This window comes from Cydia amplana, chromosome 4 (assembly GCF_948474715.1).
Source record: "Cydia amplana chromosome 4, ilCydAmpl1.1, whole genome shotgun sequence".
Lineage (NCBI taxonomy): Eukaryota > Metazoa > Arthropoda > Insecta > Lepidoptera > Tortricidae > Cydia > Cydia amplana.
Window position 1 is genome coordinate 16,538,446 of NC_086072.1, and position 109,137 is coordinate 16,647,582.

At 40.7% G+C, this 109,137-nt stretch overlaps 5 protein-coding genes across 6 annotated transcripts in view; 2 read left to right on the plus strand and 3 right to left on the minus strand.

Moving 5' to 3' along the window:
• Nucleotides 1–204: 204 nt before the first annotated feature.
• LOC134647304 (adenylate kinase) lies at nt 205–1,895 on the minus strand. Of its 2 annotated transcripts, none has more exons than XM_063501595.1 (4): nt 1,806–1,895; nt 1,544–1,673; nt 1,120–1,356; nt 205–747 (listed from the first exon to the last, which is right to left on the minus strand). In XM_063501595.1, the coding sequence occupies exons 2-4, from the start codon at nt 1,643–1,645 to the stop codon at nt 358–360; spliced, it is 729 nt and encodes a 242-aa protein (XP_063357665.1). In that variant the 5' UTR covers nt 1,646–1,673; nt 1,806–1,895; the 3' UTR covers nt 205–357. The 2 variants fall into 2 exon arrangements, with proteins under 2 accessions (XP_063357665.1, XP_063357664.1); XM_063501594.1 differs by having other exon boundaries at nt 1,802–1,890.
• Nucleotides 1,896–2,265: 370 nt separating this feature from the next.
• On the plus strand, nt 2,266–19,990 carry LOC134647305 (nucleoporin Nup188). Its single transcript, XM_063501596.1, has 16 exons — nt 2,266–2,320; nt 2,402–2,615; nt 2,794–3,401; nt 3,809–3,932; nt 4,684–4,797; nt 7,408–7,707; nt 8,872–9,380; nt 9,735–9,915; nt 10,543–10,795; nt 11,175–11,467; nt 12,017–12,307; nt 12,777–14,177; nt 14,533–14,651; nt 15,482–15,695; nt 17,524–17,727; nt 19,336–19,990. Exons 1-16 carry the CDS (start codon nt 2,301–2,303, stop codon nt 19,918–19,920), a joined length of 5,430 nt encoding a protein of 1,809 aa, XP_063357666.1. The 5' UTR covers nt 2,266–2,300; the 3' UTR covers nt 19,921–19,990.
• Nucleotides 19,991–22,121: 2,131 nt separating this feature from the next.
• LOC134647306 (double-stranded RNA-binding protein Staufen homolog 2) lies at nt 22,122–53,480 on the plus strand. The gene is made up of 17 exons (XM_063501597.1): nt 22,122–22,283; nt 22,373–22,527; nt 26,209–26,362; nt 29,017–29,128; nt 29,568–29,749; nt 31,095–31,196; nt 40,592–40,715; nt 41,610–41,817; nt 43,442–43,581; nt 44,495–44,616; nt 45,957–46,154; nt 47,305–47,536; nt 48,236–48,357; nt 49,347–49,428; nt 50,114–50,229; nt 50,820–50,980; nt 51,859–53,480. Exons 1-17 carry the CDS (start codon nt 22,137–22,139, stop codon nt 51,911–51,913), a joined length of 2,412 nt encoding a protein of 803 aa, XP_063357667.1. The 5' UTR covers nt 22,122–22,136; the 3' UTR covers nt 51,914–53,480.
• Nucleotides 53,481–54,026: 546 nt separating this feature from the next.
• Nucleotides 54,027–81,427, minus strand: LOC134647307 (prolyl endopeptidase). The gene is made up of 16 exons (XM_063501599.1): nt 81,265–81,427; nt 77,511–77,612; nt 71,717–71,940; nt 70,977–71,164; nt 70,261–70,343; nt 68,249–68,391; nt 66,367–66,526; nt 64,968–65,087; nt 64,460–64,540; nt 63,284–63,469; nt 60,908–61,021; nt 60,115–60,263; nt 58,441–58,653; nt 57,486–57,625; nt 56,679–56,866; nt 54,027–54,249 (listed from the first exon to the last, which is right to left on the minus strand). Exons 1-16 carry the CDS (start codon nt 81,406–81,408, stop codon nt 54,184–54,186), a joined length of 2,301 nt encoding a protein of 766 aa, XP_063357669.1. The 5' UTR covers nt 81,409–81,427; the 3' UTR covers nt 54,027–54,183.
• A 4,657-nt stretch (nt 81,428–86,084) lies between these two features.
• Nucleotides 86,085–109,137, minus strand: part of LOC134647536 (PAS domain-containing serine/threonine-protein kinase) — a 25,981-nt gene continuing 2,928 nt past the window's right edge. The window contains exons 2-23 of the mRNA XM_063501888.1: nt 105,385–105,639; nt 105,217–105,305; nt 104,516–104,664; nt 102,884–103,029; nt 102,622–102,792; nt 101,975–102,094; nt 101,664–101,847; nt 99,731–99,858; nt 99,013–99,226; nt 97,982–98,154; nt 96,612–97,164; nt 93,976–94,122; nt 92,657–92,802; nt 92,122–92,233; nt 91,664–91,839; nt 90,939–91,079; nt 90,397–90,596; nt 89,292–89,425; nt 88,743–88,880; nt 88,138–88,233; nt 87,261–87,412; nt 86,085–86,284 (exon numbers count right to left, since the gene is read on the minus strand). Coding sequence (XP_063357958.1) covers nt 86,132–86,284; nt 87,261–87,412; nt 88,138–88,233; nt 88,743–88,880; nt 89,292–89,425; nt 90,397–90,596; nt 90,939–91,079; nt 91,664–91,839; nt 92,122–92,233; nt 92,657–92,802; nt 93,976–94,122; nt 96,612–97,164; nt 97,982–98,154; nt 99,013–99,226; nt 99,731–99,858; nt 101,664–101,847; nt 101,975–102,094; nt 102,622–102,792; nt 102,884–103,029; nt 104,516–104,664; nt 105,217–105,305; nt 105,385–105,639 — 3,777 coding nt within the window. The 3' untranslated portion in view covers nt 86,085–86,131. The remainder of the gene's footprint in view (nt 86,285–87,260; nt 87,413–88,137; nt 88,234–88,742; nt 88,881–89,291; nt 89,426–90,396; nt 90,597–90,938; nt 91,080–91,663; nt 91,840–92,121; nt 92,234–92,656; nt 92,803–93,975; nt 94,123–96,611; nt 97,165–97,981; nt 98,155–99,012; nt 99,227–99,730; nt 99,859–101,663; nt 101,848–101,974; nt 102,095–102,621; nt 102,793–102,883; nt 103,030–104,515; nt 104,665–105,216; nt 105,306–105,384; nt 105,640–109,137) is intronic.

Here is a 109,137-nt window from a genome sequence, read left to right on the forward strand (position 1 = left end):
ACTTGTTTATCTGTATTTTCCATGGAAAGCTGCATAAAAGTATTATTCATAAAATATTAGCTATGAGACATAAATATATATATGTGTGTGTGTGTGTGTGTGTGTGTATATGTGAGTGTCTGCGTGTGTATACCCAGTTCTTCTTTAGTGACGTTCTTATTGTTCCTAAATAGGTAATAAGATATTCAAACACAAAGTTCAAAGATTTTAAATCCACTGTATTTCCTCAAAAAAAATAGTCTCTAGAGTAGATCAAATATAAAGATTTTCAAAAATACAGCAACTCAACCAGTCCAACTCATGACAAGATAAAAAACGAGATTTGTACAACACCTTTCCTTAATGTAGTAATTATGTTTACTGAGCCGCCCGCTGCCTGTTGAAGATCCTGCTTTTGAAGATATTGTCAATCTTGCTGAACACTGTCTCCGCTGGCTTGGACGCGTCTACCCTGTAGTGGAGTCCTTTCCGCATGTAATAGTCGACTAATGGCACAGTTTGACTGTGGTATGTTGCTAACCTCTTTTGAAGAGCAGCGACATTGTCATCAGAACGACGGATCAAGGGCTCACCGGTCTCATCGTCAGTCATTGGCTTCTTAGGGGGATGGAACTCTTCATGATAGCTGCGACCACTCGGGAGGTGGATCAGTCTGCCTGTAATCCTGCGCACCAGCAAGCTGTCCTCAATACCAAACTCAATGACTGCATCTAGCTCTGCTTTTCTTTTCGCCAATAAGTCATCGAGCTGAAAGAAAGATAAAAGTGTGTCAAAGATAATGAATAGTAGTTACATGAATTAATCGCTGATATGGCCTAAGTTAAATGACAGATAAAAAATAAATATCAATTATTGATAACTAGTTACAAAATAACAATTTATTATCAATGACAAGCAAAGAAAATGTATCCATATCCCAGTAGGTTGTCATTCAATAGGATAAAAATTATACAATGTAAACTGGGCACCAATAGGCTTACTTTCAGAGAGGTGCATCTGCTAAAGTTGTTTACAAGATAACACAATGTATTTTTTTAAATACTTTCTTCTTTCTTTCTTTCATGATACATTGTATGTCCTGTAACCATAATGACAAGATAATGTTTAATATTATCTCACCTTTGAGGCTTGTGGAACAGTCCTAGGGAAGCCATCCAGGAGGAACCCGTACTTGCAGTCGGGCTGATCCAGGTTCTTGTTGATCATGTCCACAACCAACTCATCTGACACCAGTTTGCCCTCGTCCATGACCTTCTTCAGCTTCTGCCCGAGCTCAGAGCCCGAGGAAACCTCCTCGCGGAGCATATCACCAGTGGAGAGGTGGCAGACAGTGTATTTCTCTTTTAACTTTGGGGCCTACAAAACAAAAAATATATAAATATTTTGTACTGCATAAACAAACATGAGATAGCAATAATTATGTAATGATAACGTAACACCATTAATTCAAGTACCAAGTTATTTATAACTGACTTGAACTTTATTAATGAGATTAAAAATGAAGGTCAAAGAGCACAAGTGATTATTATGTATTCAAGCTTACCTGAGTGCCCTTGCCGGATCCCGGCGGCCCCAGAAGCACTGCCCTGATGCCAATAGGGTCATCATTGGGCCGGGGCTTCACTGCAGCAGCTGCTGGTGCCATAACGCTAGAGTTATTTAAAAGTTAGGCCCTATAGAAAAAAAACGTTATAAAGTAACTATTCAAAATAAATAATGAGAAAGTCGAAGCAAGCGTCCAGCGCCGAATAAATCGTCAAGCGCACTGTTCAATCTTTTATCTGAATTAAAATATACACACCTACCTACGGAGTTTGTTAAATAATTAGTAGCGATTCGAACTGACGAAAGACTGATGTTGCCGACATGTGGTGACGTCGGTCGATAAACGTCAAAATCAACTGATAACCTTGATTCGCGCCATTTGAGATCCTTAAAGAACAGCCGAATCCAAAACAATATAAGTGCACAAAATAATAATAAACTACTTTAGATATGATTATCTATTACGTAAATCAGTGTTTTGATGTAAATCATTGCTGCATGATACACTAACTAAATGGATAATTTACTCACTTTCCATCGCGTTCCGCTCGGACAAATGGTTACTTCTGAGGCTCAAATGGTTATTGTGACAGTTAAAAATTTTGAATGTTGAAATGTCAAACATTATCTGTGCTATGTTGTTAAAGCTAACCTAAATATGTGGCGGTAAATAGATTTTGTTAAAAATTATTCATCTTATTGTGCTTGCTTAAGTTAATAATTGTTTTCAGGTGTTATAAAGCATTAATCACATCATGATTACCGCCCCAGTTTGGTAAGTAATCTCAATGAATGCTTAATTATGTGCTCCGTGCTCCTTGAAAATCTTTCCGAAACTAAGGTAATTTTTTTGCAGCTACTGGAAGCAACTTTGGAGATGGACAACATCAAATAGTTTATCAAGTGAGGAACTGACAGCTGTGTTGGATAAAAAGGAGATAACCGACGCATTACGAGAGGGCCTAGCAAGTTACAAACCTTGGAAGAAAGAAGGTTATGCACAGCTGCAAACAAAACATGCTGATCAAACTTCACTTCTGAATGTCGTGCACACGTTACAGAATTACATGGTTAGTATTAGTGTTCTTCTTAGTCCGGGCAAATACTACAGATTTTGTAAGCCCCAAGATACAGGCTCAGCCTAGTTTGGTGCTTACCGGACACCTTTGTGATTGCCTACCTATTTTATTATAAATAAATTATTCTTATTCTTATTTACCAAAGTTTACACATCATCTTTATTTTCAGGATGTAGATTGTTTTCAAATATGGGAAATACTAAAGCACTACCTCTGTGATATATCTTACGGCACAACAGCAAACGCTCTTAAGAATGTCGCCTTTGTGGACACCCGCCCCACTTTTCTACTGCCGAATATATGGAACTTCTATTATGCTGAGAGACTTTTCCTACTCAAGTTGTTGCAGTATATATTGCAACACAAAGATGATAAAAGCCACAAATATCAAAGACAATTCAGTAAAATAATCAATGACATAGGATTGGATAAGTTGAGGGAATCTTTAATACAACAGTTTGAGAAGGTTTTGTATACCGCTCCGCCTCCAAGAAGAATACATAATGAATTTTCCAGTGACACAGTCAGGCAAGAATGGGCCGAGTTCAAACTGCGAGAGAAGGTTGCCTTATTACAGAACATACTGCTTTTGGCGGATGAAAAGCCATTTACCGATGCAAATTTTATAAAACTGTTTTCGCTGTATAAGAAACATAATTTTGGTAAGAATTTGGGGTACAATGAGTTGTTGGAGCAGGACCACAAGGAGCTCTGCATGAGACTGATGTATCTGGAGACCTGTATTTTCATGGTGATGCTTGCCAAGGTTGACAAAAGGTAGGAGGAAAAATGCTTTAGAAATATTTAAATATAACTAGAGTATACTATGCTCTCTCTCTAAGATATTATAAACACATTCACTGCCAGGAACCGACCTGGTGGGCGCTCGTGAACTTTGCTCAGATGCCGAACAACCCACTGAGCGGGTTGGTTTATATGCAGCTATAGACAACCGGTTTCTGGGGTAGTTCGCCATTTTTTGTCTGGCAGTTAATGTTTTAGATCCTTTATTCATTTAGTTCCCCAGTTTTGCATAGTTTAACCTCTCATTTGCACCAGATTTTGATTCTCTTTGCTGATGAAATATCATTTCTAAATGTAAAACTTCATAGTTTCATGGTCATTTTGTGGCTAGCAAATTAGACCCCTGGTAGTTGAGTGGTTAATTAACTTGTTGTTTTCAGCCAAGACAAGTTGCCTGCATGGATTGACAAAACAAAAGAAGTAGTAGAATCTGAACTCACACAACTGCAACTCAGCCCTGAGCATAGCCCCATGCTAATGGCCTGGATGCTACTCTTATTGCAGGTAAATAACTTCATTTATTTAAAATAACCATGAAGAATTTAGATAATGCTAAATAGGGTATTTGACTACTAGTCAAATCAGTTTCTTTTTTCGAACTGTCAAAACGATTCGCTACTATGTTATATGAAACATACTTTATAGTTTTATACGAGTTTTAAAATAGAAACGGTGTCTAAAAATAACTGCTGCCTACGTTTCTCTAATAATTTTCTGATGCTTTATTTCTTGCATGGTGTAAAATAAGTTATTTTATATACAGTCAAATACCCTATTAAATTAAGTAGGTAATTTTAATTTGTTCATAATCATGGTTAAATAATTAGTTATATTTCCTCTCAGCACTTGGACACATTTATGTTTGGCCCTATGGTAAGAAGGCCTAAAAGGTTAAGGCCCCTCTCTCTCATTATATGTAATTAAGTTTAAAATACATAATTTACTTGTTTATCCACCATTTATTGAGTAAACATTTCGCCTTTTGGATTTCTATTAATTAAAATAGTAATACCGAGTATTTTAGATGTGGTATACTTGATCAAGTAACGTCATTTCACAGGAATATGATAGGGTTCGAAAGGATAATTATCAATGATAGTTATCTTGATAATTATTGCGATAAGTATCGTGACTTTTATGCCTGATAATTATCGTCAGGAGATTTATCGCGATAATTATCAAAAACACTATAATTATCTGGATAATTTCGAACCCTAGATCTTGAACTAGTTGAGTTTGTAATGTTTTGTTTCAGAGCAATGCACATGCAAAACTGTTTGAGAGCCAATACCACCACTTTGGCGCAACTGCGCTCAAGATGCGATTATTTGAATTTCTTCATGCAATGATTAGCAGCCCTGTGTTTTTCGTGAGTATTAATAATAACTTACTCCAATCAGAGTCCAATAAATAATAAAAACTGCCTATCCTAATATAAAATCGTATTTTCTTAGTTGGCGTCACTGAGATCTAAGGGATAAAGGGAGATTTATGTGTTAAAATGTACTCCAATAGTTCCTTTAACTTTAATCTATAATTTAAAACTTCATTAGAAAGTTTGAATAGGTATATGAAGTTCTTATCGTTATCAATAAAAGTAGAACTAGATTAAGGTCATAGTGAATAACTTGACTTTTGTGTCCGCAAAACTATTTCGTGAGCCCTATCATAAATAATTAGAATCCATCTCTTTTCTATTGCGGGTTCTTATGAAGGAGCTTGTCTCAAATCTGCAGTGCAGGTAGGTTACGAACACAATGCAACTCGCCAAATGGTTTTTTAAACACTATTATAGATTCAAAAAGTATATTGAGATGATAATGTTTTTTTTTTAAATTTTAACAAGCAGAAACGTCTGCGATCGATGCTAATAAGCTTAGAATAAATTTAAAAGTGGAAAAATTACTGTCTTGGGTGAGACTTGAACTGATGAATTTTCAATATGACTTGGAACTCCGGTAATCGTTCAAGAAGTGTAACGGTCTTACGGTAGATGTCGCTTGGGTCCCCTTGACCCATATGGTGGAAAGATTTGCTGGCTATGGATGAGGTCTTGGTGGCTCAGATGGCAGAGCTGGAGTATCGATCCAGAGGCCGTGAGTTCAAGTCTCACCCAAGACAGTAATTTTTCCACTTTTAAAGGGTATAGCCGGGTAAGCATGGCCAAACTGCCCTTAGCGAAAAAAACAATTTCCTTTTACTGGATTATTAACCTATGTATATGTAGTGCTTTCACCAAATATTAAGCCTCAAATGCTTCAGATTTAAAAAAAAAATGCAAAAAAAGAAAAATCATTTTTATTTTATTACAGCCAAAGTACTAATCCGATTTCTTTGTAATTTGGGTATGTTGCTCGTACAATTAAGGTCGCTTTCTGAAAAAATTAATATTGAATTATCTCTTAAAATAATAGTAAAAAATTTAGATGAAAATTTTCAGAAAAATAAAAAAAATACATGCGAGATAGCGACAGTTATCAAATTTACATATTTCATGTAGAATTTAATAATGTTTAACATATATTTTTTTCAAAAATTAAAATCGGGATTAACAGTGTTAAAAACTCGAATTTGTAACATCCCATAATACCTTCTCTTCATACATAATAACTTGTACGTTATACTAGAAAGTTATATTCCCAACGCAATTTGAATTTAGAACGCGACTTATTTCGCTGAGCGCGGACCTTAAACTCCGTGGCTGTATGCGGCTAGGGCGAACGGCATTCAGAGATTTAAAAAGCGGCCAAGTGCGAGTCGGACTCGCCCATGAAGGGTTCCGTATTTAGGCGATTTATGACGTATAAAAAAAAACTACTTACTAGATCTCGTTCAAACCAATTTTCGGTGGAAGTTTACATGGTAATGTACATCATATATTTTTTTTAGTTTTATCATTCTCTTATTTTAGAAGTTACAGGGGGGGGGGGGGGGCACACATTTTACCACTTTGGAAGTGTCTCTTGCGCAAACTATTCAGTTTAGAAAAAAATGATATTAGAAACCTCAATATCATTTTTGAAGACCTATCTATAGATACTCCACACGTATGGGTTTGATGAAAAAAAAATTTTTGAGTTTCAGTTCGAAGTATGGGGAACCCCAAAAATTTATTGTTTTTTTTTCTATTTTTGTGTGAAAATCTTAATGCGGTTCACAGAATACATCTACTTACCAAGTTTCAACAGTATAGTTCTTATAGTTTCGGAGAAAAGTGGCTGTGACATACGGACGGACAGACAGACGGACAGATAGACAAACATGACGAATCTATAAGGGTTCCGTTTTTTGCCATTTGGCTACGGAACCCTAAAAAAAGCGCGGGAACAGGAAAATAGGCACGAATTTTATACAGAGCGTTAACGATTGAAAAATGTCTGTTCCTTTGATGAATAAAATACGTCACATTCTAAATTCAAATTCGTAAAGACTGCGTTCACAATATACTTCATTCGTTTATGACTACTTAGCTTTGCTTGTATGAAGAGAGAGTATTATGGGATGTTACAAATTCGAGTTTTTCACACTGTTAATCCCGATTTTAATTTTTGAAAAAAATATATGTTAAACATTATTAAATTCTACATAAAATATGTAAATTTGGTAACTGTCGCTATTTCGCACGTATTTTTTTTATTTTTCTGAAAATTTTCATCTCAATTTTTTACTATTATTTTAAGAGATAATTCAATATTATTTTTTTCAGAAAGCGACCTTAATTGTATATACAACATACCCAAATTACAAAGAAATCGGATTAGTACTTTGGCTGTAATAAAATAAAAATGATTTTTCTTTTTTTGCATTTTTTTTTTAAATCTGAAGCATTTGAGGCTTAATATTTGGTGAAAGCACTACATATACATAGGTTAATAATCCAGTAAAAGGAAATTGTTTTTTACGCTAAGGGCAGTTTGGCCATGCTTACCCGGCTATACCCTTTATTCTAAGCATGATAATGGTTGTTTTGATGGAACAGGATGGATCCCCATGCGCCTCGCTAGCCCGCCGCCACACCTTCCGCTTCCTGAACGAACTGTGCGACCGCTTCGACGGCGACGGGACCATCAGCAACCAGCCCGGGGTCATGCCACTTTGCTCCCTATTGCTAGAGACAGAAGAACTAGCCGCCGAGTTCTGGACACTGATGCAGAAAGAAGAGGGGAATGGTGTTGTGTCGTTATGGAATACGGCGCTGGAGTTTTTCCCGCATAATTTTAGCGCGTTGAGCGTGCTGTCAGCTGGACTGACGAAGGGTGGGGTGAATAGTGTAAGAAATGTGAGTATGTTATAGTATTTTATGCAACAGTTGTTTAAGAGGGGTCAAAAAAGGCGAGTGGCGTGAGTAACAATTTGAGGCGAAGCCGAAAATTGTTAATAAAGACGCCACGAGTATTTTTTGACTCAGTTAAACAACGTTGCATACAATACTTTTTCTACGACCAAGCACTTACTTTGAAAAAAAAATTGTAATTTTAACAAATATTTTTCATTCAACAAAAATAATACTTTAAGCAAGTGGAATCATATAGGACATATATGTAGGTAAACAAACCAAACCCGGCCACCGCGCCCCGCGCCCCACGGCTGGTTGGTCAGCGACACCTTCTTGTAACTCATGAGGCCCTGGTACTTGCTCTTAGTTAAATTACAATTTTGGATAGTTTTTTTTCTCGATTTTGGCCACAGTAGCCTATGGAGAATAACAAGCAACGCTAAGCGGTGTTCGTAGTCTATGGATCTTGCTATATTACGGGTGTCACATGCGCGTTTCTGACTTCTGAAGCAATTTTATTGTTTCTACTATATAAAACCTAATGAATATTTTGTAAATTGGCAGCAATGCACTTAGGACTCATCTGTCAGAGATGACAATTAATAAAATTAGGTTGGCAACAATGTATTTCATACAATATTTTTTAAGTGGTGATTACACGAAGTATCGTAAAAGTACCAAAAAGATACTGCGTGTATGCACAAATACTTTTTTGGGGAATAGACTAAAGACTTGTCTTGACAACTATAAGATAGGGGTTTAAAGGTGTGTGCACGACCCTTTAAATGACAAATAAAAGTACGGGAGTAGAAAAAAAACTTTATTAACTTTTTACTTAAATTTTTTAATGTTGATCATAGCTACAAATTAGGAATTACATATACCTATATAGACATTGCAGATCTACCCATTTCTGATTAAAACATTTACTAAAGCACTACTACCCTTCCATTGTCTTACCTCTTACCTAAGATGTTTTAAGTGACCTCAAATTATTTTGTGACGAACATAAATACACACTTCTCTTTATTTAACCTTTTTTAGCAGTTGGGATATTTCATAAAGCTTTTGAACAGTGGATACTAATTATTTCATTTTGACTATGAACAAAGATGTTTCTAGGTACATATGAATGAGTAGGTATCTATTTACACCTCTTCATTACAGCTCATTGCCGAACTGAAAAGCCTACCAGTGTACACCGAAATCTACAACCCCAACACAGTCCCAATAATGGCCCTAACATCCGAAGAGGCAGTCATAGGCCGCGACCACTACCCACTAGGGGGCCCTACCTATCGCATCGAGGCCGGATCCAAAGCCACTATCATGGAGAGAAAAGAAGGCACTATGATACATTACAGAACCCCTTATAGCTACTGGACTGTGTTGAATAAAGTTATCGAACAAGCGTTGGACAGAAAAGGACACCATCAACATGATGTTAGTATGACGTTGCAAAAAGTTTACGAAGGCACTAAGGTTTTGAAAGGAGTGTTAAAAGCTTTAGTGGAGTATAAAGAGATTCCGAAGGCGTTGGTGGAGCCGAGTGAAGGTGTTTTCGATGTGCTAGTGCGGTTTATGAAGGCGGAAACGCCGCCGTTGTCGCTGTTGGTGGAGTGCTGTGAGATGTGTACGGCTTTGATACCGATGTTCCCTAAGGAGATTCATATGCGGTGAGTGCCTACTAATTTATGATTATGACTTTTCCAAAACAGTTTTGCTTTATTGTTATTTTCGCTAAATATTAAATTATTTTTATAATTTTATTTCTCTAACGAATCAACATTACATTTGTATCAGTAGGTTTTTCGCTTTTAAAATAACAAGTGTTTTTTCAATGTTTAGCTATATTTACATCAAACGGTCTCTGAGAAAAATACATTTGCAAGACCGATGATCGGGATCAACCCATAAGTGTTTCGTGAAAAAATTCGATCAAAACAGCCAAGTTTTTCCGAATCTCAGGGTTGGTCCCATAATAAAAGTTGTTTGCTTTGACCTACTTATTCACGTATCCTTTGTTTAAGGCTGATAAACACTGGTCTTCTTCCGCGCATAATAAACCGGAAACTGTCCCCTGCTCAATACGCAGCCGGTGAAGGTCTGGACTCGGCCGCCGCGGGCGCCTACCTGGTGACTCTAGAGCAACCCAGTGGTTCCTACAGCTTCTTGAGGGCCTACATCGAGATGCTGTGCACATTCCACGAGGTACACTCATAGATTAGTATATGTTATTACTGGTACACTGGCCACACACTAATTAACAGTCAAGGCACAGAATAAGTAATAGTATTATCATACAGAACGGACATGCACCGCCCCGCCCCGATTCGGATTACCTCGCCCGCGACAGGCCGCGACATGAATGTGTGCGTAAGTCGCTCTACTGAGATTCCGTCAGGATTCCGTCAGAAACTCAATGACGCGTGTACAGACGTGCCGCGCACACATATAAACGCAAATCATTTTTGATGTATGGCGTGTCCGCCCTGTGGTCAAGGGCCCGTTTCTCAAAAGCTTGTAAAGTCCGTTTCTAACAAAAGCTGTCAAAAAGTGACATCCGCTTGTATTACAAGTTACAAGCTTTTGAGAAACGGGCCCCTGTTATTGTCGAAAAACTCAAAATTCCAAGTTTTCTTCACAGAATTATTCCTTTGGGAGAAATTCTGATTTCTGAGTAAGATAGCCTTTATAATCTTGTTGAGACAGAAGTAGGCAAACATTTCGGTTCCTGTCTAAATTGACCTTTATAGCAAGTTTGTAATAATATTTCACAAGCAAACAGTAACATTATTTTCAATAAACAAATCTAATAGAATCACTATTCCTCCTCAGGTGTGCGACGACGAACGCATCTCCTCCGAAATCATCCTCCCCGGCGTCGTCCTGATCCTCCGCGAGGTATTCCCCAGCGTTACCGAGTGGCGTTACAGTAACGCGCGGGAACGCCGCGCGCTGTTGCACCTGTGCTCCAAGTTCCTCAATCTGTTGCTGCAACAGACCAACCGCAGTGTGGCCAAGGACACCTGTGTGTTTAGTTTGCTGTACACGGAGAACGCGCTGGAGTTGCTGAAGATTGTTTCGATTGGTAAGATTTGTCAATAAAATGAGATAAGTGATTTCTGTGCTTCTGAATTGACATCAATTTGCGGTGTGTGATATTTTTGTAGTGGTGAAAATAAATAGCGTGCAAGTGACTGAGCGTTAACAAATCCACTTAAAGGCATAGCTCCATTTCCATGCTATTAAATAGAAGCAACGTCAGAAAATATTACATAAATAGTCAAATTTCGTATGTATCTCTCTCAGTTACTTAAAGGTTAGCTGTAACAGATCCCTTAAGGGGATAAGTTCGCCATTGTACACATTGTATTCTCTGTGTGTTATGTAGGTACTTGTTTTGTGCAATAAAGTGTTTACTACTATTTTTAGTCTGATAATATTAAATACACATATTTTTATTGCAGGTAACAGCCAACTTGAGCGCATGATGCACGACGAAACCAACTGGACGTCCGGCGAATGCACACAACACGTAACCACCGTCCAACGCTGCGTCGCAATCATCATGTTCGCGCTACGCCTCAAGTCGACCGTCACGTCTGCTAGTGAAGTGACACCCCTAGAGCACTTAGTGTTTGCTCAGAATACGCAGAAGGGCGCGCTGAGAGTCGTGCCTAGGGTTGCCAGTTACATAAACCATGCGTTTAATAAGAGCCTGCCGGTATTGGCTTTTCGGTTGTTGAAGAAGTTTGCTAGTGTAAGTAGTGTAATATAGACATTATAATATTAGTTAAGTTTTACTAGGTACAGTAAAATAGTTTGGAATTAATAACAGTCACAATCGTTCAAAAATCAATATCAGTTTACCTATTACCTAAATTTTGTTTGTCTTTGATGGTTATTTGAAAAATGTGTGATAGATAATGAACCATGATAAGGCGATCTTTTTTCCCAATATTCGACGGACGCACGGTAGCATGCAAATTCATCGGACAACCGACAACCATCATAAAAAGTACATGTGTACAGTCGACGTCAAAGAGATGTTTACACTTTTGCACCTTTCTCCTTTGTAATAATGCGAAAAATGTAAACATATCTTTGTCGTCGACCGTACATAAATTTAGCACTATGACTTGCTATGACTAAAGGCCAGTTGCACCAACCACATTTGACAGACTGGTCAACTTCAGCCGGCGCGCCCCGGCGCTTTACTATGAAACTTCCATACATAAAAATTTTGCCAACTCTTTAACGATACAAACAGTTTGGTACAACCGACCCTAACTCCGCCTGAATTTTTCAGGGCTTCCAAATGTCCCTCTTCGCCGCTCTGGAAATGACTGCGCACCAGGTCCGCGTGATGTTCCTCGACCGGTTGAGCGACAGGCACGAGACCACCGAGCTCAAGATCGCCATCCTCGAGTTCGTGACCACCTGCATCGGCAACCAGCCCGGGCTGACAGAGGCCTTCTTCAATATTAGCCATGAGAGGACCGAGAAGACTGGGAAGGATGAGAAAGTTCAGGTTAAGCCGGATGAGAGCGTGGAGGGCGTTTTGAGCTATATGGCGGATTATCTTGGGACTGTTAAAGCTGTGAGTAATGTTTTATCTCAAGTAGAGAAACTTCACCTGTGCCCTATTAGAAAAAACTTGAAAATTTTTCTCAAAAAAAAAATTCGATTGTCATATTAGGGTGGTATTCCATCAGTCCAATTTCTTTGTCCAATGTGTATTGCGTCTCACATTTTGCTTATTAAGAAAGTGAGACGCAATGACATTGGACAAAGAAACTGGACAGGTGGAATACCACCCTCAGCTAAGCGACTATTTTCTTTTCTTCATTGTAGTATGTGTCATATCGTCGCTATACTTACTCAACCACATATCTGCAACAATCATTTGATGGAAATGTCGCTTTTCTTTCATTCGGAATACGGGTGTTTTTGTCATCAAATGAGTGTTGCAGATACGAGGTTGAGTAAGTATAGCGGCGATATAGAATATCTTTTTCTTTAGGTCGAAATTCCTTTTTCAACACTCTTATTCTGGTTACTTTTTCCAGGATCCTAAACTACTCGACAGCCCATTGCTATCGTGCATTATGGGCCTTTTCCATGCTCTGTGGAAAAACAACATGCAGATCCTTATAAAGAAACTGCGTGAAAACCCAAAATTCTGGGAACACATGACCAGTCCACTGTTCAGTGAAATCCAACCGGGGCTCAACACTTACGCGCAAATATTCAACGTTCTCGGCATCGAGCTGTTTGTCTCAAGAGAAAAATTGGAGCCTAGTTTCAAGGACATGCTCGAAAAGTTCTTCGACACGAGCAAGAAATATTTGGATACGTGGATTGACTACATTTTCTCGTTCAAATGTAGGACTGAGGGCGAGGAAATGGTCGATAGAGTACCAGTGTGGCTGGGTCTCTTGACGTCTTGGAAAGATTTCACCACAATCTTCTGTAAATGTCTGCCTTTTAGTTTAAATATCGCTCATAAATCTAAAATGGTTGCGCCGTGCATGACAGCACTCTTGAACGAACTTAACGAACTCAAAGATGGAAGACTCGTTGTTATGTTAGCGGAGTTATATGTCATCATGCTTGCAAATTGGAAAGAAGATTGCTTTGAAAACCGAAAGGCGAGCGCTAAGCAGATAGATAACTTGCTCACAGATACAGCAATAGTGTACGAATGTCTTCATCCTAGGGCCGTTCGCGCTATTTTGTCCATAGGTACTGTTGCCATTAGTACCTTAGATTACGAGATCAAAGGCAACAGCGACATAGCGCAAAGCGTCATCAGATCCGTAACTAACATAAACAGCTTGGAACTGGAAAAACTATTCGATGATATGAAAGAAGACTCGGCGGCTAAACCAAAGGAACAGAGTGAGGAAATCCCTCCTGTTGTACTCTCTTTAGCCATGCTCGAGCAATGCTTAGAACTTTACGACAACATGTCAGTTGGTCTTCCCCAATGGTTCCAATCCACAAGATTCATCAACAAACTCCTTTGCTGCCTTCAAAACTGCTTGCATAATCGCAGGCACTACCACACTTCTTTAGCCGCTTTACGATGCTTAACAGCATACGCGAGGGGACCTTTCGCTAATGAACTGCTAATGAGTGATGTGGACCAATTCCTATGGCTGAAATTACTTCCTCCTAAATTCGAGAACGGGTCATGGAAACCAGAGGAGTGGTGGCGTGTATATGGACACAGTTTGGACTTTATTTCCATGATGGTGATGAAGCATGGTCAGTTCTTCGCTGGGGATGCGATAACGTTCGTGGGCGTACACTTGGAGCATTTAGTAGAAGCCGTGTTGCTTCCCCGTCAGTTTGTGAATTTGGATGCGCTGAATTTGTGCGCTTCGACGCTGAATCTGGTGGTGCAACTGGTTAAATACGAGTCGAGGTGGCGTATAGAGAATATCAACTCTATGATGGGTGTTATGGTGAGTTGACTTACTGCTTTTATTCGATTTGTTACACCCAAATAATGCCGAATTTGTTTATCACATGACTGTCTTTGCAATAAGAATTACGAATTTTCAGTTAACAGTGGATGATAGTACACTAAAATAAACCGTAAAATTCCCAAAAATCACTAAAACGCGAAAACTGTAACTTCGTGCAATAATGTCTGACCAATGGCTGACTGGTAGAGAATGCCTTTTGGCATTCAGTCCGCCATTTGTACATTTTTCTATGTCTGTCCAATAAAGTTTAACTAACTAAATGTCTACAGTCAAACCTGCTAATATCTAAACCTCCTGCCAATAGCTTTTAATGAGATTATGTTTTATACAGAGGAGCATAAGCGCGTGTCTGTACCAGTGCGTGACGCTCATCCTCCGCTCCCGCCGCTCCTCCGAGCCGGCGCTGCCGCCGCTCGACGATAACCAGCAGTCGCCGACCATCCTACACAGGTAACAGAACCGAAATACGGCGAAGATAGGGCTCTTATGCTGTCATAATTATGTAAAAATAATTCAACTCCCGTGGACATCGCGTGGGATTCTTATATCGTCCAACACAACTGCTACTTTCTTCCATTTCTTGTCTTTTCTCTTAAAACTCCTACTGATAGAGCTTTGGAGGTTCTCCTAGTTTTAACGTTTTAGTTGCAAGTGTGCCACCACTTGAAAACAACTATCCTTGGCCACGTCTAAAGCTTTGGATTCCTCCAAAAACGGTGCCGTCATATGACGGCCGTCATATGACGGCCGTCATATAGCGGCCGCAAAAGACGGCCGTCTTTACGGTGGCGACATGTGGAAAGTACTACGGCGTCATAACACACCGTCATCCACCAAGGCCAAAGCGGCAAATTTGAAAAATGTAGGCCCGATGGGATAACGTCCCATAGAAAATTTGAATTTCGCGCCTTTTCCTACTGACAAGATTTGCTTGATCATCTATAATTTACTTGGAGGATGAAATATCATCAGAAGAGGAAAATAATCGTAGTACGGAATCATTTATTCAAATCTCGTGTCATTTATTCAAAATGGCGTCACCGCTATCTAATAAAAGGTTCACGAAACTATCGACACCGTCATGACGGCCGTCATCTTACGTTACGTTGACAATCAACGTAACGTAACGCCGTCTAGGAAACCGCGCCATCTTGTTTACATAGACAACGTTCTAGTGACGTCAGTCAACGCTATATAGCGGCTGGAATATGACGGCACCGTTTTCGGAGGAATCCAAAGCTTAAGTGATAAGATTGTTGTAACGTATTATTTATCCACAGAATCCTGGAGATCCTTCACATGGCGACCCTGTGCCTGCACTCGTTCAGCCCGCCGCTGCTGGCCCTGCTGGCCGCGCCCGTGGACGTGGAGCGCTGGCAGCCGCTGGTGGAGCTCCACTTCGGCGCGCCCAAGATCGCGTACGAGCCGTGCCCGCAACTCACCTTCGGCACGCTGCTCGCGGCCGTGTGCATGCTGGCGAGGTCCTTGAACCATGTAAGTACATAACACTGATTTAAACTTTCACGATTTTTACACATTATTAAATTATACAACGGGACTTAATCGCGTATCTAAGTTTTAAGATTTACCTCCGACGTTTCGAGGACGGCGTTGTCCCCGTGGTCTCGGAGAAGACTGGCTTAAGTTGACATCAGCATCGTCTAACCGCGCGAGTTTTTCGAACTACCCGCACTTGGTCTTGTTTATCCGCTTGAACGTTTTGCGCACTAGGGATGTCACTCTGTCGACACACAACACTAACGATATTCGATTTATCGACTGTCGATATTCGTTTACGCTTACATTTACTAATGACTGGATTCCATGTGGATGAGATCTTGAAACCCTCGTCCCGATTGAAATTACTATGTTTTTTGATTTCAATGGCTTCCCGTACTTTCCTGCTGTAGAAATGACGATCCGTAGACAGGATTTTAGGGTTATGCAGCTCAATCCAGTGGTTTGGTCCTGACTCCAGTAAATGCTCAGCCACGGCAGACTTGTTCACCTGACGATTTTTGACAGCTGCAATATGTTCCTTAACTCTTTCTGCTATTGTGCGCTTTGTTTCTCCGATATAGGAACTACCACAACTGCAATCAATTTTGTAAACGCCGTCCTCGAAACGTCGGAGGTAAATCTTAAAACTTAGATACGCGATTAAATCCCGTTGTATAATTTAATCATGTAAGTACATGTCTACTGACGACCAGTAGCGGCGTGTGAGAATTTTTGCTAGGCAACCCCGAGCAAAAACTAACATCTGCCTAAGACCCTATTCTACCTAACCTAACATTAGGTAAATACTTCTTTCATTTTTTTGATAATCGAAGGTAAAGCTTGCGCTAGATGTGACCTTGGACGCGAACCGTTGCAGTTAGTGTAGCTGTAGCCCCTAGCAGTTTACACAACAATCAAAATGGGCTACGTAAAAGAAACTACGTGACGTTACGTTCTCGGCCCCAGGAAGATTGGCGAATCACGGGTATTAACATATTCTAGCTACACGAAGGCTATGAATGAATGAACTCGTTTATTTCAGGCAACTAGTGGCCCATACATAAATACCTTAAAACTAGCATACATATTATAAAAATATAACTAAACACTAAAAAACACATTATGATTGCGATGCATTACGCAACCCCGCAGTGTCAGGGAACCGGCCGCGGAACCGCCGAAACTTGACACCCTTCGGCCAAAACTCCTCCTTGGTGAAGGGCGCTAGATGTTCAGTCGGAACGGTCACCACAAACGAATTAAAATTCGCATTGTGTTGAGATTCCAACTTCGCGATATCTAATATAGCCGCACTTGCTTTTATTATTAACTTTGACAGTATCTGAGATATACTGGATCAACCAAATCTTGTCAGTAGTAAAAGGCGGCAAATTTGAAAAATCGCGGGTTAGCAACACTGTGTTCGAATAATTCCAAAATCGCGTGTCATCTGTGTGTTCTCTGTGGAATGTGGAGCGTGAATGACAGCCATCATCTTATTGATTACATTCTGAATCGTTTCTATTTCAAAAGAAATTTCTGCTGTCACCATTAAATACCATGACCTCAAGCAAAACTAAGGTGCCTACAATGTACAATCATACTCGTTGACGGTAAACATTACTAAAATTTGAGGTTATGATAATTCACTCGAACTGACGTATGAAAGGCGGAAAAATAAACACGTTTTGTTCGATGTACATTGTTGCTTTTCCTAGCGCAATTCTGCTCTTTGAGTGTTACATGGTGTTACCCTACTTTAACTTGCAGTACATTGCTACTGACAAGATTTGCTTGACGCACTATACTCTGCTTTTTTTAGGCGTACCACGCCGAGGAGTCGAGCGGCGCGCGCTCCCCGCGCGGGCGGCGGCGCGCCTGCTCGTGCAGCCCGGGCGAGCCGCGCCGCGCGCGCCGCAGCGAGTCCCTCACCAGCATCTCCTCGCAGGCCAGCGTGGGCCCGCCGCTCGACCACAGGCTGGTCGCTGGCGCGCTCGAGGCCACCGCCACGCTCGCCGCCTCACAGGTAAAGTGTCATTCAATAGAACTTGCTAACTATGTAAACAAACCGCCATACTAAAATTGACACTGTATGTCAATTTACTAGTAACTTTTGTTTACATAGTTAGCAAGTTCTATTGAATGACACTTTACATGTCACAATTTTTTTTTTTTTTAATAAATCTTACAGCTATTTTAACAGTTTCCCAATGCGATAGTGTAGGCAGGCTATGAACATTAAGAGCTAATTACTCATGGTCTAATAAAACATGGTCTTCTCTTCCCAGAGTGTCACTTGCCTACGTCACAATAACATTGCCACTTTATTTCAACATAACATGTTACATGGGTACATTATATCTATGGTTAATAAGTTAAAATATTTCTTTATAATTTTATAATTTTCATTTATATGTATTTTATCTTAAATTTTACAATAACACGTCATTTTTAATTATTCGTTAGCAATATCTTCCGATTCACGAAAGAAATTTCAGACGTTCGGGTAATTCTGTTTACACTACTGGCAACACAGGATAGCGCTGTCACATTTGACAATCCGCCATATTGTCCCTGACCGTCATCCTTGTCGAACGCGTGTTAATTGTTATTTCCTTCTCGCTCAGTGTCAGCAGTCGCAGTGTTTTCCAAACTTTTCACGTCGTAAGCTTGGTAATTAATGTTTTGTTACGAAAATGGTTGGCTGTTCTATTCGGAACTGTAAGAGTAGGAGTGAAAAGGGCAGTATAGATTTGTTTTATTTTACTATGTTTCTACATGAATAACTTAAAATTAATGCCGTTAAAATAATTTTCACCGTTGGTTAAAATTCTCCCACATTTTAAAGTTTGAGAACCTGTAAACAGCATGATGACGTAGGCAAGTGACAGTTAGGTCATTCGCGAATCTCGGAAGAGAGTACCAGGCGGAGTATATTATTATACCATGTAATTACTTATAAACTAGGTATATACTATAAGTACTATAACTAAGAATAACACAACACAAACAATGTAACCTTTACAAATTCACTTTCAGATCTAATACCATAGAGAAAAAAATACATAGAGTGCTCACTCCATACATCAGTTTTAGTACCAAAAAGACTATTAGCATCTAGCATCGAGTAACGGAACTATCAGTACTGCTACTTGACAATAGATGTAGCACCGACCGGAAAGTCTTATGCTGTTGAGATAAGACTTTCCGGTCGGTGCTACATCTATTGTCAAGTAGCAGTACTGATAGTTCCGCTACTCGATGCTAGATGTAGACACTGAAATTAATAGTCTGAACTGATGTATGGAGTAAGCACTCTTGTCTTACTATATTTCTCTATGCTAATACCTTACCACAGAATAAATAATAGTACTAAGTACAGAAGACTCACTCTCTAACAAAACGCGTCTGTTACGATCAGCACAGATATGGCCGCTAGGTGGCGACAGCGCCACGCGCGGCTTATGGCTTTCCCCAAAATTGTACTTTTAGCTACCTGTAGCAAAGCAACGAAATCGCGGAGTGAGACACGCCTGACCTTACTAACACAGGCAAGACCGTACCCCGGTGTTATTTCTATACGTATATTTATGTAAGTGCTTCTACTTTACCTAACACTTTATTTGTTTCACAGGCGCTCCTAGTAGTCCGCGACCCAAACGTACCGTCGCGACACAAGCAGCACGTCCGCCGCGAGCTCGCCTCCGAACTCGCGCTTTTCCACGATTTCGTCCGCAAACGCATTCTCTGCGGCGCTCACGCCCGCTCGCACCTCGCGCGCAACCACCTCGGCGCCTGGCCTCTCCCCGCCAACGAGGAGGAATTCAAGAGAATCCAAGAAGTCAAACGAGAAAGAAACCCTACCGTGGACGAGGAATCCCTCCCTCCTCCCCCACCCCCCAAGCGCGCCTCTCATGATTCCATGCGTGAATATATTCTACGAAAACATTATCTAGACAAATGTGCTCAAACGCCTACTAAAGAACCTTCCCCCGTCTCACACTCCACTCCCGCCCCTGACAAGAAAAAAGATGTCTCCAGAAGCTCCAAGCGAGTGTCTTGGGCAGAAACGACCACGAGCGACGAAAGCCTAGAAACGTCCCTGGAAGCAATCGAACCGGTGTACTCTAACCTCACAGACGTACAGATAAATAACGATGAGGATTATTTCCATTTCATGTCAGTTGTTTTCCTTTACATTTGCCAGAATGAATTGTAATGTGAATGATAGTGTTAAGTTTTCTTTTATTGTATTTTTATCAATTAAACATCCCGTTTTTTGACTATCAGTGTTGTGTTTTATTTATTTATTTATAAGCGGCAAATAGGCCAGTCAAATTTTTTTCCAGAAATTATTCCCAGCAAGCTGGAAATCGTCTTAATACCATCATTTGGTTATAAATTAGTGTAATCCGAGTTTGCTCCATTCCAGGAGTTGTGGTTTATTTTTGCGCTTTCAGTTTTTTGCTTGTAGTTCAAAAACGGTAGCGACGTCCTACGTCCAACAGAAAATTTTGCTCTTGAGTCTGTTCAGAAAGAGAAGAGTCGTGGAATATATTGGGCCCCATGCATTCCACGACTCCTCTTTCCGCACAGACTATCGTGATAAAGAGAATAGAGCGTAGAAGTCTTTGCTAATATACTTAGTCAACCAGATCTTGACAGTAGAAAAAGGCGGCAAATTTGAAAAATGTAGGCGCGAAGGGATATCGTCCCATAGAAAATTTGAATTTCGCGCCTTTTTTTACTGACAAGATTTGGTTGACAAGCTATAGCAACACGGTAGGAACATGAATCTAGTATATAACTGGATCTAGCATGAGGGGTGGGGGGAAATGACCGAACGGGATAGTTTTATGTATCTTTCAGTAGGAGTAGCAGCGAAAGCGCTATTATTGTTTGTCCTTGTCACAGTCTCACTTTTTTTTTATTCCCCACCGTAAATTAGTATGGATTATGGTGGGCAACAAATAAATTCGACCAAATGTCAAAAAATCAAAATCAAAATCAAAAATGTCTTTATTGCAAGATTATGGTACATTTACAATAGTAAAGATGTTACAATGTTTTTATCAGAACACATAATCTACCCATCAGAGCATGCAATAGGTTCGTCTCCTTCATCTCTTCAGTACTGAATAATATAGTATCTAAAATTTTTAGATATAGAAACAACATTAATTATTACATGAGATCATTAAAATTAAATTCAAAGTATTCATTCAAATTATAAAAACTTGTTTTTAAGAGTATATTCTTTAAAGTAGTTTTAAATTTTGTTCCTGACATCATTTTAATGTAGTTTGGCAAGTGATTGTATATCTTAATACTATTATAATACATCCCTTTACGTACCATTGTTAATGTTGAGTCCGGAACTTGTAAGTTAAGCAGATACTTATTTCTAACAGGCCTATTTGTTTGCTTAACATGAAATTCAGACGGGTTGTTTTTGATAAAAATACAGCATTGCAAAATGTAAATACTAGTTAGGGTCAGTAAACCTTGGGTTATGAATATAGTCCGACATGACTCGTCGTCACTCAATCCAAAGATGATTCTAATACATCTCTTTTGTAGGATGAAAGTTGATAGAGCACTTACAGAGTTTCCCCAGTAAATGATTCCATAGTTTAGAATGGAGTAGATATAACCATAGTATGCTAAAATCGCAGTTTGTGTGGTTGACACATTTACAAGTATTTGCAGTCCATAACAGAATTTCCTAATTTTACTATTAACCATCTCAATGTGTTGTTTCCAATTCAGATGACTATCAATTACGACGCCCAGAAATTTGTATGATGTAACTTCTTCAATTTGGGTACCTTCGTAATTAATATTTAGCTGGATTGGTTTAGCTTGTTGAGGTCTGAATTGGATATATTTCGTTTTGGACAAGTTTATTTTAAGATTAAGACTTGATAGCCAATGTATAATTATTTCTAGGGTCTTATTTATCGTTGCCTCATGTTCAGATATGCTTAGTCCCTTTCCCAAAATCAGTACAGAAGTCATCTGCATAAAGTGTGCTGAGATGCGGAGTTATTCTAGAAAATTGATTAATATAAATGAGGAAAAACAGTGGTCCTAGGATGCTGCCTGTCGAATAATCATAGTGTCGCATTGCGTAAGTTTTGTTCCTCACGGAGGTACGCGTATACCACTTCTATAGGATCCTACCTTCTATGGGTAGGAATTATTTTTTGGATTAGTGCCATCTAGCGTCGAGTAGCAGTACTAACTTGACCTAATGAAATCGCTCTATCATTTGAATACCATATCATTTAAAAATGAAACAGTCCGTAATATGCTTAAGCTTTTTATTAGTTACTATCAGATTTAAATATATTATAATTTATCTTTAATGTGTTTTTGTAAGAATACATTATTTCGGTCATATCCATTATTATTGTAATATCTGTGCTTGCCTACATGGCAACATTTTTAACATGGCCGCATGTTGAACGAAACGATTTTCTTTACTGTTTGCCAAAAATAAATAATACTGCTGTAAATTGTGTGCGGACACATGTTGAACGCCTAGCTGGGGAACAAATTAGTACGAGGGACAAAATACCGGTAAGAAATTTTAAGATACCATTTGTTTTCGTGGCAAGGTTTAGAGATGTTTTTGTCGGTGTCACCGTTGAATGTTTGTTATATTGTAGTATTTGACGAAGATGATGCATCACCCGAACATGCATCACCAGCCGATGTCGGGGCACCCTCCGCAGCACATGGGCGGGCACCAGGGCATGCCCGGCCATCACCAGATGCAGCCGCACCAGTTACACAGAGAGAACAGGCACGTAACGCTAACTAGGTAATGACCGCTTATTACATTTATTTGCTCGCGATTCCTCACATTAAAAACAACTAAACTTTTCATTGACACGAGATTAGGATGCTGAATAGATGTAGTTGGTTATTTTGTGTGGATGTGAGGTAGACTATTATTTGGCACTTGTGTTAAGTATATCTGTTTCCCAATGTACCCTATTAAATTGAGAGTATAAAGATAAATGCAAGATATTTCTTAGCGAATACTGTCTTGCCCTAAAGCAAACATGTTTTGTATTAACAGTTGCTCAAACTCTTATTGGAGCCTGATAAAGTTTATTATAATTTGAATTTAATGCTGATCTATTAATAAAGCTCCAAAAGCTGTTACGAATAATTACCGGAGAGATATTATAGGTACATAACATATCCTTAATATTCAAGGTATGAGATAGTTTGTGTTGGTTTTGGCCTGAGCTGTTGCCAAATTGGCAGCTATTTAGGTTATGTTCGAAGATGACAAGATACTTATTAGACAAGGTTAATGCATTGATCCTCCAGGAATGATTTCTTGTGTCCGTACATAAAGTCCAACCTACACCACATTCCGGAGAAAACACTAGCACAAGAAAGTTGTCGGCTTGACAATCTGCAATAGTTGGGTCCACACAGAATGAGCTGCCTAGCCAGGAAATTGCCACAAGAAGCAGCTCAGTATGTGTAGACAAGCCTTGGCCACATTCGCTGTCTGCCACTCATCCTGCCTAATAACATTCCACTAGGACCGGGGTTGGCAAACTTTAGCTTTACTTTATAAGTATTCAAATATTTCAAATACAGAGAATAGAGTGTAGAAGTTTAAATTCTCTTTACTTTATAAGTATTAAAATTAGACATAGCCGAATATGGATTTCGCCTAATACGAATATTCGGTTCAGATCATACCGAATATGAATATTTGGTTGGCCTAAAACTGCCTAAAATCTTGAAAACAAGTTCATACGGGTCAGCGATCTGCACTCCGCACGTGTTTTGGACCTTTATTCTCTGGACTGGCCGCGAATGTTTAAGAAAAGGAACAACCGTTTCAGGCCTCACCGCGAAGTGCACTGCGCTGGCTAGCCGACGCTCTTAATAAAGAATTTGTTTATTCGGTAAATATTCGGAACATTGAAAAATATGCCGAATAATGACCGAATATTCGGCCCATCTCTAATTAAAATACAGTACAATCTCTCTAATTCGACGCTATAGCTGACACAAGAGAGCCGGTTAAGTGGAAATAAGTACAAAGTAGGTAGGTAGGTAGTAGAGTAGGTTTACTCAAATAATGTATTCAAAAAAAAAATCGACCATTATCTATATGGTTTTTAGCTATTTATAAAGAGAAAAATAAAATTATAACATGGGTTTGTCATTAAATGAGACTTGGTACCAGGGATCGGAACCGGTTTTTTGCAAAAACATCGAAATAACCATATTTTTGGAATTATTTTATACTCGAAATGTAGGACTCAGTTGTGTGTTTAGGTAACGACTTCGTATTATTAGATTGCCCAATTAGAAATGAAGTAATTAGCAAAGAACGAAAAAATACCGTTTCCGTTCCCATACAACAAATACCGGTATCCGATCCCTGCTTGGTACCACATTATTTATTTTTAATAAGGGTAACTTATAACTTATACAGCTACCAAATAATTGTTCAATGATGCTTTTCCTTGCGCACTGACGTCATAGTATGATGACAAAAGTGGTGACCTTCACATTGTGCCTGATCGCCAATGATGAAGTGCTGAGAACAATTCTGGCAGTTGCTATCATCACACCAAGTCTTGTAATGGATTAGGATACAAATTTGCTCATTTTTTGAAATAAATTTCATATTTTTAGTTTTTGCGCAAAATATATTGTGATTTTTTTAAGTGCATGATTTTTAAAGTTTTTGACTTTCAAACACAAAAGTCAAAAACTCGGGATTCGAATCGCTGAAGACCCTAGAGAAAGGCCTCAAGGTTTCTAATTAAATTTTTGGCAACCATATTGTGATCTGAAAAAGCGCTATGACTTTGCAAAAACTCCGTTCTCTGAGCCTACTGCACCTATACACTACCCTATTCGGGATTCGCGTATAGACAGACAGTACAACGGATATAGTATAAACTAGGTAACAAAACTGTAAATACATGCCTAAGTTTCACTGCTATTAGATTTCAAGAAATGTTTCTAATGGTTTTATTCTTTATTCTTTAAATAAATACAGGTATAAGTTTACAGCTCTAGATATGCCAAAACACTTATATTGTTAATACATAGTCATTATAACTATTACATATGTAGAGATTAAAAAAAGGCCTGAAACTATACTAATTTATGATTATTCTAACTATTGCAGCTTATCTTCTTGCTTGTTTAGTTTGAGATATTCTGTATATTAGAACACCACCATTAGAGCTTTGTGAAACGCATGCTAGAACTCTAAATATGACAACACACTTTTATTAACTTGATCATTCTGATACTTGCTAGCATTTATCTTTTTTTCTTGCGCTAAATATGTACCTATGCAGCATCTTTTAGTTTAAATTAAATAATCAAGATTAGACTTGTTCTATAAATTGTAGAAAGAAAGGAATATAAAGATATTCACACTTAATACCGGATTGAATGTTAACTCAACATTGACACTATTTTTACAGCAACAATATAGGTATGTTTAACTAAATAGAGTGGAGACTGCATTGATATGCAAATTCTGTGTAATTTGTTGATACGTCGAGGGTCTCTTGCGGCGGCCTTTATACTGAAACTGGTCATGAATGGGCCTACAATGGAACATATGACGACGACTCTATTGAACCGCGGGCCATGATGAATGTGGGCCCAGCTTTCTTCGGGTAGACTAATATATCACGCATATTGAATAGCTCGCCAGTTGGAATAACTGTCTCTTGCTGTGCAGACTACTGAGAGCTCGAACGATGCTCGGATCTGTGCCTGTTTGTGCTTACAAGTGAATAAAACAATAGGATACGTGACATCATGCTGTTCAGAAATACGGCCTTTAATAAGGATTGACGAGTTTGGTAATAAATAAGAGGCAATACTTTTTCATGTGACAAATTAGTAATCCTTACATTATCTTCTGGTTTGTACATCTTTAGAAATTTCAGTGTTATTTGTGTAAAGGTGACAGTCCATTTCCAACCGCAGCTGCACTATGTCAATTTTTATGTGCTCAGAAATGGAATGTCACCTTAAGGTACTAAGCAAAGTATGTTATCGTGTGAGTGTTAGAAATTACATGCAGCTAGTGCCGTAGTGTCTGCTTGATTTTGTAGACTTTAAAAGTCTCATAGCACCTGCACAGAGGATTAAATTGACAGAGTAACTGCTCCACATAATGTAATTAAATACACAACATCAACCACGCGTGCGCGACGCCCTAACGACGTGTCTACACGTTGGTGGACCTCATACAATCGCCTCGCACGTGTAGTAGAATCTTAGCACATTTGTATACGGAGATCTTGGTCTTCTGTTGACGCCGTACGCTACGTATTTCACTCCATTATTCGAGTGTACTCTGCTCACAATTCCTCCTAGCAGTCATTACGACAGAGAGTCGATCATGCAAGACTCATTATTCGATTAAACGACTACAACTGGAGACCAAGGCTTCCTCAGTGGTACCAGGGCAGCATGTGACTAGGTGTGGTTGCAGGGTGCCGCTGGGCCCGTCGGGCGGCGGCATGGGCGCGCACGGGCAGCTGGGCATGGGCGCCATGCTGCCGCAGCACCACGCGCCCGCGCAGCGCCCCCCGCACCCCATCCGCGCCATGCCGCACCATCCGCAGCAGCACCACTCTATGCCCCCGGTGAGTCTGCTATTACTATCTAGTATCTATATCGCTGTCAAAGTGTAATCTGGCCTGTGCTGTTATAAAAACGAACCAGACAGTTAGATGTGAAAATCAGTGAAAACGTTACCTCTTAAAAGAACAGATGGCTCAAGTATAGGCCACTAAATCGCAACAACTGAGATGGCTCATGAGGTGCAAGGAGATTCTAGTAAAAAGTAGCTTATCCTAGGCCCCTTGGCTTTTGGGGCTGAAATGTCATTTCATATATTTTATTTCGTTTCTAATGTTATACCTACAACTTCGCTACTGACTGACTGGTAAGATGATATACTTACCCGCAACAATTGCTCACCTCTCTATATGAAGTGTCATCGTGACAGTTGGTGATTTTTTCTTTTATGGCGGCTCTAAATTCGCGTACATTGGCAAGCGAGCAAGATGTACTACATTGTTAATTATCCAGAAATAAATACTTCATATAATCAGGATTGAACTTCACTTCAGGTAAGGTCGTTCAATCCTATAATTATTCATTAACTCCTAAATTCGAATTTAATGGTTAAAAGTTAAGAGTAAAATCTTGGCTTTATAAGGGTCTACAAAAATATCCATGCTCAATGAAATTACCTGACTTTGCTTACTTTACAAATCCACAGACCGGTTTTTGACGCGTGCTTAGATAGGAGAGAGGTATAATTTACGTTTGCATTTATTCGAGGGCGTCCAAATGCTTCAATACACGAATGCAAGCAAAAATATAGACAACACGCAAAAAATAATAATCTCCAATTTTTTCATCAACTATAGTTAAAATATTTTTGTCCATGACTAACATATGTATATATAATAACATATCAAATCGGCAATCAAAGACACTGACCTTTACTCACTCAACCCCTTTGGCTTGAAGAGACAAAACGGCCCCGTTGTTCGACTTGTTCGCGTGATCAAGTTTATACTCGCCTGCTGTCTCCCGGCCAGAGATAAAGGGACCCGTGAGAGTACGTGAGAGAGGGTGCTTTATAACAATTATAACTATGGCTTATATTATAGTTATTGACCAGTATGTGTTATTTTATTATAAGATATAAAACTACATGTTCACGTATTATGCAATAACTTACAGAAAAGACACGTTAAAGTTACTTCAATTACGAGATTCTGAGAATGGGAAGGGTTATCGATTAAACTTTGTAAATTTACAGTTAAATGGATAGAAAATGTGCTAAAACATTTCTTTAATTAGAGGTATTTTCGAACGAGCGAGCGAAGCGAAGCGAAGCGAAGTTCTTACATTCAACTTTGAACACGCGGCTGGCTAGCGGCACGTCCCGGCATTTCGATGTTTTTAAGCTGAACTGTCAGAAGATAGTTTGATACACAATAACTTAAGTAAATTTGTTCTAATTTAAATGAAATTGGGTAAACGTGTAGTCGAGGGCATTATATTTTAGTCATTAAATTATGAGCAGGCTCGATCAAGGGGTTATTGAGCTAGAAGAGCTTAGAAGGCCAAAAAGCTGTTTGTGAGGTGTCTTGCTATTCTAGTCGTTTTATTTGCAAGACAGTATGGTCGAGTTTGGTATCAAATGAAAGTGCTCGGCTTACAATTTTAAATTTGCCATTTTGAAATAATTAGCAAGATAAAAATAAAATAAACATAATATAGGTATTTGACATTTGACAGGAAATATTTCGGCTTCACAGACCTTGCAATAAATCGTACGCGGTTTTCGATCCTTTGACGACTGCATTCAATTGATATTTTTGGCGAACCGCGAGTTCTCAGTTCGGGGCGAACTACTAGTTTATCATAATCACACAATGGTTAATGATTCAAACAGCAGCTTCTGACAATTTGTAAGGTCAGCTCTCAGCTGTTTTTATCATTTAAAGCTTGCATTTTGTATTAGGTATTTTGATCCATTTGGTCCTATGGGAAATATACATACATACTTACTTATATTTCTCGCATAGTTTAATTATTTACGTTTATCAGTAGATTAATGTATGGGTTCAAAATATGGTTCTTAAATTCTTAACTTTAGTTCGTAAACTTTCCATAACTCACTCCACGAACAAGTCTAACTACGCTTGTTCTTAGGCATATTAAATGTGATATTGTAAATCTCGGGTGAATGACCTTCATGAATGGATAAGCGAACATTTGCTCCCCTCAAAAGTGTCCACTGTCACTGATATAAATTTTATTGCGACATTTTTTTGAGCGCATTAGCAAGTATAGTGGAAGGGAATGTGGCTTAAACGTGAGAAGGTATTCAATAACTAAATAGGGTAATATCACCTACCAGAATTTATAGGAGAAATGGGTGGCCAGCATTAGACGGATAGATCTTATTACTGTTATTACTTTATTATAAAATGGACTGTAGTAAAATCAAACTACGTCTGATTACAAAATAGTTGAATGACGACGACAACGACGAGGAAACTAGATAATAACTAGATTTAGAACATGTATGTGTATTTTATTTGACCTAAAATTATATTTGTCTTCGCCTGACAGCTCGATTGCGAGAAAATAAACACTGTATTAACGGACATAACACTAGCCCTGCGTGGAGAGATACGGTCCGGACTTGGTTCGGTGGTTGTGGGGCGAGTTGCGGCACGAGCAAGGAAATCACAGACAGTTTTGAATGTTACAGCAACCAATGAAACAGATGCGCCGCGGGTACGGCGTGGGCTACGGGCCGGCGGGCGTCGTGCCGGCCTACGCGCACCCGCCGCCGCAGCCGCCCGCGCCGCTCCCCGTCCCCGGTGAGTCGCGTGTGGCAGCTCAGTAAAACCGCACGTGCTACTTACCTGCAAAAAAGGGTCTTAATTATTCTATTTGACACCTGAGCGCGGGTTAGTCCAACGCTCAAAAAATCAGTGTAGGTGCGCTCTCCGATAATGCGCCATTGTTATGCATCTCGATGACACATTTTAGACTGGTTCTGTAGCGTTCGACTCGCCGGCACTCAGTAACCGAAGTACTGACCACACACATCGTAACAAAATATTTATCCATTAGTTCATTTTGAATCTTATTGCAAGTTCCATAGGAGTTGTAATTCAATTACCTGGGTAAAGTGAACGAGCGATTTTATATGCAGGTAGTTGTGGCACGTGCGGTTTTACTTAACAATAGACAATAGGATTAGCCGTCGGGCTCTATTAGAAAGCTACAAACTATAATTCCTAATTCGTGTTCCAGCAGCGACACCAGCCGTGACCGGCGAGCCGGCGCCGACGGCGGTGGAGCCGGCGGAAGAGTGCGCGGAGCCGGCGGAGCAGGCGCGCGCGGCGGGCGGCGAGGCGCGCGCGCCGCCCGCCGCGGCCAACAGTAAAGAGAAGACCCCCATGTGCCTGGTCAACGAGCTGGCCAGGTACAACAAGGTATGCGATAAAGCTTTGGATTCCTCCGAAAACGGTGCCGTCATATTACGGCCGCTATATAGCGTTGACTGACGTCCACAGACAATCCAACATCTAGACATAGCATAGTCGCGCTACCCCCTCTGCCACACATACGGTAGCGTTACTCCATCTTCGAGTCAATCCCGTGCCGTGATTGGTCCGTGTGTTTGAACGGTCCAATCACGGCACGGGATTCGCTCACCTCGTCCCCCCGCACCTCCGTATTTTTGGCAGCATCGGTGTCATGTAAGAGTTGGCCTAAGCTCAGTCTAGAAGTTGGATTGTCAGTGCTGACGTCACTAGAACGTTGTCTATGTAAACAAGATGGCGCGGTTTCCTAGACGGCGTAAAGCTTTGGATTCCTCCGAAAACGGTGCCGTCATATTACGGCCGCTATATAGCGTTGACTGACGTCACTAGAACGTTGTCTATGTAAACAAGATGGCGCGGTTTCCTAGACGGCGTTAAGCTTTGGATTCCTCCGAAAACGGTGCCGTCATATTACGGCCGCTATATAGCGTTGACTGACGTCACTAGAACGTTGTCTATGTAAACAAGATGGCGCGGTTTCCTAGACGGCGTTACGTTACGTTGATTGTCAACGTAACGTAAGATGACGGCCGTCATGACCTTGTCGATAGTTTCGTGAACGTTTTATTAGATAGCGGTGACGCCATTTTGAATAAATGACACGAGATTTGAATAAATGATTCCGTACTACGGTTATTTTCCTCTTCTGATGATATTTCATCCTCCAAGTAAATTATAGATGATCAAGCAAATCTTGTCAGTAGGAAAAGGCGCGAAATTCAAATTTTCTATGGGACGTTATCCCATCGCGCCTACATTTTTCAAATTTGCCGCTTTGACCTTGGTGGATGACGGTGTGTTATGGCGCCGTGGTACTTTCCACATGTCGTCACCGTAAAGACGGCCGTCTTTTGCTGCCGCTATATGACGGCCGTCATATGACGGCACCGTTTTCGGAGGAATCCAAAGCTTAAGACCAAGACAGTAAACCTATGAAAACTCCGGGTTGGGTCGTGCCACCCCGATAATCGGTCCGTATACGACTCGCCTAATCGTTCGTGAAGCAACTTTCAAGGGCCGAGCGCTTAGTGTATGTAATTATATTTGATAACGTACCGACCCTTGGGTTGTCCCGGCATTTTCTCTAGTCTTTAATTTCGTCCTGTAGCCTTAGTACATGGGTACACCGATGGGGGCATTCGAGACGTGAGCGGGCAATCAAGTTCATAAAAAAGCGTATTAGTATATTGTTTACCTTTAAATGTTATAAAAATTATGAATTGAATTGTTTCAGATTAAGCACCAATACCGCCTCACATCAGAAACGGGACCGGCTCACAAAAAAGTATTCACAGTAACACTCCGACTGGGTGATACTGAAGAATACACCGCTGAGGTAAGTTCGGTTAACTGCAATTACTTCACATGTGGTTAAATATCACATGTAATTTCTTAAGTATGAGCTCAATAATAATGAATTGGTATTACAGTATAGTTGCGAGACTTGCGAGTAATTTTTCGCGAGCGGAACCCGGTACGGCCACGTACGCACTTGCGGTTGTAATCGCGGCGGCGCGCCGTAATTCCATTCTGTAAGATGCGGTTTATTTAGCACTTGCAACCGAAATTGAAGTGGAGGGTTGCCTCGCTGCCCTGCCGCGGTTCACAAACGCATTTGCGTATGCCTTAAGTACTTGCGAGAACGTGCAGTGCTTGAGCTAATCGGAAATTGTTATTTGCAAGCATCTTTTCCGTCAGATATAAAATATGGGCGCATTTTTAAGGTGTTTATAAATTGAGCGTCGGTTTTATTGAAAATTGAAATTGAAAATTTTTATTTCAGACATAATATCGTCCATATCATTTGTGCGGGTGCGGGTTCGCGATGAATGTTAAAAGTCGAGAGAAAGTAGAGAAAATGTTTATTAATGTTAAAATGTTAATAGTTATATGATTGTTAAAAGTTATGTTATGAAATGTTATAGTGATCGAATGCACCCGGCCGCGATGGTTCCGAAAAGTACACTGAATTTAGGTTAATGCAAATTATTGGTTAACGCGTCTTTTGCTGACAGGGCGCGCTCGCGCCGCACGAGGCTTAAAACGTGTTAAAGGTGCATTGCACCGAACATCTTGCGGGGAGCAAACGATGAGATGAGATGGGAATGTTAAAAGAATGATACAAGGTGATTGTACAATCAACTTAAAACTAGAATATTATTCATTGAATGATATTTTTCTTAAAATTGGGGAGCTTCCCCTGTCCATATGTGTTGATCCACTCATCTCCGGTGTCTGACATGTAAGCACTTTCACTCGCGCACTATTTATTTCTCCTTCACTCACACTTTTCGCTCGATATCGCGCACTAACACTACACTTGTCATCACTACAAATGTCACCGGTGCTGGTGCGACGTGCACTGCAGGGCGTGGAGGCCGCGCTCGCGCTCGCTCGGGGCGGCGGCGGCGGCGGCTGGTTCGGTCGGCGTCTCTCGAACATGTTGTCCGATGCTGCTGGTTCCTCTGGATTTGTTGGGGTTGCCGGGGCTCCTAGAAGTTTCCATTGGCAATGTTTTTTCCGGCAAATTAGTATAATTGCCATTATGATAATTGTGATCCAAAGGCAGTATATGGCAGTGTAGTGGTGTACATCATGTATAGAATAGTCGTTCTCGTCGGGTAGTTGACTTTCCTTTAGCGCTTTTATTTTTTCTTGTATGTTTTTATCTTCATTCCTTTCCATAAAAATTAAGCTGTTGTTTTCGAATTTTTCGACTGTAATGTTTATTATGTGGTTAATTGGGTCGATTTCTGGTGTAGGTATGCTGTCTTTTAAATCTGTTCTACTTTGCATATTCATGTGCGTGTGAATTGCAAAGTTATCTGTTTTTACAATGCAATTCTCCTCGATATAAATAATATTAGCGCGTGCCAATGTTTGTGCCGTAACTCGATCTGAGCATATTGTTCGAAACTGACACCGATCGCAACAAAAATATAAGTAATAATTTGGCTTTGACAGGCTAATCCACTTGTTCTGGCACGCGGCTATGCTTGTTTTGCATTTTAAATTCTGCTTTTCTTCCTTTATACACAAATCCTGGTCGGTGTTCATTTTGTATATAGGGACCTTAAGCGGGCACATATACGTAAACGTGTCTCGTATGATACAAACTTCAAGATCTCTTTCTTGTAACGGCATGTATGCGTCCTTTTGAAGGTTCATTGCTACGTATTTTTCTATGGGGATAACAGATATCATATTTATGTTTGAGCTATGCGGGACCGGAATAATGTTGTAAAGATCGTAACGATCACGAGTTATTAATGGAATGCGAATCTCAAATATCATATATTGGTCAGTCATTCTTGCTTTAACTTTTAATACTTGGTAGATGTTTTGAAGGTGTGTTTGTGTGTTGTCGATTGGTAGGGTAAGGTCGCTTAAAAGTTGACCAGATATAGTGTTCAATTCTTTCTGTAGTTGCTCGGGGCTAATAATATGTATGTTCATTTTATCATTGTAAATGTTAGTTATAGTCTCTAATAACATGTCTTGAATTGTTTTAAGGTGGCTTAATAAATTATTTGCAGTCATAGCTACGACTGTAAATTGAGATATGCTCTCTGCAGCTGTGATTTCTTTCTCCATTGCAGTGGTGTCCTTTTCTAAAGAAAGTAAATGTTGGTGTATTAACTTGTGTTGCTTTTGTATTGTGTCTTTGGTTCTCAAGAGCATGTTATATTCGGCTTCTACGATTGATGTTTGATTTTTCCACATTGTGACGATGTGTTTTTCATTTGTTCTTATAAGACTTATGTCCTTTTGATATTGTTGAGCGAATCTATCATCTAAGACTCCGAATAAAGTATTCGCTAGGTTCCCGACACCGTTGACAAATCCCCGTCTCTTGCGTGTCTGCTGTTTCAGCTGATGTCTGGATAATACTTTATTGTAATGTTGCAGCTCATCGTACGAATGCCGTAGTTGTAGAAGGATGACGTCACAGTGTGAGAGGCTTCTTACTTGTTTACAAATAGTTTCCAATTGTTCGTTGTACTTTCTGTATGCAGATACCCCTTCCCAGAAAGGGCTCATGTCGTAGTACGCAACTAGTTTCCACTCGTCTCTAACTAGCTGCATTGTTCCCAGTTTATCGAAGTACAACCCTTGACCTTCGTTGATAGGCGTCATTTTGACGCAATTTCCGGCTGCTAAAAATGTTAGGAAATAAAATAGCATCATCAACATGGATGCCATGCATCCCCGTTTGGCTGTTTTTTTTGTTTTTGATTGTTTCAGGGTGTTTTGTTCGGCGGGTTGTTTTTCTGGTTTAGGCTTTTCGAGGGGCAAGACAGATAGTTTTACTATGGGTCTTTTGAGTATTCCCTTTTCTGTTTTTAATGTTACTACTCTCACATATCCGTCCTGACCTGCGTGCACGTCGATTACTCGCCCTAGCGCCCATTTTCCTGCCGGCAAATTATCTTCGTGTATGACCACTATGTCGCCTATTTCAAGGTTTTTCTGAGGATCGCACCATTTCTGTCTTGCTGTAAGTAGGCTTAAGTACTCAGACTTCCACCTTTTCCAAATGTCACTGAATATTTTTTGTGTTAAACTCCATTTCGTGCGTGCGTCCTCGTATGTTTCCATTATAGTGACTCCTGCTCTACCTTGCAAGAAATGGGCTGGAGTCAGTGTATTTAAGTCATCAATGTTTTCGGTTAGGGGGCATAGTGGGCGGGAATTTAGACATGCTTCCAGTTGGGCCAAAACTGTTGCGTACTGTTCGTAAGTAAGTTTTTGTTCACCCACTACCCGTTTCAAATGGTGTTTTAGGCTTCTGACTGCTCTTTCCCAGAGCCCGCCAGCGCTGGGCCAGGACGGGGCATTAAAATGCCATTCGATGTCCATTTCGGCGATTTCTACTAAGAAGTTATCATCTAATGTGTTTTGAATTTCCTTCCACTGTTGTTTCAAAATGTTATTCGCGCCTACGAAGTTGGTTCCTTGATCTGAGTATAGGTGCTTTGGGGCTCCTTTTCTGGCGGCCATCCTCCTTAGAGCTGCCAGGAATGCTGAGCTTGTTAGTTCAGTTACAAGCTCCAAGTGTACTGCTTTTGTGACCATGCAGATGAAAACGGCAATGTAACCTTTCAATGTTCTGCTTCCACGCGCCTTGCTTGCTTTTATGTCAACAAATCCCGTGTAATCGACTCCGGTGTGAAAAAATGGTTTTGCTTCGTTAACACGGGCGGCAGGAAGATCTCCCATCAGCTGATATTGTTTTTTCCCATCAATTTTTTGGCACTTGACGCATTTTCGAACTTGTTGTTTGACCCTATTGTTTCCACCCATTACCCAGTACTCTTCTCGCAGCTTGCTTGAAGTGATCTTGGCACCTCCGTGAAGTGTCATCAGGTGTGCGTGTTCTATGAGTAACGTAGCAAGACGTGACTCCTTCGGAATGATTTTTGGATGTTTCATCTCGTAAGATAAATGCGCTTCTTCGAGGCGACCTCCCACTCGAAGGATACCGCTGTTGTCCATGAAAGGGTATAATGTGAAAAGCTTGCTTCTTGTTCCGACTTTATTTTGCGTACGTAAATGTTCGATATCTTCTCCTAATTCGTTGTTTTGCACACATTTAATTATAGCCAATTTAGCTTTTCTCAACTCTTGTAATGTGAGATAGCTTGGTAAGCGTTGTCGCTTTAAAGTGAATGCCCTCAATATGTAGGCTACGATTCGTGTTACTTTTGTAATAGAATTATATTTCTCTAGTAAATTGTATATGACATCATGTTTGTTATTGTTTTGCGCTACATTCGATGCATATGATTTTTTCTCTTCTTCTGTTGTAGTATATGTTGGTTTTTGAGAACATTCAAGTTCTGACTGGAAATCAGCTAACCAAGTTGGCCCTGACCACCATAGGGAGTTGTCTTTTAATTGAGATGCTGTCTGTCCTCTGCTTGCAGCATCCGCGGGGTTCTCTGATGATTTTACATAGCGCCATTGTTCTTCGGGCATCACCTGCTTTATTTGTTCTACGCGATTTGCGACAAATGGCTTCCAACGGCTTGGTTGACCTTGCAACCATCCAAGGACGATTTTAGAATCACACCAGCCAAATGTCTCCACTGTATGCTGTTGTAAAGATGTTTTTATTTTTGCCATTAGCTTCGAAAGAAGATGTGCTCCACTTAATTCGAGCTTTGGAAGTGTTAATTGTTTCTTGTGTGGGACGACTTTTGTTTTCGCTGCGACGAGAATTGGTTTTGTTTGATGTTTAATCCGTGCATATACTACACAGGCGTAGGCTTCCATTGATGCGTCACAGTACCCGTGCAGTTGAATCACGTCATTTTGTTTACATAATAGCCATCTGGGTATTTTACATTCATTAATTAGGTGAATGTCTTCCTGTATTTTGGACCATTCCCTGTATATTTCCTCTGGTATAGGTTGATCCCATTGAACGGTCTGTTTCCACACTTTTTGGAATAAAATTTTGAGTTTGGTGCTAAGCGGGGCAAGCCAGCCTAGTGGGTCAAAAAGTTTGGAGATGTCAGATAGGAGAGTTCTTTTTGTTGGTTTGTTTTTCTGTTTTTCAATTTTACATTGAAAGGTAAAAATGTCTTCTGCTGGATTCCAACTTAAACCGAGTGTTTTAGATATGTCATCTTGTTTAAAATGGATTAGTAGGTTTTGATTTTCTTGGTTGTCTTGTATATGTTCCAATACTTCTTGTTTGTTTGAGGACCATTTCCGCAAATTGAATCCTGCTGTTTTTAATAGAACTGTTATGTCGTTGATTAATTTTATAGATTGTTTTATGGAGTGCGCACCGTGTACTAGGTCATCCATGTAGAATGATTCTTCCAAAATTTTCGAGGCTTCTGGGTAGTTTTCTCGTTCGTCACGGGCTAGCTTCTTTAGCGTCATCATGGCTAAAAAGCTTGCACTTTTTGTTCCGTATGTAACTGTTGTAAGCTGAAATGATTGTAGTGTCCCGTGCTCGTCTCTCCAGATGATTTTTTGAAGGGGTTGGTCGTCCTCATGTACTAGGATCTGACGGAACATTTTTTCTAGGTCAGCGCAGAACACAAACTCGTACTGCCTCCATTTTAGTAACAGTGTTTGTAAATCTTTTTGTAAATTTGGGCCCCTGTACATTAAGTCGTTTAGTGAGTATCCTGTTGATGTTTTGCTGGAAGCATTATACACGACTCTATACTTGGTAGAAAGTGATTCTGCGCGTTCCACAATGTGATGAGGATAGTAGCACTCCACCTTGTTGTTGCCCACGGCAGGTTTCATATGTCCTAAGTCGCTGTATTCTTTCATGAAGGCTTTGTACGCTTCAGCTAGTTTGCTTTGTTTCTGGAGCTTCTTTTCCATGTGCTTGAATTGAGCTATCGCTTTTGTTTTAGAGTCTCCTAACTTTTCTTGAAAGTTTGGTTTCATGGGAATACGCACTTCGTATCTGCCGTCCACTGTTCGTTTTGTGTTTTCTTCATAATGTTTTATGCATTCTAAATCTTCCTGTGATAGATTTCCTTCTTCCATTATGTCTTCCACTTCCCAAAACTGTTGTATCTCTTCTAAGTTGTTTATGATAATGTTACAATGGTAGGTCTCCAGTTCTTCTTCGTCGTTTCCGCTTAAAAGCCATCCGAGTTGGCTCTCTTGCGCGAGAGGCTGCAACTCATTTTCACCCTTAATTTTACCATCTAAAATTATCTGAGCGTTTACAACTGATCCTAGAAGCAGATCTACTGGACGACTAACGTTGAAGTCTGGATCGGCCAGGTTAAGATTCTGTATCATGGACCACGAAGGTTTCGAAAATGTTTCGCCTGGTAGGCATTTCACAACTTTGTTCATGATAAAAACTTTCGCATTAAATGTGAAATCATTGTACATCGACATACATTGTATTTTCAGTTTGCCCTTACAGTCGTTTTCTTTTTCTCCCAATCCATAGATGACCCCAGAACACTTATCTCGTTTTAAGTTAAGTATCTGAGCGGCCCGTTCTGTTATAAGTGAAATTTGGCTTCCTGGGTCTACCAGGGCCCGGAAGGTGTGGTAGGTGCCATCTGCTGCCTGCACTTTCAGTATGGCGGTAGCTAGTAAAGTTTCACAGAATGAAGTCTGTGAAATGTTTGTTACGTATTCCATCTGTTTATTCGAAGTAATTGCATTCGTTGCATAAGTTGAGGTCGATGACTGAGTTGCTGTTGCTGCACTTTTTACACATGCTTCGTGTAATAATGTGTTATGTTGACCTGAGCATTTCTGGCATGTTTTATTTGAATTGCAAGCATTTCCATTATGACTAAATAGGCAATTTATGCATAACGCGAGTTTATTGACCGTTTGGAATCGTTTTTCCATTGGCATTTGCAAAAATTGTCGACAACTGTAGATTCCGTGTGGAAACTTGCACAACGGACATTTGATACTTGAAACGTGCATAGTTTTTGCAATAGTTACATTTCCATTGCTTTTGTTGGCTCCACTATTGCTGTTGTAATAAGGACGATTATTGTATGATTGCATAGGCTTCTTCGTGTTGTTGGAGGTCGATGACTGTTGAGAGTTTGTTCTGTTGATTAGAGGTTCCTGCTTTCGGCGAGATGTTTCGAGACTTGTAAACTTTCCTTCTAAGAAATCGAAGAAATCTTTTAGTACCGGCAATTCTCTTGAGTTTTTCAATGACTCTATGTAGTCTTTATGTGTTTCAGAGTCGAGCTTTTGAGTTAAAATATAAACTACCAATGGATCCCACGTACTAATATTTACCCCTAAATTCTTAACCGCATGCAGGCACTCTGTCGCCGTGTCATGTAGTTTCTTTATTTGGGCTAAAGTCTGCTGCTGCATGATAGGGAGCCCAAATAGTATGTTCATGTGCGAGTTAAATATTAGCTTAGTGTTATTGTACCGATTGTTGAGAATCTCCCAGCAAACTACATAATTATCCGAACTTATCTGAAGATGTTGAATTAGACGCTCTGCTTCTCCTTTTACTTTTGACTTCAAAAACTGCATTTTTTGAGCGTTTGATAAGGACGAATTATTGTGAATTGCTTCACTGAATAAATCTTTAAAAGAGACCCAAGAATTATAATTTCCGTAAAACGTAGGGATGTCTAAAACTGGTGTAGATTTAACTTTATGCTTTACAGACCATACTTTTTTATTAATGTTTTTCTTCATCATGTTGTAGGTTTTTTCGTGTTTGTTGAACATATCTTCATACGCCGAATCACTTTGGGAGTCCTCGCTTTCCATTTCCCAATGCAAAGTATCGATAACTGACCAACGAGCCTCCAATGTTTTGAGAGCGTCCTCGAGCTCCCATTTCTCTATTAATAGGTCAATCTGAATGTTGTTCACGGTCCGCGCAAAGGCTTTTATGTTAGCCTGTTGCTTTCGCATCATTTCGTCCATCTTACTTTCTGTTCCCCTCTGCTGTTTGCTAAGTTTATTACCTCCAACTTCAGTGACGGATGTTGGTTTATCATCCTTCGCAGATGCTTCTGCCCGGTCCTTGTTGAGAGTTGTAGACGTCTTCGTTTCTGACGGGTTGAGGTCGATCTTAGATTCAATGCTCTTCTCAAACAATGCTTGATACCCTGCTGTTAGCTTCGCGTGGAAAGTAGAATACGTTTCCTTAGCGCTCTCATAAATCCTGTTAGTAAAGTACGAATTAGACCGACTCTCTACCATACTTATCTGTTCATGGTTAAACTGGAACTCGCTCCATAATTCGTTTAACGTATCTAAACGCGTTTTAAAATATTCAAGCTTCGTCTTCCTGTCCGAACTATCTTTTTTAAAGTTCGAGAAAGACGCCTCAATAAGCCGCTGAATCTCTCCTTGACGTTGAATGTAAGCCATCTTGACCGACGACGGTTAAGTATAATAAGGAAAGATCTTACTTGAATATCTCTTAGCGCTGCTCTGTTACTGCCAATACCACCACTGTTGCTGTTGAGACTCTGCTACTCCTCTCCTTCAAACGCTGCAACCCTCACTCGTTGAGTTTAAAAGTTCGTTCACCTCACACGGCTATCAACCACAGTATCAAAACGCGCGAGATCCTGTTCGAAGGACCATGTGCGGGTGCGGGTTCGCGATGAATGTTAAAAGTCGAGAGAAAGTAGAGAAAATGTTTATTAATGTTAAAATGTTAATAGTTATATGATTGTTAAAAGTTATGTTATGAAATGTTATAGTGATCGAATGCACCCGGCCGCGATGGTTCCGAAAAGTACACTGAATTTAGGTTAATGCAAATTATTGGTTAACGCGTCTTTTGCTGACAGGGCGCGCTCGCGCCGCACGAGGCTTAAAACGTGTTAAAGGTGCATTGCACCGAACATCATTGGTTAGTAACAAAAATGAAAACAAAACAAAGCAATTAAAAATAATGTTAGTATTACTTACGGCTAAAATACAAACTAATAACTAAACATAACTTAAAACTACGCAGTCTAGATTGCCCGCTGTCACCGGACATGTAATTTCAACCAGTGGAACGGGCAATCCAGCCTGCTGGCCACCACACGTAGGAGGCTGTTGGGGCTGGCGCACACGCGTCGCATCAGGGATGCCGCACGTTTACGCAAAATGGCGTGAAAGCCATCTGTCCTAGCCTCCGTGAACATACCCGAGGCACTGCAGTAGCGCGGCAGCCCCATCAGCATCCTAAATGCATTATTATATTGTACCCTCAGTGTATTGTGGGTACAATATAGCGTTTATGTTCAGGGTTCTTCGATAAAACGAGCACAACATTCAGCGGCCAGCGCGGCGCTGTCGGCCACGCACTTCCCGCCGCCGCCGCCGCGAGCGCCGCCCGCGCACACGCCCATGCCGCACCACCGACACTCGGGTACCTACACAATATCTTACATTTCTTTGTTAGGGGCTCAGGGTGTAAGGTTCCTCAGCCTCTGTATCACTGCTTAGGGTCGGTTGCACCAAACCGCCTGCTAAAGCGTTCGTTAAATTTTATTGTATGGGAATTTTCATAGTTCTCTGCCGAGTGATGTTGATCAGTCTCTCAAATGTGGTTGGTGCAACTGACCTTTAATCTACGTCAACGTCAAATGGTTAGGAGTCAACGTCAACACAACGACGGCTTGTGGGAAGATACTTGCCTACTATTTGGTGAACTTTGGTACCTTACTTAGTGGAGCGGCTAAGGTTCCAGAGCCGCGAGTAATCTCGTTTTTTTTTCTATTTTTGAAGTGAAAACTTCTTTAGCGGCGCTGGGCACTTTTTGAGGTGGGGAAAAAATGATAAACTCGAGACAGCGTAAGGCGATCACGTGACCGTAAGGGGCGTAAGGCGATCACATGACCGTAAGCCCCGTAAGGTGGCCACTCATAATTTAAATGGCATTTAAATCAATAAAGAAAAACTCAATGTTATTTGACATTTATGTTGCGGACTCCTTTTCAAGACTCTTTACCTATGTTCAAATAATTTGACGTTGTCATGACGTTATATATATAAATAAACATGTCAATGAAAAAGTGTGATCTTATTTGAGAATGATAATAACATATAATAAATAAATAGAATACCTCCGCTAAACGTATGTATCGTGTTACCGGGCGTCGGTAACATAGTGAGGTGAGTTTTCACTTCTATCGGCACTCCCGGAGTGCAACCGTTGTTGCTTTTTTTGCCGCTCGTGGGTTGTAAAAGTTTCTAAAAACCTATCTCTTCTATTATATTACTACGAACAACTTTCATAGAATCTGACCTGTTGCATATACAGGTGCAGTAATGCCGACAGTGGAGCTAAACGCGCTCGCCATGAAGCTGTGCCAGCCGGCCATCTACACGTCGATCCCGGCCGTGGCGGCGCCGGTGCGCGCGCGCAGCCGCCCGCCCGCCTACCGAGTGCCGCCCTTCGTGCCCAACGTGTACCAGCGCATGCTCAGCCCCGGCCTCGTCTACCGAGTGCGGGTCACCGTGGGAGACAGGTAACTTTCCTGAGGCCTATTTATACAAGGAAATTTTAACCTCTAGCCGCCCATACGTCAAACCTTGCCAAGCAAAATGAAATTTTATTTTGTCAACACAAAGTTCAAGTTAGAATGGAACAGGAGACCTTTTTATAGGTCTCTGGGCGGCTAGAGGTTAACCTACAGGGTAGAAAATAGAGTAGATTTTGTTATACCTAAATTTAATGAAACAATACAAACACAATAAATACATGGATCTCTGTTTCAATTCAGAACGATTTTAGTTATTTATGATACAAGTGCGGATAAGAGGAAATTCGAAACGAGTGGCGAATTATCTATTCGTACAACGTTTTACAGTACATATGGCCCTTTAAATTTTCGACATAGGCACGGAAAGTGCTTATTTCCGCACTAGTGCGGGAAAATAGCACCATATCATGGTCTAATAAAACATGGTCTTCTCTTCCCAGAGTGTCACTTGCCTACGTCACAATAACATTGCCACTTTATTTCAACATAACATGTTACATGGGTACATTATGTCTATGGTTAATAAGTTAATTTATTTCTTTATAATTTAATAATTTTCATTTATATGTATTTTATCTTAAATTTTACAATAACACGTCATTTTTAATTATTCGTTAGCAATATCTTCCGATTCACGAAAGAAATTTCAGATGTTCGGGTAATTCTGTTTACACTACTGGCAACACAGGATAGCTCTGTCACATATGACAATCCGCCATTTTGTCCCTAACCGTCATCCTTGTCGAACGCGTGTGAATTGTTATTTCCTTCTCGCTCAGTGTCAGCAGTCGCAGTGTTTTCCAAACTTTTCACGTCGTAAGCTTCGTAATTAATGTTTTGTTACGAAAATAGTTGGCTGCTCTATTCGGAACTGTAAGAGTAGGAGTGAAAAGTGCAGTATAGATTTGTTTTATTTTACTATGTTTCTACATGAATAACTTAAAATTAATGCCGTTAAAATAATTTTCACCGTTGGTTAATATTCTCCCACATTTTAAAGTTTGAGAACCTGTAAACAGCATGATGACGTAGGCAAGTGACAGTTAGGTCATTCGCGAATCTCGGAAGAGAGTACCAGGCGGAGTATATTATTATACCATGCACCATATGTACTTTAAATTTTTTCAAGAACTTAATTATTACTCGGAAGTGGATCCGTGAGCCTTTGGAGGAACAATATTGGATTCGCGAAAAAATAGCCGCGTGAAGCAGCTCAATCTTCGAAGACACGCCTCGTAGACTTCGTAGACAGTGTTAATTTGCGCGGAAATGTTCTTGAGAGGCGGATCGCCTGTGTATCGTGCGTATAATTTGTCAAAGGACTGTCTCATTTCAAACATAGGCAGAGATAATCATACTATATTTGTCTTACACTAGTACTAGCACCTAAAAGAAAAGGATGAGTACAAAATTATTTATAAAGAAAAGTTTCTTTAAGCCTTAGAATATTTTTCATCTTAAAATTTTCAATTTTATATTATATTTTAACTATAAGACTTCTTTTTTTTAATAAAAGAGATTTTTTTTTCCTGGTTCTTACTGACTGACAAATTGGTTTGACCAACTATATTTAGTATGGTTTGTGTATAATGTTCGTGTGTCCCCGCAGGGCGTGGCTGGGGTCGGGCGCCACGCCGCAGGGCGCGCGGCACGACGCGGCGGCGCGCGCGCTGCACGACCTGCGCGCGCCCGCGGCGCCCGACTCGCCCACCGCCGCCGCCGCCGCCACGCCGCCCGCGCAGACCAACGGTAACTATACGCTACCAAGAGTGCTCACTCCATACATCAGTTCAGACTATTAATTTCAGTGTCTACATCTAGCATCGAGTAGCGGAACTATCAGTACTGCTACTTGACAATAGATGTCGCCACCGACCGGAAAGTCTTATGCCGTTGAGATAAGACTTTCCGGTCGGTGCTACATCTATTGTCAAGTAGCAGTACTGATAGTTCCGCTACTCGATGCTAGATGTAGACACTGAAATTAATAGTCTGAACTGATGTATGGAGTGAGCACTCTATGTATTTTTTTCTCTATGACGCCACTCAGGTGACAACACATTATATTTTTGACTTATACTATACTCTGGCAAACCCACTTTGTCAGTAGATGAAAGCGCAAAATTCATATTTTCTGCGGGAGGACAACCCTTCGCGCCTGCATTTTTTATATTTGCCGCCTTTTTCTACTGACGGTAATGGCTTGCCAAATATTTATCACACCTATTCAAAAAAGAGCTTTTTCTTCCCTACTAGGAGGAATGAAAGTGCCACTTTTCCTCCCTGCTAGGAGGGATCAAAGTAACATTTTTCTGTTCTAGCACACTATTTCTACATTTTTTTACACATTATTTTTTTAGCTTAAATAATCTGTTTAAGCATCAGATTGTGTCAACAATAAGATTTTTTTATTTTCCTCACAGTTGATGTGAAAAGCAGTATGTGTCACACGGCATCAAAATTATTTCGTCTTGGGCGTTAACACTTGAATCTCTCATTACGCTCAGGATTCTACTTTAGAATCCCTCACTACCTTCGGGATTCCATTGTAGAATCCATCGCTTCATTCAGGATTCAATGTACGCCCTTGACGGAAATATATCATTTTGATCCCTTGTAACACAAACTACTATTTTGTTATCACCGTTTTCAGGTGACGCAGCGTCAGATATCATGAACTCTGAAGTAAAGTCTCCGGTGTCGTTAGTACATGAACTAGCCCTGAAACGAAATCTCACAGTTCAGTTCACAGTGAAGTCTGAACGAGGCCCACCACATATGAGGGTAGGTGCTATTTATAATGTATATAGTTTTTTTAGACTATATGTACGGAATGAAATATAGTAATAATTTTATTGTTACACTACCACACAAAATAGCATAGAAAAGTAAGTAGCATTACATGCCTAAAACGTTTGTTTGTCTAGCACAGTGGTTCCTAATCTGGGGGTAATTAGCCCCGTGGGGGTAAAACTGGTATTTTACGGGGGTAATAAGCTAACCTAATATAACAATACAACAAACGTACACGTTTTATTCTTTATTACCATTGGGCTCCCAATGCCATTGGGAGGAGGGGTAAAATCAGGTTCCCTAGTTAGTCATAGGGGTAATCGGACTGAAAAGGTTAGGAACCACTGGACTCTAGCATAAGTTGCGTTCTCGTGCGCGATTCCATAGATGTATGAAGTCACGCGCAAGACAACTCATGCTAGTAGGTCTATTTAATATCCTAGCTAGATACTGAAATGACAATTGGAATAGTCAATTGTCAGGTCGGTCGATTGGTCAGTTGATCAATTGGTCAATGTATGGGTAGTTTGGGCAATTACTGTCATTTTATTATACAAAAACAGACAACTTTGTATACACCAAGTAAGATAAATTCGCCTTTTACTATGTCTATGTGCAGTTTCGCATCATTTTAGTTTGTCGATTAGTTTAAATGTTACGCGGGTTTCGTTGCACCTAATCGTAAAACGGTTCGATACAGGACAGGGAAGTGACATTTAACCGTTTTTAGGGTTCCGTACCCAAAGGGTAAAAACCCTATTACTAAGACTCCGCTGTCCGTCCGTCCGTCGAAATTTTCACAGATGATGTATTTCTGTTGCCGCTATAACAACAAATACTAAAAATAGAATAAAATAAAGATTTAAGTGGGGCTCCCATACAACAAACTTGATTTTTGACCGAAGTTAAGCAACGTCGGGCGGGGTCAGTACTTGGATGGGTGACCGTTTTTTTGCTTGTTTTGCTCTATTTTTTGTTGATGGTGCGGAACCCTCCGTGCGCGAGTCCTACTCGCACTTGGCCGGTTTTTAGGGTTCCGTACCCAAAGGGTAAAAACGGGACCCTATTACTAAGACTTCGCTGTCCGTCCGTCCGTCCGTCCGTCCGTCTGTCATCAGGCTGTATCTCATGAACCGCGATAGCTAGACAGTTGAAATTTTCACAAATGATGTATCTCTGTTGCCGCTATAACAACAAATACTAAAAATAAAATAAAATAAATGTTTAAGGGGGGCTCCCACACAACAAACACGATTTTTTTGCTCTATTTTTTGTGGATGGTGCGGAACCCTCCGTGCGCGAGTCCGACTCGCACTTGGCCGGTTTTTCAGGTATTCATCACGGTGTGTACGGTGGGGGAGATGGAGACGGAAGGCGAAGGCAACGGCAAGAAGGTGTCGAAGCGTCGCGCGGCCGAGCGCATGCTGGAGGAGATGCGGCGCCGCTGGCCGCCCGCGCTGCTGCGCGCGCGCACGCACGAGCGCCGCCGCCCGCCGCCCGCCAAGAAGAAGCCCAGGAACCTCATCAAGGTACCGGCGCTTCGAGTCTGGGGGCCTAGCGCGAAAACCGACATTCGCATTTAAACGAAATTAGTGTGACTAAGAAACATGCCCGCAATTAACGAACTTCGATTTTCGCGGTTATAGCCCTGCACGTTTGACGATAACGTCGACCGCTATCAATTGGTACACCGTATATTTTTGCTCAGACCACATTCTAATCTAAGGGTAGTTTCTATAGGCCCAAATGAATTAATTTTCATATGTTTTATTAAAAAATTACGACATTTATTATGCATTTTCCTTGAAAAATAATTGAGTACGCAATGTATCATTAGTTTGTTTTTATTGCCTAATGCACTATTGGATAGGTGTAACGTTTAGATGTGTGGGAAAATGCAAGCAACGACGACTAAAAGACGTGGGAAATATGTATATTTTATGATTATTATATGATCGTCTTTATAATGCGGCAGCTATGGACGGTCAGAGAACTAAGTTTTTTCATAGCCGTAAAGACAGGACAGAGCAATATTTTTATGTGTATAGAAACGCGACTCTTTTGAGCAGGCGCTGCCGTAATGCTCCGGGTAAGGCATATGTAGATAGACCGAATAATTTCGCGGGCAATTTGTCAAGGAAGGTTGTGCGTTCTTTCTCGTTTACTGTAAATTATTGCCAGGCCGCGAGTTGGACGCTAGCAGGCGGCGAGGCGACGTGCGGTCGGTCTTACATTGATCGAGCTCAACGTAATAATTGATCGGCCGCTCGCCGTCGTTCGGGCCGGGGCCTAATAAGATAAGATAAAAGATAAGATAAAAGATAGTTTATTCAAGTAGGCATAATTACAATGCGCTTATGAACGTCAAATAAAGCTAGGTAGACCGGCTCCAACCCTACACCTCTGCCCCGAGAAGATTTAAATCCCCCCTCAATTGGAGGAGGGTATCCCAATATGGGACCGGCAACAAACTCGGCGGGACACCTCTTTTCAATAATAATTACATCTTATAATTAACATGCATTACGAGAAAATAAGGAAAAAAAAAATACAATTTAAATTACTATAGAATTCATGCAATTATACACATAAGGTGTAATAGAAATTTGATTTAGAAAATATACATATGTAAATAATCATACAAATTCGTATGGTGATCGTACGGTCGGTGTGTTGCAGGAAGGCGGCGGCTGCGCGGCGGAGGCGGGCGGGGGCGGGGGCGCGGACAACCCCATCTCGCTGCTGGCGCAGGCGCGGCACGCGGCGCGCGCGCGCAGCCCGCAGTACCGCGTGCTGGAGGAGCGCGGCGCCGCGCGCCGCAGGGAGTTCCTGGTGCAGTGCGACGCGCCGCCGCACCAGGCCACCGGCCTAGGGCCCAACAAAAAGACGGCCAAGCGCCGCGCCGCGCACAGTCAGTACACCCAACCCTAAAGTTGCCGTCATTAGAACTTGCTAACTATGTAAACAAACAATGTAACTTTGTTTTGTGACTGTTTCTCCTTGAATTTTCACACTACCTAAACTATACACATATACACTATTGAAACAAAAATACATAAATATATAACTGTATCTTGGATATTTAATTAAAAGTTTAAAATGGTTTCATAAGTTAGGTTATTAGGAACTGATGGAATGACGTTTTTGTTTCTTTTAAATTCTACAATTGGCTATGATGGGTAGTGTTGTGACTAAAATTTGTGATATAAACCCGTTACAAACTACCCAACTCACGCTCTGTACCTACCGCCGCGGTTGTAAATACATCATTCTTAAGTACCAATTTGTCTTCTGATCGTGATTAAACAAATTAAAAATAAGTAACTACTTGTTTTTTAATTTTGGTATTTTGTTACTCGATATGGTTTGACATTAGTAAAGTAGTAAGTAAGAGTCTTGCCCATCACTAGTAAATTCATCATTCAGAGACAATTTCAATATGGCGGTTTGTTTACATAGTTCGCAAGTTCTAATGACGGCGAGTTTACATCATACACCACACCACCCTACACCCTTTTGAAAATTCTCCTCAGTTTATAGTTCTTATTCAATTCGTGGTTCTCTAATCATACTTCTCACTCTTATTAACACTCTTATTTTAATATTTCAGACGTTCTGCTAGCGATGGAAATGAACGGCGGGGCCGAGGGCGGGGCGAATGCGACGCTAACAGACGCGAATACGAACGGTGCCCCTGATGCGAGTTGTACGAATGGCGATGCCAAACTAAAAGTAAGCTTTAGTTATCGATATTAAACTTTCGTGAGACATATTTTAAACTGTTTATACGACAACGGTTTCACTCACTTGAAAGCCTGAGGATGTACCCCCGAAGGGCCCGAAACATGTCGCCAATAGCGACTAAAAATTCAAGTGAGTGAAACCGTTGTCATATAAACAGTTTAAGCTTTAGTTGTAAAACGTATGGCATGGTACTAAGAAAAGTATAAATGTGTACAGTTAAAAAAAAATCCCCTTTATTTTTAATTCTTTTAACTCGTATGTCAGACGTTAAGATTTTGAAAGAGCTAATATAATAAACTGTACCTGAAAACATGTAGGTTAGGAATACATTAACAGCCTACGCCATAAAACACAACCTACAAGCGTTCTTGGCGTGGTGGGCAAGGCTATTGCTATCAGCGGTTTTCATAGCGATATTCATTAGTATGCGAGTCTTTTTTTACTAGTTCTGAACTCGCGAAAGAATACCTAATATTTTTTTTTGTTTTAATAAATAATAATACTTTATTCAGAAAAACATAGTCATACATTTAACAGTAGGTTAATAATATCTTATAAAGTAAGGCTTTTTAGTGACTTCTACCTGAACTAGGAAAATCCTGTATCTCAGGTTGAAGAAAAAAAATATTTATTGCAGCCAGTGTTAGCCGAAACGTTAATGCAATTGAAAACGTTGGCCATTAACCATTATAAATTGAACCGTAAACTGTAATCGTCCGTTACGGTTTAAGGTTCAATTTATAATGGTTAATGCAATTGAAAATGTTGGCCATTAACCATTATAAATTGAACCGTAAACTGTAATCGTCCGTTACGGTTTAAGGTTCAATTTATAATGGTTAATGGCCAACATTTTCAATTGCATTAACGTTTCGGCCAACACTGATTGCAGCCATGGTAGCCTATATCGTACCTACAGTTTGTTTGTGGTTCGCATTGCGCTTGCACGCATGGCTAAAGCTTGGTATCTCCCGCAGGAGTCCCCGGGAGCTGGCGACGCGCGGCAGCCGGTGCCGGGCGTGCTGCTCATGGACTACCGCACTCCACAACCCACTAATGGTACTTGAAACAGTTCAATTATTACTGACATTTTAATTTATAGTCTAACTAAAACTCATTACTAAAGCTTCGGATTCCTCCGAAAACGGTGTCGTCATATAGCGGCCGCAAAAGATGGCCGTCTTTACGGTGACGACATGTGGAAAGTACCACGGCGTCTTAACACACCGTCATCCACCAAGGTCAAAGCGGCAAATTTGAAAAATGTAGGCGCGAAGGGATAACGTCCCATAGAAAATTTGAATTTCGCGCCTTTTTCTACTGACAAGATTTGCTTGACCATCTATAATTTACTTGGAGGATGAAATATCATCAGAAGAGGAAAATAATCGTAGTACGGAATCATTTATTCAAATCTCGTGTCATTTATTCAAAATGGCGCCACCGCTATCTAATAAAACGTTCACGAAACTATCGACACCGTCATGGCGGCCGTCTTCCAAATGACGGCACCGCTTTTTTACGTTACGTTGACAATCAACGCCGTCTAGGAAACCGCGCCATCTTGTTTACATAGACAACGTTCTAGTGACGTCATTCAACGCTATATAGCGACCGTCATATGACGGCACCGTTTTCGGAGGAATCCAAAGCTTAACGTTCATACATGATATTACTTCATGCCACTGTTAAAAATGGGTGGGTAATGTTGCATTTATCAAATCGTTATTGTAATTTGCCTTAGGTGTGAGTGAAACGGGTGCCACAGGTGCGAGCAACAGCAGTCCGGGCGCGAAGGAGCAGCTCATGTATCTGTCGCAGCTACTTGGCTTTACTGTGCAGTTTTCCGACTTCCCCAAGGTAGCGCCTCGCATACTATTATTATGGTTTCTAAATATTGTTGCAAAAGATTTACCTGTCGGATTCATCTTATATATTTCAGTTAGTTGTGTAGCAGATTAAGGCGATAGTGTCGGCGTTTACCTTTCCAGCCTCCTAAGCGATGCGGGTCTCCAAATATGATCAACAAGGCTCGGAAAAAGCCCGTCATTTTGAAAACATTACCCTGTTCCGTACAACACAGTCTTCTTTATACCAATGTCAACGATTAAATATGCCGAAATGTGACATCCGTAGACCGTGAACGAACGTTTTCGACTCGTAAATGGATCTTAAATTACGATTTCTTTTCAAAATGACGGGCGTTTTTCCGAGCCTTGATGATCAACGTGTATAGGTGAACCAGGATCTATTGAGGGCGCGCCATGTTGCGGAATTTCACTGGAACTAATTTTTTCATACTACACTGAATTGTCACCCAATACATGAGAATAACAGCGCCCTCTTGACAATTATCATATATTACTGGTCAGGCTATAAGCGGGAAGTAGCTCGGTTGATTTGTTAACCTGCCGTCGGCTAGCCCCCGATAATCGGTGTTATTGTTTCAGCGCAACCACGGCGAGTACCTGTCCCTGGTGTCCCTGTCGACGGAGCCGCCGGTGATGTGCCACGGCGGCGGGCCCTCCACGCAGCACTCGCACGAGCAGTGCGCGCGCGCCGCTCTGCGCGCGCTCGCGCTCATGGGGCTCGACGCGCCGCCGCAGCCCGCGTGAGTGCTTAAGCTTTGGATTCCTCCGAAAACGGTGCCGTCATATGACGGCCGTCATATAGCGGCAGCAAAAGACGGCCGTCTTTACGGTGGCGACATGTGGAAAGTACCACGGCGTCATAACACACCGTCATCCACCAAGGTCAAAGCGGCAAATTTGAAAAATGTAGGCGCGATGGGATAACGTCCCATAGAAAATTTGAATTTCGCGCCTTTTCCTACTGACAAGATTTGCTTGATCATCTATAATTTACTTGGAGGATGAAATATCATCAGAAGAGGAAAATAATAGTAGTACGGAATCATTTATTCAAATCTCGTGTCATTTATTCAAAATGGCGTCACCGCTATCTAATAAAACGTTCACGAAACTATCGACAAGGTCATGACGGCCGTCATCTTACGTTACGTTGACAATCAACGTAACGTAACGCCGTCTAGCAAAACCGCGTCATCTTGTTTACATAGACAACGTTCTAGTGACGTCAGTCAACGCTATATAGCGGCCGTAATATGACGGCACCATTTTCGGAGGAATCCAAAGCTTTACACATGCTCATAGCATAGCAGTGTACCGTGAGACCGAGATGAGGAGGCATGTGGAAACCCCAGACTGAGCCTTGTCGGTTGTCACGCCGCACGATACTGTAAAGTGTCCGTCGTTTGATACGCTGCGAGTCGGTTTCGCGGATCGTGAATAATTTTGTATTATTCTGCGACCGGCCTGGTCCAACTCGGCCCGGCTGTAACAAGCGACGAGAGACAGCATCGAGCCCTGACCATAGGTGGAAGCGAGTGGTCGGAGCAGTCTTTCTCACTTTGGTCACCGCTTCCGATATCATGGGTGGGTCTCTAAGTACGTTTCGTTTTGGTTGCAGGAGCAGCAGCCTGCCCGGCAGCAAGCCTGCGCTCAGCAACGGCGTGGCCGAGTGAGGCCGCGTGCGACCACACTCAACCCGACTAGTTCGTGTTCTCCTCTCGATTATTTGCAATATTGTCGTGAATATTTCACAGCGCGAAATAAAAAGTTCGGGACGAATTCTGCGGTATATAAAATATATTAATCACATATTTCTAGCTATGATATATTCACAATGACTTTTTCTTTGATCTCGGGTCTTGCAACAGGCTAGTTTTCTGAAACGAAATCGCGTTTTCTTATTATTTTAGTTTTACTTTGTATATTTTTGTTACGGTCCCAGGAGGGCTATTTTAAGTTTAATTGTTCTCGAACGCCTACGAACCGCCGCTCACAAACTAGCCGTACAATTTTATATACCGTTCGTTTATGTTATACATTTTGTTATCGACCACTGTTCCGTTTACACGGCTGCGCGTCTCGATGTTATATTGATAGTTTCAATTGATTCATAATTATATACCCGCCACATACTTATATAAATTGGGTTATAAAATATAGTTGATTTATACTAGGTAGTAATCAAGACATAAAATATTAATAAAATTACGTAGGAACGAATATTGTAACGAAACTGAGGCTGTGGAGCCAAACCAAAAGTAGGTTCGGGAGCGTTTGCGGCGAGGCCGCCACGAGTAGTGTAGTGCGGCCCCGCCCCGCTCCTGGCGCTAACGTTGCATCATGCGGCCATGGTGTCTCCTTAGTTGTAGCAGTCGTAATCGCCGCAGTCCTCCGCCGACGAGTGCGGCGATTAAACTTGTGGCCTCGATTTTAAACCACTCTAGTGAGTGAGCGTTTCAAGTCTCCCGCGACCCTAAGCTATGAAATGTGTAATTCTAGATGTAAGAATCACTCCGCGTGAGCGACCGTATCGGTAGCCACCGACCGTACCGACTTAGGCTAAGGTTGAAGGTTGCTGTAATTTTAGGCTCTGTAACCTATATCTAACGCATGTACCCGTATTTAGCGTAGTGTTTGAGTAATCGCATTCATAGCATGATTGTTCTTTCTAGGTGTAAAAATATAATAAGTGTGAATACAATTGATCGGTGATTGTGACGTTGATTTGTTTGTTTTGACGTGACGCCCGCCGGGAGTAGGGACCGATCAGTTGTATCGTATGGCTTGTACCGATTGTACATTTCATTGTATTGGGTCTGACGACGGCTGTATGGTGTCGCGGATGCTCGGCTTACACGCCCGCGGCGGTTGAATAGTTTTACACTGAGTAAAACACGACAACCCGCTGTAGACCGACTGCGAGCCGCGACCGAGTAACTTCTATTCACATTCTTCTACTTTACTTATCGAATATAAGTATATTTATATACAAACGATTTTAAATCGAGGCCATTCAAATGATTTCTTCATGTAGAAAGTTGCACAAGTGACTAAACATTAAGAAATTATTATTTGACAAAGAAAAATGCCACAAGGGCTTTAAGAAGTGTTTTTATTTATTTTGTTCTAAGGAACTTATATTTATATTATTTGAGTGGAGCCAGTCCCAACTGAACTTCGTGCTGTTAGCAACTTAACAATACATATAAGTATTCAACAATAAAAGTTATAAAACTTTAATATGGGTTTTATTTACGTGATGTAGTATTGACCTCTTGTCGAAATATGATAAGGATCCTTTTTGTTATTAAAAACATCCTGACCGAATTTAATTTCATCTCTTTGCATTCTTTTCTGCGTTGATAATGAAGGATTAATTAAAAAATAAACCTAGTCATTTAACCTTTTCGACGCCAACGACCGCAGGTCCAACTCCCAACTAATCCGTCACTGACCACAGACAGCATCATCATAGACCTACGTGCATATGCATAAAGTTCAATTTCAGTTTTGACACTTCGGTGACGTGGCTGCAGCACGCAGCTTTTGTTTGAAATTGAAATTATCAACCTCTATGCTGCCTTGATAGCTAATAAGGTGAAACCACACATGGCATTCTGGCATCCTATCTTCAAAACAATAGATAATCTAGTAACATTTCATACTCACAGAAGTGATTAGTTCATGTTTCGACGTATTGAATTTTCGGTCTGATGAATTGACCGACTCCCAACGACTCATCATCTAATGCGCCCCCGACTAAGTTAATGAAATAAAACAAAACTCTCATTATGTAAAAATAAAAACAAAGTTTTATTCATAAAAAATAGTAGCAATGCGTAACAATATCACCAGTCCCGGCAACCGGGACCCGAGGTAATCCACCGGCTGCAGTCGCTATGTACATAATACTATCGGGCAGTATGGCGCGGCGCGGCGCCGCTCACTTCACGAACTTCAGGCCGAGGGTTTGCGTCATGAAGCAGAGGATGTCCGTGTGCTCTTCAATCTGAAATTAAATAAACATCGAAATTATGATTTTGACTGGTATGTAGGTGTTCATCACTTGTAATACATCCGATTGTATTACAAGTTACAAGCTTTTGAGAAACAGGCCCCAGGTAGAGAATAGAAATAAAAGTGACATCCGCTTGTATTACAAGTTACAAGCTTTTGAGAAACGGGCCCCCAGGTAGAGAAAAGAATGGTAAGGGTTCAGAGTCTCCTGTTGATGTATGGAACCCTAAAAAGTGAAGCTGACAAGCTCAAACAAGCTGACATTTTATTTAATTGTCAGGTAAGCCTTTTTTTAAATACCGTATTTTTGTAATACGGTTTGCTAGCTATAGTCTACACATGTAAAGGGAAAACAATTCCTCTTTTTGAGTGCAGGAAGGGGGAGAATGTGATAAAGTAATAGTTATTTACGATACAAGTGTGAAAAATAGGAAATTCGCAACGAGTGGCGAATTTTAAAACACGGATGTTGAAGAAGCTTGTCTGGCGTCGAACAGGTTATTGTACAGAATGTGGCCTGTTTCTCAAAAGCTTGTAACTTGTAATACAAGTTTGACAGCTTTTGTTAGAAAAGGACTTCCACTTGTATTACAAGTTACAGTCTTTTGTGAAACGGGCCCCAGGAGAGTGTGTAAACTCCGAGTCGTAATTAGATTCCAAAAAAAGTAAGAGAATGTTGCCACTGCAATAATTTGATTGTAAAATAGTAAATTCCTTTTTATAAATAAACACGCTAAGATAATTTATTTATTGGTAATTTTACTCCTACGATTTAAAAAAGTACTTTTATGTACTTATTTTTACATAAATACGAGCCGCGCTAGTAAAAAGTGGCAACATTGTCTTACTTTTTTTGGAATCTAATAGGGATGATGACACATGTTGAATTTTATAACAAAATCTAGTAAAATAGATAGCAAACGAGCAATTTATCACAATAATGTGGATATTTAAATAAAATATTGAAAAATTACAAAAATACAGGACCTGAAAGTTTCAAAATTTAAGTTTTTTTTAACTTCCAAAAACGATAAAAGTAAGGGTCCCATCCTTACATTTCATGCAATAAAATATTGTATAGCAGTATTATATACATAAACGCAATATTTCACCGACAAAATAGTACATTATTGTCGAGGTTCGGAAGTAGCTACTTGCAGGCTGAGGATTCGTTTTAAACGGACGACCTTGGGAGTCCGTTTAATTGAATCCGAAGCCAGCAAGTAGCCTTCCAGCCGAGTCATATATAGTGCTTTTCTCAAAAATGGTGCAAGAAATAGAAATATTTTACAGAACTTACAGAAGCAACGTTCTAATTTTCCATTAATTTTCACAGAAAAAAATACAACCATTAAAAAAATTAGCTTGCTGCCTTAAAAAAAAAAAGAAGTATATTTTTCTGCTGAAAATACGCCAACCTATTTGAGACACCTAAATAGTCGCGGTACCAACATTAAGCCTGTAACAGACTATCGCACCGCACCGCGACCTTGGAGCGTCGCACCCATAAGTGAGAGCGAGAAAGAGATATCTGTTTCTCGCTCTCACTTATGGGTGCGACGCTCCAAGGTCGCGGTGCGGTGCGATAGTCTGTTATAGGCTTTATAATAATAAGTGCTGATCATCTGTTTGGCTGTTTAAGGGACCTATGCCTTCATTTGATATGGCCATTTGAAGTTTTTAAAAGTTTGGAACTCGTTAAATAATGGAATTTGTATGCGACATTGCAGTCCCGAAATCGAGACTGCAATGTTTTTAACTTTTTAATTTTTTGAATGGCCATAAACTACGCACTTCGCGACCTATTTTTTAACCGGCAACGTCGACTTTGCCGTCCATTTTTGAGAAAACGCAATTTTCTTGTTTTGTCCATATTACAAGATGGGCGATGACGTCACGGCCCTTGGCCGTTTTGTATAGGGCGTTTCGCGAGTGAAGTGCGACTGTCGGCCTTTGACTACAATTTCTGACTTTTGTGTTACTTTAATGCAATGGGTCCCATATAGACATTTGATCCTAAAAATAAACCAGATCGATTGATACCATAAAAAAAAACCGGCCAAGTGCGAGTCGGACTCGCGCACGGAGGGTTCCGCACCAACAAAAAAAAAAAAAAGCAAAAAAAACGGTCACCCATCCAAGTACTGACCCCGCCCGACGTTGCTTAACTTTGGTCAAAAATCACGTTTGTTGTATGGGAGCCCCACTTAAATCTTTATTTTATTCTGTTTTTAGTATTTGTTGTTATAGCGGCAACAGAAATACATCATCTGTGAAAATTTCAACTGTCTAGCTATCACGGTTCCTGGTGACAGACGGACGGACAGCGTAGTCTTAGTAATAGGGTCACATTTTTACCCTTGGGGTACGGAACCCTAAAAATTAGTCATACGACTCGGAGTATAGGTACTGTGTACTCACAATCTTAGCGGTGGGCTTGCCGGTGCCGTGGCCGGCCTTGGTGTCGACGCGGGCGAGCAGCGGCGCGCGCTGCGCCGGCGTGGCGGCCGTGCGCTGCAGCTCCGCGATGTACTTGAGCGAGTGCAGCGGCACCACGCGGTCGTCGTGGTCCGCCGTCAGCACCAGGATGCCCGGGTACGCGGTACGCTCTGCAAACAAACATTGTGGATAACTAGACAGGCAATAAGATAGATTGTACTAAACTGTTTGCCAACGCGACGCTATTGTATTAGTTATGAAAGGCAACAAAGCATAATATGCACCGTCAGTTTTATACCAAAGAGATTAACACATTAATATTACATTCCTTATTTAACACATGATTGAGTGCCGAAAACCCGACTATCGGGTATTTTATGATTCCGTTCCCAGGCCGGACGACCCGATAGTCGGGATCGTGGTACTACACCTTTATATGAAGAAATGTTTGTGGCCTGGCGCGGAGGTCTTGTTTGGCTGGGTGGGAATGAATGTGTTAACCTTTTCGACGCCGTGTCAAACACAAAGGCTGTCACTCAGACGCCACGTCACCGAAGTGTCAAAACTGAAATTGAACTTTATGCATATGCACCTAGGTCTATGTTGCTGACCTTGGTCTATAACCGTTTAATCCGTCTTTGGCGTTAGACCAGCTTATGTTCCGATCTTTTTGAATCATTTTCGTGAACCTGTAATGCCCAACAAGATCTGCAGGCAATTCGTAAGCATAACTGTGCTACGCAAACTAATTGAATAAAGTTGGTTAAAAAAAGAGCCGACTGCACTCACCGTCCGTGGGCGCGTGTATGTTGTGCAGCGGCGAGTACTTGAGCAGGTTGCGGAAGTGCGTCTCGTCGTCCGAGCTGCCGTAGTCCGACACCCACGCGTGCCCGATCGTGAAGCGGTGGAACCGCAGCATGTCCAGTACACTAAACATATACACATTATATGAGTGGATACATTTACACTCTACGCATGAGCGCTGACAAATTCTAGTGGGACCACACTATAGCACTTGGTGTACAGCGCATAGAACATCCCCCGCTTTCTAAGTTAGTGCTCGGATTTCTATAGTTTTTGAACATAAGGAAGGAAGGAACTAACCATTTTGAATCCACCCCCGCTTTAAAATGTGTAAAACCATTAATGTTTACCGCTTCATAATGATATCGCTCGCTCTCTTTGAACTAAACTTATTAAGACTTATGAGAGAGGTTCCTCAGGGGTAACGAAATAACACTGCCGTGCCTACACTGATTTTTAACCTATTAAAAATCAGTCTATTGGATCACCAACACAAGAAATACAATAATCCGTACACTCACAAGTTAGTCGTACACACAATTTGGGGATTTAAACCCAATAATCACTTAATCTATTAGTTTTACATTAATTAATTAAGAAGTCTTCGAGAGCGCGATACAAGTGTGTCGATCGACAAGACAGAACGCGCTCGCCATGCTGTCCACGTGAGCGGGACGGCAACACTTCGTGTAACGTTAGAGCGAGATAGATAGATATAGCTTCCGCTCTACTCCGTATAGCGCGCCGGGAGTTGGCCACGAGAGGCGCGCACGGGTAATTTAATTGACGACTGACCGTTGGTGTCGTTTACGCGGTTTGCTATAGACTTAAGATCGGTTTTCCTAGGATAGCGGTGCCGTCATATTGCGGCCGTCTCCATACTAAATAATACGGCTAAATATGGATGTCGTAGTATTACCAGAAGAAACCAGAGCATTACCCGACTTGGACGATAGCAGCGCCGTACAGTTCAGGCCGCTGATTGGCGCAGGCGGCCACCAGCAGCCCGCCGTTGGAGCCCCCCTGGATGGTGATGAGCTTGGGGCTGGTGTACTGCGCGGTGATGAGGTACTCCGCGGCGGCCTGGAAGTCGTCGAACACGTTCTGCTTGTTGAGCAGCCGCCCGGCGTTGTGCCACCGCTCGCCGTATTCACTGGAATAATTCAAATGGCGGCTTATGGTAAGGGCTAAAATCTTAGGGCCACCCCACATTTAGCGTCTTTCAAGCGTCGGCGTCTGGTCAGCGCTATGGAAAATGACGTCTCTGCGCAGTTGCGTCGACGTTGCGTCGAGCAGCGGCCATAGAGTTGTAGACGCCGACGCTCGAAAGACGCTAAATGTGGGGTGGCCCTTAGGAGTCGAGTTTTTTTTTTAGACCACCCATTACGTCGAAACTTGAGTGTTTTTAAATAACTGTTAGTTCATGACGAAGGTTTTATTATACTAGAGGACCTTTAAGTCACAATAAAATAGAAAAAAAAAAGCGGCCAAGTGCGAGTCGGACTCGCCCATGAAGGGTTCCGTATTTAGGCGATTTAAGACGTATAAAAAAAAAACTACTTACTAGATCTCGTTCAAACCAATTTTCGGTGGAAGTTTACATGGTAATGTACATCATATATTTTTTTTAGTTTTATCATTCTCTTATTTTAGAAGTTACAGGGGGGGGGGGACACACATTTTACCACTTTGGAAGTGTCTCTCGCGCAAACTATTCAGTTTAGAAAAAAATGATATTAGAAACCTCAATATCATTTTTGAAGACCTATCCATAGATACCCCACACGTATGGGTTTGATGAAAAAAAATTTTTTGAGTTTCAGTTCAAAGTATGGGGAACCCTAAAAATTTATTGTTTTTTTTCTATTTTTGTGTGAAAATCTTAATGCGGTTCACAGAATACATCTACTTACCAAGTTTCAACAGTATAGTTCTTATAGTTTCGGAGAAAAGTGGCTGTGACATACGGACGGACAGACAGACGGACAGACGGACAGACGGACAGACAGACAGACATGACGAATCTATAAGGGTTCCGTTTTTTGCCATTTGGCTACGGAACCCTAAAAACAACGGGTTGCACTCAGGGAGTGCCGGCAGAAGTGAAAACTCAATGACTAGTGCAAAATGCACTATGTATAATTGAGGTTAATGCCATCTAGCGTTATTTCGTCGCATTACTTGAAACCCCTGAGCACATCACTGTTAGTACTCGAGTTATATTAATACCAGTTAGAGCGAAACTCACTAGATGGCATTTAAATCAATAAAGAAAAACTCAATGACATTACATGTAACAGTTTTTCGATCAGTCTTACGGTCACGTGATCGTCTTACGGTCACGTCATCTCTCGCGAGTGCACCTCAAAAAGTGCACAGCGCCGCTAAAGAAGTTTTCACTTCAAAAAGAAAATCCGAATTAGAAAACTCTTTTGAAAACTTTCTTCACTTAAAAATTTCAATCCGTACAAAATCTAGATGTGTATTGGTGGTCGGGTTCAGGTTAGATAATGGTTTGTGAAATCAGCCCGAACAATACTAATAGCCATATTTAATTAACGATTGATAGACCTTATCTGGTCGCAATAAGGTTTAACTCCTGTCCCGTACGTACCCGCCGCCGCGTATGTTGGGGATGGCGACGATGCCGTTGAAGTGCTGCATGAACACGAGCCGCGTCACGCTGAAGCTGGGCTGCACGTTGATGTTGAACCCGCCGTACCCGTACACCAGCGCCGGGTTGGACCCGTCTTGGGGCAGACCCTACAATACAAGCACAATGAGCGGTTTCCGAAAGGCATAAGCATTTTTGTTTTTCTAACTGTTAAAAAAGTATTTCTGATTAATTGCAAACTGTAAAATTGAGATAAGACTTATCCAATAACAAGACTTATAAACTATTATTACCTACTTTAACTAGAGATGTTATCTTTGTGGTTGTTTTTTGTTTAGAAATTGTTTAACCCGCATAAATGTCAATGTGGTTCAATGAAGGGGTCGGACTGAAAATCAGCGCTGCGCAGGCAATTTGTAATGAAATGACTGACGCAGCGTATACTGAGCCCGTTCCTTTTGTCGCACAATTATTATTAATTTTTCAATCCCTTTATGTTTTTATGCTTTTTGTGTTGCAATAAATGGTTTCTTATCTTATCTTATCTTTATAAGACCCATCACGATTGCTAATAGGCAGTTTATGTTAGCAGCCTTTTATGAATAACGCCATAAATCTTTAGCGAAAAAAAATACATCAAATCCTTAACGCATTTTGGTTTTTGAAAGCACCACTTAATAAAATAAGGTCGAGTATACATATTTTTGGCACTTCGTCGGTATCGATTTTATTAGACTTGACAGTACCTTCCCTTAACTATGTAATTTTTTTTGCAATCTACCACTATACATACCTTCTTAGAGACTATGAACATAGGAACTTTAGTGCCGTCTTTGCTAGAGTAGAATATCTGCTTGGCCTCGTACTGCGACGCGTCGAAACCTTTTACCGCTACTTCTCTGAACACCTGTCGATCAAATCACACGTTATATCATAATGGGGTTGGCAACTGTTAAAGGTTTGCATAGATGGCGCCATCATAGCTTGCCCCTTTTTCTATGAGATATGGCTCATCAAGGGCTTTATATGATGGCGCCATCTGCTAAATACTTAGACCGGCCAACCCCAATTCGGAAAAAAAAACTTTAGTATAAATAATGTCTCATAATTTCGACATCTAAGTAATTTTTATGGTTGTTATTTGGCACATATCAACAGGTTCCGTTATTATACAGAACCCTAAAAATTTGCATTAACAAGTTCACTGTCCCGTGCCCCGCATATGGGTCACGGCAAGCCTTTATTAAAAGGCCGTAAGGTTTACAGTTAACAGTTGGGACAGTGAACGTGTTAAAGGTTCTACAGTAAGGCACCGAGCAGGACAAATTTCGTACCGGACTGACTTTTGAAAAGCGTCAAGCGGAATGAATTTTACGTGCCAGCCGATCACATGTTAGGTAGTAACCAACATACCGTGGGCTCATACGGTTGCCTCTTAAAGTCCACGTGGTAGATGACGCCGGGAGTGAGGAACGACATGAAGTGGTAGAAGATCTCGTGTTGCTCCTTCTTGCCGGAGAAGCCGACTATGTAGCCTACGGACGGGCACGTTAACATACCGTGGGCTCATACGGTTGCCTCTTAAAGTCCACGTGATAACTCCGGGAGTGAGGAACGACATGAAGTGGTAGAAGATCTCGTGCTGTTCTTTGCCGGAGACGCCGACTATGTAGCCTACGGACGGGCACGTTAACATACCGTGGGCTCATACGGTTGCCTCTTAAAGTCCACGTGATAAATGACACCGGGAGTGAGGAACGACATGAAGTGGTAGATCTCGTGCTGCTCTTTGCCGGAGACGCCGACTATGTAGCCTACGGACGGGCACGTTAACATACCGTGGGCTCATACGGTTGCCTCTTAAAGTCCACGTGATAAATGACGCCGGGAGTGAGGAACGACATGAAGTGGTAGATCTTGTGTTGCTCTTTGCCGGAGACGCCGACTATGTAGCCTACGGACGGGCACGTTAACATACCGTGGGCTCATACGGTTGCCTCTTAAAGTCCACGTGGTAAATGACTCCGGGAGTGAGGAACGACATGAAGTGGTAGATCTCGTGTTGCTCTTTGCCGGAGACGCTGACTGTGTAGCCTACGGACGGGCACGTTAACATACCGTGGGCACATACGGCTGCTTCTGAAAGTCCACGTGGTAGATGACGCCGGGAGTGAGGAACGACATGAAATGGTAGAAGATCTCGTGTCGCTCCTTCTTGCCGGAGAAGCCGACTATGTAGCCTACGGACGGGCACGTTAACATACCGTGGGCACATACGGCTGCTTCTGAAAGTCCACGTGATAAATGACACCGGGAGTGAGGAACGACATGAAGTGGTAGAAAATCTCGTGCTGATCTTTGCCGGAGAAGCCGACTATTAACATACCGTGGGCTCATACGGTTGCCTCTTAAAGTCCACGTGATAAATGACGCCGGGAGTGAGAAACGACATGAAGTGGTAGAAAATCTCGTGCTGATCTTTGCCGGAGAAGCCGACTATGTTAACATACCGTGGGCTCATACGGTTGCCTCTTAAAGTCCACGTGATAAATGACGCCGGGAGTGAGAAACGACATGAAGTGGTAGAAGATCTCGTGCTGCTCCTTCTTGCCGGAGAAGCCGACTATGTAGCCTACGGACGGGCACGTTAACATACCGTGGGCACATACGGCTGCTTCTGAAAGTCCACGTGATAAATGACACCGGGAGTGAGGAACGACATGAAGTGGTAGAAAATCTCGTGCTGATCTTTGCCGGAGAAGCCGACTATTAACATACCGTGGGCTCATACGGTTGCCTCTTAAAGTCCACGTGATAAATGACACCGGGAGTGAGGAACGACATGAAGTGGTAGAAAATCTCGTGCTGATCTTTGCCGGAGACGCCGACTATGTTAACATACCGTGGGCTCATACGGTTGCCTCTTAAAGTCCACGTGATAAATGACGCCGGGAGTGAGAAACGACATGAAGTGGTAGAAAATCTCGTGCTGTTCTTTGCCGGAGACGCCGACTATGTAGCCTACGGACGGGCACGTTAACATACCGTGGGCTCATACGGTTGCCTCTTAAAGTCCACGTGATAAATGACGCCGGGAGTGAGGAACGACATGAAGTGGTAGAAAATCTCGTGCTGATCTTTGCCGGAGAAGCCGACTATGTTAACATACCGTGGGCTCATACGGTTGCCTCTTAAAGTCCACGTGATAAATGACACCGGGAGTGAGAAACGACATGAAGTGGTAGAAGATCTCGTGCTGTTCCTTCTTGCCGGAGAAGCCGACCACGGAGCCGACGGGCAGCGGGAAGGTCTGCAGCAACTCGCCAGAGGCCATGCTGTGCAGTTGGAGGACGCTCTGGAAATATGAGTTTGATTTATGTTATCCTGGTCAAGTCAAGAGAATTATATAGTTTGTCAAAGGACTGTCTCATTTCAAACATAGACAGAAAGATGTTTAGTGTGCATAAGTTTAGTATATATTGTTATATAGTTATTTATTATTTATTGTAATTAGGATAATTTAGCATTTAAGTTCTAGAAAATAAGTTATCTGCTATGCCCAGTGTTGGCCGAAAGTTAATGCGAATTGAAAATGTTGGCCATTAACCATTATAAATTGAACCTTACACCGTATCGGACGATTATAGTTTACGATTCAATTTATAATGGTTAATGGCCAGCATTTTCAATTTGCATTAACTTTCGGCCAACACTGGCTATGCCCCATCCGGGTTTCATAATATGACGTGTACTTATATTTGTGTATGTTGTTTAGCATGAATAAATGAAATGAAATGAATCATACTATCTTTGTCTTACACTATAGTTCGTTTTTTTAGCATTAGAAATAAGGTAAACAATCTTGATGTGTCTTTTAATTGAAAAACACGTTTTAAAAATAAGTCACGGCAAATATGTAACAATTATGCATCTAATACGATCATTTATATTCTTCTGCTTTCATAAGTAATAGTTACTGATTTTTAAAAAACGTTGTTCTATTAAAAGACATATCAAGATCGCTTACCTTCTTTCTAATGCTAAAAACACGAACTATAGTACTAGCACCCAAAAGAATAGGATGAGTACTTATAGTTTTTTGTTCTAATTTACTATAACAGTTTGAATGATTCACGGTTAGTTTCACTAGACTTATATCGACCGGGATATGACCGGTGATTACCTTTTGTATTGTATATCCCGGTCGATATAAGTTCTTATTTACTGACAATTTGGTTGGACCAACTACAGCTTGTTTTTATTAAGGATTATAAAAATAACGGTGAGATTCGTTTACGTGTCGTTATTCTAAGGCGGTAAATAAGTGGTATATCTACTAACTCACCTTTACATCTCTGACATAGTGTATAACAAGTTTGTCGTTGTCCACCGCCGAGGCCCAGTCCAATACATCGCTTGGATGTTCCTGGAATAACATATTGCGGTTTAGATTACTCGTCCTTAACCGTAGTAGTTCCTTAAAGCACCTTGAATGGACTGTGATTTTAAAAACACTCTTTATTAACTTTATTCTTCATTTACTTGTAAATATTGCGTTGGTGATGCTAATTGACAAAAAACTTGAGTATAAAAGTTACGTTAGGTAAATTAGAAACTGAAGGACTTGGCCGTATTAACCTAAGGCAGTTGAATTCGAAATCATCGGTGTGGGAAATATACTGAATTTCTGTTGTTGTGAAATTGAACGAAAAGAGATGGAACTCTAGTCCAAATGACTTTTCAAAAGCTTAATAAACTAGGTTACCGGCGGTAGTTGGGCGCGTTCTAGTTGCCGTCCTTGTTGCCTAGGTAATAGAGTTCAATATCGAGTGAGTGTCTATAGAGCAGGTTACCGGTATGAGCGTCTCCCAGTTCTCCTCGGCGGGGTTGTGCAGGTCAATCTGAATGAGGCGGTAGTTGGGCGCGTTCTTGTTGGTGCGGAATATGCACACGGACCCTTCGTTCGTGATGTACTGAAATTAACAAACAAAAAGGAACTTTAGACAAACAATAAATAAGTCGTTTCTTGTGTACCCGCGCAAGTATTTATAGCATTTGTCATAGCGACAATAGAAATAGACAATCTGTAAAAAAATCAACTGTCTAGCTAGAGTGTCGAGCTGTCTATCTATCATGGTCCTTAAAATTTGCCCGCTTACAGAAAACTGATGGACGGACAGCGAGGATGGGGCACCTTCATATATCACTAGGTAACTGTATTTGTAACGTTTGTTCGACGCGTCGGGACGCGCCTTTGTGTGTCGCGCGTATTTCATAAAATAATAACTGAAAATCATCAAAATCCTGTCATTTTTATGGTTTTGGTCGTTGGGTATAGGTTGTCACTGTCGCGACAGTCGCGAACGGTCGGCACACGCCGCCAGTGTGGCATACCTCGTAGTCCGCCTCGAACTTGTGCACGATCTGCGTGAGCGACAGCTTACCCGCGATCTCGGGCTGCTTGCTGAGGTCGGAGAAGAACAGCAGGTTGTCGCGACAGTCGCGTACGGTCGGCACACGCCGCCAGTGTGGCATACCTCGTAGTCCGCCTCGAACTTGTGCACGATCTGCGTGAGCGACAGCTTGCCCGCGATCTCGGGCTGCTTGCTGAGGTCGGAGAAGAACAGCAGGTTGTCGCGACAGTCGCGTACGGTCGGCACACGCCGCCAGTGTGGCATACCTCGTAGTCCGCCTCGAACTTGTGCACGATCTGCGTGAGCGACAGCTTGCCCGCGATCTCGGGCTGCTTGCTGAGGTCGGAGAAGAACAGCAGGTTGTCGCGACAGTCGCGTACGGTCGGCACACGCCGCCAGTGTGGCATACCTCGTAGTCCGCCTCGAACTTGTGCACGATCTGCGTGAGCGACAGCTTGCCCGCGATCTCGGGCTGCTTGCTGAGGTCGGAGAAGAACAGCAGGTTGTCGCGACAGTCGCGTACGGTCGGCACACGCCGCCAGTGTGGCATACCTCGTAGTCCGCCTCGAACTTGTGCACGATCTGCGTGAGCGACAGCTTGCCCGCGATCTCGGGCTGCTTGCTGAGGTCGGAGAAGAACAGCAGGTTGTCGCGACAGTCGCGTACGGTCGGCACACGCCGCCAGTGTGGCATACCTCGTAGTCCGCCTCGAACTTGTGCACGATCTGCGTGAGCGACAGCTTGCCGGCGATCTCGGGCTGCTTGCTGAGGTCGGAGAAGAACAGCAGGTTGTCGCGACAGTCGCGTACGGTCGGCATACGCCGCCAGTGTGGCATACCTCGTAGTCCGCCTCGAACTTGTGCACGATCTGCGTGAGCGACAGCTTGCCCGCGATCTCGGGTTGCTTGCTGAGGTCGGAGAAGAACAACAGGTTGTCGCGGCAGTCGCGGACCGGCGACACGATCAGGTAGCGTCCGCAGTCCGTCACTTCTGCGCCGCTGAAAATGGAAAACTCAATTTAAAAAAATATATTGTCAAAATGTACAGTCAGCAAAACTATTAGCTTAGCATACAAATATGCAGGGATGCTAAGCTAACAGTTTTGCTGACTGAATTCATTCATAAAGTGTCAATGCCATTTTACAGCTTGCTGTACAGCCAATCAGAATTTGGCTCGAGTGGCGCTTATGCCACTTATGTTAAGAGAGTTTTTCAGGATATTTTTGCTCCAGCTGTAGATGTTTTGTGTTAGACGGGCGGCGAACCGAGCTTTTATGACGTCGGCGACCAGGCCAGGCGACGTGGCTTATAATAAGTAGTGGTAATATTAATACACTATGTTACTTTTCGTAGTTTTATGGATATACTACGATGATAAACCTAAATAAAGTATGAAATGAATAATGTGACTAAATCGTTTGTTCAAAGTGCCGAACTATTACCAATATCTACTTACAATTGCGAGTTTACTTAAACCAACAAAAGGACATAAAAATAACCCCTACGTCAGATACTAGGCTAAAAAAAGGATATCCACTCTAATCAACAAAAAAATATAAATGAATATGGGAACTAAAAAAAAGGAAAATTGACATAGCCCAATATTTCTAAGATCTAGAATGGGTGAAAGATAAGTTACATACTGGCGCTTGTCTTCGCCCATCTGCTGCGTATGGCAGTCACTGTCAATAGATAAGAAACATGCACACGTTTGACTATTGATATTATATAAAATATTAAACAAGTTTGACACTTTGAACAAACACATGCATTGAACTTTGAGAACCGTAAATTGTCGCTTCTTAATCCTTTGACCGCCAAAGACGTCACATTTGCTACAAGCCAATATCAACTTTCGTGCGTTCCGACAAGGTTGAGGATGATGCGCCGCGCACGATAAGCGTGGCGTTAAAAGGAATAATCCTTGTGCAGTCCGACTGTAGAATGAGCTCCCTACTGAGGTTTTCCCGAGGGACTACAGTACCAGGTTTTTCAAAAAAGGAGTGTACAGGTTTTTAAAGGGTCGCAACGTGCATACAACCCCTCGAGTTACAAGGCAGCGTTAACCGCAAACGCGCGGGCCCGCCTATGCTTATTTGCCACCGATGAATTAAAGAAAACCACATATCAGCATTCATAGCGTAAAGGTAATACATCAGAGAAGTGACATAAGTCACATCCTGCACGTTTTAGTAAGATACAGGCGTGGTGCCCGCTGTTGGTACGCGTATCTAGAGAGTAGGGACAGGCGTGTCTCACTCCGCGATTTCGTCGCTTTGCTACAGGTAGCTAAAAGTACATTTTCGGGAAAGCCATAAGCCGCGCGTGGCGCTGTCGCCACCTAGCGGCCATATCTGTGCTGATCGTAAACAGGCGCGTTTAAAGATAAGATAAAAAAGATAAAAGATAGTTTATTCAAGTAGGCATAATTACAATGCGCTTATGAACGTCAAATAAAGCTAGGTAGACCGGCTCCAACCCTACACCTCTGCCCCGAGAAGATTTAAATACCCCCTCAATTGGAGGAGGGTATCCCATTATGGGACCGGCAACAAACTCGGCGGGACACATCTTTTCAAAAATAATTACATCTTATAATTAACATGCATTACGAGAAAATAAGGAAAAAAAAATACGTTTTGTTAGAGAGTGAGTCTTCTGTACTTAGTACTATTATTTATTCTGTGGTAGGGACACGTTTTGCTAGAGTAAAGCCTTACATCCTCCATAGGGGCTCCTCGGGGAACTCGACCACGATGACATCTTCAGTCTGCGGCGTGTTGAGCCGGTGGTAGCACAGCTTCTGGTCGCGGTTCACCTCCGTCTCAGAGCCATCCGTCTTGCCAGTCTGCTCCGGGTACCTCTGTTAACGAAGGATCATTTTGAGTTTTCAACTTAATTATACATTATAACACTTTAAACTCTCGCGTTTTGTACACATATTTAATTACACAAACGGGTCTACCGCGATATAATTTCATTGTTTTTACCTTTAATTCCGACATTAAACACATTAAACTTTGACGGATAGCTGCAATTTCTTTGTCTACCCCGAACATTTTTATTAACTAATTTCGGGTAGTTTAGTGGTGTTTTATTAATATCTCCGTTGACATTTGTTGGGACGTCAGTCTTTCCGTGACCACAGCTGGTGCAACTCAGCTGAAACGTCGGAATTAAAGGTTAATTATACATTACTTGTTTTAACACCAAATGTCTAGGTACTCTAGGTCCCCTGGTTACCTGCGCTGCACGTTGATATTGAGAATTTAAAGTACAGTCGCCATAGACATATCGAAGGCTCTTAAATATCTGAATCAATCATATTTTTTTTCATTGTCAACTTACGAATTTATAAATTTTCATGAATATCAGAATTTACGTTGTGTGGGCATAGAACGAAATGAAGTAGATATAAAGACCTAGTTCTCAGCACTATTGGTTTTTGAACCATTTTGACGCGTAGTATTTGAGAAACATTCAATAATAAAATGATGGATGGTTGCATCAGCGTTCGTTAATATCGTCATATGTCAATTTAGGCAAGACAATGAATATAATATGTGGTCACAACTGTTACAAGGCTATACACGTCTATTTGAGTGCACTTAACAGAACTATCAAAATAAATAGTTATAGATGTGATAAATTTACAGCGTCATTATCCTTGTTAAAAATGGTTATGACTCCGATAAGGAAAACTACATTGATACTGTGTGCATATTTATGATTTTTGTTAAGGACAGGTATGCTTAAGACGAAACAGGAGCTGAGATTTAAATATTTTAGGTAAATATACCCATCTCGCTAACGGAAGCGGCTCCTAAAACTAGTACAATAAGGACAAGGCGTAAAATCCTGCGTAAAAATCTCAAAAATCGAGGTTTCGTACTCGACTGTTTCCTCCTCCAAAACTTAACCAATCGTAACCTAATTTGGAAATCTAAATGATTATGAAATTATCTGTGTCGGACCGTTTTGCTTTTTTGGCTAATTGATATCAGTTTTGAATACCACGCCTCTCATTGCGGCATAGTCAATTAGGCCATTAATTTTGGCTATTTTTGAAGGGCGCCTTAAAAACAAAAATTTCAAAAAAAGCAAAACGGTCCGACACAGATATTGACAATATTAATCTGTGTTGAAAAAATCATTGCTCTAGCTTCAAAACCCACGGAGGAAACAGTCGAGTACGTTTGTATGGAGAAATGACCACTCCTGTTGGCTCTTAAGCCTATTTGTGGACTTTTGGAATAGACTTTCTATGTACATACTTCAAATAATCGTGTAAACTTTTATTATTGTTGCTAGTTTAGAGTTAACAGGTATGGAAGAGTGATAGACAGAGACAAAGCCTTTCCTTGGCTAGGCTGGCAGGTCAATTTGGTGACGATCAAGTGACTTAAAATATACACATAAAAATTCCCATGGAAGCCAACAACTAACCATAAAAGTTGTACTAATTCTGTTTTGCTCGTATAAAGTAGTTCATAATAACGCAGCCGGCTCACACTACTAATAAAGGCTTAATGCTGTAATCATGATCTTCATCAAAGCCGATCCGACGGAGCGTGGTACAGTCAGCAGCAGAAGTTGCTAAGCGGGCGAGGTGTTCAAAATTACCTTGACACCCTCTTATTCTCTTAACAATAAAGTCGCGTCAAGATCATTTTGAACACCTCGCTCGCTTAGCAATTTCTGCTGCTGACTGTACAGTACCACTGGTACTTACAGAGTAGAACAATCCCTTGTTGTCCTTGGTCCACGACATGGATGCAAACTTCACCTTCTCTAGGACCTCCGGGTAGTCTTCACCTGTAATTAGAATTAAAAAAAAAAACCGATTAATTAAGTAACAATATTTTGGTGGCTGAAATATCTCGCATAAAGAAGATAGCAAATATTTCTGATAAAGTAAAAGTAAAACCTAATGAAATGTGACATACAAAACAACATAAACTCTGCACTCATGTCAAAACTTTTGTGTGGAAGTGCCATTTCTATCGTGGAATAGTAGAACTGCCTTTAATTGTTGATCAGAAATATGTTCGATACAAATCTTTAAGAATTTTAGTTGGGTCAAAATTTATATTTACCCCATCAAAACATAAAAATAATGTACAAATGGCGGACTTAATGCCTGATGGCATTCTCTACCAGTTAACCATCGGGCCAAACAGAGACATGTAAAAATGGTGCAAGGAGAAAAAATAAATTTATTAAAACTAGTGTAAACAACTGAACAAGTTAAAGTTAAAGTTACATTATTATGTAGTTTTAAACCGCTTTATTCTACTCATCGACTGCAATGATTGAATTAAGACTTCGTATACCAAAGTGAAATCGCATACTTTTTTCACTATGGGATTCCAACTCAACTATAATATTCATTAGTGATCTTTTGTGGGGCAAATAAAAAATCCGATTTCCTTATAAGCGCCCGATTACCTGTGGCAACATCCTTCAGGTGTATAGTGATCCAGTCTGAGCCGCTGGCGGAAAGGCCGTACGCGAACGTGGCGCCATCTTCCGTGAACCGTGAGCCCGAGAGCGCGACCGTGCCGTCTTCAGACAAGGTGTTGGGGTCGAGGAACACGCGCGGCTCGCCGTCCAGGCTGTCTTGGATGTACAGGACACTGGAACGATGGAAATTTACAGTTATATAAATACCCGGCTTCGCACGGGTTAACAAATTATACATAAACCTTCCTCTTGAATCACTCTATTAAAAAAAAGCGCATCAAAATACGTTGCGTAGTTTTAAAGATCTAAGCATACATAGGGATAGACAGACAGCGGGAAGCGACTTTGTTTTATACTATGTAGTGAAGGCCGACTTGGTCTTCTGTCATAGACTACGTACAGACTACAGCCTCCCTGACCAAATGTGATTGATGATATACATTTGGCGTTACACCGGGCTTGACATATTTTCCGATGGTGAAAATAGATACGTATTCATAAAATTCTTCGTCATTACGAACATAAATAAATTAAATAACATCACTTAATAGACCAGGAGTGATATGATGCCACACCTAAATTAACCTGTAGTTAACTAGTAGATACTGGCTAAGACAATTATGGTGAAGTAACAGAAGTTCAACAACAGGCAATCCCGAGACCACTAACGCCATCTACGGGCAACTAGCATAACTAAGACACAAAATAAGCAACAATTCACTCACTTTTGATTCTGCAGCCCAGTGTTTTTAAAGAAGAAGTACCGGTCCCCCCTTCTAAAGGGGCACGAGTATTTGGGGTAGTTCCAGAGCTCCGTGAGCCGCGCATTGATGTCGGCCTTCACGGGGCACGCGTCGAGGTACGGCCGAGTGATTTTGTTCTCTGCCTCTATGAATTCTTTGGTTTCTTCTGAGTCTGGGTCTTCTAGCCAACGGTAAGGGTCGTGGATCTGTAAATGTTATAGAATAAACGTTAATAACGTACCGAACGGCATAGTCAATCAATTAAAGTGATTTTTGAGCATTTATCGCCCACCAAAGTGTTTTTAGACACTTCGGTGTCTATGTTTCTCTATGTGTCTTCTTCTTGTGTCTATGTTTTGTACTCATCAAGGGTGATAAGGGTATTACAACGAGCTTACGTTCAAACAACACTTTAATGAATCACCATTAGTTTTAAGTTTGAATATTTGTACGTCAATAGGCAAAACACAGAGCTCTATTTATCACTACATAGTATAAAACAACGTCGCTTCCCGCTGTCTGTCTGTCCCTATGTATGCTTAGGTCTTTAAAACTACGCAACGGATTTTGATGCGGTTTTTTTTAAATAGATAGAGTGATTCAAGAGGAAGGTTTATGTATAATGTGTTAACCCGTGCGAAGCCGGGGCGGGTCGCCAGATATTTTATACTAGCTTTTGCCCGCGACTTCGTCGGCGTAGAATTCGTTCCAGCAGTTAGAGTAATAAGTATAGCGCCTGGATAAAATCTAAGGGCAATAATTTTGAACATAATATGCTTAGTTGCTTACACCAATTAACAGGCAATTCATTAATTTTCTCATTTCCACCCCCCTTTCCACCCTCTTAAGGGATGACTTCCGACATAAAAACTATCCTATCCTATGTCCTTCTTCGGGACTCAAACTATCTCTATGCCAAATTTAAACTTAAAATGTTTAGCGGTTTAAGCGTGAAGAGGTAACAGACAGACAGAAAGACAGACATACACACTTTCGCATTTATAATTTTAGTATGGATATAAGACCTTATAATTGTATTACTTGTGTAGTATCTAACAAACGATTCTTTGAAACAGCTAATCGAGTGCACACTCAAAGACTGAGTTTATATCGATCCTCGACATCCTCGTGACCCAATTAGATATGGATTAGGTATGGTTTTAAAATTTAAAGCAGTAAGCCAGCGGCGGTAAAAGCCTATGTATAGCTGGAACACCGACTAATTGATTCATTTTAGTTTGTAATTAGTACAGTTCCGCATAAGTTATGGCACTCAACTTCAGAAGACGGACTCTTGTCAAGTAAACACACCACAAGATCGTGATGACTTAATATAAAATATGCATAAGGTCGCCCCTATAGACCTCGCTTGAGATCTAGGACGATGCTACCATACATCTGTAACGCGTCCTTTCCTTGTCAATGCTCCTTGTTGCAAATAATGTTATATTAATTATATGTATATTAAGATCAATGTAAAGAAGATATACTTAAAATATATTACTGAGAAGACCGTCATAGGGCCAGAGCTCTCGTATTTGTATACGTAATAATTCGCTCTGACACAATTAGAAAGGATGAGCTTCAATCCTTCTGCCTTACCGACCTTTTGTAAGTGGAGTATGCGTACAAACATGAGAGTTAAGAGCGACGAAAGAGCTCGTAGACGATCTTCCCTCAGATTGACCTTAAGTTCAATAGATAGCAATCTAAAACAAATTATAGCCCAAACTGTTTAAAATAAATGCCGTCCGTGACATTTTTACGACAAAAAAGTTTACTTATTTAAGTTCACGATGCATAACGAACACAATGGGAGCAAACTAAGCGACGCGAGTTTGATTCGGACAAAAAAGAGGAATGCATTTTTTGATATTATTATTAATAGGGCATGACAGAAAAATAACGTTTTTGTTTACACATGGGATTAACTACATTTAAGCAATACACAAATCGAATAATACAATATAAAGAAGTCTTGATTCCGCATAGAACATAGCATAATATTTTACAAATTTAACTAACTGGAGAGTATGTATTTTCGTTAGGCTCATTGCATAGTATAAATTCTAAGAATAACTGTTAAAACATTAGATTGTAAGCGGTTTACAAAATCGAATCACGTTTGTAAAAACCGTCCGCAAAATACCATCAAAGTGTTAAACATAACAGTACGTTAGCATAATACATACATATCGATTCGTACAAATTGTCTGCCTATTTAAGCGGTTCCAATCGCCATGTCGCGGACGTGACTTGAATTAACGATGGGAATATTGATCAGCTGTGAGTAGTTGTTCTAGGGTGATAGTGTTGGCAGCGCATTCGAAATTTTAAAAATGTCAACTTGTTTCGATTACGAGCAGTGCATTTCGCGCGCACGAATAAGTGCGAGCAAAATGCACTGCGAGTAATGTCAAATCATGTTGAGATGTTTATAGTTCGAATAATCCTGGCTAAGTAAACTGTAGTTAGGAAATAACGCAGCTGGTCCCATCGAATATTACAAGCAACAGTATTCAATAAATAATTATAGGACAATCATACACAAATCAATATAGTCCTACGGTGAGCTAGACACAAATAAATGTTTTTATGAATGCAAAACTGTCGGTAGGTGCTTTAAATTTAGTTGAAATAAAAGAATAGTTATGTTAACCGAGTGTAAAGATACGGACCGGTTTATTGATCAGTTGCTAATCGTGATCTTTGGCAATGTATATACGAGTATATAATATATATGTACGATTAAGTATCTTAATGGCCCTTCTATTAAATAAATCGTTACAGCGGTCGATGAACTAAACGGCTATTTTTTTTTTAATCAGTGTCAAGTCAACGTGATTGATAGTTAGTTCATACCAAAGTAACCGAGGTAATAAATTACAGGATGTTTTATAAGACTGTGCTCAAGTTATGTAAAGTTCGATAATAAACACACATTATGCGTAGATAATCGTGAATGTGCATTTATATAACATTACTTTTTTTGCTTCAGCGAGTTAAAGCGATGTAAATTTCTTCCCGATCAATTTGATGGGTTATGTAGCATAATTTCTAAAATCAAATTTCCTAAGTACGAAATTCCTAAAGACAGAACATCGAAAATCAAAATGTCTAATGTACGAAATTCCTAAAGATACATGTCCTACGGTTAATCAACCTACTATTTAAATGTCTAAAGTACAAGCACGCAAGCAAGTGCTAGTGCACGAAAATACTAACGATCTTTTTTCTTACGTTCAGTTGACCTAAGTTTAAAATGTATAAACTGCGAAATTTCTAACGACATTTGTCCTACGTTTAGCTGACCTTAGCTTAAAAAGTCAAACGTACGCAACTTTATTTTCAAAAAACTTCCTTTACAACTTAACTAGACGGAGCCCCGCTTCGCAGGGCTCCTATTTCTGGGTGGTTTGCCCTTCAGGCATCTGGAGCTCCTAACGAACCTAACCTACCTAACTTCCTACGCTTTTTCCCCCAAAGTGTACTGTTTTCACGGACGTCACACTAAACTAAATCAATAGGTAGGTAGGTTAGGTAGCTTCAGATGCCCGAAGGGCAAACCGCCGGTTCCATCGAATCGCCCAGAAATAGGGCCCCGCGTAGCGGGGCTCCGTCAACTTAGGGTAAGTAGGAAATGTTCTCGGAAATATTGATTTTCAATATATTGTCATTAGGCTTTTTGAACGTAGCTATTTTGAGCACTAGACATATTGACATTCAAAGTATTGTTCTTAAGTATTGTGTACAAAGGAATATTGATTTTCGAAAATGAGATCGTTCGATAAAAAGTGTATTAGGAGATGCGTCTTTAGGAATTTCGTACATTAGACATTTTGATTTTCGATGTTCTGTTTTAGAAATTTCGTACTTAGGAAATGGGATTTTAGAAATTATGCTATATAACCCATCAAATTCAAAAACATCTTTGTGCAAAAAATATGCTTAAGTTACAAGTACACATTTAACTCGCGGTCACCACACAAACCGTGCCTGTAGTGTAGTAATTTAGTACTGGTGGCTGAGCACTCATTTGTCCTCTTATTCATGATCTAAAAAACACTCTACAAAATTTTTGTTCTATAATGGATGCATATCGGCTAGTGATGGTATAAAATGTTGCACGCGCTAGCACGTAGGTAAAATAGGTGCAGTATTTTTTTAAACTCTTCAAGTAACTAGAAATAAGAAGACCAGCACAGGAAGCGTTAGTGGCCCAGTGGTAAGACGTGCGGCTTCCAATGTCAAACCGATAGTCGTGGGTTCGAACAAGAAGGAAATCAGATAGTGTCGAGGAAGGTAACTTGTGTGTATGACATGTCTGTCGGCTTCTGCGCAGGCCATGGTACGTGCCCAGCATCGATAACTTTATATTATAATGTACACGTAGGGACAGACCAGCTACATTACCTATAACTATTCTGACACAAATAACAGTATAAACTCGTGCTTTTTATAAAACGAGGATAAGACACGTAACTTGCTTTTACGCTAGGTCGTCAAGTATTTATGTTAAGAAAAAATCACTCGTGTCATGTTACGAGCATATTATTAATTGTAAGAAATCTATAAATGTCGCTATTTGTTACAATGTTTATCCTAATATCCTAAACATAAAGAATATCTTGACATTTATTATTATTAAGTTACTAAACTACCCATATTCATGTTTTTTTTTACAAGAAGGATCATGAAAGATATTTTAACGACTATTCCATACTACTAGGTGCTACAGTAGTTAGTAACTACTGCAGGCGTATTACGGCATCATTTATCAGTTATCGCTTAAGACGTACCATAATTTAGCGCTCGTCTCTCTCGCGGTGTCAGAAAGCGCATCATGCCATTCATGCCAAGCGCGATAAACTCAATCATAATATGTATGCCTACTTCAATAATTGTCATCATATAGGTAAATAATCGGGAAGACTTCGGCTTTCGAGATCAATGACCTCAGCGATTAAGTTGTAATGTGAATGAACTTTAATAATTAAGAAATTAATTGGTGTAATGAGGCCTGTTATATTTTAATAATGTACGTGTGTTCGTTTCAGATTCGACGAACTGCTTTAGAGATTTATCCTTTCCCAGCGCAGAGATCAGGTTTGAAGGGAAAGTTGCGACATAATCTAGTATCTAAGGTATAAAATAAGGTTAGACCTTTAAAAGTAAAGACTAATGATACATTAGAAACTGAAATTTTGTTTACTATTTGGGGAATGATAACTTTTGGGTCGAAGGCAGGAGGAATCATCTTTAAGGATGGTATTCCATATGTCCAATATCTTGCTTAATGAGACTTGGTCTACATTTTGCTTATTGAGAGAGTGAGACGCAATGCACATTGGACAATGAAATTGGACAGGTGGAAAACCACCCTTAGATGCATCAAAAGCTGTACAAGCAAGGCATCAGATGATTTAGGTATTGTGAGCTTCATGCAAAAAGTTAGTGAGACAACGAATATTTTTATTAAGTTATCAAAAACAATGCCCTTTACAAAGAAATTAGTATAAGAACGGAATGTTAAAACATCGAGTAAAATAAATAGAAATTTCGTATCTCATAATTGAACCAAACTGTGCGTTAAATTGATTGGATGGTGCAGGACTTAACCCTTCGTAATCTTCGTATGTACTTGTCAAAAGTTTGCTACTGAAATGAATAACCCTGAAATTGTAAATTAGCCCAAATTGTCTGGGACGGGAGAAGGCATACGAAAGATTAAGCTTTTAATTAAGCTGTTTTAAGTTACTAACTGTTTGTCTCTTACCTTGGTCCCATGATAATCGTCGACCACGCTCTCATCCCGCCGCGCCACCGGGTACTCGAACGTCATGTTCCTCGGCAGCGTGGACACCCGAGCGGTCGCGCACTGCAACAACGCAAACACCACATAGTACGCTAGCATCGTGCGGACAGCCACCGGCGACTGACCCCGCGTGTACGGGCACTTATATTTGTAGAGAATACGAATTGGTTGCATAGACAACGCACCGATCCGTGCCCGTAGTCCTTGCTAATGCTTGACGATGGGATTTCTGATGCTGACAGCTTCATGGTGGAATGATGTTTCATTTTTGATTTTTATGACAGCTGCCAGCAAAGAGGATGCCACTACGTTTGTGGCCAGTAGGTAGCGTTAATGCGAAGTTGTAGGTTTTTGTACACTCAGCATCAAATAGATAGAGTTCCCTTACGCCGCGTGGTCCGATCGGCTTGTCCGATCAATCGGACTACGAATATTTTTTTTTCCCGTTGGCTGGACAAGCCGATCGGACCACGCGGCGTAAGGGATAGAGTTAGACCAAAATAACTCTGCAACGACTAACTTCATAGAAGTATGACGTTTAAAAACTTTAAAATAACACTGGCAAGTGCGTGTGCTATCAAAATCGTTAAAGACTTTTCATGGTTTAACTCTAGTAACCGACGTAGGTACTTTACGTACAGTCAGCAGTAGAAGTTGCTAAGCGGGCGTGGTGTTCAAAATGTTCTTGACGCGACTTTATTGTTAAGAGAATAAGAGTGTGTCGAGGTAATTTTGGACACCACGCCCGCTTAGCAACTTCTGCTGCTGACTGTACGTAGCTGAGTTTGATGATGTTGAATATACTTATTTGTATTTTGACATATTTTCAAAAAAATTTAAGTATGTTAAACTTTTTACCAATTTCTTGGACAAATCCAACTATGTTTTTAAAAGATTTTTAAAACGCCCAAAATCATGTTTGATATGATTTCGCTCATTAACATACTAAAATAACAATGATTAATAATAATGTGTTATGTAATTTGTAGAAATGTAGTGTCTTTATGTGATGTTTTATATAATTAATGTAATTTTGGTGTATCTGACATTTTGATTAATTTATAAAATAAAAGGTAAATAACAAATAATATATATACAGTTAAGAAATGAACCTTGAGGGTTCTACTCACTAACCGTAAACACAACAACATAGTTTACGACATAAACATTAAACAATGTAAATAATCGTATTCTTCTCACATTTATCAACTGCTATTCCGGTACGCGGCTTAACTTGATGATTTAACGTTAGGTATTTATTTTTACAAGTGCTTTGGAAATGTTGTGCTCATATATGTGACGTCCCACGGGTAAAGGTACCTTAAGGCGGTTGGCGCCTACGCTATTATTAACGCCGCTCCAATACAATTGCGGTGCTATGCGACGTAAGCGCCAAGTGCCATAAGGTACCTTTTCCCGTGGAACGTCACATATATCCTTTACAATACCCTAGTGTAAGTAGACTGCTATAATACGTATCATTATCACTACTTATAGAAGTAAAAAAAATGTTCCCACTTTGACTAATATGTATTACGAATTCCTAATTTACTTTTTATTAGTCAATACTTACAATATCAAAATACGCGCTGAGTTAGAGACACTTGATTTCAGAAAGAATACGTAAATATTTTGATAGGTACCTACTTCAAATAATTACGTGATAATATGCAAAACACAATTGGGCACCATACTGCATGCTTCAGTAAAACTGCAAGATGCATTTAAACATTTTAAACCTATCAGCTGAATGTGAGATATCTCTGTAGCTACTCTAATTTACACTGTGTAATCACCATTTATTTATAGACAGATAACATTGTCAACTTCGTATCTGCATTAACGTTGTATATAAATTATATAATTATGAATTGTATGATGGGAACATTATTTATATTGATGAATGCGTAGTGTAGCTGTAGTAGGTAAGAATAGTATTTTATTTATCAAGTTATATTCGATTCTCTTCGGTTTGGAAGGCAAAGGACGCATATATATATATATATATATATATATTGTCTAAAATGATTATAATGCATTAGTAAGAATTATATTCCTTGTTATTGACCAACAAAAAAAAAAGATTTTGAAATTAGTGCAAAGTTATTTAGATTCACAATCTTAAAATATGCTAAAAACAGCTCAAAATTGATAAAGAATTGCCGGGGATCTTTGAATTCTTGTGATTACAAAATATTTCCCCAAGCTTGAGCAAAAAATGAAGTTATGAATGAAGATATAGATTTTAGTAAAAAAACAGTTGAAATCTTACCTCTTCCATAACTAAGTGCCAGCCATTTTCCAGGTAACTGGCGAAACCCAAGGTATAGAAACAATACACTTTGGCAAAGATCTGCTTTATAGCATAGTTAAGCATTATTTATTTTTTGGCTTAAACTCTTTCCGCTATAGCCACTCACTCATAATTCTTCTCAAATCTGCTTATTTGTCACTAACAATAAGAATGCATTGATTTGTGTAACCATTTATGAAACATCAGTAACATATTGGTGATAAATTATTAGTGCTGTGTATGGATGGGCTATTGTAATCTAATGACAATATGGTTACAGTATGTCTTATCAGTAGCCTAGAATAACTAACTTATTTACTATGCACTTGTGCACTTACTTATCAGGTATATGGACACTATAGACAGTGAAGTTTCTGTATGGACCTCTACTACTTGTACTTCTAATCTATTATATTTAATATTTTTTTTATGCAATACCTCACAAAATAGAGATAGGTATTATTTAAAATAATATTCCTATTTGGAGTTAAATATTTTAGCAATATAACTAATACTCCTAATAGTAGTCCAGTGTACATTGTGTTTTGATTCTGACGCAGTCTCTTGGATGGGGTCCATGAGAGACCAGCATCAAATACCCAAAAGGTAACTTGACATCAGTCCAAGTGAGTACCATTTTAGCGACCTTTCATAATTTATTCATGCAAGTATGTAAACATACACCACAATCTATTTTATTTATATAATTATACAGTATATTTTTGGTGCTGTTTCATAAGTAAATGTAATAAAATAATAGTCAAGTAACTTAACTTCATGTTGAAGAAAAACAAAGTGGCTCCCATCATCATTTCACAATTCTTTTTAGTTTGACCACTTACTTAAAAACAATGACAGCACTTCTAATGAGAAATATTTGTTCAGTGGTCAAGAGTATAACTCATATCAGTACTTGAATTCAGTTTATAGATAAAGCAAAGCACTCATTATAAGTACACGGCGGGAATAAGTACTAAGTACGGTTTATACAGTACATAAAACATATAATAAAGGGTAAATTTTTATATAGTTGAACTGAACTCAGAAATTTCTTTGAAACATACGATCTCAATAATAATGGTTATAATATCTTATACGATACACATATACAAACGGCTCAGAAAAGTGTAGAGTAAATAATAAACACTGAGTCCTACGGAAAATTCTTGATATCATTCAGTTAGATAACCTATGAGGGTAGCTAATTATTTAATTTCTCTTACAAGTTTCACTTAATTCATTGTTATTCTAGCCAATGTTAGACCTTCACAGGCCGCTAACAAATTTGTCCTTACGATTATCCTTATCTACGAAACCCACAGCAACTATTCAATCGTTGATCGTACGTACACAATTCAAATCCACAAAGAGCTGTCACAAATTAGATTCAGGTTAGACAATGTAAACGAGAATATAACTTACAGGTAAGCGATGAAAAGCAACAGGTGTAGGTGTGAGTCTCCGGTTGATAACCAAATTGCTCTGGTTATTATTTAATGCCGGAGAAATTGGCAAAATCCGGCGATGAGTAGCAAAAAAGCGACGCACAGCCTTGCACGCTGACATTTAGCGTAGTGTTGCTATTATCTAAAATGTTGACATTGACAAGAGATATTTGAGATAATCTTTATGACGCTGAACACTACAAAACCGCTGTACTTGATTAATCAAATAAAGCGCCATCTAGTGTTCAGTAGCTTAAGCTACTGAACACTAGATGGCGCTTTATTTAAAGGGCGAGATATGAATGATCGTTGAAATTGACTGAGCTCGTTTTGATGTGGTTACATTTTATTAATTTTTGATACAACCAGGGAAATTTAGCTTACAAGATTTGACCGAACTCACAAACATTGCAAGTTAAGAGCCTGTAATAAAAAAAAGCGGCCAAGTGCGAGTCGGACTCGCCCATGAAGGGTTCCGTATTTAGGCGATTTATGACGTATAAAAAAAAACTACTTACTAGATCTCGTTCAAACCAATTTTCGGTGGAAGTTTACATGGTAATGTACATCATATATTTTTTTTAGTTTTATCATTCTCTTATTTTAGAAGTTACAGGGGGGGGGGACACACATTTTACCACTTTGGAAGTGTCTCTCGCGCAAACTATTCAGTTTAGAAAAAAATGATATTAGAAACCTCAATATCATTTTTGAAGACCTATCCATAGGTACCCCACACGTATGGGTTTGATGAAAAAAATTTTTTTGAGTTTCAGGTCGAAGTATGGGGAACCCCAAAAATTTATTGATTTTTTTTCTATTTTTGTGTGAAAATCTTAATGCGGTTCACAGAATACATCTACTTACCAAGTTTCAACAGTATAGTTCTTATAGTTTCGGAGAAAAGTGGCTGTGACATACGGACGGACAGACGGACAGACAGACAGACAGACATGACGAATCTATAAGGGTTCCGTTTTTTGCCATTTGGCTACGGAACCCTAAAAAGGAGGAAGTTACGAAGGGGTTGTTTTCAAAGTTTACAGTTAAAGATTATTTGGAAAGGAAATTCAATAAAACTACCACACATAATTGAGATTTTTATTCGTAACTTACGATGACTGGTCACAATCACAACGTCCTACACGAGCAACGCAATTTGTCCGTCGTAAGGCACTAGTCGAAAACGGACGCTGTATTAAAATAAACGTGCATTGCTAACGATACCACCAAACATTACCTTACATGTTACCATGTAATAGGTATTGACTACATTTTAATATTCTTTTAGCTTTTAAAGATAGGTGTGTCCGAGTTTAGTCTGGCTAGCCATTTAGTTGGAATTTGGGTACAACAGGAGTAAAAAACGATACCCACCTCCTGAAATTCTAATTCAAATAAGTGACAACATTTTTGCCAAATGAGTGACATTTTTTTAACAAAAAAAGGTTCGTTTGGTGGTGTCGTGTCGTGGACAGTGAACGAAAATAATAGCCCCAAACTCGGGCATTTGTATAAAACATAGTTACAATGTGCACGTAGTTCAAGGAATGACTAATTATATATAGGGATAAAAATTTTAAAATTATAGAATTCTTTCGACCATTCTTACAGTACACAAATTAGATACCTAAGTTATTTTTCCTGCAAAAACAAACATATAATATAAACAGTGCATAATATGAAAGTGTGCACAAACAGATTGAATCGACCAAAATTCACAACCAACTACCACACATATACACATAACACAGTCATCTAAGAGATAAATCTACAAAAATATAATCCTATGTTCTATATTGACAAGATTTTAGTTACACCTAAAATAATCAAACCGAACCAGAGAATGGACGTGTAACCTGTTTACATTGTTCTATTATTATTTTATGGACTTTAGAGGACCAGGGTAACACGCATTATGCTTGCAATAAAAAGAACACTGCACTCGCCTGTAGGTATTTTAGGTGTAACAATAAATATTTAACTCAAATTACATGATTCTCTGATTACCACAGAACATATTAAAGAGGTTAGAATGGCTATCGCGCACAGTTAGTATCGGAACCGGTGTCGCCGCTCGTTCCTCTACACATTTACTAACACTCGCGCAACGGTAGTAAAAACTAGCTAGCGCCTTGTGTGCGTGGTGAATGGATACGCCTGCTTTAAACAGATTTGACGTCTGGCTTCTTAATCTGAACGTTATTGTGGCGCAAAAAGACATGTTTACTTCATTTTCGGTCAGCGCGGGCGAGTAGCATGCGAGCGTTTGCTCAAAACCCCGCGGCGACACGTACCCTGCTCGCATCGCCATTCTACTTGTTCTGTGCTGATTACAATCATGATATTAACAATGACACAAAGTAATTTGGTTCTTTAAGTATAATAGTCATAATTTACAATATTCGCAACAAAGAAAACCTTAAATATTGTCATAATACTGATATTTAATATTGATTTATGTTAGTCATAAGAGTCAGAATAGTGACAGTGGTGCTATTCACTGTGGTACCGAAATCATTAACCCTTTCATATACAAAAACATCTCATAAGTCAAGATCATGGGCGAAAGCGAGCCAATATGAACCTTATTTGAAAGAATGAAGGTAATATTTACAATGTTTGATATAAGTGACATAACGACGAATGGAAACGATGGAGGAAATTCACGATTATACGCATTCTTGGCGCTAAAGGGCTGAATAAAACGAATAAGCGATTGCAAAAATATTATGTCTTTTCTGCCGACTTCTTATCTGATAATTTGTAAGGAAATAATCATTACAAAACTGTCCGGCTTTGATTATTTTGTTTGACACACATTTTTATTATTTCGAGCGAATAGAAAGTTTATGCTACAAATTTAAAACTCTTATTGTCTTACGTTACATAGGTAGAGTTGAAAGATTCCGATAACACAGTTTTATCATTTTTTAAGAATGTCAGATTTCGTAAAGCTTTAAATAGATATCACAAGTTTACCAGTAACAAGTAAAGTGGAAGATAATGTTATATTATAGTTCCAAGTACCTACAGAGCAAAAGTTACAAGCACCTTATGTGAGATCGATATTTATAAGTGCCAAAACAAGAGTGACTGGTCTAATACTGTTTTGATTCCTTGTTGTACTAGAGGTTGTTGGCAATGTGATCTTAGATGTAAAAGTACTAATTAAAAAATTACAAAACTAACTTATGCTAGAAGAAATCTAACACTACTAGATTTTTAGAACATTGGTCTGTTTTTTTTTATAAAGCTCTATGCCTTGGAGTAATTAGCCGAATCTATTATTTATTAAAGCTAAGGAAGAAACACTCAACGGAATGTCGAATTAAGTCATCGTAGTGTGGTCACTATACTTCTTCAGCTGAAAACCAAATCTCACTAATTGAAAAAAAAAAACAACCTCTTTTTGATATTAGTGTAAAACGGCTCTGAACGTGTGGTAGTAATTATAAGTGAGTTTTGCTTGTCACCTAACGATTAAGTTTCTTTTACACTTGACTAGCAAGATAAGGGCGCATTATAATAGCCTCTCTGACTATATTTTTAGAAAGAAAGTAAATAAAGCAGTATTTTGAAATGCGACCCTAGTAGTATAAGCTCCAAAGTGATTGTCCTTAAAGAATTTGAGTATTTTGTCTTAGCTCCTAAGGTGCAACATAAAAAGCAGGTTGAATTTCTTCGTTTGTTTTGAGACAAGTGTGACTTTACTTTGTTCAAACCTTTTAAAAGTTTATCCCTGCTAGGACCACAATTTAGAAATGTTGGTGACTTTGAAGCCTAAAGCAATCTAATTACAAGCTCTATTAATAATAATAACACATTCTTACCCTGACTGGTGAAAATCTACGTAACTTGATTCTTAACTTAAAAAAACCCATCCAGACAAAAACATAAACCTATAATACCCATACATAATTAAGGTTTGAAAATACAAATTTTAATAGAAATGTCCAACCATAATTTAAAATAATTAAATTAACACTCAATCTCGATTAGCATTACTATTACTATTAATAATTATATTATTCATCTTAGTTTCGATAAGAATTACAATTACATACACACAATAAGAATTCCGCGTGCATATATATCATCTCAGAACACATTTTTAAAAAACTCCCCGTAACTGTTTTTTTTTTATAGCCTCAGTTGAAATCATTTTTAAATGATTGATTACTCAATAAGCACTCTTAAAACCTACACACAGTTTTCGTAATGCAGGATAGTTCCGCTCCTTTCACATTACCAACTTGTTAACTGACAATTTGTGAAGCCTATCCTCCTAAGGCCATTGTATGGTGGCGAGAGATTTGAAAATGACACATTGGATAGATCTAAACGCATTTTACTGGCAAGGAATGGTCCATTCTTGTCCATTTATATGATTATGCCCGCAGCGGTCGCATTCTTATCACCTGTCATGTCATGCGTCACTTTCGCACTTACATACTTGTTAGAACGTGACAGGCATAGTGAAAAATGATAAAGTCGACCATCTAAACCCTACTGATCAATATGCACAATTTCTTGTTCGCACTTCACACCGTTAGTTTATAGTGACCTTGGAGGATATAATCAAACGGAGACGCCATGTCTGTAATTTTCTGTACAAAACAGTCTGCCGATTTTTGCAGGGGAGGGGAACGTCAAATGTATGCGTAACGTAAAAATAGCCATGTCAGATAAACGTCAGTCCATACATTGTGTATGACCGTTGGCCGCCTATTTTCGACAGAGGGGAAAGCCTGTTAATGGCTACTCCGTTTAGTTGTATCCTCCAAGATAGTGACACATTTGCAAACGTTTTACCGTATTTGTTCTTGCTCCCGCCCGTCTAGTTACGAGAAGCTGTCCTGCTCGCACTCGTCCCAGCTGTCGCACTCGCACTGGTCGGGGTCGTAGTCGATGTCGCAGGCCGCGTGCCCGGTCGCGTCCGAGCTGATGTCGGTTAGGGCCGCTTCAGACACGGGTTTCGAAGAGATGTCTAGGATCTGCATGAAAAGAGATCGTGTATTTAACAAACAAAAACCGGACAAGTGCGAGTCGGACTCGCGCACCAAGGGTTCCGTACCATTACGCAAAAAACGGCAAAAACAATCACATGTATGGGAGCCCCACTTAAATATTTATTTTGTTTTGTTTTCAGTAGGTATGTGTGGTTATAGCGACAACAGAAATATATTATTTGTGAAAATTTCAACTGTATTAGCTATCACGGTTCATAAGTTACATCCTGGTGACAGACAGACGGACAGCGGAGTAATAGCGTCCCGTTTTTACCCTTTGGGTACGGAATCTTAAAAAAGCAGACATTTCAAAGCAGTCAGACATTTGATCTTCATCAGCAGTTCTATTTAACTAAATTATGATTTTTGTCAGTTATTAAATTTAGGGCGCGTGTACACGGTGCCGCCTCCGCGCCGCCGCCGTGTACACGCGCCCTTACAGAGCTCCCTCGATTTTTCTAGGATCCACCAGGGTTTCTCCAGGATAGAAGTATTAATCAGGTCCTGACGATATGCCAAAGGGACATCTGTACCTTCTCATCAACCTAGAGTACCTTCGCTGCTTGGAGCTGTCTTCGGAAATCGGGGAGCGTACACAGAATAAAAAACAATGATCCCGGAGAATTGAGAATCTTTTCTAATTTAAACTGTTGTGAGACATACTAACATTGAATAATTTTACCTAGGCTCTCCGAAACATGTCGCGCGAGTGACTTAAAACAAGTGAGTCTAAACCGTAAAATTATTCAATGAGAATCTTATCCTTTGTTAAGGGCCGGTTGCACCAAAGTGTTTGTCATCGTTAAAGACTTCACTAAATTTTATTGTATGGAAAGTTTCACAGTAAAGCGCCGCGGCGCGCCGGGTGACGTTGATCACTTGATCAGTCTGTCAAGTGCGGATGGTGCAACTGGTACTTTGTCGGTTAAAAATGTGAATAAAACAGTAAAGCACAACTTACATCAGCCGATGATCGTAGACTGTAGTTGTCAGACTGCGCGTCTCTGTCCGCGGTGGACAGAGCGTGAAGCGCCAGTGAGTTTCGCTTCGGTTCGTCGCGCGACACGTTCTTGCTTTCGGAGCGGATTGCCACCTCGGATGGGTTTGAGCGTTCTGGGGAGCAAATAGCGCAGAAATAAAGATAAAGATAAGATAAAAGATAGTTTATTCAAGTAGGTTACAATGCGCTTATGAACGTCAAATAAATCTACACCGGCTCCAACCCTACACGTCTGCCTCGAGAAGACTTAAATCCCCTCAATTCATCAATATCAATAAATCATTATTAAAGTTTAAGCTACATATCAACTACCTAGCTTACATAAACATAAAGGAGCCTCGTCTGCCAACAAACCACTCTGTGGTTTGGCAGAAGAATATATGTACTGGTTGTAAGCAAGATTTGTGAATAAAAGTTTTTTTTATTTTTTTATTAACTAGCGACCCGCCCCGGCTCCGTACGGGTTAACAAATTATACATAAACCTTCCTCTTGAATCACTCTATCTATTAATAAAAATCCATTGCGTAGTTTTAAAGATCTAAGCATACATAGGGACAGACAGACAGCGGGAAGCGACTTTGTTTTATACCATGTAGTGATTTGTTTGTTTTTGAAGTCTTCTCCTTAGGAGTATTTCTAGAGTTAGACCAAGAAAAGTCTGCAGCGATTTTGATAGCCTGCGCAGTGAAAGTGTTATTTACACGTCATAAATTCATAGAAGTTTGACGTTTAAAATGACACTTGCACTGCGTGAGCTATCAAAATCGCTGCAGACTTTCCTCCGTCTGACTCTAACAATTGAGTGATACAACACTGGTAATACTGCGTACACCTACCTTTAGCTAATGGATCAGCTAAGGAGACGGGAGAGCCGCTTCTTGGCGACCCCAGACTGCCACTGTAGTACGTTTCAGGATTCGCTTCGTGGCGGTCTGAAAAAAGTTAATGAGCGTTAATGTCTAAAATCATCACTTCCTGTTGGCTTTGCCGTAATGGCCTAAAATAGTACATTGTTAACCAAGGTATGAAAGGCACTCATTTCTACCACCGAGGTAGTTTGGCGCTCGAACGCAGTAAGAGCACCGATAGTCCGAGGCTGAAATTATGCTTTTCACCCGAGTTAAACACTACTTTTCATTTCGAATATGAGGAAAGTAAAATGCATGACTAAGTACAATTTTTTATAGTATTTCTTGAGGGTACTTTCAATTAAAAATTTAGGCAAGAGTATCGTTATTTATGGAATGGGGAGTTATCAGAATGGAAATTGTATAACAAATCCATTTAAACCCAAATTTGAACTGCTTATCGTAAAAAATAAAAACAAACGTACTTGGAACGTAAAATGCTCTAGTGCAGAAACGTATCATTTTCTGCACACCTTTTAGAACAACATTGACCCTCTTTCAGAGCATGAGGAATGAAATAACTATATAATTACCGCAGTCGACGATCTCGTGGAACACGTAGTTGGCGATGGCCACAGGCTGTCGTATCCACGGGTGCGCCATCAGCTGACTGACTGTACATCTCTGTGAGGGCTCCTTGCACAGCATCCACCGCAGCAGTTGTTCCAAATCTGTATGAAAATCAATTATTTACTTACCATTTCTATATATAAAACATTCTTATTTAATTGCAAAATAATTTTGAACCCCCCGCTTTCTCTTTCGCTGGATCTATCTTACCATTCTTACCACTATTTAAAGAATGTGCCGTGTCGTGCAAAATGATCAATATTTTTTGTGACCATTTTCGATAGTATTCAATTCAAGACTAACTACCCGCCCCGGCTTCGCACGGGTTTTGCAACCTTCCTCAAGAATCACTCTATCGATAGGTGAAAACCGCATGAAAATCCGTTCAGTAGTTTTTGAGTTTATCGCGAACATACAAATGCATATAAATATACAAACACACAGACGCGGTGGAGGACTTTGTTTTATAAGTTGTGCTGATACATGTTTTGATTAAGCTTTCTAAATAATACCTTCAGAAACAGGTGACGGCAACACAAGCGGCCCTTGTATCGTGTCTTCTATATCAGAGAAAGGGTTAACGAAGTATGTCAGCACGTAGAGGGTTATACCCATTGACCACATCTCCAGTTCGGGGCCTGCATACCTGTGAAATCAAGTAATCATGTAAGGCCCAAGCAGAGACGGTGCGTCAAATGAGTTGGACAAACTAACGCTATGTAATGTGGGTGGTATTCTATCTGTTGCATATCTTTGTCCAATGTGTTTTTGCGTCTCTGAGATGTACGAGTGAAACAACGTTCGCAAGCTAGTTTATTACTGGTTAAGCAGTAGGCGCAAGCGCCCTATAACTACATATAGATATATACAAATACACATCAGTCTCACATTTTGATTAAAGAGAGAGTGAGACGCAATGCACATTGGACCATGAAATTGGACAGGTGGAATACCAATCTAAGCTAGTTTTAACTTCGGGACTTGATTTGTAAACTCAAGTTGTTCCGAATAAAACCGGCCAAGTGCGAGTCGGACTCGCGCACGAAGGGTTCCGTACCATTACGCAAAAAACGGCAAAAAAATCACGTTTGTTGTATGGGAGCCCCATTTAAATATATTATATTCTGTTTTTAGTATTTGTTGTTATAGCGGCAACAGAAATACATCATCTGTGAATATTTCAACTGCCTAGCTATCACGGTTCATGAGCTACAGCCTGGTGACATAAAGACGGACGGACAGCGGAGTCTTAGTAATAGGGTCCCGTTTTTACCCTTTGGGTACGGAACCCTAAAAAGGCAAGCCAGTGGGAATCAAATTAAATGAACTACTCGCTTCTGGAGCTTTAGTGGGTTTCGGCTGGACACGTCAGTCAAACGTAACCAGAATGCATAGACTAGGAATCCTCTAGACGGAGTTTAGAGCAATTATTTCATGAAACCGATGCTGCCAAAAATACTGGGGTGCGGGGGACGAGGCGAGTCCCGTGCCGTGATTGGTCCGTTCAAAGACACTGACTCGAAAATGGAGTAAAACTACCGTATATTTGTGGCAGAGGGGGTAGCGCTACTATGCTCAGTCTGGAGGATGTCTTGTCTGTGCCAGAATGTTACTCACTTGTTCCCAGCCAATACTTCAGGGCTGCAGTACTCCGTCGTGCCATAAAAGGTCGAGAACAACGTGTCCTTGCTCATGAACGTGGCCGATCCGAAGTCTATCAGTTTCACGTGGAACTTGTTGTCTATGATCACGTTTTCATCCTTGATGTCTCGATGCAGTATGTTTAGGGAGTGGAGGTACTCTACTGCTTGGCCTATCTGTAAAATAAAGTGGACGTGGAGCTATATCAAATGAAACTAGAACATTAGATTTATGAAACCAAAAACTAGCGTACTAGGATTTCTTATCTTATAATAAAGTGCTATTCATATATTACGACATAAAATTCATAAAAATCCCTAACCAAAAAACAATAGCCGTGTTTTGGATCACTCATATAATAATCTATGTTTTTTGTTTTACATTTACCCTTATACATAAAACTTACCAAATCCATGTTAAAGTTTTATTCCATTCTAACAAAAAAATTCAGTATGACGAAGAGGTCTAACATTTGTCTTACAATTAGTCCCACAGTTCAAAATAAAAATTCAAAATACCTGTCTGAAGATGTAGCTGAGAAGTGGCTCGTCCAGCGCGGGTCGCCGCTCAATGAACTCGAACAGATCCATGCCCGCGCCATGTTTCTCCATCACCATTTGAAAGTATTTCTCATTCTCATAAACGTCTAGTATGCTGACCTGTTGAAATGTAAATAAAATAATACTAATAGGGAGTATTACTGCAATGTTTTTCCGCCAGAGTGCAGCACTGGTGACTTAAGTATACCATAGAGTAACTTGTATATAGTGTACCTTAAACTGTTTTTTTGACAAGTTTTCACAGACAATCAAATATGACATTGATGATACATCAAGGCGGTTTGTTTACAAAGCCGTACACGACGGGAAGAAGTTGATAACTCGCGGGGAAAAATGGAAGAATTTTGAACCTTATGTAATTTAATTTAAAGTTCTAATTTCTTTAATAAAATATCTCGAGTTATCAATTTCAAGGGCTTATCGGCCTATCGGCAAACCCGAAATCGAAACTCAGCTATCTGCCTCTTTATCGCTCGAATATGCAAGAGTGATAGAGAGGTTAGATAAAAAACGACTCTCGTTTGCGGTAGACCCTTGTGACTTATTGTCGGAGTAGCGCCCCCTATGCAGAGTTTCGCGTAATATTCCCTATTGCGTACGAATTTCCATATATTCTAAAACCGCCTTTTCAGCGCTGCGTAGAGGAAGCAGAACTCACTATATTAGGGACTAGTTTTACTCACGATATTAGGATGCTTCAATGTCATGAGCAGGCTCAGCTCTAGCGGAACCCGCTTGCCGTCGGGTCCGTCTACCCAGAACTGCGCGCCGACTTTCTCTTTCAATATGAACTTGGCCACCGCTAGGAGACGGTCAGAGCGACGGTACGCCATCTTTACGCAGCCGTAGGCGCCTTTACCTATGAAAAAAGATTTTCGTGTATTAAACTACATACATGGCGACCGAGCCAACATTCCCAGTGGAAGCAAATAGATACGTCCGCTATTATTTCTATAACCTTCTAATATGAAGTTATATTTCGACACGTCACTAATTTATTATTAATTTATATATTATAGCCTCTAGCAGCAAATCACATCCAGAATAATCACAAATCAAAACCAGCCAAAACAAATTAAAATTTCATTTGTAAAAAAATAACAATAAAAGACTGTTTACTAATTAGTGACTAATTTCTTACCAATTTGTTTCAACGTGACATAATGCTTGTTGTACTCGCCGGAGATCTGCTCTTCGCCGCACTGGCTCACGAGGGACATGGAGTGCGGCCTACTGCTCACCGACTTGTTTCCCTGCAAACAAATTATCTGAGTCAAGCTGCGCGCAGTCACATAATATATAATAGTACTAGGTACAGAAGATTCACTCTCTAACAGTCGTCTATTACGACAGTTATGACCGCTAGGTGGCGCAAGCGCGAGCAGGCGTCCGTTCCGTAGCGGTGCGCGGCAACTACTATGGCTAGACACCAAAATTGGTGTGGTCCGCATGTACTTGTAGGTACTTGTAGCGACGCGACGAAATCGCGGAGTGAGCCACGCCTGGCGCAGCACATTTAAGTCGCTCGCGGCACGGCACAATACATGTGGGGACAATTTTTGAGATTGTCTAGCCAGACTTCTATAGTTATTGTAGTGCATTGTTTATAGCTAAAGCATGCGCTTTGATAGTAAAGATGGTCCTAAGTGGCGACAATGTTAGCATTCCACACTTACAAGTACTAGGGAGCTGTCGGCCGTGGAAGCGACGCTGGAGGCGAGCGTGGTGTGTCGCGCCGTGTCCTCCAGTTGGACGCCGAGCCACACGCAGCGGACTCTGTTGCCGGCCGTTAGTTGCATGGTTGATACCGTGTATAGTACATCTGAGAATTTAATTAAACTTTAGAATTTGGAAGTGCCTAAAATTTAAAAAGTTTAGTTTCGAGAGTTTTTTCTAAGTGCTAAGAAAATGACTGACGAAGAACATAGACGGTTTATTAGTAGGTGAAAGGTGTAAGCCTGGAAAAGGGGAAATGGACGACCGTTCTGGATGAAGAGTTTGGAGAGGCGTATGCGGCGGGCGAGGTGAGGTGGGATAACACACACCGGTGAAAAATGAGAAGAAATAAGAATGGGATGATGAAATTTCTACAGCATATTTACTCAGTCGCATGGTTTAGAGCCGTTTGACCAGGCACGGGATCTATCCACTCCATCTAGTGTGGTTGTGTTGTAACGATACTCACTGAGCTGCGTGCCGTCGCGGTGTAGCACGATGCCGCGGTAGGTGCCGTCCTGTGTGTCGTCGCACTCGGACTTGGTTCGCTGCGGGTTCCTCACGTGAGCTCGGAGACGTTTCTAGAAGTTTCCAGTCTATTCTCTACGGGTTGTCTTGTAACGGTACTCACTGAGCTGCGTGCCGTCGCGGTGTAGCACGATGCCGCGGTAGGTGCCGTCCTGTGTGTCGTCGCACTCTGATTTGGTTCGCTGCGGATTCGTCACGTGAGCTCGGAGACGTTTCTAGAAGTTTCCAGTCTATTCTCTACGGGTTGTCTTGTAACGGTACTCACTGAGCTGCGTGCCGTCGCGGTGTAGCACGATGCCGCGGTAGGTGCCGTCCTGTGTGTCGTCGCACTCTGATTTGGTTCGCTGCGGATTCGTCACGTGAGCTCGGAGACGTTTCTAGAAGTTTCCAGTCTATTCTCTATGGGTTGTCTTGTAACGATACTCACTGAGCTGCGTGCCGTCGCGGTGTAGCACGATGCCGCGGTAGGTGCCGTCCTGTGTGTCGTCGCACTCGGACTTGGTTCGCTGCGGGTTCCTCACGTGAGCTCGGAGACGTTTCTAGAAGTTTCCAGTCTATTCTCTATGGGTTGTCTTGTAACGGTACTCACTGAGCTGCGTGCCGTCGCGGTGTAGCACGATGCCGCGATAGGTGCCGTCCTGTGTGTCGTCGCACTCGGACTTGGTTCGCTGCGGATTCGTCACGTGAGCTCGGAGACGTTTCTAGAAGTTTCCAGTCTATTCTCTATGGGTTGTCTTGTAACGATACTCACTGAGCTGCGTGCCGTCGCGGTGTAGCACGATGCCGCGGTAGGTGCCGTCCTGTGTGTCGTCGCACTCTGATTTGGTTCGCTGCGGGGTTGACGTCATGTGGGCTCGGAGGAGGCGTTTGGCGATACATGGAGTTTCGGGGCCGTCCACTGTCGATATAATATACGATTTAGGCTTATTTTTATTGACAAATTATTCGATAAGGATATGGTGCTACTTTCCCGAACGGGAATGAGCACTTTCCGTGCGTATGTCGAAAGTTTAAAGTGCCATATGTACTGTAAAACGTTGTACGATACACGTGCGAATAGGTAATTCGCAACTCGTGTCGATTTAAAACACTCCCTCCGGTCGTGTTTTAATTTACCGCCACTCGTTTCGAATTTCCTCTTTTCCACACTTGTATCGTAAATAACTATAAGTAGTGATACCTGAGACCGTCATGTCGTCGCATTAACTCGTGAAGCCCAGTATTACCGTAGTATGGAACCTCTATACCATTGATATAGTATAAAGAACTGGATACCCAATCAGCCGCCAAAAATGGCCCCACAAAAGTGATGTCAAAACAGATCATGCATTACTTTTTCGTTTAGTCTTGTTTGAAACGCTCAAATGTGAAGTTGTCAACAATTACGAAATGTGCCGTTAAAATATGTAAAACTAACAATGATAAAACAAGGAAAAAGGATGGAATGTATTTCTTTCGGTTAGTTCTTTGGATAGCATTACATAATTTATGTAATCTGGTGGTAATTTTATGGTTTTGAATAAATTAATTTGTTAGTACCAAAGAAGGGATGTCAAGGAACAAAATTCTATTGAGTCGATGTGAGGTCAATATTTTTTTATATTTTTATATGGAATTCATAAGAAATAATATTATGTTTAAATTGAAGATTTCCAAGAAAACCTATGCGACGTGCAAAGTGGACTGCTATTTAATTATAGCAAGAGATAGGGGTGATGCAGTTTTAAACAAGGCAAAACGGCACTTGTGTGTTTGGCCCATTTCCCTGTTTCCGACATATACACCACAAATAAGGGCTTATATCGACTAACTGTAAATGCTAAACCTGTCGGAACACAGTGACAACCACAGGATTTTTTTTTATAAAGTAAGTATAGGTCTGTTTTCCGCAAAACGGAGTCCATTCGAACTGACTCCTTCTTTCCGAGGTGCATCTGTACCTATTACTGACAGCCTGGAACTCCTCGGCGTGGAGTTGAGTTCAGTCCTCAACTGCGGCACCTTCATTGAATCTAAAGCACAGACTGCGGCCAGAAAGCTGGGCGTCCTAAATAAGGTGAAGCGATACTTCACACCTGGACAGCTTCTAACACTTTATAAAGCTCAAGTCCGATCGTGTATGGAGTATTGCAGCCACCTGTGGGACGGCTCAGCTAAATACCAACTCGCTGCTTTAGACTCAGTGGAGCGCAGAGCCAGGAGGATGATTGGTGACAAGAAGCTAACGGGTAAGCTTCAGTCTTTGGCCCATCGGCGGAAAGTCGCCAGTCTGTCGGTGTTCTACAGATTGCACTTCGGGGAGTGTGCTCAAGAGCTACACGAGCTTATTCCACCGTCCCCATTCTACCATCGGACTTTTAGACGCACGGCCGGTTTCCATCCTTACCTGGTAGATATTCCACGAATCCGCACGAAGCGCTTTGCTTCCTCTTTCCTTATGCGCACTGCCAAGGAATGGAATTCCTTGCCGGCGTCTATATTTCCGAGCTCATATAACCCGGCAACCTTCAAATCAAGGGTGAACAGGCACCTTCTGGGCAGACTCGCTCCATCGTAGGCCACGTCTTCGCCCCGGCTAGTCTGTGGCCATGAGTAAGCCCATTTTTAATAAAAAAAAAAAAAAAATAGGTAGACTTTATAAAAAAAATACAATCAATATCTAAATGTCCCCGTGCACCCGTGCTATGAGTAAATGTAGATCTTAAATACACAGTTATTTAATAAGTAGAATTTATTTCAAGGAAATTAGTATTTAAAGACGTATACTTACGAATTAAAAATTTTTAGTTGTTTGAATTTGAACCACGAATTAATTTTATTTGAGCTCCCGATTAAATTAAATTTGTTTTATTTATTACTTCAATTTTAATATTTTCCTGTACAGTAATACATATTAAAGTGTACCAAAGTGACTCCATTCGTTCATTATTCTCGTTTGACGTTGTTTGACGTAAATACGTTACGTTTAGTGCCATCGGACTAAATTTTTTAACAGTGTTGGTACTTATGTTTGCAAATTTGACACTTAATGCTTACGACATTAAGCTCTTTTCTGTACGAAACATTTATCTTGACTCAAAATTTACGTAAGCGTTTTTATCATCAATGCAAATGGTGCGAAACGTCATTGGGATCCACATTTCTTGACGTTTTTGTTCTGCTTTGTGTGTCTATTTCTTTTATATTAAGTCAGTGCTCTATACTAACTACTATCACACGTGTGACAGTAGGGCGCTCCACGGGTAAAACTACAGGTATTGTATTGTAAAGTACATTTTTGAAATGATTGACCACGTTTGCTTTTGGGTCTGACGAGTTCCGGAATGATTTAAGAATTATGAGAAAAGATTTCTCAACAGATGGCGATACCATCATCATCATACTCACAGTCATATCTCTTCCTCGGCGCCGACTCGGTCTGAGTCTCCAGATCATTATCATTACTCAAACTCTCAATACTCTCATTCCCATTATGGTTCGGCAAATCCTCGATTTCGCACCCAGGCGGCGGCATCTCATTGATAGGCGTCAAGAAATCCGCGCTCGTCTCATTCGAGTCACAAAAATCTAACGACAGACTGCTTTTGTCTTTCTCTTGGCCGGGGAGGTTGACTTTAACCGACCTGTATTTGCTAGAATCAAAAGACAGACGTAGAGACGGGTCGTTCATGCGAACCCTAGGGGTATTTCCTGTAGGGGTGACCTCCTGTGAATGCTGAGACGTGTAGTATATGGAATCTGATTTCTCGTTGGCTTTGGCTAGTTGTTTGGCTATCGGGTTGTTCTGTTCGGATCGCAGGATGTTCTCGGAGCGTGATTTGGAGATGCTGGGTGCGTAGTCGTCGATGGAGATGCCGGACATGCCGGATGTGACGTCGGGCAGGGCGGAGGTGTCGTTGCGTTGTTCGGTTGCTGTTGTGCTGATGCTTGAAACCATGTCCTGCGATAAAATTGGGAGTATTTTCATGGATGTTGTGGTTTTGTCACACAAGAGCTACATTTATTTTCACGTTTAATACGATTTCCCGTTTAAGACGCTTTTCTTGATAGGTCCCCAGAATCTTCTTAAGCGGGTTCTACTGTATAAAGCGCGTACAAAGTCTGCAGAAAAGTGTGCCGTACTGTTATATTTCCAAAATGGTATGCCTCATTTTCCTAACAGGCTCCTCTAACAAAGCTGTGTTATATCGAATTTAAACTGTTGTGAGACATACTGACATTGAATAATTTTACGGTTCAGACTCACTTGTTTAGACCTAGGCTCTCCGAAACATGTCGCGCGAGTGACTTAAAACAAGTGAGTTTAAACCGTAAAATTATTCAATCTTTGTTATATGTGGCGCGAATAACCCAACCTCAACTCTACAACTTCATATACTGTCGAAGGGGTTTAAGTTGTAACGTTAAAAACAGCAGCCGGCGCAGTATGGTTCCATTTTTATCGCCTGTCACTATGCCCGTCATTTTCGCACTTACATACTTGTTAGAACGGGACAGACACGGTGACAAGCGATAAAAATGCGACCGTGCTACCGCCGCTGGCTGCAGTTGAATGCCTTTCACTTGTAACTGATGTCTGGGGCCCATTTCTCGAACGATATTAGTCTAATATTATTAGTGTGTTGTCATGGCAACCCATACGATTTGACAGTTCGTGGACTAATAATATTAGTCTAATACCGTTCGAGAAATAGGCCCCTGGTATTGTGTTGGCACTGATGGTCAAGCATGCCTTTTACCTGCATTTCGATATTTACCTGTGTGGGTGTAGGCGTGTGCGTGACCAGACTGCAAGACTTGTCAAGACAGAGCGCGCTCGAGGACTTTTCCCTTGTCGTAGTAGATAGGAGCGATTGCTGCACGTTGGACATGCAGGCGGACTTTTGGCTGCCGTTGAACGCTCCGCATGAGTCCTCATCTGTGTCTGATTCTACGTAAGAAAATGTTTTGTTAGTGCCAGCCACTAAAAAACAGAAAGACACAGACAGTACTTTGCAAATCTCATTAACAGTACTGAACAGATTTCCAAAAATGCGTCTAGTATATCTAAACACAACACATAGGTACATACACTACTTCATAAATACATACAGTTAATTCAACAGTTGGTGCGTTTACGGACAATTATATGTTTTTTTTTTATCTTGAAGCCACTTCATGGACACGACCATTTAGCTACCATGTTTCATTTCATCTAACGTGCTGGCATTAAAAGCAGGGGATTCCAAACTTTTTGATCCAATGGCCGCAGCCTTATTCACGGGCCAGGTTGTATGGAACTTGACACTTTTCGCGGGCCAAGGTAGGGTCAGAGGGCCTACCGCGAACCACGTTCGACGTGTTACCTCCCTGGCACACTTACGTACAAATTTACAAGTCCGACAGAGAGGCAACATTTCGAACGTGGTTCGCGGTAGGCGCTCTGTTTAAAGATAAAGATAAAAGATAGTTTATTCAAGTAGGCATAATTACAATGCGCTTATGAACGTCAAATAAAGCCAGGTAGACCGGCTCTAACCCTACACCTCTGCCCCGAGAAGATTTAAATCCCCCCTCAATTGGAGGAGGGTATCCCAATATGGGACCGGCAACAAACTCGTCGGGACACATCTTTTCAAAAATAATTACATCTTATAATTAACATGCATTACGAGAAAATAAGGGAAAAAATACAATTTAAATTACTATAGAATTCATGCAATTATACACATAAGGTGTAATAGAAATTTGATTTAGAAAATATACATATGTACATGTTTACTGAACACTGACTAGTCACGACTCTCACCGTTGGTGTCCTGGTCATGCCTGCCCTTGGGCCGGTCGGGCATGGGCTTGATCAGGTCGGCGGCGCGGCAGAAGTCCGGGATAAGCTCGTCAATGTGCCGCCCCACCACCGACGAGTGCGGCTTGCCGAACGTGAGCGTCGCGAAGTGCTGGTTGCACGCCGTTATAATGCCCGCGTCGTCGACCACTAGGAGGCCGGACACGTTGTAGGTTACCTGGGCGAGACAATGGATTGTGAGCTTTACGTTGCTAGCAATAGGATTTAAAGTTGAATAATGACATTTCCGTTCAGCCATATTTACCTATAGCAAAAATGACTATTTGGGTGATAGCAACTAAAATCATTGTTCTGTAATAAAACAAAAGTCATCAGGCAAGCAACCCAGGTAATTTTGGCTCCCGAAGATGACTATAAAGTTATGTAAACAGTTTAATATGGACACTGTTTGCAATAGGTATTAATATCTACCAATCTAATGCTAAAATTAAGTCAATAGATACTAAATGTATTACTGAACTAGCGACCCGCCCCGGACCTAAAACTTCCTCAAGAATCACTCTATTGATATAGGTGAAAATCGCATCAAAATACGTTCAGTCGTTTTTAAGTTTATCGCGAACATACCAGACAGACGGAGCGGGAGACTTTTTTATAAGGTGTAGTGATATTCATTCAAATTCTTATTTAAAATCTTTAGCGAATAAAAAAGTTTTCTTACCCTAACATTGACTTCATATACAGGTCTTTCTTTGTGAGATTTCAAGCCAGACCATAGGGTGTTTTCTGTAGTGTCTGGTCTAGTTATCCAAAGACACAGGGGGAATGAACCGCCGTCGAGAGTTCTTCCTGAAAACATACAAAATAATGGATCATAAGTTTGCAGTTGTTCATATTTCTGGGGTCAAAACACTGAAAGAGAGGAAAGAATAAGAGACAGAAATCGAAAAATAAGACTGTAGTATATATTAGTGAAGGGTATTTGTAAAATACTGTACCTACCTACATTGATATAATAAACCAGTGTTGAACTAGCAGTCCTGCCTGGTTCTCGCGAGCGAGCTGGTTCAACACTGGTTTATTATGTAGGTAGGTACAGTATTTTACAAATACCCTTCACTAATATATACTACAAAGACATTATAATAACTATTCCTTTGACGATTTTTCTAGAGAAGGAAAGCCACGGAAACCAACACGATCGGACAAGAAATTTAAGATTTCGAGATGGCGTCGATTTTTTATAGTTTTCAATACCTCCTTCGTACTATGACCACAAACTAAACACCGGTTGAAAATGCAGCAATTTATAATGGCGTCCAGTTTTTAGTATCATTCTAAGATACATCGGTCCATACCTGTAGCCCTGTGCTTGGAGACATTGCGCGAGATGGGCGCGTCCCACGGGGGCAGCTGCACGGAGGGAATCAGCGAGGCCAACGGGAGCCCCAGTAACTTGTCGCAGGACTCCGCTTGAAACAGCAGGGCCGCGTCGTCACCGCAGCACGAGAGGATCATACCTGTAGCCCTCTGCTTGGAGACATTGCGCGGGATGGGCGCGTCCCACGGGGGCAGCTGTACGGAGGGAATCAGCGAGGCCAACGGGAGCCCCAGTAACTTGTCGCAGGACTCCGCCTGAAACAGCAGGGCCGCGTCGTCACCGCAGCACGAGAGGATCATACCTGTAGCCCTCTGCTTGGAAACATTGCGCGGGATGGGCGCGTCCCACGGGGGCAGCTGCACGGAGGGAATCAGCGAGGCCAACGGGAGCCCCAGTAACTTGTCGCAGGACTCCGCTTGAAACAGCAGGGCCGCGTCGTCGCCGCAGCACGAGAGGATCATACCTGTAGCCCTCTGCTTGGACACATTGCGCGGAATGGGCGCGTCCCATGCGGGCAGCTGTACGGAGGGAATCAGCGAGGCCAACGGGAGTCCCAGTAACTTGTCGCAGGACTCCGCTTGAAACAGCAGGGCCGCGTCGTCGCCGCAGCACGAGAGGATCATACATGTAGCTCTCTGCTTAGAGACATTGCACGGGATGGGCGCGTCCCACGGGGGCAGCTGTACGGAGGGAATCAGCGAGGCCAACGGGAGTCCCAGTAACTTGTCGCAGGACTCCGCTTGAAACAGCAGGGCCGCGTCGTCGCCGCAGCACGAGAGGATCATACCTGTAGCCCTCTGCTTGGACACATTGCGCGGAATGGGCGCGTCCCATGCGGGCAGCTGTACGGAGGGAATCAGCGAGGCCAACGGGAGTCCCAGTAACTTGTCGCAGGACTCCGCTTGAAACAGCAGGGCCGCGTCGTCGCCGCAGCACGAGAGGATCATACATGTAGCTCTCTGCTTAGAGACATTGCACGGGATGGGCGCGTCCCACGGGGGCAGCTGTACGGAGGGAATCAGCGAGGCCAACGGGAGTCCCAGTAACTTGTCGCAGGACTCCGCTTGAAACAGCAGGGCCGCGTCGTCGCCGCAGCACGAGAGGATCATACCTGTAGCCCTCTGCTTGGAGACATTGCGCGGGATGGGCGCGTCCCACGGGGGCAGCTGTACGGAGGGAATCAGCGAGGCCAACGGGAGTCCCAGTAACTTGTCGCAGGACTCCGCTTGAAACAGCAGGGCCGCGTCGTCGCCGCAGCACGAGAGGATCATACCTGTAGCCCTCTGCTTGGAGACATTGCGCGGAATGGGCGCGTCCCACGGGGGCAGCTGTACGGAGGGAATCAGCGAGGCCAACGGGAGTCCCAATAACTTGTCGCTGGACTCCGCCTGAAACAGCAGGGCCGCGTCGTCGCCGCAGCACGAGAGGATCATGCCGTCCTCAGCGTCTACTGTTAACTGGAATACAAAACAATTTATTGAAAGACTAAATTAAATATTTAGGATGGTAAAATGTAAAGACGAATGTAGTTAAGTCATGATTTTTACTGACCATGGCCATATATGGAATGTGTAGAACTCTTACCACAACAGTTTTACAGCTGACCGGCTCAGCAACTACCAAACAAGGCCCATCACTGTCTAACTGTCGAATCCACAGGGACACCTGCACTGCACGGCCGTCTTTCGACAACAATTCTACCACCTGTAACAAAAAAAGTATAATTCTGCAAAAGAAACAACTTTCGTTAAGTGGGTGGATCAACTATTTCTTGATTTCTTGTTGTTATTCTGTCCAGTCCGGTCAGCCAAGAGACAATAGTAGCATAGTTTGTTAGCACTCCACCTTCTTCTGACACGCTTGGTAGACGATCCTCTATGGCAGCGGATCTCAGTATTTGTTTTTTGACGGAACCCTTTTGGAAAGCGAAATACTTGATGGAACCCACAACCTACAATACGGTGGCGGCATAGTAAAATTTTTCGAGGCGACTAAAGCATAGTGTTCTAAATTACACACTTAGAGTATGGCTGCTCTATGGAAAGGGTTTATAAGTATCACAAAAAAGCGTGTTTGGTGAATATAAATGACTAAAAATTTTAAAGAGTGACCCAGGAGAACGTAACCATGGCAACGAGTGACAAGAAAAAGTTGATTCATCCAAGTAATCCAATCAATATTTCCACCGGCTTCATAAAAAATCGGCTGAAAGGCGTTCTGCCGCGACTTACTTTGCCACTAAGCAGAATAACGGTTCCATCCTCAGAAGCGTCCCCCTCTTCAGGTTCGTGTAACGAAAACTTGCAGTTCCTGTTTCTCAGCAGATCAGAGAACTTCAGCCCGCAGAGCTCCCCCGCTGAATAACCGAGAAGAGAACACGCCTTGTTGTTCACTATTAGTATCTGAAACAATATGATTATTTAAATTATTCACGATTTTCTGATAATCTTAAGAATCATAGGTACTCCATTCAGTGTCCGAATGATCACTAACTTTAGACGTATTAGTTTCTATGGTGAACACAGCTTTGCTCGGGTTGATGGCTTGCTGCAGGCGGTCCGTTTGCGATTGCGCTGGCGAGCCTGTGATGTCTCCGGCTGCGAGGGAAGTGTTGAAACGGAGACCGTTAGGGCCATCCACTGCAACAAAAAAAGAAGGGAAAAAATTAATCAATATTTTGGGTGCGTCAATCTTACACAAATCAACCTAGTCCCACTGTAATTAGCTCAGTAAGGCTTAAGTTGTCGGTACTAAATGACGATATAGGTATGTATATAATAGGTAGATATAAATAAATATTTAAGAGCCAACAGGAGTGGTCATTTCTCCATACAAACGTACTCGACTGTTTCCTCCGTGGGTTTTGAAGCTAGAGCAATGATTTTTTCAACACAGATTAATATTGTCAATATCTGTGTCGGACCGTTTTGCTTTTTTTCATATTTTTGTTTTTTAAGGCGCTAGAGCCCTTCAAAAATGGCCAAAATGGCCTAATTGACTATGCCGCAATGAGAGGCGTGCTATTCAAAACTGATATCAATTAGTCAAAAAAGCAAAACGGTCCAACACAGATAATGTCATTATCATTTAGATTTCCAAATTTGGTCACGATTGGTTAAGTTTTGGAGGAGGAAACAGTCGAGTACGAAACCTCGATTCTTGAGATTTTTACGCAGGATTTTTCGCCTTGTCCTTATCGCACTAGTTTTAGGAGCCGCTTCCGTTAGCGAGACGGGTATATTTACCTAAAATATTTAAATCTTAGCTCCTGTTGGCTCTTAAAGACATAAGAAAATATCCTCCGACCTCCTGCCTCTCCTGGTAGTTAGTTTTTACATTATTAGGGGAGCGTCCACGAATTAAGCCTCGACGCTCGTAGTATTATTACACATTTATTCAGTTTTAACCTATGCAAAGACTTTCCACTTGCCAGGTTAAGGTAGGGATAGCTATAGTTGCCTTCAAATGTTATAACTTTGGCAGCGGGGTTTGGTATGCGTACTAAGGTGTTGGGATTATTGTAAATAAAAGTGTAGACTCCGGAAAGATAATTAATCTATATTAACACTACTCAAAAACTAAACTAACAGAAATTAAAATATTTAACTAGTATGTAGTAGGGAGCGATATAAAATCGAGCTCGACCTGTGATAATAAAGGTACGAGACAACTCGACGAGTTGACGTCTAACTCAGAACTATCTCTGACTCCCCGCGATTCCGATGACCATAACTTTGCAGGTAAGCATCAGGCTCATCGGGATAGCAGTACAGGACCAATAACGGTTTGCACATGCCGGGTCCTAGCGTTTCTCACGCTGGCTACAAATTAGTTTATTACTTAAGTTTACAATAGGTATTCCGACACCGACAAAGAAATAAAACAAAGATGGACAAACAAAGAGTCAGTGCCGACAAGGAAAAGGAAATGCATTTTACAATACTTTTACAAGCTTATCCCTAACGGCAATAAATAAACAAAGTTACCGTTACGAATGCTATGCACATTGCGTGTAACGGGAAAAGCTAAAATTTAATTTATTTATTTATTTAATATCATCTAAGCTTGGGCGAATGTAGGACGCAGTCCCTACATAACCATGGTGTGCTAGTTCTTATTCCATACCTCTTACAAGATCGACAGTCGGTTTGACCTTCGTGGGCGTCTCCAGCTCCATCCTAATGGGCCGGAGCCTTCGGTTCAGGCGGGGATAGCTTTGGTTGCCTTCAAAAGAATAATTCTGAGAACCATGGTGCGCTTTGGGTTTAGCTGTCCTGTGAACAGTAATGATAGGATTATTATCTAATCACGGACTAAGGAACAGGTACAAACAGCAACGCTCCTAACTGTACATAGGTGGAACTTATTACAAAAGGCATAAGGTCCACCGATGTACAGTTAACAATATGGGCGATGGTATATAGAATATAGAAAGGACAAGAGGTGTTCCAGGACAGATCAGTTAACACATTCACTGCCAGAACACTAATTGTATTCATTTTGTATTGGAAATGGGGCGCTTGGCATTGAAAGTGTTAAAGATAAGAAGGTAAGTTAAAGAGCTACCATAATTATATGAATTCAATTTTTATTATTTTTATTTCCTGGCAGCTAAATTTGTATGAAATCATTTAAAACTCAAATATCCTTACATTAGGTTATCCTCCAAGAAATTGACTTATTTTAATACCTATCTAGAGTTGTGTACCAATCAGCTGTCATTTATTTAGAGGTAGAGAAGAGACAAACTAATTGCTGTAGGATTTATAGGAATAATAAAAAATAAAAAGCTAATATATTTATTCCTAAAAGGTTAATTTAGTTACCTGCATTTGAAGTCAACTTCAGGTAACTTCTCAGGAGTAAGCAAGTTTTGATTCTCATTCCAGGGCTCTTTAAAATCAGCTGTGGCTCTCTAAAAATAAACAACAGACATTAAAGCACTACTAACTAGACAAAAAATAGTTTGTGACCTTTGAAATAGGAATACTTACTGGCCTTGGAGTTAAATTTAGATGTTCAGGTGAATAAACACCGCCAAATCTGCGTAGCTTAGGTATCACAGGGCTTAGAATGCCAAACTCTGCCTCAGAGTCCCTGTTATCACAAAAATACACATCACTGGGGTTTGAGTAACTAAAACTAAGTATTTTTTTATCATAAGAACCCCTCGCACCACGGAAACATTGCACTAAATAATAGAAAAATGTCAAGATCAGTTGTCTTTCTGATTTATTTACATCCTTTGACTTATTTTAGGAAGGAAAATCAATACATTTGAGCGCGCAACTTCAAACTTTTGTTGATGGTTTCTAACTTAGAATTAGCTGATAAGTCGCAAATCACTTACCTATTGTAGATAGATATACTAGCTGCATTTATTTCCATTCTTTCTGTACGTATTTTTACAATTTTATTCACAAGAAAAGGCCTAGCGATTCAAATTGCACCGTTGCATGAATTTCAAACAAAAGAAAACAGCTGTCAACTCAAAACTGTCAAAAGTTATAGACAAAAAAATTCTGTGTAACTTTGGTTTGGTGTTTAATTGTAGACTACAAATAAGGTAACTCAATAATTTTATAAAAATAAATACGTAATAATATAATTAAAGTTAATTAGACAAAATTTTCCCATAATAGTCATAATATAACGCCATCTCACTGTAATAAGTGTCTACTATTTGACTTGATAAGTCATATCAAAGCAAAAGCATCCGCATCCGCCAAATGCTTCCATCACTTTCCGCTAGATGGCGCTTTAAATATCAACAATGTTTTTTAAACTTTTATTGTTATGGAATCAGGATTTTGTGCCACGATCAATTTTAAACATCAGTTTTAATGAGTATAAAAAATAAAATAGAGAATATTGTATACATTTAATAGTATTTATAAAATTACGATTGTGGATTTGAATTCTCGACCTGGTACTTCAGTTATACCTAAATTTCGAAAGTACATTCGACTGGGAGCGTGGCGTCTCCTGTAATCCGGCTTCTCGGAGGTCGGGGCCGGAGGATGGTTTGAGGTCGGGAGTCCTGGTGCTGAGTGGCTCATGTTGACTGGACGTCCACACTAAGCCTGGTATTAATATGGACCTCCCGGAGGAATCTGGGAGGTGCAGGTTAAACTAAGGAGGGGCGAACCGGGCCAGGGGGGAAACCCAGCAGCCAAAAGTCCCCGTATCGGGCAGTAGTGGGATAGCGGCCGGGAGTGGGGTGCTCAGTGACAGCCCGACCAATATAACCAGACCCGTTCCTTTTGCAAAAAAAATCTGCGGTATGAATTCCCTCGTTAATTTATTTTTTCTTTATTTCTTCAGAACCTGATTTTTTTTTGTTGGAAGTGTTGGAACTTATTGATGGCGACAGTGTGTGGTATACTTGGTCAAGCAGATCTTGTCAGTAGAAAAAGGCGGCAAATTTGATAAATGTAGGCGCGAAGGTATATCGTCCCATAGAAAAATTTAATTTCGCGCCTTTTTTTACTGATAAGATTTGGTTGACCATCTATAGTTAACTTGACTGGTGAAAAGTGTTAATGTTTGGTCGGTTTGGCCAGATGGTTGACTGGTAGCGAATGTCTTACCTCATTTCTAATTAGTCTGCCATTTCTACATAACACTAAGGCTGGTTTTAGTGTCACGCGGACCGTCCGTGCGGATTGCGAAATCGTATGAGACCACACTAAAACGCTCCCACAAAAAAAAACGAATTTTTAAAAAGAATAATTATAATTCACCTTTTTATTGATTTTTTTATGGTTTTTCTTCTACAGTTTTACCTAAGTTCAATTAAAACCTTTTTGAATTCGGATTCGGGCTTTGGACCAACTTTGGACTGTTTGGACCGGATTACTCAGATGCCTGGCTGGCGCAATAAATTAAAAAAAAAATGTGAATTTTTTCGTAATTTACCAAGTTTATATGGCTTTTCTTAAAGTTTTTGGGGAGGAACAGCCAGCATTTTGGGATTAATAAATTTTTGTTCCAGAAAAAGGTTTTATTAGAATTATTATAGTCCGTCAACCAAATCTTGTCAGTAGCAATGTAAAGCAAACTAAAGTAGGGCAACACTCAAAGAGCAGTATTGCGCTAAGAATAGCAGCAATGTACATCGAACCAAAAGATTTTTTTTTCCGCTGAGCGCGCCCTGCGTACGTTAATTCAAATTGTCACTCGCGGTTTATTGAAAAAATTTGAAACATGGACGGACAATTTAAAAGCGATGTTAAAACAATGTTAACCAAAATGATGAACAAATTTGAAGATATCAAAAACAACTGCCTATCGTAGTGCTTATATTCTCTTTGTTCCCTATCTATGTCTTCTATGTTTACTAAAATAAAATCATATCAAAATGCAGATTATTAGATAGTGCATATATTTGTTATTTACAATATAATATGCCACTTGTTAATGTAAATTAGTGTACTCTTCTGGATGAATATGACATACCTGTGTAATTTTTTTGATTGGTATATATTGTACAATAGGATTACATATTAAAAATAAAACAACTGATATTTGGGTGTTTATTTAATTTAAAGGTAAATAAGATAAGGGTCACTTTAGCTTACACTATAATTCAGGTCATTAATTGAAAAAATATAATGAAGTTACCAATGTTACCGGGTCACTTCAACCAAGCATAATACTCTGTAGTATTATTGCATCTTTGTAAATAGTCACAACTGATTGCTGAAATTATTAGACATGTGGGCCTATGGACGGTTTCCAGGACACAATTTATGGTCTTGTTGGATAGATTTAGGCATACGTTTTAATTTTATTTATGCCTTTTAACCCTAAAACAAAAAAACTGAACATAATCTTAAAAGTTCGAAAGAGTTCTTCCAGTATGTACTTGTCATAACCTCAATTTTTAGTAATGTTTACCATCAACGAGCATGATTGTACATTGTAGGCCCCTTAGCTTTGCTTATTCTTATTTAATGTATTGGTATTTAATGGTGACAGCAGAAATATCTCTTGAAACAGAAACGATTCAGAATGAAAACCAAATGAAAACAAATAAGGTGACGGCTGTCGTTCACGATCCACATTCCACAGATAAAACACAGATGACACGCATTTTGGAATTATTCGAACACAGTGTTGCTAACCCGCGATTTTTCAAATTTGCCGCCTTTTACTACTGACAAGATTTGGTTGACGGACTTTAGTTTTATAATACTTTGAATGAAAATGTTAATTTAAAATAATCCCTTTAGAGTCTGTGCGGAAAGAGAGAAGAGTCGTGGATTGTATTGGGCCCCATACATTCCACGACTCTTCTCTTTCCGCACAGACTCTATTCAGTAGGTATATTCACAAACTGCTTTAAATTTGCAAAACTTTGTAGGTATTGCCTACGCCAAAAAGTTGCCAAACTCTAGGTACTTATAGGAATCGAACATGGACTCGCGTTTACCAAACTAGGGGCGCAAAACTACCTAGTGCTAATCTAGGAATTCTAGGATGTAATTTGCCGCAAACAAACCTTAAATGACATTTAACAGATTGCTCTAGATTTTTCTCAGGACAAACGGTTAGGCACGTTCCGGTCGCATTTTGCACTTTCGAATTCCAAGGTCCTTGCAATCTCGGCTCCACCCAACTACTGTTAAACTATATATGTATTTGCGGTACTGAAGTGGAAATCTCAACTCTATTTTGTCTATGAAATAAGGGTAGGTACTTTGACAAGGCTCTTATTTGCACTTTGAGGTTATAGGTAATAGGTA

Bases quoted from the DNA above. Each gene is read 5' to 3' on its own strand.
- LOC134647306 (XM_063501597.1), top strand. From the start codon at position 22,137: ATGGCAACATTTTTAACATGGCCGCATGTTGAACGAAACGATTTTCTT. The intron at 41,818-43,441 runs GTAACTTTCCTG...GTGTCCCCGCAG, and splicing joins CGGGTCACCGTGGGAGACAG to GGCGTGGCTGGGGTCGGGCG. The intron at 48,358-49,346 runs GTAAGCTTTAGT...TATCTCCCGCAG, and splicing joins ATGGCGATGCCAAACTAAAA to GAGTCCCCGGGAGCTGGCGA.
- LOC134647307 (XM_063501599.1), bottom strand. From the start codon at position 81,408: ATGTCAGCGTGCAAGGCTGTGCGTCGCTTTTTTGCTACTCATCGCCGG. The intron at 71,941-77,510 runs GTAAGAGACAAA...TAACATTTACAG, and splicing joins ACGATTATCATGGGACCAAG to ATCCACGACCCTTACCGTTG. The intron at 56,867-57,485 runs GTGAGTGCAGTC...GTTTGTTTGCAG, and splicing joins CATACACGCGCCCACGGACG to AGCGTACCGCGTACCCGGGC.
- LOC134647304 (XM_063501595.1), bottom strand. From the start codon at position 1,645: ATGGCACCAGCAGCTGCTGCAGTGAAGCCCCGGCCCAATGATGACCCT. The intron at 1,357-1,543 runs GTAAGCTTGAAT...TTTGTTTTGTAG, and splicing joins GATCCGGCAAGGGCACTCAG to GCCCCAAAGTTAAAAGAGAA. The intron at 748-1,119 runs GTGAGATAATAT...TCTTTCTTTCAG, and splicing joins CTGTTCCACAAGCCTCAAAG to CTCGATGACTTATTGGCGAA.
- LOC134647305 (XM_063501596.1), top strand. From the start codon at position 2,301: ATGATTACCGCCCCAGTTTG. The intron at 4,798-7,407 runs GTGAGTATTAAT...TTGATGGAACAG, and splicing joins TTAGCAGCCCTGTGTTTTTC to GATGGATCCCCATGCGCCTC. The intron at 9,916-10,542 runs GTACACTCATAG...ATTCCTCCTCAG, and splicing joins TGCTGTGCACATTCCACGAG to GTGTGCGACGACGAACGCAT.